Source organism: Xyrauchen texanus, chromosome 20 (genome assembly GCF_025860055.1).
Source record: "Xyrauchen texanus isolate HMW12.3.18 chromosome 20, RBS_HiC_50CHRs, whole genome shotgun sequence".
Lineage (NCBI taxonomy): Eukaryota > Metazoa > Chordata > Actinopteri > Cypriniformes > Catostomidae > Xyrauchen > Xyrauchen texanus.
Genome location: NC_068295.1, coordinates 3,691,198 through 3,813,093, shown reverse-complemented (window position 1 = coordinate 3,813,093; position 121,896 = coordinate 3,691,198). Strand labels below are relative to the sequence as shown.

At 38.6% G+C, this 121,896-nt stretch overlaps 2 protein-coding genes and 1 long non-coding RNA gene across 8 annotated transcripts in view; all 3 read right to left on the bottom strand.

The window, feature by feature from the left end:
• Window positions 1-1,235: 1,235 nt before the first annotated feature.
• LOC127660427 (golgin subfamily A member 4-like) lies at window positions 1,236-62,663 on the bottom strand. Of its 6 annotated transcripts, none has more exons than XM_052150638.1 (25): window positions 62,496-62,663; window positions 60,497-60,574; window positions 57,589-57,690; window positions 50,817-50,889; window positions 48,714-49,033; window positions 46,432-46,479; window positions 46,207-46,263; window positions 39,733-39,831; window positions 39,518-39,659; window positions 39,078-39,274; window positions 34,361-34,444; window positions 31,236-31,383; window positions 30,962-31,140; window positions 28,282-28,380; window positions 28,018-28,173; window positions 23,551-27,830; window positions 23,287-23,408; window positions 22,804-22,934; window positions 17,382-17,468; window positions 16,077-16,094; window positions 15,808-15,876; window positions 13,545-13,617; window positions 6,842-6,939; window positions 2,300-2,386; window positions 1,236-1,913 (listed from the first exon to the last, which is right to left on the bottom strand). In XM_052150638.1, exons 1-25 carry the CDS (start codon window positions 62,562-62,564, stop codon window positions 1,899-1,901), a joined length of 6,831 nt encoding a protein of 2,276 aa, XP_052006598.1. In that variant the 5' UTR covers window positions 62,565-62,663; the 3' UTR covers window positions 1,236-1,898. The 6 variants fall into 6 exon arrangements, with proteins under 6 accessions (XP_052006598.1, XP_052006599.1, XP_052006600.1 ...); XM_052150639.1 differs by having other exon boundaries at window positions 39,078-39,271; XM_052150640.1 differs by having other exon boundaries at window positions 60,497-60,571.
• A 21,049-nt stretch (window positions 62,664-83,712) lies between these two features.
• LOC127660445 (uncharacterized) overlaps window positions 83,713-121,896 on the bottom strand; it is a 216,124-nt gene continuing 177,940 nt past the window's right edge. Inside the window, exon 3 of the long non-coding RNA XR_007972646.1 lies at window positions 83,713-83,760. This is a non-coding gene — a long non-coding RNA (uncharacterized LOC127660445). The remainder of the gene's footprint in view (window positions 83,761-121,896) is intronic.
• The window catches only part of kcnk12 (potassium channel, subfamily K, member 12), a 41,928-nt gene continuing 26,622 nt past the window's right edge, over window positions 106,591-121,896 (bottom strand). The window contains exon 2 of the mRNA XM_052150658.1: window positions 106,591-107,483. Within this exon, the coding sequence (XP_052006618.1) occupies window positions 106,591-107,483 (893 nt within the window). The remainder of the gene's footprint in view (window positions 107,484-121,896) is intronic.

Below are 121,896 nucleotides of genomic sequence, written 5' to 3'. Positions count from 1 at the left end.
TCGTTATTTCAATATAATAATAAGTCGTTACTTCGACATAATAAGGGGACATTCTAATATGCATAAAGCCACATTTAGCTTTCTTATAATGTTTTATATGGGAGGAAAATACTTAACGTGAAATTAAACGCGTTACGTTCATATTCTGGACTCATCTGATTTTTTGTAGTATACATACTTTATTATGATTTTAGTATCATAATGATTAATAATACTAATTTAATAGATCAGATGCACGCACAATTATCCGTGAACTTGATAAATGTTGCAGATATGTTCTTCTAGGATAGCCTGTGCCTACTATCCACAAACAAATTGCTTTCAACTTATGTGTGCAAAATTCAGAATTCAACGAATGTGCAGCAATTTCTACAAATAGAGACATTTTTGTGAATAAAATGTTGTATTTTGTATTAGTGATCATAATTTGCGCATGCAACAAAGAGGATGTAGCAGGTGACGCGTGCATTTATTGACGTCTTTTCTGAGTCGATCTCATTTGAGTGTATTCGGCAATGCTTATAACGTGTAATTAAACACGTTGAGTTTATATTCTGGGCTCATCAGATTTTTTTTACATAGTATTATTAGTATGATTTTTACTGTCTGTTAATAACACTGTCCGTCTCTTTATGTTAAGGTTTGTATTAATTTCGATATGCCAGAGGGCAGAATAAGACAGGGAATTAAAGAATGCATTGTAGTTATGACCTACTGTTTTCATAACACTGGATATTCTGCTAATTCATACTTTTCTAAAACGTTGCATAATGGCAATTAACTTATTTAGCAATTACACTAGTGCTAGTTTTGTTGCAAGTGTTGCTCAAATGCACGCGTACGTGTCACCACCAGCAGTAAGTACCTGCATGTGTTGTGAACAGGGAGAAGAGCGAGTTCGGCAAAAGGCGGATTCGAACTCTGGCCAAACGCGTCAAAAGCCATCATGCACCTCACGCTACAGAAGTTATTTTGTGTCGAGCGTCTTTTTGCTAAAAAGACAGGCACCGGACCGGCACGTAGTGCAAATATACGCTCCGTTTTCGGAAATGACAAAAAAAAAAAATCTTCCCCTGGCTTGGGCCCCTGGGCCCGTGCCCATAATGCCCATTGGGTAATCCGGGCCTGGCATTCACAAGTATCTAGAAGTGCTATGTAAATACAATGCATTAATCACATAATGAATACAGATAAACTTCTGCATGCTCAACAATGAAGACTTGAACGTAGTGTAAATAAAACTTTATTAGTTTAGTCTTAAAATGTATTAACCACCGCAAAGTGCCCAATAACAGAGATTTATAGCCTTTATCATCAATGATAATTTACAATTTACAATTTGAAGCGTGATTCTTATTGGTCAGTTTTCCCAAAACACAGTATTAAGTTAAAAAACAACATAGTTTGTAGTAAACAATCAGCACACTAGGAAACCGTGACGTTATATTGTACATATGCTGTGCAGATCGTTAAAGGGTCATTACATCTTACCATAAAACAAGGACAAGAAATCAGCAGTACAAACTAAATATTTCAAGAAACTTAAAATCAAACTTATTGCACAAGTCTTTAAATCATACAAACGTACCTTTGTAAAGAACCGTCTACCCTTATAAATGAAAAAACAATGCGAGAAATGTCTAAATAATAAATTATTTTCTGGCAAGCTACTAAATTAAACAATATTTGTTTAAATGTTCTCTTAATTTCTAAGCTAGTTCCCTTGAATTAGTAACCGTACAAACGTCACTCACACTCGCAGACACACACAACAGTAGTGATCTACACTAAGTAGAGAAGTAGACAGGGCCTCTTTCATGTCAGGTGCCTCTCTCAGCAGCAGTAGCAGCAGAATCGGTCATTGTGTCTGTTCAGTTCAGGTACGTCCTGGTTCCTCCTTACCGAAGCCATGGCTATAAAACACACAGATGGAGCACAGAAGCTCACTAAATTAAACTATGAGCTGCAGGCACACATATGCAGCACTACAACTGCAGCATGTTCTCAATTACATGTCAACTTATTAAATTAACACTTTAGCAATTTAAAGGAACGTATGAAAGGAAACACGGTGACCAGACAAGTACAACATACGAGCTTCATTTAGCATGTGATCTGCTCCATCTGAGCACATTATCATACCGTGAAGAGTAACGCACCGAGACAGAACATCAATACTTACATCATGTCTGCCTGTTTAAACTGGTTTACAACATGTGGCGAGCATAGCAAGTTACTGAGTTTCTTTGAAGGGTTACGCTTAGAAAACTCTTAAGAGCTAGGCAAAAACAGCGCTCACCATCACGCGGGAATCCTCGCGCTCTAGAACCTTCTGCGCCTGGTCAGGTTGAAACTTCAGCATGGATGTTATAACTTTGGCCATTGTCTGCGAACAATAAGATAGAACAGAACAAAAGGACATTAAAATGATGTTTTTTGGACACAACAAGAGTAGTGTGTGCCTGTGCAAAGCTCTCCGCCTCAATACCTCAAATGTTATTGCTAATTATTAGAATTGGGGCAACCGATATATCAGTTTTGCTGATTAATCGTTGCCAGTTGCTACTTTTGTCACTATCAGATATCTGCAAAATATAACGGGCGAGCATATCGAAATGTGCCCCATCAACACATCCATTGTGTCTCCAACTCTTTATATCTAGTGAAGAAGAATCAAAAAAGTCTTCCGATCAACTATAAACACAAAAACTTTGGGATAGCTCACCCAAAAATGAAAATTTGTCATCATATACTCACCCTCATGCCATCCCAGATGTGTATGACTTACTTTCTTCAGCAGAACACAAATGAAGATTTATAGAAGAATATTTCAGCTCTGTAGGTCCTTACAATGCAAGTGAATGGTGACCAGATATTTCAAGCTCTAAAAAGCACCTAAAGGCAACATATAAGTAATCCATATGGCTCCAGTGGTTTAATCCATGTCTTCAAAGTGATATGATCAAGATTTAAGTTCTTTTTACAATAAATCTCCACTTTCGCTTTCACATTCTGAAAGTGAAAGCAGAGATTTATAGTAAAAAAGGACTTCAATCTTGATCTGTTTCTCACCCAAAGTGACTGCATTGCTTCAGAAGACGTACACCGATCAGCCACAACATTAAAACCACCTGCCTAATATTGTGTAGGTCCACCTCGTGCCTTCAAAACAGCGCCAATCCGCATCTCAGAGATGATATTCTTCTCAACAAAATTGTACAGAGCAGTTATCTGAGTTACTGTAGACTTTATCAGTTCAAGTCTGGCCATTCTCTGTTGACCTCTCTCATCAACAAGATGTTTCAATCTGCAGAACTGTCGCTCACTGGATGATTTTTGCTTTTGGCACAAGTAAATTCTAGAGACTGTTGTGTGTGAAAATCCCAGAAGATCAGCAGTTACAGAAATACTCAAACCAGCCCGTCCGGCACCAACAATCATCCATGAGATTATCTAATCAGCCAATCGTGTGGCAGCAGTGCAGTGCAAAACATCATGCAGATACGGGTCAGGAGCTTTAGTTAATGTTCACATCAACCATCACAATGGGGAAAAAGTGTGATCTCATTGATTTGGAGCGTGGCATGATTGTTGGTGCTGGACGGGCTGGTTTGAGTATTTCTGTAACTGTTGATCTTCTGGTATTTTCACACACAACAGTCTCTAGAATTTACCCGAATTTTATGCCAAAATCAAAAATCATCCAGTGAGCGACAGTTCTGCGGATGGAAACACCTTGTTGATGAGAGAGGTCAACAGAGAATGGCCAGACTTGAACTGACAAAGTCTACAGTAACTCAGATAACCACTCTGTACAATTTTGTTGAGAAGAATATCATCTCTGAATGCTGTTCTGAGATGCAGGTTGGCACTGTTTTGGCAGCACGAGGGTGGACCTCTACAATATTAGGCAGGTGGTTTAAATGTTGTGGCTGATCGGTGTATATTAAACCACTGGAGTAGAATGAATTACTTTTATGCTGCCTTTAAAGTGTTTTTTGGACCTTCAAAGTTCTGGTCACCATTCACTTGCATTGTATGGAGCTACAGGGCTGAAATATTCTTCTAAAAATCTTCATTTGTGTTCTGCTGAATAAAGAAAGTCATACACATCTGGGATGGCATGAGGGTGAGTAAACGATGAGGGAATTTTGAAACGTCCTGCTTTATGCACCAAATCTAATTTATATCTGGTTTGAATTGCAATTTTGGTTTCACAATAAACTGCATCTGGAATTGTATCACACTATTATTGTTAAATATGCAGGTGTAAAATTACGGGCCTAGGTGTTCCTCAGCCTTTTTAATGAATCATTTTGCAAGCTGTTGGGTCTATACAGTTCATGGTAATATTAAAAGAGTTCCATGTTTTATTTAAGGACACTTCAATTTAAGAAACATTTTTGGTACTGTATTGGGTGACCAAAATAATATCTGGGTCCTGAAGCAAAACCAGTTGAGTAGAGCTGACCTACAACCATTCGACTCTAGAAACACATGGCACACCATGAAGTGATTACATTCCTTCATCAATCCAGGGAAATGTTAGCCAGTTTTTCCTAGCATATAACTAAACGTGTCTCATATTGTAGGGTGGGGTTAACTGTTTAATAAGTAATCCACATAGCCAAGCAACCGGAGGAGAAGCTAATTGTGTATTGGAATATTTCATTTAACACTTCGATACATTTTCTTGTCATAGCTCAACCAAACAAAAGCATTTTACAGGAAATAGGCCAACCCATCTTTAGTCCGGTTGCTGCCCCATGTTGTTCTGCGAGCAATTACACCTCGCTAAGATAAAACTGTCATTATCTGCAGCATGCTGCTTTATCAGTCCGAGATAGATCTGTCAGCATTTAAATACGTCGCTAATCAGAACCAGCTCAGTCGTTTACCGCGAGCAACTCTCTTAAAAACACAGGCACTATTGGGACATGTGATGAGAATGAGCTGCTGGGTTGCCCGCCGGACATCCTCTCTGACAGGGAGGTCTGTTGTGATGTCATAAAGGCCCGACTGTTTATTAGCAACGAAGGGGAATCCCGCTGGTTTCAGAGCGGTGACAAATGGGCTGTTAATTAGCCCCGGCTAAACGGACAAAATTTGTTCATTAGGGTCCTGCTAAACGGACACTTAATGGCATGTTTGTGGCATTCTGAAAAGCTGTTAGGAGTTTTTTTTATTTTTTTTATGGGAATGAATATTTTTTTACAGGCTTCCATCCGGACTGCTCATCACAGTTATTTACTGCATCCGTCCTATTACAAAAGTCATAGTTATGTTATGGAAACCTGTTCCAGGTTCAATAAAAGTTGAGCCCAATTAACAGCACTTGTGGAATAATGGCGTTTACCACAAAAAATTATTTAGACTCGTACAATGGAAATGGGGCCATTTTAACACTTTAAGCTCTTAAAATTAAAGGCTTAAAAAACAACAATGGAAAAACAAACAAAACAAGCACTGTCAAGTGTTTGGTATCATGTAAAGAAAACTTTTCACATTTTTAATGATAAACATTATGATACATTTTGAGACTATCAGCCTTAGAAACTGCTGAAAAATATATTTTTCTTATTTTTCCTGATATGACATTATGTATCTCTGTGTGTAAATAAGGTGGCTCCAAAAAAACTGCTTTTGTTTTGGTCCCAATCATGTCAGATGTATCTGAGAAAATGTTTGTGTTGATACGACAGAGCAATCAAGTTATAGCATTACAAAAATAATTTTTCATAGTGTCCAAAAACGTCTAAATGTGTCCAAAAGCCTCTCCAAACAAATAAAACATCATAATTGTACATAAAAAAAAAAATTACACACGCAAACACAACAATGATAAAACGTTTGCATACCATGCAGACAATATATTAGTAATGAGATTACACAAAATGAGTTTCATTCTGTGTCATTTCAGTCATCATTGAGTCTGTCTCATGTATTTGGCGCCATCTCCTGGTGGCCATATGTAACATTGTGCTTCATGTGGATCATTTAATGATCTATACATCTGATTACCTTGTGTGTGGGCTCGTTTGAAAGATAATCACCTCCCCTTAGTAAAAGTGTGTGATATTATCTGTTTATTTTTCATGAAGTTATAAGTTATAAGTTACAAACGTGGCATTCAAGCGACACCAACATAATTGTCAAAGACAAATACTTAGCTATTACTCGCTGTATTATTGTCTGTGAGTAAAACAAATAGACTGGTTGTATTCTACTCTTTGAGAGCTTTCCAACAACATACTTGGGACACTTCTGATTTGTCTGCAAATTTCAAAGCAACTTGTTCAGTTTTGGTCATAATCCCTACATGCATTGTAAAGTAGAGCTTCTGAACTCTCGAATGAAACATTTACATTTACATTTAGTGGCGTAGTGGGCTAAAGCACATAACTGTTAATCAGAAGGTTGCTGGTTCGATCCCCACAGCCACAACTATTGTGTCCTTGAGCAAGGCACTTAACTCCAGGTTGCTCCGGGGGAATTGTCCCTTTAATAAGGGCTCTGTAAGTTGCTTACAGGATAAAAGCGTCTGCCGAATGCATAAATGTAAATTCAATACATTTTTATGTCCGATTAATATATTGAATAAAATATTAAACTCACAGTTTTTAGAGATGGAAACCATATTTTAATAACTAATCAAATTAAAGTGTGTTGACCAGAGTACATTTCTAAAAATCTGATATACCATTTTATGAAAATACTTGAATTAAAATACAAACATTTTATTCTTTTTACTGTGTAGATACTGTGTAACAGGAAAGACCCGAATAGAGTCTTTTCCCTAATGACATCATAGTAGAGAATTAAAAATAAACCCAAAATGTACCTTCGTCTCTCTTCCCATCATGTATTCAAACATGACTTTTCGGAGATACTCAAATTCGGTGGGTTCAGAGAAGGGGTCTGCACTGTTGTGTGATGTATCTGTCGAGACAAACAGACAGCAGTTGGAAGAGAGCACAGTGATTAGGACTGCTGCATATATGACATTAAACGCAGTGTAAGAGGAAACAGTCGCTGCTCTGAACGCACAGCTTGTAAAATAGCTTTCAGGCCATAATTAGAACCAGAGCAGCCAGATGACAAACTTACAGAACCAAAACTTTATTCACCCTCCATACACATCTCTTGAGAGTTCCTTCAAAAGAGTCACACAGGATGTACATTAACGTATATTGCATGATCAAAAGTTGTTTGCCAGGGCGTTATTATGTGGCATATTGGAACGGTCAACAAGGAAAGCTGTTTGAATGGAAGTCAATGGAGGAGATGTTCCTTAGTATTCAAAAATATATTCATTCACTTAAATAACACACCCACCACCTCTAAATGTCAATAATCAGTCCGTAAATCAGACGCACTAGATGTGCCTCACTTCCAGTCACACTAGTTAATGGTGCCAGGTCGCAGTGCCACTGGAAATGTATAATGACGGATTGTGGCTAAACACAAGAAGCTTTAGCTCAATCTAGGAGGGGGACTTTCCTTTTTCCACCCTTTTAATGGATAAGAAAGTGCGAGGAGGAACGTAACAGAAGTTGTGACTGCGAACGAACAAAAACTAGCTTGAGTTATTTTGAAACGGCACGTCATAAAGTCGGCGATAGGTGGGCAGGATTTAGCGCAGTTGACAGCGAGTATTACCATGGAAAACATGACGACCAATTCCTACAAGAGGAACAGAACACATTACCGTTGACTCTACATCTCACTCTGCCATATTTTAGGAATTACACATTTGTTTATATGTTAATTTGGGGAAAGATTGAGATTTTGTATACTTTTACCATGTTTTTCCATCATCCAGTTTTGCATTCCCTTCTAATAAATAGCAGCTTAAAGGGGAAAATTCACCCAAAAAAAGAATGTTCTCACCCTCATGTCATCTCAGAACACAACACAAGTTAAGGGTGACCAGAACATTGAAGCTCCAAAAAGCACATAAATGCAGCATAAAAGTAATCAACATGACTCCAGTGATTTAATCCATGTCTTCAGAAGTGATGTGATAGGTGTGGGTGAGAAACAGATCAATATTTAAGTCCTTTTTTACTATAAATCTCAAATTTCTCTTCCAGATTCTTCTTTTTTTTGGGTGGTGATTGTAGACATTTTTCATGCCTATCGCCACCTACTGAGCAAGAAGAAGAATTTAAAGTAAAAAAGTGTCATGGTTCTGTCACTCTGTGTTTTTGTGTGGCAGGATAGTGACATCATTGTTCTGTCTTCTGTCTTTGTGAGCAAACGGCTTCAAGTTGTGGTTTTCCTGCCGTGCTCTTTTCAGTCAGTCTTGTTTCACGTCCGGAACATGGCGTCTGGATCCTGACTTCCCTGTCTGGTTCGGTTTCCGTCTGTGTCGGAGTTTCATACACTCATGCTCCATGTTCTGTCTGTTATTGGCAGGAGTGCATTGCGCTTATGTCATCTTTGTGGCATGCAATCACATCAATCGTTTATGTAAGTTTCTCTTGACCACAGGCACGCGAGCTGTCTTCACGTGCTGAGGTTCAGTCACTTCGATCTTAGGTTTCGGGTTTGTGTGTGCCCAAACTCTCGCGCAGGTATCCTGTCTTGTTTTGTTGCCTGTTGGGTGCATCGCGTGACATTTGCTCAGGCTCTGTCTAGCGTGGGAATGCGTGGCATTGCTTTGATTGCCGTTGCTCCGTATTCGGTCATCTTGTCTGTCAGTTGGCATGAGCGTATATAATGCCTTATTGTATTAGTGATGTGCACTCATGCCATTCGGATGTTTATGTTGTGTGAGAGCACACAGCTTTGTTTTGCTTCTGTATTGCTGTGTCTCTCTCAGTCTTGCGTCATACCCCGCCTCCCTGTTTGCCCATTTTTAGTTCATTTGTCTCACCTGCCATGCTTGTTAACCTGTTTGATTTCCTTCCCCATTTTAGTCTCCTCGTGTGTGCTGTCCAGTGCCAGTTCCTCTTGTTTGTTGTCCATGTCTGTGTTGTGTTCTTCCCAGTTCCTATCGGTTCCGGTCGGTCCTGTGTTTGGAGCCCATTTTTGTCATTACCACTCAGTATCTGGTTTTTCCCCTTCAGGGTAGTTTTTGTTTTGCCTTAGTTTATTTTTAAACGAATATACCCTTTTCTGTTTTTACTCTGTGTTTGGGTCCTGCATCTGCTGATTTGTGACAAAAAGGACTTACATTTTGATCTGTTTCTCACCCTCACCCATCATACCGATTCTGAAGACATGGATTAAACCACTGGAGTCCTGTTGATTACTTATATGCTGCATTTATATGCTTTTTGGAGCTTCAAAGTTTTGGTCACCATTCACTTGCATTGTCAAAGCTGAAATAGTCTTCTAAAAATCTTTGTTTGTGTTCAGGAGAAGCAAGAAAGTCATACACATCTGGGATGGCATGAGGGTGAGTAAATGATGAGAGAGTTTTAATTTTTGGGAGAACTGTCCCTTCAAGGAGAATTATGCGCTTGTAAACAAATATTTGGGAACACATAAGAGCGTGTTTGACAAATCTAAATCAAGCGCCAACGGTAAATCTCCCTGACAGTGATGTATAAGATAAATATCATCAATGATATTTGAAAATATTATTATTATTTAAATGACATTTTTAGATTATTTGGTTCTATCTGGTTGATACGTGTTTTGAAGGGTGTTTAGTAAGTAAACGATATTATACCCGCTGTTAATTACAGCAAAATAAACAAAGCAAGGTGGTTATAATAAGTAATAAGAGGTACAGTATGATAAGCATGGAAATAAAAACAAAATACTGATTTATTTTTAAATGTATTGAACTATTTTTACTAATCATTTTATGAGCTTAATGAAATATATACAGTATATTGATTTATAATCAACCTATTTAACCTTTTTTTACTGAGCATGTTGCAATACATTCTGGGATTGTCATAGAAGGTAGTATACTTGGGGTCCGTTCAGACCGAATGTGTTCTTGTGCTAAAAAAAGGTACACGCAGCACAAGAAATAGAACAGAAAGCAGGTGTCACAAGGCACATTTTTAAAAGTTGGAGCATCAACGCATTTGGTGTGAACGGCCCTTTATACAGACTTCATGTTGGGCACCGATGATGCATTTAAATAAAGGCTTCTATTCTATTCTATTCTGTTCTAAATGGTGTAGATGAAAATGGGTTTGGTATGGCACTCTAGTCATCCTCTGTCCTCATCAGCCACACTAAATAAATATCCTTCTAAAAAATTCCCAATAGTTTTTCCTTTGAAGACATCCATCTCCATTTTGACATTCAACTAAACAAACCATCTGTAATCTGCTTCCTCAAGCTTAACACAAACAAACCTCATGCATTTATCTTCTCTGTTCTTTAGTTTATCTGTGAGGCCTGTACATTAAAGATACAGTATTTTATTAAGTCTGTTTAACCTTCTGACTGTTGAACCCTCCCATAAACAATCATTACTCATTCAGAAGACACACACTGCCTCAGACACATCATAACAACTGCCTGAGATCAACAGCATTTGTGGTGTAATGTTGATTACCACCTAAATTAATTCAGACTCTTCCCTCCTTTTCTTGAAAAAAAGCAAAAATGGAGGTTCCAGTGAGACACTTACATTGGAAGTGAATGGGGCCAATTTATAGAGGCAGAAATGTGAAGCTTATAATTGTATAAAAACACTTAAATTAATACTTCTGATAAAACTCGTGTATTATTTGAACTGTGACGTTGTTTTAATAGTTGCTGTGTTACGTTGCCATGGCAACAAAGTAGTAAATTAGATATAACTTTGCACAGAAAAGATTAGATGTCTTGTTGCTATACTTCTGATACAGTGAGTATTTTATCGTCCTTCCAGATTTTTGCTTTTTAAAGAAAAGGAGGGAAGAGTGAAAATATTTTTTGTGGAATCAACATTATGCCACAAATGCCTTCAATTAAGCTTAACTTGTTTTCTAAACTGGCCAACGGTTTAAGCATGAGCTTACATATTTAAAGGCTGTCATTAACTGGGCCAACCATATGGATTAAACATAGTGTTGTTTTGGGGATGACACCGGTATGGGTCAGATTACATCCCTGTTAAGCCAGCTGGGCTGTCCAGGGGTCAGTCAGACAGGTTGGGTTATTTATTAGCCCCACATTTCTCCATGCTTCCTGATCAAAGGATTGTTTGGATTTCAGCGGCACCTTTAGTTCCAAAACGCCCTATCAAGATGTCTGTTCCAGGTTATTCAGCCACCCCGGTGTCATCAGCAGTGGTTAAATGGACTTTCCAGATAGAAACACGGCTGCTCCTGCTAACTGCCAGTCACTCACAGGTTTAATTAGGCAAAACGACTGTCGTAATACAAACACATCTCAATAATGCTTCAGTGCTGTCCATGCCAGTAAGACAGAAGCTCATTTGTCTAGTGTCCCGTCTACCTAAACAGCTTTTTAAGGCAACATAGGTAACACACTCCCAACACGGATTATACAATAAGAAACCTATTAGATCTTGCAAAAAAGTCAACGTACGCTGTGCGACATCAATGATCTTTCAATCAATCAATGAGCTCACGGTTGACAGCATTGACTCTGCGATTAAACGTCATGGTCTGACACGAGCACATTCACATGCACACCAATACGCAGATAACTACCAAAAATCAGCTTTGTACATTCAAATTGTACAGTGTGCACTGGGCTTAAAGGCTAGGGTATACTTTGTTTTCCGTGTCCTGTTCCTTCTTGTACATGGTCAAGCGCACAGCCATTCAAAGTACACTCTTTTTACCGCAAGCGTATACAAATGCATACGACGCATGCGCACTACAACAGCTTGCCAATACTCTTTAGCACAGTCAATGGCGAAGATGCGGACAGTTCACATGTCTAGAGAAGAGAAGCTGCAAGCGGGCAGTCCACGCATATGGTGTTGATGACAAAATTTGCACCATGCACTGCACGAGACATACAACCCGCAAATGGAAAACCAAAGTACTCTTTGACCTTAAAGTCCAAAGTAGGTGTGACAGTGCGGAGGGCGAAACCGGGTTGTCATGTTACACACCCGGTCCCTTATCAGGCTAATTAAGGCTCCGAGAGGGATAAAGGCCAACTGCGGATGGTGGTGCTTGAGTAAAACAAATACTGGTGGTGTGTGTGTGTGTTTGCGTCTTTTGTTTACGTTTTTCATCCATCCATCTTCAACCGCTTATCCAAAGTTGGGTCGCGGGGGCAGCTGCTCCAGCAGGGGGCTCCCGAGGCGTTCCCAGGCCAGTGTGGAGATGTAATCTCTCCACCTAGTCCTGGGTCTTCCCCGAGGCCTCCTTCCAGCTGGACGTGTCTGAAACACCTCCCTAGGGAAGCGGCCAGGGGGCATTCTTACCAGATGTCCAAACCACCTCAACTGACTCCTTTCGACGCAAAGGAGCAGCGGCACTACTCCGAGCTCCTCACGGATGACTGAGCTCCTCACCCTATCTCTAAGGGAGAAGCCCGCCACCCTTCTGAGGAAGCCCATTTCGGCCGCTTGTACTCGCGACCTAGTTCTTTCGGTCATGACCCAGCCTTTATGACCATAGGTGAGGGTAGGAACAAAAATTGACCGGTAGATCGAGAGCTTTGCCTTCCGGCTCATCTCTCTTTTTGTGACAACGGTGCGATACAGCGAGTGCAATACCGCCCCCGTTGCCCCGATTCTCTGGCCAACCTCCCGCTCCATTGTCCCCTCACTCGTGAACAAGACCCCGAGGTACTTGAACTCCTTCCCTTGGGGCAATACCTCCAGCATAAAAATATTATTTATATCGTCAAGCCGGTTCTCGCCGCCTCCTTTCCATTGAACTCCTTTACACTGGTGCCGAAGACCCGAGATGGAGGAGGGATATGCCGTAGTGGAGTTCTTGACGCTACATCCACCCCAACGGAGCTCGGCCGCCTGGAAGCGGAGGAATTGGTCGCTGAATGCGAGGGGAGAAGGGGCTCCTAGCCGACGGCCTATATATATATATATATGAAAAAAAAAAGTATAATCTTTAAATCATTAAATCATTGAGTTCAAGACGGTTGTCTGAATATGGGGTCATTGTGTGAGAACTGGGGAGAAACCAAGTCTGTGAAAACCATTAGATTCTGGGATGAGTTCTTTATTACAACAGCAGACACTCTCCAAAACACCAGCCTCTCTCTCGCTGCCCATATGTTTAAGGTCTCTCAGCCGTGCATATGTGTGTGATTGATAGCAGGGTGTTAAAGCGCAGCTCTCATGCGGAGACTGCAGTGAAGGATCACTCTGAGCTATTGGGAATGAAAGTGAGATTTGTCTGCCAAGGGTCATTGTGCCAGATCATTCCTTATCCTTTAAAAGGTAAAGCACAGGAGAGGAGATCCTTGACAAGCATTTTAAAGTCCCTACGCTGCTACAACCCGCAAATTCATATTTCGAACGGACAAATAAGACAGTAAATGACATCTGTAAACATCTGGGCTAAGACACATTGTTTTACTTGCCCCCAGCTATGTGATAAATGATTCTAAAGCTACCATTATGAAAAAAGTTTAAGATTATTTACTGTATGTGCTTCCCAGGTGAGTCACCACTGCATTTTTATGAGAGCGTCTTATCTTGTCCTCCAGAGCGTAGATCTGAGAGAAAGAAGAAGAAAAAATACAGAATAAACTTTTAGCACTGTGGAACTGTATAAAGTCTCATAAAAAAAAGACATACTTTTAGACTAATTTAAATAAAATGGACATATTGCAAAGGCTAATTTCATAGCCAACATTTTATGTATCCTAAATACAACAATTAATTAATCTGTTCACACAGACTATTTGGCACACATGTTTTGGTAAAATTACAGCTTGTTTGGTAATGACGGCCAATCAAAATTCTCTGTTATGTAATTTGTTTTGTTTTTTTAAACATCACTTGTGTCATTGTTTTGAACATGTAATAATTTCTATTTTAATAATGTTTCATATGAACTATTTTAATAATAGTTAAATATTGAAAGTATGGATCTGGGACAAGTGTGCCGCACAAGCCCTCAAAAGTGACGCCAAAACGTCTCGATCGCCCCCTGGTGACTGGTCCTAGTATAGGTCATAAGCCCCGCCTCCTCATGTTATTCAACAGGACGTGAGACCAAATAAACAATTAAATTACACTTCACATATCTTTATTCGAAAGATAGAAACTACAGTAAATGACAGAAACTATCACGTTGATGTCATTTCAAGTGTTTGTTTTCAAAATAAGTTTGTTTTTAGTTATTTGATGCTATAAAAATGGTGCTGTGACATCATGATTGACAGCTGTGATTGACAGGTTCTCTGAGCGAAGTAGTCACTGAAGCACCAACTGACTTTTTTTTCGGGATCTTCGGAGGACTGAGGAGATTGGAGCTTTAAATTTAATATCTAAATTTCTATAATTAATTATTTCACACCGTCATAAGTCAAAAGTCAAAAGTGCAGGGGCGTGTGCTTGCGATTGATTCAGCGAGAGTGAGGGCGGGGCCTTGACTTTGCGGCTTTACTTCCTGCTCACTACTGTGCAGGTCTGGTCCCCAAATCGCAACTGCGCAGACTCAAGTCCCAAGATGTCAGCGCCATATCGGGACGCTGGCGGCTTCAGTTCTCACCAATGGAAAAGAGCGAAGGGGCGTCGTCCATCTTTTTTTACAGTCTATGGTCTGGGACAAGGCTAAAGTAGTAAAAATCTCTATAAAAAATCCATTTGAAAAGTAGCAAAAAATAAACGATGAAGATCTCGTTAAAAGTTTCCAAGTCAGTTTTAATGTGACCTTCATATATCAAAAAGAAAAAACTGACGTGTGTGTGTGTGTGTTTAATTCAAATTAACCCCGGGCACATAAAACTGCCCAAAGAAACACACAACAATACTTCTGGTGATCTTACATTATTAGTATTTAAAGGGATAGCTCATGCAAAAATAAAAATAAAAATACAATTAAATTCTGTCATTATCTTATCTTCACGTTGTTCCAAATCCGTATGACTATCTTTCTTCCATGGATCATAAAAAGGAGATGTTAAGCAGAATGTTAGTCTCAGTCACCATTCACTTTCACTACATCCTTATTCCATGCAATGAAAGTGAATGGAGACTGAGGCTGTCATTTTACCTAAAATCCTCAGACATCATGGAGCAACATTAGGGTGAGTAAATGATGACAGAATTTCATTTTTTTAAGTGAACTATCCCTTTAAAAAGGGTAAAGTCATGCCCATTGTGTGCACCTCCCACCATTCGTGTAAGGTGAGGAAACAGCATAAGCGCTGCTGTAATTATTATACGGTTTAAGTAAGAGTAAACAGATGTGCGGTGTAATATACGTAATCTCATTTCGGTTTAACACAGCTTGGGGGGAAACAAAGCTCTGGGAGCGCACAGTCAGGATGTGACGCTGGGGGTGGGACAAAGCATCTCAAACATATTGTGTGTTTACAGTTAGCAGTAGTAGGGCTGGACGGTATGATGGTATATAGGCTACCGTGCGACGGGAGAACTGTGTATCGGTTTGCTGTAGTGTTTGCACGTCTATCAGTTGGCAAGACCGCATTACAGTTTATTTACATGTAAACATGAAGTAATGTGAGAATACAGACCAAGACATGTCCCAAACACGTCAAGAAGAGAAAGAACTTAATATAAAGGTGTGTTATGCAAAGATGAGTTTACGACAAAGCTTGCTGCATTATTATCCTTATGACAGACTTCCAGTCTGTTGATTGCCAAAGCAGTGAAATGGTGGCTTTAGCACCCCTGCTCCGTCTTCTGCCTCTATGGCAGTATCTCTCATCACTTACCCTGTCGTGGTATCCTTGCTCTTTTAGCCTGGCCTCACTCAGAAGAGTCGTCTTTTCAGCAAGCTGGACCTGATTGCAAAAAGAGAGAAACACCAGAGTTCCTAAAGTAAACAAAAAATGAACAACACATGTGGAAGACGTACACAGTGTCCTGGTTAAAATAAATAAATGGTTAAACTTAAAAGGCTGTTCGAATTTCCTCAAACTGGCATGGGTGTATTAAGAAAAACTGACGTAAATAAATATAAAAACAAAGGTTCAAAACTAACCTTTAGCTCATCAAGACCCTGAAAAACACAACAAACAATGGGTTAAATATCTATATCAATAGACAAACTTTATTCACACATAAACATAATCAATAATAAATTGCACATTACAGCCTTTTAATTCATTGTCTAACAGTAGTCCTTTAACTGTACTACAAAAATAAGAAGAAGAATCACCATTGAGAATAATGGGAATTACCAAAAAACAGAGAAAACAAAGTCACAATGTAAAAAATCGTCTTGTCGTAAAAATCATGCATCATTTTCTAAACACAATTTTTTGGGGTGAAACGTGACCTGAACGTGTTTTCATGAGATGACAAACACATCTGATGTTGGTTAACTCCTGAACATGACAGCTTTAAGAATGAAAAAATACTGTGTGACATCATTGTGTAAAAATGCAGCATGGGATCCGGAGGTGCACTGCGTGTTTCACGGCTCAGAGAGAGCGCTTTGTAACTGCACCAAACACACATGAGGCACACTTCCATCATGAACAACACTCAACTTTTCGCCTCTTGCGAAGCACGCACTCGCCTGAGAGCCGTACTGCAGCACACATCCAACAGCTCTGGATGCTCTCGGAGGAGTTAATTGAGAACAGAGACAGCCTGTTAAAGGCCTCTTTCTCATGGGGTGCATTCCAAACCTTTTCAGGAGATTCATTCCTACGGACTATTCTGGAGTGTGACTATGAGACTAAAAATGAGACTGTGGTCATAACATAGTTTCTTAAAACTCTATTCAGTGACTAGAGAGAAAGACTGCCGGAGCTGTAAGATTAGATTAGCCAGAGATTAATTGAACATCTTTAAATTGTTACATTTTAGAGTCTGTTTTTTTTCTGCATTGTGGCTGATTTATTGATTGTATCTGACAGATAAAAAATTTTTTGTCTTCCCCATTCATTTTCAATGGTCAGTCAATCTAGTCTGTGAATACCAAAGGTATCACTAATTATTTATTTTTTACAACCACTTAGACTAAGCCCAATATTTTTTGGTATGTTCAGATTTCAAATGGACGGAAAATCACCAAGTCTAGTACTGCTCAGGTAAAGGAAACCATTTTTATTACATTTTTAAAATGTCGGTCAAAAATGGCCAAATACCATAGGAGGGTTAAAAGGAAAAAAATAATTTATCTGCAAATGCATATAGGCAAATTTCAGCAAATTCTGAATTATTAATCATCTTAACACCAAACATTATGAGACGGATTGCAATTTATTATTATAACATATTGAGATAACCGATTAGAACATCATAAGCTGGAAAATGTGTGTAAAGTGTAGGGATGTACCTGAGGACCACTGAGACTTCTCTGCTGGAGCTCCTCTAACTCCTTCTGCACCTCCCCCACACGGCCACCCATCTCGTCCTCTCGACTCTAAAGGAGAACCAAACCCAGAGCAAATGTGCCATTTCTCACTGAATTATCATTTTGCAATGCATCCATGCTGTATTCATTTTCTGGTAATTAAATTGAGTCTATTAGATCTAGAAGAAAACTATTAGATCTACAGGCTGCAGCAATAATCATATTACAAATAGTTAGCATACCTATCTGTCAGAACAGTAAATATCTGTTGCCATAAACGGTTCCATCTCAATATCAAGATGGCGCCGCGGAAGGCCGCCACGGTGTGGAGTGCTCCTATTCTTTTGTGGTTTTTGTTTGTTTGTCTTGTGTTTAGTAATCTTTTTCCAATCAGTTTTACCAGAGACGAACATTCGGCAGCATATACCAGACAAGTTTTTCCTGATTTTTGACTATTCTGACGTTTTGCTGGACATTTTAGAGACGCAGACGAGGAAGACGAGCAGGCGCACTGGTCAAGCTCCGTCGGCGTGACTTTCGAACAGTGCTGCAGAGTATTCATCTAGAGAATCTCTGCTCTCTTCCTAACAAAACGGATGAACTACATCTACTCACCCATACAAACAAGGATTTTTCCATCTTTGCTGCCTTGTGCTTCACAGAAACCTGGCTGAGTGAAACCATTCCGGACAGCACGTTACATCTGCCGGGCTTTCAGCTGTTCAGAGCTGATTGCATTGCGGATGTAACGGGCAAAACTAGAGGTGGTGGAACATGCTTTTACATCAATCAAAGTTGGTGTACAGATGTAACAACGTTAAAGAAGATGTGGCGTCCTAATTTGGAAGCGCTCTTTATTAACTGTAACCCTTTCTACTAGCTGCAGGAGTTTTCCTCCTTTATTCTGGTGAGTGTTTGTATCCCGCCAAATGCGTGTGTGAATGCAGCGCTGCAACAGATGGCTGATCAGATCACAGACACAGATATTATTATTCTTGTGGATTTCAACAAAGCAAACCTCACACTTGAACTGTCTAAATACAAACAGCACATTACATGCCCAATCCGAGACAGAAATAAACTGGATCACTGCAACACCACAATAAAGGATGCATATCGCTCAGTCCCTTTGGGACTTTCTGATCACTGTATGGTTCATCTTCTTCCAACCTACAGACAGAAACTAAAATCTGCTAAGCCTGTAGTAAAGACTGTAAAGAGTGGACCAATGAAGCAGAGCTGGAACTACAAGTCTGCTTTGACTGCACTTATTAGAGTGTTTTTGAGGCTGCAGACACCAATCTGAACGAGCTCCCAGATATTGTTACATCATATATCAGTTTCTGTGAGGATATGTGCATTCATACTAGGACTTATTTAACGCTCAACAACGACAAACCATGTTTTACAGCAGAGCTCAAGCAGCTTCATCAGGCCAAAGAAGATGCTTATAGAGGTGGGGATAAAGTATTGTACAATCAGGCCAGGAACACACTGAATAAGAAATCAGAGTGGCTAAAAGAAGATACTCTGAGACTAACGACCCTGCATCAGTGTGGAGAGGCTTAAAACAACTTACTAACTACAGGACTCCTACCCCCAACACTGTAGGGGACCAACAACTGGCTGAAGAATTTTATGTGTTCTACTGTAGATTTGAAAAGCCCAGTCTCACACCCCACACCAGCACTGACCTTATCTTCACACAAACATCAACACCTCCTGCAACCCACCTCCTCCTACTCAACCTGCACTTAAGATCTGTGAAGAGGAGGTGTGCCATGTCTTCCAAAAACAAAAGACAAGGAAAGCACAGGGCCCATATGGTGTTTCACCCATATGTCTTAGATCCTGTGCTAACCAGCTGGCCACCATGTTCACACTGATCTTCAATAGATCACTGGAGCAGTGTGAAGTCACATGCTGCTTCAAATGCTCCACCATCATCCCTGTCCCAAAGAAACCAAAATTCACAGGACTTAAATGACTACAGACCCGTCGCCCTGACGTCTGTGGTCATGAAATAATGTGAGAGACTGGTTTTGGCCCACCTGAAGGACATCACTGGACCCTTTCTGTTGATGAAACAGGTCTGTGGAGGATGCAGTCAACATGGGATTGCATCATATCCTGCAACATCTGAACAGACCAGGAACATATGCAAGGATCCTTTTTGTGGACTTCAGTTCGGCTTTCAACACCATCATCCCAGCTATTTTCCAGACTAAATTAAACCAACTCCCTGTTCCCACGTCTATCTGACAGTGGAGTACCAGCTTCTGATGGACAGGTAGCAGCTTGAGAGACAGGGGAAATTAACTTCCAGCACCTGTACAATCAGCACTGGTGCCCCCCCAGGGATGTGTGTGCTCCCTACTACTCTTCTCCCTGTACACAAATGCCTGCACCACCAAGAACCCCTCTGTCAAGCTCCTGAATTTTGCAGATGACACCACTGTCATGATGACGATGAGTCTGCATATAGAAGGGAGGTTGTACAGCTGGCTGTCTGGTGCAGTCAAAACAACCTGAAGCTGAACACGCTCAAAACAGTGGAGATGATGGAGTGGACTTTAGGAGGAACACCCAAACACTGACACCAGCACTGTGGCATCAGTGTAGTCATTCAGGTTCCTGGGCACTACCATCTCACAGGACCCGATAGTGGAAGAGCAACATTGACTCCATTGTGAAAAAGGACCAGCAGAGGTTGTACTTCCTTCGCCAGTTGAGTTCTACTCAGCAGTCATTGAGTCTGTCCTCTGCACTTCAATAACTGTCTGGTTTGGTTCAGCTACGAAATTGGACATCAGAAGACTACAAAGGACAGTTCGGACTGCAGAGAGGATTATTGGTTACCCCCTGCTCTTCCTTCAAGAACTGTACACTTCCAGAACAATTGTACAATTGTAAATTGTAAAAGTTAAAAATCACTATGGACCCCACTCACCCAGCCCACTACATTTTTTAACTGTTGCCTTCTGACCAATGCTTCACAGCTCTGAGCACCAGAGCCGACAGTTTTTTCCCCTCAGGCTATCCATCCAGTTAAAACTGCCCCATTGAGCAACAATTATGTGCAATTCATGATTTAGTCTTTTTATATTTATCCAACACATCCAACCTCTTCTGCCATTACATTCCCTTGCACTGTATATAACAGATTTGTAATGTACAAGTTTGCACTATGTATGCGTGTATCGGTGTTATATATATATATATATATATATATATATATATATATATATATATATATATATATATATTTATTTATTAGGGCTGTCGTTAATTCAGTGTGATTAATTTGACAAAAAATAACGCAATTAATCGCACCATAATAAGGAAGATTCCTGAGAAATGCAAGCTTGTAGTACCACCTGTTTACTCCAGAGGGCAGTAAGTGAAATTTTAGCTGTATGAGCAATGCACAGTTTATACAGTGAAGAAAACACTTCATTAGGAAGAACACCACATATATGCGTTACGTTCTTGCGTTCAAAACACTTGGAGCGCAAATGCGAAATAAGGGATCTCAAGATGTGTTTAAAGATCGAGTATTTAACTATATTTAACTTGAAACAGTGAACTAAACATTATGTTTATGATGCAACGCACCCAAGACGCTACACAAACATGTCTGACGCAGGTGTAGATTGACGGTCTTAAACAAGCCCTCATAATAAATCTCCAACTGATTGACAAATTCACTTGTGAAATGGAATCTGTACTGATCTTATATTGAGAATCTGTGGCACAATTTGAAAATTGCAGTCCACAAGTGTCACCCAATCAACCTGAAGCAAATCTGCTGTATATATATATATACACACTCACCTAAAGGATTATTAGGAACACCATACTAATACTGTGTTTGACCCCCTTTCGCCTTCAGAACTGCCTTAATTCTACGTGGCATTGATTCAACAAGGTGCTAAAAGCATTCTTTAGAAATGTTGGCCCATATTGATAGGATAGTATCTTGCAGTTGATGGAGATTTGTGGGATGCACATCCAGGGCACGAAGCTCCCGTTCTACCACATCCCAAAGATGCTCTATTGGGTTGAGATCTGGTGACTGTGGGGGCCATTTTAGTACAGTGAACTCATTGTCATGTTCAAGAAACCAATTTGAAATGATTCGAGCTTTGTGACATGGTGCATTATCCTGCTGGAAGTAGCCATCAGAGGATGGGTACATGGTGGCCATAAAGGGATGGACATGGTCAGAAACAATGCTCAGGTTGGCCGTGGCATTTAAACGATGCCCAATTGGCACTAAGGGGCCTAAAGTGTGCCAAGAAAACATCCCCCACACCATTACACCACCACCACCAGCCTGCACAGTGGTAACAAGGCATGATGGATCCATGTTCTCATTCTGTATTACGCCAAATTCTGACTCTACCATCTGAATGTCTCAACAGAAATCGAGACTCATCAGACCAGGCAACATTTTTCCAGTCTTCAACTGTCCAATTTTGGTGAGCTCTTGCAAATTGTAGCCTCTTTTTCCTATTTGTAGTGGAGATGAGTGGTACCCGGTGGGGTCTTCTGCTGTTGTAGCCCATCCGCCTCAAAGTTGTGCGTGTTGTGGCTTCACAAATGCTTTGCTGCATACCTCGGTTGTAACGAGTGGTTATTTCAGGCAAAGTTGCTCTTCTATCAGCTTGAATCAGTCGGCCCATTCTCCTCTGACCTCTAGCATCAACAAGGCATTTTCAGCCCACAGGACTGCCGCATACTGGATATTTTTCCTTTTCACACCATTCTTTGTAAACCCTAGAAATGGTTGTGCGTGAATATCCCAGTAACTGAGCAGATTGTGAAATACTCAGACCAGCCCGTCTGGCACCAACAACCATGCCATGCTCAAAATTGCTTAAATCACCTTTCTTTCCCATTCTGACATTCAGTTTGGAGTTCAGGAGATTGTCCTGACCAGGACCACACCCCTAAATGCATTGAAGCAACTGCCAAGTGATTGGTTGATTAGATAATTGCATTAATGAGAAATTGAACAGGTGTTCCTAATAATCCTTTAGGTGAGTGTGTATATATATATATATATATATATAGCAGCATAAGGTCTGCATCATTCACTACAGCTCTAGGGAAGTTTGAGGATGTAGTTGACTAAGGTAATCATTTCCTGATGATATACAAACTATTAGCTGAAACATGAAGTTACTGACTTTATGTGCTGGAATTTAGCAAAAACTATAAACTCACAAAATTCTTCCTGTGCCAATGTTGAAAAATGAATGGGAAGGTTTAGTTTACGGATGTTACATTTTTAGTCTGACTATAGAGCTGTATTATCTAAAGCATCTGCTATACATTTGTCCAATAATTCACAATTGAAAAAGCAAAAGCTACAATTTCACTGTATTTCGAAGTACAGTACCTGTAGAAACTGCTCGTACTGCTGAACCGTTCTTTTTAGGTCTTCGTCCTTCTGAGTGATTATTTTCTGAAGCTGACACACTTCGTCTCGATGGCTGTCTATTAGCTCAGCTTCAACACTTTGGGCCTTTTCTGAGTGGACATTATAGATAGGAAATTACAGTATGAGGACATGAAGGTCAAGTCTACATCACTGCCTGTAAACCACTTCCAGATTGGATGATTTACATGGCAGGTTTGAAAACATTTGGTAAATCAATGATGGTAATAACATGGGACTTTGAAATGCACCATGGCACTGTTTACTGACCATATTCATATTACATTGTATTTACTTTTTACTCAAAGGCACTTCAAAGAATACCCATTATGGTAGTGTCCAGTATAACCAAGGTAATTCCATGGAACATTCACAATTCTTACCATGGTAAGAACCAAAATAGGGTTCTGGGAAACCTGAAAAGGGGTTTCTCTAAAAACATACCAATAGTCTCCTTTACTGAGCCTTCCAGTTCCTTTTCCTTCAAGGCCATCTGAGTGTTAAACTCCCTCATTAACTGCTTAAGAGCGGAGTTGTGTTTCATTTCCATATCCTCCATTTCAAGCCTGTTAAAAAAAAAGCAGTATGAACCCAGGGGGGACATTTTTGGCTAAAAATGCTCATCTTTATGTCATAAGGCAAAAATAACAAATTCACACCAAAAAAATCTGTTTCTGAAATAAAACAAGAACATCACATAAATCTTACATCAGTTTGTTTTTGCTTTCCTCAACCATCTCTTTCTTCAGGAATTCTAGTTCCTTCTCATGCTCTTTTCTTAGAGAGCGAAGGTCTTTCTGAAGTCTGGTGTAATCTTTATGGAGCTTCTGCTTCTCGTTCTCAGCTTCCACCAGCTTTCTCTGAAGATCGTGCTCTGAGGTGTTTGTATCGTTGTTTAGGCACTCACTATTTGTCTCCCCATTTCCTTGAGGTGAATTCTGTTGTGCTATCAGCTGATTTTCTTTCTCTTCTAGCCTTCTGTACAATTCTTGGAGCTTCTCCTCGTATTCCTTCACCAATAAGTCCTTTTGACTTTCCCAATCATCGTGGTTCCTGACAGTGTCCTTGTCCTCCTTGACCAGCAGTGTTGCAGGCTCCATTCCTAAACTACTGCAAGTAGTCTGTGCTTCTGAAACATTCTCAATCTCAGCTTCCTCGACCCGTTTCTCTTTAATCTGACCATGAAGATCCAAGCAGGTCTGCTGAAGTTCTTGGACCAGTGCTGTCTGCTTGAGCAGGTCTTCTTTAAGGAGACCAATCTCGGTTTGGTAAATTGCAATCTGCTCATTAGATTCTGAGAGTTTGCTCTCATACTCTTCTTGTCTTAAAACGGTTTCGTCTTTTTCTCTAGCAGCAATAGCGCATTGCTCCTCCTTTACAGACATTTCTTTTTGAAGAACAGCAAGCTTCTCTTCATAAATATCTTTTAAGCTTTGCAGAGAGGTCTGTCTTTCCACGCTCTCTTTCTGTTGCAACTCTACTAGATGCTTTGCATGCTCTTCCTTTATTTTAGCTATGGTTTCCTCTGTTGTCTTATCATTCTTCTGCAGATTCTTAATAAGTTCTTCCTTTTCAGTCTGGGTTCCCTTGATTCCTTCAATCTGTGTCTGCATATCTTTGATGGTCTGGTCCTTTTCCTCAATTTGTGAGGTCAACTGTTTACGAATCATACCAATTTTCTGCTCGGCCTTCTTCTTCAACTCAGCCACTTTACTAGCCGCCTCAGAGGATGCTTTTTCTTGCACCGCCTTCACGGCATCTTCTTTCGCCCTCAGAATCTCTACCTTCTCCTTCTCAAATTCAGACCGCTGGGATTCCAGTTCCTGCTTGGCTCTTTGGATGTCTCCCTTCAAAGACTGCAGACGTTCCTCAGTTTTCTGCATTAGGGCACCGTTTTGAGAGCTTTGGTCTTGAGCTTCCTGTAGCCGTTTCATCAGCTCTGTCTTTTCATTTTCCCTGATACTAAGGTGTTGCTGTAAATCTGCTGCAAGTTGCTCCCGCTCTTTTATCCGCAGCTCTAGCTGATCCTCTAGTTCGATTACTTTCTTCGAGCAGCTTTCCAGATCAGAGGTCAAAGCCTGTACCTTCTGTTCTTTCTCACTAAGAGCCTGGTCCATTTCTGACTTACTAATGGACTGATTGTCAACGTTGGCAGTAAGCCTTTGAACGCGCTCATCCTTCTCCGCAATCTGTCTTTCCATTTCCGCAATTGTTTCCTGAAGAGACTTAACAGTGCTGTGACTCTGACTGAACTTTTTCTTCAGCTCAGAGAACTTGTTCCTGAGTGAGTCTGCTTGCTGTTGAAGCGAGGTCTTCTCTTTTTCCAATTTTTCCACCGTCTCCGCCATTCTGCATTTTATCTTTTCTTTTTCCTCATTGTTCTGTTGATTCAGCAAAGATATGGCTTCCTCTTTCTCAATTATGCTACTTGCTAACTGGTTCTTCAAGTCATTTATGATAGATTCTTGATTGTTAATTTGCAAAATATTTGCTTTGAGGTCTTCTGATATGCTTTTGTTTTCTTCACGAAGCTGCTCGATGTGAAGGTCTTTCTCAAGTACCAGGGAGTGATTCTCGGCATTGGTTTGCAGAGACTCCCTTTCAGCATGTAAGGCTTTAAGGTTCTTCGAACTTGCATCAAACTGAAGAGTTATCTCATCCAGAGAGCTCTTTAGATTCTGGTTCTCGTCCAACATCTGCTGAAGTTCTTTCTCTAAAGTGTTGATTCGGTTGTCCTTTGTCAAGATAATATTTCTTAGATATGTGAACTTCTTCTGATTATGTATAACCCTGTGTTGCAATTCTCCAACCCTTCCCTCGACTTTCTTACACAGCCCATCAGAGAAACCATCTAACTTAGCCTGGACATCCTGACAACACTGCTCAAACTCCTTTGTGATGGCACATATTTGGGTCTGGATCTCTTTTTCCTTAGTTTGAAGCGCTGCAGTTTTTTCTTCAAGTATCCTCTGGAGGTCTTCGCTCTCTTTACACTTGGACATTTCAAGTGTACTCAACTTTTGCTGGGTGTTTCTCAACTCTTCAGATAAGCTCTGTAATCTCCCTTTACTAGTTTCTTCTCTCTTTTTCAGTTCATCCTGAAAGATGTTCCTTTCATTCAAGGCCTGGTTGAGATTCTTCTCCATGGTTTCGACTTGTCTTTTAAATATACCCTCTCCTTCAGACAAACTTTCCAGCTTGCTTGCTGCCTCCCTGAGCTCTGTCTGCAGTTTCTGCACAGTGGTCTCCCTCATGGCAAGCTCTTCCCTGAGGTCCTGGACATCTTTCATTACCTGTTCCTTCTCTTCTCTGCTGGCTGAAAGCTGCTGAGATATCTCTTCAAACTCCTGGGCTTTCTCTTGCAAAGAGAGGGAGTGTTTTTCCTGCATCTCCTCCTCAAGCTGGTTGAGTTTCTCCTGCCAATGACGAACCATGTTCTCCTGCTCCTGTTTATGGGTCACATTAAGCTTCTCTACTTGCTCTTTGTGATTTGCCTCCAAATCAGTGATGGCGCTGCTGATGCCTTCAGAGCTTGTTTGTGCCATCTCTAAGATCTTCTCCTTAAGTTGCTGGTCTTTCTGTTGTAACTCTTGAACTTTCTTGGATAACTCTGCTTTGGCATTCTCCTCTTGATCATCAAGCTTCTTCTTCAATCTTTCCTGTGCTTCTTTGAATTTCTGCCGGAATTTCACCATCTTGTTTTCTTGGGATTTCAACTTGCAATCCATGTCATTCCTAATGTTCTCAAGTTTCTTTTCATGAGAACTCTTCTGATCATCCAGCTTCTTTCTTAACTGATTTTGCTCCTCTTGCATTGCTTTGCAAGTTTCAGCATGCAAATTCTCTTTTTCAGTTAGGTCCTTCTTGACTTGCTCCAACTTTTGCTCAAGCTCCTGAAGTTCGTTTGTCTTTTGTTCAAGACAGACGTCTTTCTGTTGAAAATCATTACGCATTGTCTCCATAGCTTGCTCAAGATCTTTCACCTGATTCCTGGTTTGTTGGAGATCTTCTGTAAGAGTGCTAATCTGAGATCTGGATTCATCGAGGGCTTCTTTATACGATTGAGACCTGAGTCTAAGCTCTTCCAATTGGGCATTTCCATCTTGCAGAGCCTGCTTGGCACCTTCTTCAAAAAACTTTTCCTTGAGCACATGTTCCTCCAGTGCTTTTTCCTTTTCCTCCAACACCATCTTCAGCTGATTTAGCTCTTCTTTCAGCATTTTCTCCACCCCTGCAAATGACTGTTCATTTTGGAGTTTCATAGCTTCAATGTCTACCTGATGTTTTGCTTGTACTTCCTTGAGTCTCTCCGTAAGTTCTTCCAACTGCACATTTCCATCTTGCAGAGCCTTCTTGGCGTCTTCTACTAAAGTCTTCTCCCTGAGCACATGTTCCTCTATCACCTTTTCCTTCTCCTCCAACACTATCTTCAGCTGATTTAGCTCTTCTTTCAGCATTTTCTCCACCCCTGCAAACGATTCTCCATTCTGAAGTTTTACAGCTTCAATTTCAGCCTGATATTTAGTTTGTTCCTCCTTGAGTCTCTCCTCAAACTCTAGTCTTACAGATTCACTGGTGGTCTCCATAGAGGACAGCTTCTCTTCAAGTTGTTGTTTACTCTTCAGCACCTCACTAAGCTCAGAAGACATGGTCTCAAGCTCTGTCTGTTTATTTCTCAGCTTATCCAGCATATTTTGTTTCATCTCTTCTACATGAGAATTAAACTGTTCCTCCTTGTCTTTCAGAATGGATTCAGTCTCAACCTTGTGTTTCTGCACAAGCTCTTCCATAGCGATATTATGCTGCTGGTTGAGGGCTGTTATCTGCTCCATCTTTGCCCTTTCCAACTCCTGCTGATGCCTTTCCTTTAGCACAGATTTATCAGCCTCTAGCTTCTTTCTCTGTTCTTCAGTCTGTGCTGAGAGTTCATCTGTTCTGGCACCATTCATTTCAGAGTTACCCACAAAACTTTCCAGCTCTTGAATTCTCTGCAAAAACAAAAAATTTACCTTGTAATTTTTGTACTTTGTTGGAGATATATCATTGCTTTCATTCACTTATTACAAAGCGTTGACTCAGTGATGCAGTTTCAAGCTTATGGCTTAATTTGGCCGTGCAACTACAATAAGGATACCCTGTTGATCTATTCTCAGATAAGGCAGTGGAGAAACTCACTGTTCTGGTAGACTCCAGTTCGAGCTGTAGTTCCTTAACTTTGCTCTCCCCCTCGGCTTGAATCGCAGCTTTCTGCAGCTCGGCCTCCTCCAGAGCGAGAGATGCCTGCTGCTCCCTTTCCTGTGCAGACTGCAATAGTTCCTCACGACACTGCTCCTGCGATAAATACACAGTATAGTTTAACAGATGCCTCTATTCAAATGCATACATTTGCACAGACAATAATATTTACAGGTTACCACCCAAATGAACGTCTGAGCATACCACCGCTTGTTTGACCTGGGCACTCAGTTCCTCTTCTTTGACAGCCATAGCCTCTGAGTGTAACCGCACTATTTCTGCTATCTTGTCTTCGGAAGACTTCTGAAACGCAGACATCATGGCAAAATATGAACATCTGTTGAATTTAAGGGTTTGTGGTGTGGTTCACTGGAGTGGTGGTGGTGTAGTGGTCCAAGCACATAACTGGTAATCTGGCAATCAGAAGGATGCTGGTTCAAACCCCACAGCCACCACCATTGTGTCCTTGAGTAAGGCACTTAACTCCAGGTTGCTCCAGGGGTATTGTCTCTGTAATAAGGGCTCTGTAAGTCGCTTTGGATAAAAGCATCTGCCGAATGCATAAATGTAAATAAATGTAAACAATCAACCAGTAATTCTGTTATCATGTGGGGAAAAAACAACAAGATAAGACCCTTGTGGAAGCTCGAGACTATGCCTGAAGTTTACAAACAAATCTTAATGTTGAAAGTAGTTCCTAATGCGGAAATTTAGGAGCAACTCTTAAAAATTAAGGCCGTGGTAAGGGTCCTCATTTTAGGACTCGTAATATTTTTATCTAAGAATAATTACTGAAGCTGAATCTCCTAAACTCACGACAGCTTAGAAGTCATCCTGAGGTCTTCTAAATAAGAGTGACTCACAAACGATCCTAAGCGTGACTGCTGCGTAAATCCACATATAAAACTATATAATATAATAATGACATTGACGTATCGCATGAATCACTACTGTGTCGATGTATTTTAATTATGTAATATTATAATTTTATGAATATTATAATGTTGACACTGACCTCATCACCTGAATCGCGAGAGGCGTTTTCATTATTGCTTCATTATAGTTAAAGACACAGTTGCCTCAAACACAAACTGAAACAACAAAATAACACTCTGTGCTCCTGGCAGAGTGTAATTTAAAAAATATACAAAGTAAAATTATGCAGAAGTGTAGAATACAGTCCCTTTAGGCCTAATTATAATAACAGAACCTAGTTAAATAGTTCCAGTTCAAAACCAACATTTGGTGTTGGCATAAGCAAAATGTCACTCATTGATGAATTACTGGCAAGGTAAGCACCTGGCTTGCACAGACTGAGACATATGCGTCTTTGTTAAAGTAAGGATTATGGGGTCTGATGTAAGAAACAGAACTGACTGACTTGTCCAAACTGTAGCTCTTCCTCAGATACATGAATGCTGGACTATAAATGTGGCATCAACCTGGTCAAATTGATTTACTACAGCCATTTATTTAAATGATTGAATCATACTTCAATGCAGAGAGGAAGAACTCAAAAGGTGTGCTGATCTATAAAAATCTCAACCTTCAAGGGAACTGCAGTCACAGACGTTCAATCTCTTATCCAGAGTATTCTTGGGATGAATGTGACACTGTGCATGGATTGATGGCTTTTCCAGGCAGAACATTTTTAAACTAAACAGGCTGAGTAAAAAATACAGAGCGAAGGCATAGGGAACACATCAAAATGCAAAAGTTAACAAGATGCTTAAGTGTGTAACAGGATGTTGCTCTCAAACATTTCTGATGGTGAGAAGTCACATCTGTGAATACAGCTGACCAATGTCAGACATTACAGGAAAAGATTGCATGTTTTTATCAGTAACAACCTGGCAAAGTTCTCGGCCCTTGAAAACATCAGAATAAATCACAATTTACCCTGAGGTCCACTTATAATGTTATATTTTCGAGGCAAAAACAGTCATAAATTAGATATTGTGACCATTTTTGACCCTCTCTCTGACCCTAATGCTGCGTTCACACTGACAGACACTTTGTCGCTGCATGTCTCCAGTGACTGGCTGTTAGGTCACTAGTGGTGTGTATGGAGAGTCTAAACAACACTGTTTCTTTACAATTTATATTATTATTAAAATATTAGGATCACGTGAGCTCTAACATCTTCTCTCGTATTGGCTGCCGCTCCCGAAAGCCGCTCTTCATTTGCATAAAGTTAAACATTTCTCAATGTTGTCGCGTCGCTGGACACGCCCACACCCGTTCGCCAAAGGTCGCCGTCGCTCGTGTTGCCGGATGTCACCAGCTCTCATTGAAAATGAATGAGATGAGGTTGTTTTGTTGCTGGCAGTGTGAACTCAGCTTAAGAGTTAAACTCTGTTTGTTGTCCGGTCAAATATAGTGACTAATAATAGTTCATAATTACTGCTTTGTCCATCTTTAACAGTCTCTAAATTGTAACAGCTTCACAAAACAATCAGAGATGAAAAGTGTTGCTCAATCTGTATGATCAGAACTTTAGTTGCTCATTTTTTAACGTTGAGATGCTTCAGAAGGATCTGCAGAGTTGTAGGTGCTACACAAAGTCGGGAACAGCATAAGGCTTTTCTACTGTAGCATAGTTTTAAAAAGTGGTCTTTTTGGACTGGGGAGGATGTTTTGAGGCCTGAAAGTTAAGTTTTACAGCAAGCTTTTTTTTTTATCTCAAAAGAGCCCTTTATCTCATACCCCCTTAAGAATTGCTAAAGAGATGGACAAAAACGAATACAAGATTTCCTGCCGACAATTTTCAAAAAATTATATTTGCATTGAAGACCTATAGCCACATTTGTATTTTAACTTCTGTTGTTTTTGGCAACAAAGGGGATAAGTGTCACAAGTGTAAGCTAAATCATGCCATTCACACCTTCATAATGGTGACCACTTCCTGTTTGACCCTGGTAAGCTCCTGCTGTAGATTTTTCCTGTCTTCCTCACTGGCCTTCTCCACCTGCTTTAACTGCTCCTCCATGTTCACCTGCAGCTGGCGCCGTGCCTCCTCCGCCCGCTGGGCCACACCCAGTGCTCGCTCCAGCTCTTCAAATGCTGGGAGAAAAGTCCCATACAGCTCAAAGTTAGGAAAACCAGACAAAGTGGACAGAAATCAAGAGAGACAAGAGCAATGTGACAGTCTCTCTCACCTGCTTTCTCAGACTTCTCCTTCAGATCCTGTAGCTCGTCTTTCTGTGTGAGGGTCTGCAGGACTCTGGAACGAAGCTGAGCGATCTCCTCTTCCTTCATCTCCAGAGTTTCATGCATCTGACGCTTTGTTTCAGCAATCACCATGCCCTTCATAATCATATCATACATATCAGTGATCATTCAAGGAATATGTCACCAAAAACCTTAAACTGTCAAAACAGAAATTTAAGTTATTATTTGCTGAAAATCTTTCCTCCTGCTGGAGTTCTCGAATCTCATTTGCACTTATGTTTAATTCAAATCTGGCATGTCAAGACGAATCGCGGCAGGTTTGACGTGACATTATTCCTTCTTTTGTTTTCTGCCGCAGACAGAAAAACAGACGACTTTGAAACAATGAGCGTGTTTACATGCACTTTTTACACTGATTATGCTTAAAGCTGTGAAGGTATTTTTAAAGATTTCCTGTTTTAGTTGCATGCCCAAAGTTAAAGGCTTACAACTCAAAACAAAAACAGAACAACAACAAAGCAATCAGAATTACAAAAATTATTTATCCAAGTGTCCAAAAGCCTCTCCAAACAAATAAATCATAATAATTGTACACAAGAACTAAATGCATATGCAAATACAACAATGACTAAAGGTTTGCTCTCTCTCCAAAGCATGCAGGCATGAGTAACGAGATCTCATTCAGTTCCATTCTGTGTCATTTGAGTCATCATTGAGTCAGTGTCATGTACTTGGCGCCATCTCCTGGTGTCCATATGTAATTACAGTGAACAATCCTCTTTGCCCATATTTGGATGACTTTCACCACTTGTTGTAATGATCTGAATCCTGGTTTAACGTTCATGACACTGGACAACGTACTACATCATTTCCGATTAATTCACCTGATCCAGGAAAGCGAATGTGTTTTTAGATTGATGGCACCTTATGTGCTGTGTGCACATTGTGCTTAATATGATTACCTATTGATCCATTTATCCAATTACTTTGTGTGTGGGCTTGTTTTGTGGTAATGCTGTTATATTTTATGTTCTGCTTATTTTTCGTGAACTTAGAAGCAAAAACACGGCTTATAAGCAACACCTGTTCACATGTAGCATGCATGCCAAAGACATTTACTTGGCTTTTGCATGCTATATGTTTGAATGCAAGTAAAACAAATAGGCTGGATGTATTCTAATCTTTGAGAGCTTTCCACGACATATGACACATGGTTATTTGATCAGTGTTTTGTAAAGTACAGATTCTTAGCTTTAAAACGATACCTATTTTGTGTTGGTCAAGAGTGTAGTTATTAGTATTTTGATAATTGTTTTCTCAGTGGGCCCATAACTGTGTGTAACTGTGTATGAGTTAATAAGCCAACAGCATGTGTGATCATGTAAAAGCAATAAACAAATTACTTTCAGCTAATTTTTGGGAGTTGGCAGCATATCCCTGTGCATGCAAACAGGCTCCATGTCAAACATTTAATGTGGATGGCGATTTCGGAAAAGTCTCTTCTCTTGGGCCAAGTGGGGAAAAGAACACTTGTGATTACACTTGAGACTAAATTCAAAAATATTCCCAACAGAATCCACAAACATATCTTCTTCTTAGCGTTTGCATTGCGTGCCCAGCCACAGAACAGCATCCTGTTCAGCCAGGTGTTGAGCCTCGTGTCCGCCGTTGAAATGAGTTAGTGGACACTGGTTGACAATGTGCTGCATGGTTTCTGGTTCCCCACAGCTGCAGTTCGGGTTAGTGGCTTGACCCCACCAAACAAGGTTGACTGCACATCGACCTTGTCCCGTCCGGAATCGGTTCAGCATTGACCAGTGTCATCAAGGAAGATCGAAGCCAGGAGGACAGACAGATGGCTCAGCTACGAGGGCGTGGTTCACAACATCCGTTGCTGCCAGCTCATCACTCCATGGCAAGTTAGCGGTCATATCCTCTGGCGGCGGGTTCAACCAGACAGGTTTTCTCGATGGCAGGCGGGCTGCTGGATACAGTGAGATGTCCGTGTTGAGTGGCAATTTATCATTCGCTTGGACTTTAGTCAGGAGCTTGGCAGTGGCCTCCTGTCATTGGAGATGTGGTGGTGGTATGTTGCTAGGATGTAGGGTTCCAGCGTTTGTGCGCATAGACGTGTTTAACTGAACGTCAACTAGCTTGGTGTGGGATGATCTGGACCAGACCGATGCACATTACTCATGCACATGCTGTTGAGAAAACCAGAGCAAGTGCAGTGGTCTTGAGTGTCTGGGCCCAGACACAAACATATTGTTTTCAGTTACTTATTCTCAAAAATATTCTCCCACTGATAATGTTGACATATTCGAGTGCAAACGTGTTCATAAACAAAAGGCAATCAGCACTGTCCTGCAGAGTAAAGGTCAAAGACCAAACATTACATGACTGAGTTGATCAGAACTCAGCAGCACAAAGAGAGCTCTCCATATTTTACACAAAACCTCACAAGATGACACCTGAAAGACTGGATTTTCAATATTGTGGCTGGTACGAAATATTTGTAGTCTTTAAATTTTCTTTATATTTCTGTTGCACAAAATCATGATTTTTCAAACAGGTTTCCAGAGCCCATCTGCAATTTTTTGGGCAATCAGATAGTCCTGTCCCAAACTCGCCTGCACTGGTTGAGCCAATGTTGCTGTCAGGCTGGTCAGGATGCTCCAACAAACTGAGCAATATTTCAATAGTGCTCCAGAGCCAGTGTACAATTTTCAGGGAAAACAACCTAAGAATTTCTTATAATCTCTTGATATAAAGCTTGGATATGAGAAAGCAACTTTGAAAGATTATTCCAAATTTCCCCCTTTAATTTTGGAACCCGCTTGATCGTCCTCTTAAAATAATAAGCAAAACAATCAAGTCTTCATTTAAGCCTCAGACATGATAAAGTGGCCCAAAGGAAAAAAAAAACTTTCCAAACTGTTTTTTAAAAGTCTTTTCAGGACAATTCATCTTCGACTTTCACTAAGAGGGCCAGTGGAATTTGTATTCTTCCATTCACGCTGGCTTGCAAACATAGTTCAAATGGCAGAAACACAGCATAGTTGAACCCTTCTGAGGAGTAACATGAAGAGCATCCTGTTAGCATCTCCCTCACCTTGTCCTGCTCCAGCTGCTCGATGAGGTTCTTGGCGTCGCCCAGTTGTGTGATCAGTTTAGTCTTCTCTGAGGTGTGAAGTTCCTGGTAAACACACAGATGACGATGAGTGGGAGATGATGAGTTTTAATACATAATTCTGAGAATCAACACTTTTTGACCATCTATCATAATGACCACAAAAGGCAATTTGCCTAGACAACCTGGATACACAACTCAGCATGTTGGAAACGTACTGACCTTAAGAAAAAGAGATTTATGATGAGTATCAAGGGTACGTTTACTTTTCAAAAGTCTTTCATATACTGCACATCCAGCTAGCCTGGCTAAATTGCACATTTTATCAGTAGCTTTGAGTGATCGGATCATTAATTAATCATTATGTTGTGTTCCAGTCATTCTGACACAGACAAAGTTTTTATCTTGTTTTTACTTAAACCAACTGGAATAAAATTCCTTGACTTTGTTCACATATGGTATCTGAAAACACAAAACAAATTGGACCATTTTCTTGACTTTTCTTTGGTTTTATTTGACTTTGCTACACTTGTTGTGTTCCTGTTCAAAAATGAGCGGTCACTGTAAAAGAATGGATTAGACTACAATATACAGAAATATTAAGTGTTCAGGAGCATCACAATCCTTTAGATGAGCACATACGCGGCTACTCAAACATTTGGGATCACTTGACTGAAATGTTTCTTATGATCTTCAAAACCTTGTGATCTGAAGATGTATTCTTAAAGGTTTAAAATGAGTTTTTGAAATGGATGAGTTGGTCCAAATAATAATGAAAAGTAGCCAATAAGTGCCCAACATAGATGGGAACTCCTTCAATACTGTTTAAAACGCATCCCAGGGTGAAACCTCAAGAAGTTGGTTGAGAAAACATCAAGAGTATATGTCTGCAAATTCTAGGTAAAGGGGGACGTCTTGCTAAGATGCTAAAATATAACACAGTTTTATTTATTTTGGATTTTTATAGTCACACTAATTCCCAAAGTTCCATTTATGTTATTACATAGTTTAGATGACTTTAATGTTATTCTATTATTATAATAAATATTATTATACTAAACTTTTGACCGGTAGTGTATGTGTGTTTGCGCACGCACACGCGCACCTGCACACACACAGTGTTGAGTGCCCTTATGTGCATCGTTTTCCATGTACACTCTTTGAGAGATATTTCAAGATCTACTTATCATATGATGTTGTGTTTGGGCTTGTTTGAATCGGGATAGTCTGCTGTATGTTACGATATGTCATTGTCTATGTTACATATATGTTTCAGGAAGTAATAAGGAAAAACGTGACAAAAAGACACTCCTGTTAATTATATTCATGTGTGTCAGTGGGACTTTCATCCACTAAAACTCAAATGCAACTTTCATCGAATGCAACATCCACTTGCATTCTACAAATTGAGACCTTTCCAATGGTATATAACACATGACTATCTCATCTTTTTTATGCTTTGACCATCTCCGAATATAATTGTTGTGATAACAAATTTGCAAATGATGAGAACAAAACAGATCTTATTTGTCAGCTAATTAAAAAGCATTATTTAACAATTATTCTAATCAGCTGTATGCAATGTAAAATCCAGATTCAACGATTTAAAATGACACCGAAGTGGTTATTAGATTTTTTTGTTTCCACAGGAGTGCCCATGAACTAACATATATGTATACATATATATATATATATATATATATATATATATATATATATATATATATATTTGAAATATGTTCAAAAAAGGAGTACAAAACCTGTCATAATTACTAAATAAGAAGTTGATAAATAGATCTAATGCAATAACTTGAGATAATATATGCGAAGTGAGAAATGTATAAATTCTCTTATTGGGCCGGTCATTTTTGACCAGGAACACAAAATGTGTCAGCACAATATGAACACAGAACAAGGATTACAAACAAAGATTGTGCCTTAGTTGGATGTCCACATAATGTAAAGTGTAACAAGAAACAACATACATGCCAGGTTATAAAAGTCCTAATCCTGGCTCTAAGATCTGATAGCGGTGTTTGAAGCCATACTGAAATACTCAGTAAACACGTCCCACAATGTAATGTATTAATGCACAATAAAGTTGATTCACAACCATAAACAGTCTAACGTCAGACTAATGAACTATTTCACTTGCCAAAATTATTATTCTAAATATAGCTGTTTACTCAACACTGCTTTCTTTAAAAAAAATGCTTTTGCCTCTGTTTCATAATAGCATGCTTTTACCATGTTTAAGTAAGAGCTAATGTACATTCAGCCCATCACATGTACATTTCAAGCACAAGCAATTAAATTAAAACATCAACCTGTGCAACACAGAAATGATCTCATTATAAAGCATACACAATCCAGGCCCATCCACATGACAGCAGCCTGTGGAGTCTTCAGACCAGACCGAGAGAACCAACAATCCAACCTCAATTACAGCTCAGGACAGCCGCCAATGGTTGTGGCAGACCTCGCCTTTAGGATACAACAGCGGTCACTCCACTTCCTGTTTCTCTGTACTGGTGAGTTCGACACACACAACTCAAAATAAATAAATTATAGACTGAAGCAGTATGACGTAAGTGTGGAATTGTGGATAAAAGAAAAGAAAATGTAATTATTTCACGTATTACCGTTTCTGCTCATACTTGAGGTTAGGCATTTGAACAAACCCCCTTTTCCTAAGTATTAAACTTTGGCGAGTTTTGCACAGGCTTTATAGAAGTAGTTTTCTTTGATGCAAAGCTGTTTACCATAAGTCTTTTGGTTTAACCAAACCAAAAGACTGCAGAACAGTAATTCACGGTGAGTTGAGGATCAGCTGGTGTGTCTTAGTGCAAGTGTGACAGTAGGTACAGATGAGATTTAATATGGGTCTGTTTAAAGCAGGGAGGGGTGGGCTGTTAACCTCTGCTCTCTCTGTCCCCGCTGAGAGCTTTTCCCACATATAACACAAATTCATCACATCTACAGGAAACACAGTCACAGCCCTCCACCCCGCAACCCTCTTCAACACACACCCAATATACCAGCACATCTCTATTCTCATCACCACACAATGCCAACAAATACTCTCTCAAACACAGGAGAATGTTTACATTGAATAGAATAAAATATGACAGCACATGGCAAAACAAAACAATGAAATAGAATAAAACAGAAAAAAAGAACAGAACAATCGAATACAAAAATGATATAATAGAACAGAACAACAAAAGAAGAGAACAACAGAATAGGGCAAAATTAAAATAGAATAGAATAATAGAAAAAAAAACACAGAACAAAAAAGAACAGCATGAAAATAGAATAGGACAGTAAAGGACAAAACAATAGAATAAAACAGAGAATAAAAGAAAACTACTGGACAGAACAACCCCCCACGACTAGGACAGGGCAAAACAAAAAAATAGAATAGAAAAGAAAAAGTTGGAAAAAACTAGAGAATAGAAAACAACAGAACAGAACAAAATAAAATTAAAATAAAATAGGACAAAAGTAAATAGTATTGAATAGAACAGAAAATACAGAAAAACAAAAGAACATCAGAAAAATATAATAGAACAGGACAAAAATAAAAAAAACAATAGAATACAACAGAAAAGAAAGTAATAGGAAAGAACAAAACAATAGAATAGAAAATTACAGAATAGAAAAAAACAAGTAAAATAGAATAGAACAACAGAAAATAACAGAAAACAAAAGAACAGAACAGAAATATAAATAGAATTAAATAGCGCAAAACAAAAATAGAATAGAACAGACAACAAACAACAGAGCAGAAAACAGAACAGAAAATAATAAAAGAACAGAAAAATAAAACAGGACGAAACAAAAAAAAAAACACTAGAATAGAACAGAAAATAAAATAATAGAAAATAACAAAACAATAAAATAGAAAATTACAGAACAGAAAATAAATGAGAAAAATAGAAAAGAACAACAAAAGAAAAGAAAAATCAAATAGGACAAAAATTCAATAGTATTGAATAGAATAGAAAATACAGAAAAACAAAAAGAACAAAGAAATATAATAGAACAGGACAAAAATAAAAAAAACATTAGAATAAAACAGAAAAGAAAGTAGTAGGAAAGAACAAAACAATAGAAATTACAGAATAGAAAAAAACAAGTAAAATAGAATAGAACAACAGAAAACAAAAGAACAGAACAGAAAATAATAAAAAAAAGAAATATAAATAGAATTACATGGCGCAAAACAAAAATAGAACAGAACAGAAAACAAACAACAGAGCAGAAAACAGAACAGAAAATAATAAACAAAGAACAGAAAAGAACAGAAAAATAGAACAGGACAAAACAAAACAAAAATATATAGATTAGAACAGAAAATAAAATAACAGAAAATAACAAAAATAGAAAATTACAGAACAGAAAACAAATGAGAAAAATAGAAAAGAACAGAAAAACAAAAGAACTGAACAGAAATATTGAATAGAATTAAACGGGACAAAACAAAAAATAGAATAGAAAAGAACATAAAATAAAAGAATAAAAAAATAGAACAAAATAAAACAAAAGAATAGAAAATGACTGAATGACAAAAGAATGAAAGACATGAACAGAATGAAACAAGAAGCATAGAGTAAAAAAACAAAAACAAACAGAACCCCTGATTCGTCACATGACTAGGCCTGATAACATGTATCTGATGTTTTCTGTGTGTATGTACCTTTATTTTCTCAAGCTCTTGCAGTCTCTCCTGCAGCTGCTGCTGCAAAACATCGTTCTCGCTGGCCAGCTGTGCCGAGCGCTCTTTACTGGAGCGAACCACCTCCTTACATCTCTGCAGGAGACTCTCTTGCCTCTTGATTCGCTTCTGTAGAACCTCAACGTCCACCACGCTGCCTGATTCAGCACCACCCTCTGCTGGACACACACAAAAACAAATGGATTATGTATAGCACTGCTTCAGTAAACACTACGGTTTTGTTCATGTATGTGATTTTCACATATTTATAAGGTGCATATTTTAATTTTATTTTCACTTACAGGTCAAATGTTTTTTTTCTTTCTTTCCAAATACAGTTTAATGGCCAGTAAGATTTTTGGACAACATTTTTTTAATAAATATTGATGCATGCAAAATAAAATGTGTGAGCCTGTACATGCCTGTGTTAACTGTAGAGCTGTTGTCTTTTGAGGGACTCTGAAAGTCAGAGGTTGCGTCGACTGCATCTGTGGACTGAGAGGTCTCGAGCTCTGAAGATACCACACTTTCAGACGCCTGGAGTCCTTTCTTCAAGAGAGACACCTGACAACAAACCGCTTCAGTATTACCTCTGATAACATACAGTAGGCAATACACAACACATACAAACACATACTTGTTTCTGAAGCACAGTGATCATCTGGTCTTTCTCCTCAAGAGCAGCATCAAATTCCTCTTGCAGGTGTTTCTTGGTCTGCTGGTCCATTTGTATCTCCTACAAAATTGACATAAGGTGGTCCGACATGTACATAAACAAACAATTCTTATATTGCAAAATTCATCACATTTTGCACATTAATCTAATGGACAAAAATGTTTGGTTTCATCCATTTTTCATCCATTCATCCAAGCACTTTTTATTTTTGCACTGCATTTTGATGCATCTGGGATTGAAGAAACAAGACAACAAAAATGCAGCTTTTTATGTTGCATCACAATAATTTTTTTTGCTGCACCATATAATTTGTTTGCAGAGCTACAACAGCCACTGAAGAACATTCACATCTTCATTCTTTTCAGGGCCCAGAGACCAGCCCCAGTGGCGAGGATGAACCAGGTTATGGGGCTGCTAGCCACAGATCTTATAGTACTTTGGAGCCTGCTTCCCCACGAGGACGACTGCTGACTTGGGTCTTGCTCCTCCTGCAGATGATCTGATTGAATGGCATCATTTCTTCTTTCCGGAGTGATGTCCAAGTTTGGATTTTCCATGTGAAGTGAGGCCACTTTCTGGAGCACCTGAGAACACAGTGGATTTAAGGTCTTTTGACATCGAGGAGTGGTCTCTTAAAGAGTGCACTCTGCCATCTCCTGACATACTGGAAGGAGGCGCTTACATTGAGGAATCATATCCTCACCCCGGATGGCCTGATGCTGAATGATCCACACTAAGGAGTTGTCAACACTCTTCATAATCACCATGGATTTGCATGACATCTTGGCAACCACACTGGTCTGATGATACTTGCTATTCAATACATCTCCACTCATCTTCAGGCCAAGTGGCACAGGAGACAGCAGCATCCGTTGGATTTCAAAATTCAGGATGTCCAGTAGGGTGGCAGAGATGACATGACAGAGACTGCCACCCTCAGGGGGACACCCAGTGCATCCCACCTGGTAAGCTGATTAGTGCAGCAGACACTAACACAGCTACTAATCTGTATACTTTCATCACCATAAATTTCCCAGGAAGGAATGCAGGCTGGTTGAGGTACAAGTCAGGCATCCGTGGACTCTCGAACACCACACTGTTCAGTAAGGTGGCTGAGATCACAAGGAGAAATCTCGGACTCTGAGGCAGGACATCAAAGCATTTAGTCGAGGACTCTGTTGACCCTGTCAAGCTGGTTAGTGGGGCAGACACTAAAGCAGCTTTTCACCCGGGGAATAGTAGTGGCCATACCATTTCCAGGAGGCAGAGCAGGCTGGTTGGGCTGCATATCAGGCATCCGGGGAATTTCATACTTCACCCTGTCCAGTAGGGTGGCAGAGAGGATAAGGTGGAAACTCACATCCTGAGCCAGGAGACCCAACACATCACCTTGTCAACTTGGCTGGAGCCTGGCAAGCTGGTTGGTGGAGCAGACACTAACACAGCTGCTTAACATGGGAATCTTAGTGGCCATAAAATTCCCAGCAGGTTGGTTGGAGCGGAAGACTTCACCGTGTCCAGTAGGGTGACAGAAAGGACTAGGTGGAGACTTGCACCCTGAGGCAGGAGACCCACCGCATTCAATCGAGGACTTGGTTGAAGCCTGGCAAGCTGGTTAGTGAGGTAGACACTAACACCGCTGTTCACATGGGAAACAGTAGTGAGCATAACATTTCCAGGAGGCAGAGCAGACTGGATGAGTAGCATAACATCCAGGGAATTTCAAACTTCACCGTGTCCAGTAGTGTGGCAGAGAGGACTAGGTGGAAACTCACACCTTGCGGCAGGAGACCCAACACATCACATCGTCTACTTGGCTGGAGCCTGGCAAGCTGGTTGGAGGTAACCTTTGGAATGGCAGCCACAAAATTCCCAGGAACCAGAGCAGATGGCTTGGGCTGCAGAACAGGCAGTGTCCTTTCAGAGCTGGCAGTTAATTCAGGGGTAAAGTCATGAACTACTACTTCAATGTACTCCTGCAGCGTCTTTTCAACGACAATGTCTGACGATGTGTCAGAGCTGTCCTGGTGCTCACACTGATTAGTTTTTGTTGCACTTGGGGACAGAATGACACTCAATCGGCTGTTGCCAACAACATGGCAGTTAATTGCTGACAAAGCATTCAAAGCAGCTTCAGGAGTGAGTAAGGCCATAAATCCGAACCCCTTGCTGTGCCCTGCATCATCACGGAGGCACTGATGATGGTTCCAAATCGTGAGAAAAGCCTGCGGAGATGCTCGCTACCCAAGCTGTATGGGATGTTTGTGACATAAAGACTCAGACCTGTGTGACATATTCTCTGGTATTCTTCTCAGGATGTTGAAACCTGGGCTTTCGCTTCACCTGGCTCTCTGCCCTAGGCTCCTTGATGTTGCAGAATCCACCTCTCAGCAAAGTGGCATTGCGCTGAGCCCACATTATTTGCAGTGGTCTGCCCAGGAGATCCTATCAAGACAGCGTGTTCAAGGCCTTCTCTGTATCGTCGAAGTATGCAAAGGTGACATATATTGATACCCAAGAGTGCGGTAAGTCACTCCGTCTCTGCAAACTTGCAGAAAGCTGATGGGACCAAATGGATTAAATGTTGCGAACAGCAGCTTTTTGTCCACCTCAGCTTGAAGGTCACCCACAAGCTGTGCTCCTTTCAAGTCTCCTTTCCTAAAGACAGGTTTGTAAGATGAAGCCATTTTGGTGGTCCGTACAAACAGAATGCTAATATTGATGATTCTATATTGGATGCAGAGATTCAAATTGATAATTATTGTTTGTTCAGACGAGATCAAAATCGGAAAGGAGGTGGTGTGTGTGCATATATAAGGTCAGATTTGGTGTGTAATGAGAGAAGAGATTTTATAAACTCTACAGTAGAGGCGATTTGGCTTGAAGTCTTGTTGCCAAAGCGTAAACCGATTTTGGTTGGTATTTGCTATCGTCCTCCGGATCAAAGTGATTTTTATGAGAGTCTGGATGAGGTTTTAAATATGTCAAATTATGTTTTAGGTCAAGAATTGCTTATTTTGGGCGATTTAAATACAGATATGTTGAAGAAAGATTCATCAGTGTTTAAGCAGTTCAGTTCATTTTGTAAATCATATGCACTGAAACAAACTATTAGTGACCCAACCAGAATTACTTCTAAAAGCAGTACAATTATTGATGTTATATTGGTTTCAGACATTTCTAGGATATATAAAAGTGGTGTTTTGGAGCTTGGTTTGAGTGATCATAATATGATATATGTATTTAGGAAATTAAAGAGAGAGGCTATAAGTCATCATAATACATCAAAAATTAGATCGCTTAAAAGTTATAGTCCACAAATTTTTGTTGAAGAACTTAGCAAGGCTAATTGGAAAGAAGTGATGCAGTTTGATGATGTGGATATAGTTTGGGATGGGTTTAAAAAGAGATTTGTGCAAGTTCTGAATAAATTTGCACCTTGCAAAGAAATAAGAATCAAACAAAGAACAGAACCCTGGATGACAGATAGTATTTTAAAAGATATCAAGGAACGCAATAATAGTTTAAAATCTTTCAAAAAAGATGGAAATAATGATAATTATAACAAATTTAAACGTAAAAGAAATGAGATAAGATGCAAGATTAAAGAGGCTAAAAATGTTTTTTTGACGAATGAAATTAGTGAAGCTAAACAAGACTCTAAAAAACTATGGAGAATCTTGAGTGGTTTAGGCTATCGGCAAAAGGTTAAAAGTAAAGATTCAAGAATCAGTCTCAAAATTAATGGTCAATTGATGACAGATCAGAAAAAGGTAGCAAACTGTTTTAATGAGTTTTTTACTACGGTGGGCAAAAATTTAGTAAAAGAGCTTCCAGCACAATCAGACTTATATGATGATAATTTGGTTAAAGAATATTATGATAATTGTGGTGTTGCCTTAGGAGGTTTTTCATTTAATAAAGTAAAAGAGATGACAGTTTATAAGAAACTAAGTGAATTGAAGAGCAATAAAGCCACAGGGTTGGATAATATTCCGGCTAAGTTTATTAAAGACGCTGCTAATTTTATAACTCCTATGGTTACTCATATTTTAAATCTCTATTTGCCAGAATAAGGTACCGGCTGAATTTAAACAAGCTAAAATTTTTCCCCTTTTTAAAAAAGGGAGTAGGCTAGAGTGTAATAATTATAGGCCTGTGTCAATCCTGTCTTCAGTTATCTAAAATTTTAGAAAAAATATTATTTGACCAAATTGAAGAATATATTTCCAAATGTAATATTTTATATGAATTTCAGTCTGGTTTTAGAAGGATGCATTCCACAGATACAACTATTCTATATTTGACTGGATTATATAAAGAAAGGAATAGATAAAGGTAAATTAAGTGGGATGGTATTGCTCGATTTACTGAAAAGCCTTCGACACAGTTGACCATAGTATTCTGTTGTTAAAATTACATGCTATGGGTTTCGACTCCAATTCATGTAAATGGATCAAATCCTATCTTACTGAATAGGTGTCAAATGGTCGATATAAATGGAGTGTGCTCAGACTCTTTGCCGATCTCTTGTGGAGTACCAAAAGGTAGTGTATTAGGGCCCTTACTTTTTTTAATTTATATAAATGATTTAAAGATGGCCTGTTCTAGCCACTTATCTTTATATGCGGATGATGCCATAATAATAGTTACTGATGAAAATAAAGAAACAATAGAAAACAAGTTAAGAAGAGAAATTGTAGAAGTGTCCAATTGGTGTTTTCAAAATAAGCTATTTTTGCACTTAGGGAAAACTGAGGTTATTTTATTCGGTTCTGCTGCAAAATTGAAGAAATGTCCAAATTCAGAAATAAGGGTGGGAGATGAGTATTTTACTTTTAAACAAGAAGTGAAATTTTTGGGATGTATTCTTGATAACAAAATGACTGGGGATAGCATGGCAGCTGTAGCTTTATCGAAAATAAATAAGCGAATAAAATTTTTAGCAAGACAGGCTGCTTATTTAGATAAACAAACAATGATTATGTTAGCTGGTGCATTAGTGCAACCATATTTCGACTATGCAGTAACCTTTTGGTATAGTGGCTCTAAAAAACATGTTAAAAATAAATTACAGACTGCTCAGAACAGGTTGTGTAGAATCCTTCTGGGGTTACATCCTCGTATGCAACTAAATAATAACCATTTTTGGGTAATTGGGTATTGTAAAAGTGGATAAAAGAGTAATTTTTATTAAAATTATGATGGTGTACAAAATAATTCAGAGAACTGTTCCTAAATACTTGTATGACTACTATGTTTTTGTGAGAGAAGTTCATTGTATTTCTACAAGGGCAAGGATAAATAATATATATTTGTACCGGTTTAAAAGTGTAGCTGGGAAGAATTTGTTTTTGTACTCGAGTGCAGTTGCTTGGAATGAATTGCCAGATCATTTAAAACAAATACAAGAGGCATGGCCCTTTAGAAGAAAAGTAAAAAAATGGCTTTCCAATTAGGATCACATAAGAATTTGTAAGGTGTGAGTTGCTTGTTTTTGATTTTATTCCCACTGGAACTGTTCGTTCATTTTATGCATGTAGAGGACCACAATGGAAATAAGCCTGAGGCTTTTTTGTGTATTTTATCCTCAACAAATTGTATTTAAATGTATATGAATTGCCTCGGGCACGATTGTATATGTTTATGATCATTGTTGAATATAAAAAAATAAAATAAAAAAAAAATTATATATATATATATTTTTATTTATTTATGCATTTGGCAAATGCTTTTTATCCAAAGCGACTTACAGTGCCCTTACTACAGGGACAATCCCCCCGGAGCAACCTGGAGTTAAGTGCCTTGCTCAAGGACACAATGGTGGTGGCTGTGGGGAACAAACCAGCAACCTTCTGCTTAGCAGTTCAGTGCTTTAGCCCACTACGCCACCATCACTCCAATAAAAATAGCTTTATCCTTCTTAATAGCTGTATCCATCACAGTAAACAGGCAGCAATCAGATCAAACGAAGCAAACTGAAAGATTCTGCTTTTTCTACAGACTGCCAACATTGTATTTTTGTTGCTTAGTAACTTAGGATGTCTTAAGACACTAATGATGTCACAAAGAGTTCTGTTCTCAATTGTTCAATAACAGCTATTTATCTTTTAAAAGAAACAACTTGAAGTTCAGATAAATTATGTGGATATTGGTTTTGATGAGGTGTAAATGAACATTGAGCAAGTTATTGTGCATCATCACCCAAACACAATTACAGTGATTTACATGACACTAAAATAAGGCCAAAATACATAAATATTATTGTCACAATTAATGCCATAAATAAAAAAATAAAAACTAATATTACTATATTAAATTTGAGTTTTTTTTAAAACAAACAATGCAAAGCTATGGTTTTTGAAAACAAAGAAGTTTAGTTTTATGATGAAGAGTCAGAAAACAGTGAGAAAACACAAAGGATTAAAGACGCACCTCTCTAAGTTCTCCTATTCTTCTCAGGGCTTTATCTTGACTCTGACTGAGGATGGCCTGAAAGAAACACACAAATAAATGAGAAACAGACAGAGATGTCAGACAGTCTATTATTAATTTCATACCACACAACAGAAATACAGCAGCTAATTTAAGGGAAACCATTAGGGAAACTTCCCTCAAGCTGCATGGATATTTTGCTCCATAGACTGAATATGAAGTTACCTGAGTTTTCTCTTTATCTCGCTGTACTGTTCGGTACGCTGTGACCAACTGAAGGAGAGAGGAAAGAGATTATTATCTAGGATTATGATTGAGAAAACTTTTATATTCAGTGAAACACGCTGCTTTCTGCTCTACTTTGCATTTTAAAGGAATAGTTTAATTTTCTCCCTCTTATGTCATCCCAGATGTGTATGACTTTCTTTCTTCTGCTGAACACAAATGAAGATTTTTTCCGAATGGCTCTAATCCATTCAATGCAGGTGAAGCTTAGAGGCAAGAAGAAAAAAAAAGCACATAAAAGGCAGCATAAAAGAAATCCATTAGACACCAATGGTTTAATATATGTCACTCTGTACATGCAACTTCTTGTTCAGTCACTTGTCATACCCTAGACTGGACTACTGTAGCAGGCCTCCCTGCAGGGCTGGACTGGCCATCAGGAGAACCGAACGTGCCGAATGGGCTGCGATAAGCTAAAACGAAGCGCGATATGCAGAAAAGGACAGCGAATCCCCACCCCCGCCAACCTCAACATGTTTAGGGCCAGTTGCCATGTAAAATCCCGGGCCGATTTCTCTGCCCAGTCCAGCCCTGCCTCCCTGCATGTGCAATTAGACCTCTGCAAATGATCCAGAATGCAGCAGCACATCTGGTCTTTAATGAACCAAAGAGAGCACATGTTACACCACTCTTTGTCTCTCTCCAGTGGCTGCTGGTTGATGCACGTATCAAGTTCAAGGCTCTGATGCTGGCATACTGGGTCACTGGGCCTGCTCCAGCATACCTAAAATCATTTCTGCAGAGCTACACACCCACTAGAAGAGTCTGCGGTCAGCTAACGAGGGGCACCTTGTTGTACCAACACAAAGAGGCACCAAAACACTTTCCCGGACTTTTGGTTTCACTGTACCACGTTGGTGGAATGACCTTCACAACTCAATCCACTCTCTGTCTTCAAAAAAGGCTAAAAACACATCTTTTCCATGAGCACTTAACCATTCACTCATATACACACACACACACACACACACACACACACACACACACACACACACACACACACACACACACACACAAACACACACACACAAACACACACACACAGTACTGTGCAAAAGTTTTAGGCATTTAAAAGCTAAATCAATATTTGGTGTGACCGCCTTTGCCTTTAAAACAGCCCCAATTCTCCTAGATACCCCATGACACAGTTTTTCTTGGTTGTTGGCAGATCAGCTATTTCAAGCTTCTTGGAGAATTCACCACAGTTCTTCTTTCTATTTTGACTGTCTCAATTGCTTCTTTCTCTTTATGTAATCTCAGACTGACTCGATGTTCAGTGGGGGCTTTGTGGGGGATGTGACAGCTGTTGCAGGGCTCCCTGTTCTTCTATTCTAATCTTTTCTATTTGCAAAAGTAATGTTTGGGAGTCTAATATTTATATTTCCTATTGACACACTAAAGCTGAACGTATAAATAACCATCTTTAGACAAATGCTTTTGTGAAACATCTTATGTGCCTTTATTTATTCCTGTTGCACTCATATCTGTCTCGGATACTACTATACCGATGCAAGTGAAACTTTGTAATGCAGCACTTCTCATACCACGGTCTCCTTAAGATGAATTGCTTACGATGTATTATTCCTCTTTTTGCAAGTCGCTTTGGATAAATGAATAAATGCACATGTAATGTAACTGTTGAAGTGATTGTATAATTGCATTTGACGCATCAGTCTCCAACATGGATCATTAAAATCTTATTAAACTGGCCCAGAAGAGACCTGTCTTAAAGAAAGGTCATTGCACATTCCCTGGTGCTGAATGGAAATGTCAATATCAACACACCTAAAATAATTAGCATTCAATTTGGTGAGCAAAAAAGATAAACAACTGTTTGCTGAAGATTACAGGCATGCATCCATACAAATATCCATTATTTCTGGTTATTTGTTGAAATGTACCTTCAGGTAAATATTTGTCTATTTACCTGAAAGTACATTTCTAAACAGAGAAGTTTAAATTCTAGTTCCATTTGTCTAGCTGATAAATTGTGTTTTGTGCCTCTTGTTGTACGTATTGTATTTTAATACCCACCAAAATATATATATATATATATTTGGTGGATATACAATACATACAAGACAAAACAATTTATCAGCTAGACTATATATATATATATATATTTGTATTACTGTATATTTTTAAATGTATAGTTTGTGATAAAACCTTTTTAATGCAACAAACCCATGCACTTGTGGTTGCAGCCACACTCATCCGCTCACCTCAGAGTATTTCCCTCTGTAATTGCCGAGGCTTCTTTCCAACCTGTGCAGGCGGTTTAAGAGCTGTTCCTTCGATAGACCCTCAACACTGCCTGGCGAGTCCTCAGCCTCACTCTCGACGTCTGAAGGGGGATCGTACATCGATGTGGATGGCACTTCATTCTCCCCCATGAGAGTAAGGGATTCTCTCGAGGAGCTTCTGACGAGACTGTCCCGCGAGCCGGAGCGGAACAGCCCTTCACCGCGACCCGAACCCCGAAGCAAAGACTCCACTGAGGAAACCTTCTGCTGCAGCTTCTGTGCAAGAGACTGGGACTCCTCTTTCTGCAGGAGAATGAGTTTACAAGCATTTAAATAGATATTAAATAATAATCAGAAAAAGAGATGTGTGTCCTTCTCATCCTTGTCACTGCATGTTGATTTCAGACAAACTGAAGTGGAACTTGTACACGTATATATGCACTTTTAAAAATATCCGATCGGACGGTTATTTCTTTTTAAATCAACACATAACCGGCAAAGTTTAAAACTCTTGTTTTAGTGCAGCGGTTGATTGACAGGTGAGGGGTGGTGTTCTCTGCACTGTCCGGGATGCATTCAGAACATCTCAGTGTTTACACTTCAAATGCGATGTGGTCACAAGCGTTTTCCATATCTGGTTTTTGTAACGTGATCACAGCATTTTTTTAGACTCTGTTAACCCCCGTATTTAGCGCTGACCACTTGCGATTGGATCACCTGAAACACATCGTGATCCATGTAACACATGAAAGTACAGGATACATAGTAACTACATATTTAGCAAGCTAACGTAAACTAGCTAGTCTGATTGGGAATGTCAATCAAACAGGCTAGTCGATACATTTGACCTAAAAATAATGGAAAACTATGTATCCTCCAAAGACTTACTGGGGCACGTTGGTGGATCCCAGACAGCAGCGACGGTGTACTTACATAATAGAAAGAAAATGGTTTCGAATTGAAGAATGCTGCATGTTGTCTGCCTGTCATTTCTGGTGTGCAACCCCGTTAAGGTGTATTCACACCAAGATTTTAAAACAAAACTCACACAAGTATATTGCACTACGATAAGCCAACTTTTCTTTGATGCATTGGCTGATTTTTTTTTCTCATGTCAAAAGAAACTAACTGACCGATAAGACTTGATTAAATTTTAAATTCAGCTGAGTGACTCCAGTCAGGTCTCCTAAGCAACCAAATTGGCCCGGTTGCTAGGGAGGGTAGGGGCAAATGGGGTAATCTCCCCGTGGTCGCTATAATGTAGTTTTCGCTCTCGGTGGGGCGCGTGGCGAGTTGTGCGTGGATGCCGCAAAGAGTAGCATGAAGCCTCCACACGCTACGTCTCCGTGGTAATGCGCTCAACAACCCACGTTATAAGATGCGCAGATTGACGGTCTCAGATGCGGAGGCAACTGCGATTTATCCTCCGGCACCTGGATTGAGGAGAGTCACTATGCCACCATGAGGACTTGGAGCGCATTGGGAATTGGCCATTCCAAATTGGGGAGAAAAAAAGTGGGATAAAACAATCAATCAATAAATACATTTTTCAAATTTTATTTCAACAAAGCAATGTTTTGATGCCTTTGGAATAATTGGAACAATAATATCATATACAGGGCTCCCACCCTTTCAGTTTAATGTATTTCTATGACTTCTCCACAACCTTTCCAGGCATTATTATTTTGATTCAGATCCTCTTGCAAATGATTCAACTTGTGAACCATTGACAATGAACAGACTAAAAACAACGATTCACTGACAAATCTTGCGTCACTATGGCTTGCAAGCATGTACTATTCACAAGAGCACATTCTAGCGCATTAAATATTTTAAAGCAAAGGAAAAACTAGAAAATATATTGTCATTAAAGAGATTTCTGTGACTTTTCCAGGCCTGGAAAACAACATTTTAAAGTTCCCTAATATTTCCAGGTTTTCAATGAACGTGGGAACACCGTTTACAATAATATTGTGCAGACAAGAAAATGTCTTTGATGCATTGTGTCCTGCACCGGTCCCCCTCTATTTGGATGGGCACACTTTTCTGTATTTACTCCACATTAACTCAAAAAACTGACACTTGCCTGAGGAGAGACGATTCCATCCACATTCATGCTGCCTCTCGGAGAGCTGCCTGCAGCCTTCACAATGCTCTGAATGAGAATGAAAGCAACATGAAGATATTAAAGACAAAAGTGTCTTAGGTTTCAATCCTAGGACTGGTTAGTTGTCCTCCCGCCCATCGTGCTGCACCCCGATTACTCTGGCAGCAACATTAGTTTTTGCTTTGAGAAATGCAGGGGCTTCTGGTTAAACCCACCCTCATGCAACTCAGAGAGGAACACAGGGGTTAATACAACGTAGACAGTGTAACTACTGTACACGAGGTTAAACACAACAGCACTACTTGCAGCTTTGGCAACTGGACACGAAGACTAAGCAAACAGTTGAAAGTCACTAGAGGAGAGCTGGTTACTGAGAGTATGTGCGTTTGCCATTAAAAAGTTCTGCAGGACTTACACGGACACAGCGTTCACACTATGGTAAATGCAAGAGATTACACATCACATTAAAAGTCAAATACTGGTTTCTTGCTGTGGGAAGCATAAAACCAAAGCTCCATGTATAATTTTGTCCAAACACTGTACGAAATGCAAAGAACCAAGCAGTTTCAATGCATTCAACATTTTTGGGTCAAAATCAAATATTCTGCAGGAAATGTTTTTTTTTTTTGGTAAAATTTTTTTATGTCTGTTCAAAACTAACATTATAAAAGGCTAATTGAATCCATCACAACAATGAAGATATTTCGCATTGCATTATGGTTTTTATTTGCTTTAAATACAGAAGACTATCTCATCACACTCCAGACCAAAAAAAATCTAAATATTTATAGTAAGGCAATTATTAAGATGAATTATTAATCTTCATTTTACACTTTAATAACCTAAAACAAGTACACTCAAACCACAGGTGGATATCCGACACAATAACACAATAAATAAGCAAGTTTAGCAGTAAATATCCCACATATTTCAAGAATAAATACAAGTGCACATGCTCAAGGAGAGGGATACTTTGACTATGCAAAAATTTCATATAAGAAACTCAATCTCTAATAATAAAATCTAATAATTGTCATTTTTCATGATAATGCGCTTACAACAGTAGAGCTCTGTGTTTTCCGTTTTATTTTCTCTGAATTCCGAGTTTTAACGTTTTCACCAGGCATTCTTCATCATTAAGTGAATGTGAGAAGCCACTGCTTATACACTAACCACATCATTAACATCACGTACACTCTGCGTGTGTATTAATGGCAAAGAGCAGACCACTTTAGTCAAAATGAAGTGCGTAGCACATGCAGACTATATATTTGTATAATTAAATCAAAGACTTTAGCGGTTTAATAAGCACATTAGCCTATCTAGGCAAGTGGTTTTCCAGAGGTTAGAAGCAAAGCCATCAAAAACATCCAAAAAAGCTCCATTTAATTAGATGCGTGAAATTGAAAAAATGCAACGTAAATATATATTATTTCTGTATAGTAAAATGTAATGTTCAATGTAGCAGTAGTAGTTGTAATAATAATGATAATAATAAAGCAATGGCTTCAACACTGCTTTCAGTAGTACGCACTGTATTAGACTAAAATATATATATATGTATATATACATATATATATATATATATATATATATATATATATATATATATATATATATATATACAGAAACACCAATCAGCCACAACATTAAAACCACCTGCTTAATATTGTGCAGGTCCCCTCGTGCCACCAAAACAGCGCCAACCTGCATCTCACAATGGCATTCAGGCACGCTATTCTTCTCAGCACAATTGTACAGAGTGGTTATCTGAGTTACTGTAGACTTTGTCAACTTTTGTTTTTGGGCCCCATTCAGAGTAAATTCTTGAGACTGCTGTGTGTGAAAATCCCAGAAATACTCAAACCAGCCTGTGACACCAACAATCATCCATGTGATTATCTAATCAGCCAATCATGTGGCAGAAGTGCAGTGCATAAAATCATGCAGATATGCTTCAGGAACTTCCGTTAATGTTCACATCAACCATCAGAATGGGGAAAACAATTATCTCAGTGATTTAGACCGTGGCATGATTGTTGGTGCCAGATGGTCTGGTTTGAGTATTTATGGGATTTTCACAAACAACAGTCTCTAGAATTTACTCCGAATGGTGCCAAAAACAAAAATCATCCAGTGAGCTGTCAGTTCTGCAGATGGAAACACCTTGTTGATGAGAGAGGTCAACAGAGAATGGCCAGACTTGTTTGAACTGACAAAGTCTACAGTAACTCAGATAACCGCTCTGTACAATTGTGCTGAGAAGAATATCATCTCTGAATGCTATAATGAGATGCGGGTTGGTACTGTTTTGGTGGCATGAGGAGACCTACACAATATTAGGCTGGTGATTTTAAATGTTGTTGCTTATCGGTGTATATATATTTATATAATGAAAACAATTGGGGGTGATTGTGCTGCGTGGATCAGTATAGAAGCTCTTCATTTAATAAAAACAATGCAATGGTATGTTGAAAAGTAAAATTCTAAGAATTAATTTTATTCAAGTTTTTTAATGATAAAATGTAATTCAACTTTAAAACCCGGAATTTAGAGAAAATAAAACAGAAAACACAGAAATAAATGGGAAAAATAATAGAATTAAACTGATTTCATAAGGCCTTACTAATATAATATGTGGACAGTTTTGCTGTACAATTTCACATATTGGCCATATTAAAGTAAAACACTGTAAATAGGAATACCTCTTCAATGCAAACTAGTTGTCTGAAGTCTACCACATTTAAATGGGGTTTCCAGATTAAAGTCACAGAATGTTAATATTATCACGTTATTTATCCGTAGAGAGGACATGGCTAGTTGAAAATTATGCTGTTCAGGCCTGGACTAAATGAACACATGACTGAGCCATTAGCACAAGTATGCTGATTAACTCACAGTTAAACAATAGTGAAGTGTTGCCCGTAGATTACATAAGATATCTGACATACAGTATGTCACAGTGATGTTTATGCATTTTAAAACTGCAGTTAATCTGAAATAATAGATCTTTATCATCCAGGCATATTAGGCACACTATTTTTAACATACTATAATTTAGTACATCTGAATTATTGATCATTTATACAATTTAGGATGGATAGTTTGCAAATTGGGATGCAGAGAGTGCCTTTACATAAATTTGTGTACATCTATTTTCCATTTCTACTCAATGCACATGACGATGAGGCCAATAATAAACCAAATCACATGACAAAATATGCTTCAGCTGATTGGTGGAACTGTAAGTCAGCTGAGGTGTGTGTTGAGGGATTATCTGTATCTGGAGATAATACGTTGAGCCTCGACTGTCTTAACAAATGCAATAACTGTTGTGGAAAGAGCAACTTGTAATCATTTAAAGTGGCCCAAGTGTAAACCTGAGTCACTAAAGAAATGACACATCCACATTTCTGTCATTTCCAGTTCAACTGAAACATGTGTAATGGCTGAATGGATCTAACATACTATTCACCCAATAACCATTTGATAATGTGACAAATAACAGACAAAAGCATTAATTAATTCTAGGGATGCACCAGTGTATACATTTTGGGTGACACCAACAGTGATCATTATTTTTATGTTGTGACTGATAACCAATATCATGGCAGATATTATAAATCTATACTGATTGCCTGGATGTAAACAAAAATGGAGGTGAAATCACATGCTTAAAGTGTAATCAGGCATAAAAACATCATATTATATGATAGAAAATAGGAATTGAATAATAAACTGTTTAGTACTTTTGAAAACTGGCACAAAGAGTTTACTGATTAAAATGAATGAACTAAGATTGAATATTCATCCGTTTCCAATATTGGCCAAATCAGATCGATATTTCAAACTGAAAAGCTAATTGTGACTGATAGCAATATGGTCACCTATATATTGTTCACCTATTCTGCTGGTAAAAGCACTCTGAACATAGTCTAAATGAAACCCAATTAGCGACAAATAAACTTTCATGAAAGTTTTTTGTCAATCAGCTTTCACAAGATCACAAGAAAACTCAGGGAATAGCAAGGGAACAGACACAGCATATGTATCATAACCGAGGGAATTCTATGGGAATACTACAGGTCTATCTGGGAGAGGGTCAGGGAAATCCATATCAATATCTAGTACTATGGGAATGACATTCATTCCTGGATATTCCAAAAATAACCATTCCGAGATACAAACAAGGGCAAAACTGCAGAGGAGACAAATGCAACTGCCATCCCACAATCAGGGCTAACGAAAAACAGAAGATATTAAATGCAGGGGTTAGGAGCGAGATGCCTTCGTGTTATGCAGGAAAAGAGAGCGAATGGATCATTCTTTAAAACAGGTGCCATTTGTGTCCCTAATATATATTAGGCAGGTGGTTTTAACGTTGTTGTTGATCGGTAGCTATATGGTGCTTTTTAGAAAGCAAAATTAATGGAGGAATTTCAACACATATCCACAATATCAGTTTACAATACATAATTATGGTAACAGGGTTGACATTTTAAGATTGTCCCCAAGGATGAGCATCCTTGTCCTCAAGGTCCTGAAGCTATGTGGGTCTCCTTAGAAAGATTATTTAATGTTGGTATTTCTACAAATCCACATTTAAATGAGCATTTGTTTTACAATACAAAATGATTGTAACAGGGCTAAAATTAAGATTTTCCCTCCTGACAAACAAAACAAAAGATACATGATATAAACATAGACTTAAAGTCTGATTTCTGGAATAGTTCATTACTTTAGAATGCGAAAATATGATGGTAACAGATTTGACCCAAGAGCTGCGGACAGGCCAAAAAGCCATACTTACATATTGTTTATGTCCCTCCTCATGCCGCCAAAACAGCGCCAACCCGCATCTCAGAATAGCACTCAGAGATAATTTTCTTCTCACCACAATTGTACAGAGCAGTTAGCTGAGTTACCGTAGACAAAAGAAATCAGCAAAGACCTAAGAAAACAAAATTGTGGACCTCCACAGGTTTGGTTCATCCTTGGGAGCAATTTCCAAATGCCTGAAGTTACCACGCTTTACATACACTTTGTTAGTGTTTGGTAGCATTGCCTGTAAATTGATTAACTTGGGTCAAATGTTTCGGGTAGCCTTCCACAAGCTTCTCACAATAAGTTGCCAATATCTTGACTTTGTTGTCCTTAAGCCATTTTGCCACTAATTTGGAGGTATGCTTGGGGTCATTGTTCATTTGGAAGACCCATTTGCAACCAATCTTTAACTCCCTGGCTGATGTCTTGAGATTTTGCTTCAATATATCCACATAATTTTCCTTCCTCATGATTTCATCTATTTTGTGAAGTGCACCAGTCCCTCCTGCAACAAAGCACCCCCACAACATAATGCTGCCACCCCCATGCTTCACGGTTGGGATGGTGTCCTTCGGCTTGCTAGCCTTTTCCCTCCAAACATAATGTCATAATGGTCAAACAGTTCAATATTTGTTTCATCAGACCAGAGTACATTTCTCCAAAAAGTAAGATCTTTGTACTCATGTGCACTTGTAAACTGTAGTCTGGCTTTTTATACTGGTTTTCGAGCAGTGGCTTCTTCCTGGCTGAGGAGCCTTTCAGGTTATGTTGATATAGGACTTGTTTTACTGTGGATATAGATACTTGTCTACCTGTTTCCTCCAGCATCTTCACAAGGTCCTTTGCTGTTGTTCTGGGATTGATTTTCTCACCAAATTACATTCATCTCTTGGAGACAGAATGCATCTGCTTCCTGAGCGGTATGATGGCTGCGTAGTCCCATGGTGTTTATAATTGCGTACTATTGTTTGTACAGATGAATGTGGTACCTTCAGGTGTTTTGAAATTGCTCCCAAGGATGAACAAGACTTGTGGAGGTCCACAATTTTTTTCTGAGGTCTTTGCTGATTTCTATTGATTTTCCCATGATGTCAAGCAAAGAGGCCCTGAGTTTGAAGGTAGACCTTAAAACACATCCTCAGGTATACGTCCAATTGACTCCAATTAGCCTATCAGAAGCTAAATAAGGCTTGACATAATTTTTGGGACTTTTTCCAAGCTGCTTAAAGGCACAGTTAACTTAGTGTATGTAAACTTCTGACCCACTGGAATTGTGATATACTCAATTAAATGTGAAATAATCTGCCTGTAAACAATTATTGGAAAAATGACTAAGTAGATGTCCAAAACGACTTGTCAAAACTATAGTTTGCTAATATGAAATCTGTGGAGTGGTTACAAAATTAGTTTTAATGACTTCAACTTAAGTGTATGTAAAGTTCTGACTTTAACTGTATACTAATATTTTTTATTTACATTGAAAGTTAGTTCATGATGTTGAAAGTTACATTAGTTATGGCAAAATTAACATAAACAATTATCAATATTATTTTGATTACCAAGATTATGAGTTCATGATACCTAATGCATTAACTAAGGCTAGTGCCAACCTTACAGTAAAGTGTCACAATGTATTAATGTACCTTGAGATGGTAATTGCGCAGCACCATTTCTGAAACACATATATTACAGAATGTTTAAAGAGCCTTACAAAAAAACGTAAAAGCTCAAACGGCACCGGTTTCATAGAATGACACAGCTACTGAAACAGTGAATAAGCTGCAAGCATGTTACTAAGCCTCCTCTAGCCCATAATCCCCAAAGGCATCACAAAAGGGACAGGGACAGAAGGGCGGCAGGTTTGTTGGGTTTGTTTTTCTCGAGGGGTAAGGAAGAGGCGGCGATGTGTGAGGACAGACTCACCACACTGGGCACCTGAGCCGCTTTGGGTCGTTTTGAGTGGTCCAGAGCAAAGATAGTATACTCAGAGAGAAAAGCAGGTTCTGCTATCATCCCGGCCAGCAGCTGACCGACCCCCCCATACGAGTCAACGCATTAATGAGGGGGAGCAGGGAGTGAAGACACACAGCAATGACAAAACAACACAATGAGTGAAACGAGAGAAATAAAGCCAGAGAATGAGAAAGGGTGACATCTGTGGAAATAGAAATAGATTTGAGAGACCTGATTCATACGGAGGCTGCAAAGTTACACTGTTTGATGTCCCTACCAAGCCATATTTTGTCTCTTTAATGGGTATATTTACACCACTAGCATAAAATCAGGATGTGCTGTTATTGTATGCATTAGTACAGACATCAAAGAGGTAAAGCTAGCCATTCTGGCACAGAAGAAATGCTGAGATGTTGTGGAATTGATTGTGGTTACGTTCACACAGTAGCAGAATACAGTTGTCACTCCTGTTTGGTATGTCGTAATGGAAAGCATTTTCGAAACGCAGTTCTAGTGTGGAAACGAATGCGTTTCCAAACTAAATGTATTAGTGTGGACACGAGCTTAGTTTTTGTACATGCCATTTGTTTCAACAACAGGTGAGCGCTCAGAGTTTCAAAGTATACTCTTTTGACCACGATGCATATGGATGCTTTCAAAGCATATACGCTACGAGTGCCTAGCTCAGTCAAAGTCAGGCACATGTGGTGACGACATGCAAAGACCCAGACTGTCCGCAGGTAGTCCATGAGTTACTGTGCTAATGACGAGACGTAGCGGCATTCTGAAAACCGAAGTATACTTTGGCCTACTTTTCAAATTGTTCCCTACATCCACCTGTCATAAAGACAGCAATTTGCACAATCCAATCAATTCCGGAGGAACACAAAGATTCGCACTACATTTTATTCAAGTCAAATCCCCCCTTTCACTCGGAAATGTATCGTATTACGGAAGTAAAATGGGTGGCGGACTCACAATCAAATTTTTAGAGCGAGTTCAGTTTGTTAAATCATTCGCGACTTTAAGCCACCGTTGTGGACTGGATGGCTACCACGTTATATGATTTATTGTGTAAACACGATTTACAGGAATAGTTAACCCAAAATTTAAATTCTCTCATCAATTACTCAACCTCATGCCATCCCAGATGTGTATGACTTTCTTCTGCAGAGCAGAAACGAATATTTTCGTGGTTTAATCCATGTCTTCTATAGCTATCCAATTGGTTTTGGGTGAGAACAGACCAAAATATAGCTCCTTTTTCACTATAAACAGTGATATCTGCAGTGTCCTTGGCGATAATAATTTAAAGCTTGATTAAACTTCCTAGCCATCTAGCGCTCTGTGCATGCGTAAAGCACTAGGAAGTGTAATCAAGCTTGAAATCATGATCGCCAAGGATACGGCAGATGTCAAGATTTATAGTGGTAGTTTAGTATAGTGGTTTAGTAATATTTTGGTTTGTTCTCACCCCAAACCCAACTGCATTGCTTCAGAAGACATGGATTAAACCATTGGAGTTGTATGGATTGCTTTTATGCCACCTTCATGTTCCATTCCACCATCCTTTAATGCTTTTCTTGGCTATGATGGTTGAACAGTTTCCTTCTGGTCACTGCAGCTGTTGCTTAAAGTCGCTAATGACAAATGTATGACATAATTGCATGATTTGCAGGTCGTTATTTGCGGTAAATCACTAACATTGGGCCTGTGAACTCCCATATGTTTGTTATTCCAAAACACTGACTGTGTGAACGTAGACACTGAGAACTGATGGAAATTTCAGAAAGAAATACAAAGAGAAAATGTGAAAGACAAAGGTACAATCAAACACCAAAACCTTTTCCTCTGAATCAGAAGTCGCAGTAAGAGATCCTGCAATGGCCATTGTGTTGGGAAATTCTATCAGCTAAGCTGTGATTTAAGAAACATGCAAGTAATTCAGGTCCATGGTATGTTAACAAAACTCTTAAAAACGGCAAGTGGAGCATCTCAAAGTCCATCGCCATTTCAGTGTATTCATACATCATCATTTGCTGTTTAAACGTTCACTCTTCACTACAAGGAGTTTAATGTCACAGTCCACACATCGCTAAACTGTAACATCTAGACTATTTTTAGCCCACATACTACAATAATAGCATGTTACCCAACCAGCTGGGGATTATCAAACTTGTTTTTTTATCACTGCATGATGCTCTATGTAAAACATGGGGAGACCATTTAACGTGAATCAGCATTTATCATTCACTGGCAAAGAAATATAATTTAAAACAGACCCCCTCAGTGGACACAAAAGACACTCTTGCACGAATGTCACTGCATTAGTCAACAATATCAACATAAGTAGCATTCATTTTTTTTAAAAGATAGCAAAATCACACTTTTAAAGCAAAACATTTCACAAAAATAAGTTGCAAAAGTACATATTCTGTTCAAAAAGTATCTGGACACTTTCTGGTTGCCAAAAGCTAGTGGATGTGATGTGAACTTGAGTGAAACCGGCTTCATCCATTGAGTAAATGTTATTCCATAAACGTCTCAAAAGTGAGCATTTGTTTGCAGATGTCACCTCGGTTTGATATTTTATGTAATGCAATGACATTCAGATATTATTCATTTGAACTTAAGTGTCCAAATACTTTTAGAGCCATTAAATATCTAGATTACTACATCCAAACAAAGCATAATGATGCTCTTACTCATTTTGAATAGATAATAAATCATCATTTAAATCAGTGTTTGGGACACAATGGAAATCTTGTGCCTCTTGTTACCAGTTTAACAAACACCAAAACTCATGTTGTGTTTATCTGAGGTGTGAAAGCAGTTACAAACCATGTGCACTCAAGGTTCTTTACATTGTGTTGCTTACCTCTCTGTCGCTGGGGGAGGATGGGGCATCCTGCTGCAGGAAAGGGGGGTGATTGTGCCTCTCTGCTGAGCTCACCTGCTGGAGGCAGACATGTACATTATACATCAAGACATGTAAATTACATAATCTAACATTAGTGTAAAGTACTGCTGAAGATTGTCCTTAACCTGATGAAACATAGATGTTTTGTTCTCCAACATGTGTAACACACAGTCATACCTCAAATGTGAATTCTGAAGTCGTATTGATGCACAGCGGCTTCAAAATTCATGTTTGAAGAATGACTGTGAGTTATTTATGTTGTAGAAAAAAACGGCCATGTTTCGTCAAGTAATGTTCACCACAGACCTTATATTACTTATAAGTTCAAAAAACCCATTATAAAAACCCAAAGGAAAATCCAGAGGGAACCCATGGAGAATTCTCTTCCAGGTTTTTGGACTACTAACGGAACAGCTCTATAGGCATAAAAATATTGCAAAAAAAATTGGTTTTGCATATTGCATAACTGCAAAATATAATTTTTTAATTTATTTATTTTGATTTGGGGGTAAAAAATGACTCAATAATTTAAAAAAATGCATCAAATCTAAAAGTTTAACCTTTAAATATCTGCTCAGTGCCACTGGAAGTCTGTTTAGGGAAACATGCCAAAGAGATCATGGGTTTGATTAACTTGTCAGGCTGGTTTGTAGGTCCTCACGTTAATGTGTGTCAATTTAAAAAAGTTACTCAGAGGTCCTTAGAGGACAAAAATGTCTGTGTCAAAAACTGGCATAATAATATTATATATTAATATTATCTTCCACTTTCAATTAGTTAATCCTGATCATAACTACCAAATATTCATTCATTTTCAGGATTTTAAATCTTTAAATACGAGTTTGTTTACATAATACCACTGTTGTTTTTTTACACACACACACAATTTCTCAATAGGCACATACAAAACACACTCGACACACACACACACACATTCTCAATTTAGCTGCATCATACAATACACATTGGCCTGACAGTGCTCTATAATGAGAAACAGCTTATACACACCACAGGCTAAACATGGCACCATCTGGTGGACACATATTTGCACACAAACATGACACACAGTAGCATATCATAGAACACATGATTTTATGCTTGCATGCACTGGGATCAATATTCAAATATTGCCATTTGAAGTGGCTTTACAATGAGAAAATGTTTGTCTTGAAGGTCCATGAGTGTAACTAAACAGTGTATTATAGCCATCTGATAGGAACAATAGTTGAAATATCAAAATTCCCCACAAATAAATACACACATTTGTTAAAAGGTATACCGTTGCCATTAACACAGCTACAATGATTGAAAAAAATTAAAAAGACAAAAAGGTCCTGAAGGTCGCACAAGGGTTAAGTACTTGATCGTCGATGTAAATGTTCTGAGAGCTGCAGGTGAATGTACTGTAACAGATCAATGATCTAAAATCTACATTCTCAGACCACAACAACAGACTTAAAGGGACAGATCTGATCTAAACACCTTCTGATCTCCTCTGACAGGTTGTACCAGATCGAAACAGACATTATTAACATGGTACCTACAATATGATCCATGGTAAATCCACTGTACTTAGTTAATGTAGGGCATATCCAGTATACCAAATAATATACATTATTTTGAAAGCTAAAACTGTACTTCAAAATTTCAAGAGTGTTAAACTTAAACTACTTATCACTACTATTTATACTCCATGTCAATACAGTGGCACACGAGTATCGTAATTATCCAGTATCGCGTTATATATGAAAGTACCATGGTATTATCATATGGTCATCTACAGTTACAGTTTTGTTAGTGTAGGGCTTATTAACAAGCTTATGAATGCTTTTAAAGGCTGACATTGCATTTTAAAACCATCAATGTAATAAAGACTGTCAGACAGCAATTATATAGCATATACCAGAGGTTTGTTTTGTTTGTTAACATACATGCTACATGGATAAAAAGCTCTCACCTGCGCCTGCGCGCTGCTCCTCTGAGGAGACTGCTCTACTATCACTTTCTGCTTCAATTTCTTAAACATGATCCCATGCGAGGAATAACACCGAACCAGCCGATTTTACTGCCCGATAACCAGAGTAAAAACTTGATATGTATGTGGATGATAGAGAGAGCAGTGCGCAGCTGCAGCCGACGTGGAGGAAAACTGAGCCGCTACGGAGACTCGAGAGGCTCTAAAATGACGATGACGAGTGCTTCGCATATTTCAGTGTCAGAAAATTAATTCGGATACGTTTGGGTGACACGTTATAAAAAATATTTTATTATATAGAATTATAAGTAATTATAGATTATTATTATTATTATTAATATTGTTGTTATTGTATTTCTTAAATTATATCCTTGTATGGTAAGTTTTACTATTTGTTCATTTATGGCATTATGACATTAATATTTATGTATTTTGGCCTTATTTTAGTGTCTTGTAAATCACTGTAATTTTGTTTGGGTGATGAAACACAATAACTTGCTTATTTACACCTTAACAAAACCAATAACCACATAATGTTTCTGAACTTCAAGTTGTTTCTTTTAAAAGATAAATAGCTGATATTGAACACTTGAGAAGAGAACTCTTTGTGACATCATAATGTCTTAGGTTCTAAGACATGCTAAGAATTCATGGTGATTAGCCGATGTCAATAATACTTTACAAGTATAGGTGCTAATTTTTACAGAATTTAATAAACGTTAATTTATAGAAATGTATTCAGTAAAAATTTTGAAAATGTGTTTAGGATTATCACAGTCTGGAATATGTGAATGATTAGCAACAACATTGATTTTGATGCATTATTATTGTTTGTGCAGTGTCAGATTAAAAAAAAAAATCAATAAATAAAAAAGTAAAAAAACTGCCATAAAAATATTATATATTAATATTATTTTCCACTTTTACTTACTTAGATTTTTTATCCAACATCAGTCCTGATCATAACTACCAAATATTCATTCATTTTCAGGATTTTTATCCTTTAAATACCAGTTTGTTTACATAATGCAACTGTTGTTTTTTCACACACACACACACACACACACACACACACACACACACACACACACACACACACACACACACACACACACACACACACAAATTTCTCAATAGGCACATACAAAACACACTCTGACATCCATACCAACACACACACACACACAATTTTAGCTGCATCGTTTATTCAATTGGCCTGAAGTGCTCTAAAATACAGCAAACAGAAAATAGGGGAAAAGCTTGTATTTGCTCCATAGGCTTAAAATGAGAACAATGGCGCCATCTGGTGGAAAATATAAAAATTACAATTTTGAAGCCACGGCTCCAGAATGAAAGCATAATATCAGAGAATTCATGATTTTATGCTTTAACGGCTTTTACTATTTATTTGTTTTTTTTTAGAAATATTTTTCATTGTTAGTTTATGTTAACTAATTTAGTTAACAGCTGTCAACATATAAAACTTACAGTAAAGCTGTTGGACAAGCCAGAATATTTTGTCAAAGAAATGTTTATCTACAGATATTGTGTTACAGTAGGCCTATAATATTTGTTCGCTATATAAATAAAACATTTGTACTTATAGTTAAAAAAAAAAAATTATTATGAGAAATACTTTAACATAGCAGAACATACTGAAAAAAATGGAAGAAAAAATAAAAGAGTACAGGTCATTTGAGAAAAAAAGAAAAGAAAAAATCACACAACTCACATTGTCTTCAGAACAATTGCTTAATAATTTTTTTATGCCAGTAGAAAAATCCTTTCGTAGGTTTCACAAGTTCTTACATCTTCTGTCCCTGAAGCGGTTTGTTGTCAGGTGTCTCTCTTGAAGAAAGGACTCCAGGCGTCTGAAGGTGTGGTATCTTCAGAGCTCGAGACCTCTCAGTCCACAGATGCAGTCGACGCAACCTCTGACTTTCAGAGGCCCTCAAAAGACAACAGCTCTACAGTTAACACAGGTGTATCATAATGCATTGTTGGAAATAACAGTTCAGTCTTTGAATTCATTTATAAAATGCTGTTTTTACGCCATGTGACATTTGATTTTGTCCCGGGGTCACCCTTAGAGGTGAGACACCTTCTTAAGTGCTTCACAAATGGCTCGGTTAAACATATTTTGGTTGCTTCTTCATCATGATTTATTTTGCTGCATCTTTGATGAGATAATTAGATGCTGTTTACTAATGAACTAAATTGAGAATGATTTTGGGAATTATTATAGATAGTGGAATTAATTATATTTATTTATACATTTATTTGGAAGATTTTACCATAATTTAGTTGCATTTGATGCATTAAAAAAACACAATTATTGATTTGTATTTCTTCTTTTCAGATAAGAATGAATGTGGCAATGTTTTATGGAACAAACGACACCAGTGAGGATGAGCAAGGCTTTAGTAAGACAATATTGAAGAACTCATTATGATCATATACTAAATTTTAGTTTGTAGGAATTCCAAGTGCACAAATGCAATTAAAGAAAAATATATTTTTGACCATTTCCATTGTGGTACAGAGTTGACATTTGGCAATGTCATTATTATTATTTATTATAATTTATTATTGTATGTTATTTTTGTACTAGAGTTATTTTAATATCATAATATCAAGGGGGGAAATGTTCAACCATTAGAATATAATGCATAGGCCTAAATTGTTTTATACTGTATTATTATTAGAAATTATATCCCTGTTTGGTATGAATTATATTCTAACTGTGGAATATTGTTTTTATTCCACTTGACTTTATGACATAAAATACAAAAACAAAAAAACAAATGTTGCCATATAGCAACTCCGTACCACTTTGGAAAATGGTCAAAAACATGTTTTTAAAACATGAAAGTGTGCACAAATCTCGCCATTTCCATAAAATATTGCCGTGCTCATTTTTGTCTGAAAAGAAGAAATACAAATCAATAATTTTGTTATTTATGCATAAATGCAAATATATTATGTTAGACAGAAATATAATTGATGCTACTACCTATACAAATCCCAATGAGCAAATGCATTAGTGCAATTGATTTATGGTAGAGTGTTGCCATGTGGCAACATTCATATTTTCAAAATGTCTGTCAAATCATTTTAGATAAAGTTGATCAGTAAGCAACAATATCTAATTAACTCATCAAAGATGCAGCAAAAATAACAATAATAATAATCATGATGTAGAAGAAACATACCGAAATAAATTAATAAAGCAATTTTTGTAGCACTTCAAAGTGGTCTACCTCTCAGGAGGACCCTGGGAAAAATGGCCTTTGAGACTAAATCTGATATCACATGGCCTAGATTATTATTGACTACTGTAAAGACCGCCCTTTCATTTCCAACAATGCATTATGTTGTATTTTCAAAAAGCTGAGAAATTGAAAGATAACAAATTGTTGCCACATGGCTACACCATACCAAGTGATTTTTCTCTTTAACGGTGAGTTTAAACTGCATGTACACTTGCAATACTGTAGAGGGCGCTCGATGTAACTGTATAAAGATGCTACTGTACAACCTGCCTTAAAGTAGATGTTGTGTGTTTGATAAAGTCAATGAGAACCCAACAGGATAACACTAAATCACATGACAACGTTGCTTTAAAACCTCCTAAGAAATCCTTACCAAAAGAACAGGTGAGTATTAGAGGGACAATACTAGTGAAAATGTGAGGACATGTACAGTATCTCCACAGTGATTTACAGCATGTATGGTGGTAGTCTCATATTTGCATCAGCATGATAGCATTTACTCATACAGGTGCAAATAATGCTGCAGCACTCAGTCTCTGCCAGATTTGTGACCGATCAATAATCAGCAGCAGGTTTCTGTCAGGTTGCAAGTTTGTTTCCATCCCTCATCCCGTTAATTTCACCACTAGCTGGATACTGGGAAATAATCAATCACTGTCTGAGAGCACCAGGTTCAGCATGCTGGATCACAAGATGAAGAGGCATGCAAAGATTTAAAGGGATAATTCACCCAAAAATAAAATGTTTTAACTTTGGGCACTTTTAGCACTGCAGCCTTCTAGAAAGTACAGTCAGGGGTTTGTTACCATCACAGTAATGCAAGAACGCACATTCTATCGGGAAGACAGGCAGGCGAGGTGAGTGAGGTTTAAGATGCCATTTATTTGATGAATGTAAAACAGAAAGGTAATGCCTCTCTTTGCCCCGTCTGGCAGTTCGAGGGAGTTGTACTCAGAACCGTCATATCCTGCCGGACATAGGAGGCAGGGGCGAGGAGCCTACCCCTGTGCGGGACAGGGCTCAACTTGTGGTAGTGGGGTGGTGGAGGTTGCCGTGTTAGCACACTGAAACAGCAATGTGATAGATTGTGAGCAGACTTATAAAGCAATGGCTTACATGTGATTGGCTTGGAGTTACCCAGCTAATGGTGTGATGATGAACAGCTGCCAGTCTTCCCACTAGAACTACGCTGTGCTTACATTTATGTCCAGTATGTTCAACTGGTCCGTGTGTTGGAAATACATTGGCCCAGGGGCGGGGCCAGAAGGGTGGCATGACCCCAACTTGGACCCCGCTCAAGTATTGGAGACTGTGCGCAATGGGTTAACCCGTTTGTGTCATGCATGGTCCATAAAAACAATGGAAAGTGCCCCCAGTCAGAGGACATTACTGGATGCCACCCCTTTGCCACCATGGGCAAAAAATCCTGGACACGCCCCTGCATTGGCCAAGCACTCATGTGTGCTTTCACGTACTTGCGTAAAGTATGTTTTTGGCATTAGTTTCTTCTAAATACAAAGCATTGAGAGATTAGACTTGTGATTTTTCGGCTGGCGAATGATTAATCAGCCGAAACAAATCCACTGTCCATTGTGTGTTTCTTACTTGACTTATGCTGCCATCATGTGCTATCAGAATTATCATAAATGTGATTTTCCATATTACCGCTTGCCGTTTCAATCATATGCATTTATGTATATCAGTAATTACTTGTGAGACAAACTATCACAGCGATAATAGCATGTATTTGACCAAAATTCCACTTTCATCAGCTAGTTGGCTAGCATGTATTACGGCGTCAAAATAAGAGTTCCCCTGGTAATATGCATGAATGAACCTGGCATCCTCCATGTTTCCAGCAACAAAGTACTTGAACGTGACGTGCTCATAATTACGATATCAGAATATCAGAACGGGAAGTAGGATAATACGATAGCACATGAAGTCAGCATTAGACCTGGAATTGTTTACATTGGCTGGAAAGAAGTGTGTTTGTTTCTACGCCGCATGACTTAGGAATTTGATTTGGACATGACAAAACAATCATAGATGAAAAGATTTTACATACATAATACACCAGAAGCTATTTAACATAAGCCAATCAAATGTCACAGAGGTAATATGGTTTATGAGCTATGTGTGATAAACACTAGTTATGTAAATGTTCTCTCAGCTGAATAGAAAATTGTCTTGCTGAAAAAGAAAATCCTACTTTTATATTGCTTCTCAACTTCCAAATTGACTCAAAATACCTTTAAACACCTACACACACACCTCAGCCAGGAACGAGGGAAGTCTCATCGCTAGCATTAGCATTTTTCCTCCATCGAGTCTGAGATGTGAAGCTCTACTGAGGGACTCTGGAGAAATGGAGAAAATGAGTGATGGTGTGCAGTGTGAAGAACAGATGCCGGATGGAGTTATTTTTTAACCTCAGCAGCACCAACGCTCAACTCACTTAGACAGGTTGAAAAAGATAAGCAGCTATATGAGTGGCAAATCTTTTAATACACCTGCAAGGCAAAGTCATTTGCATATTAAAGGAATATTTCAGGTTCAAGTTAGGCTTAATCAACAGCCTTTGTGGTGTAACGTTGATGCAGTTGTTTCCTATATATAAATATTCCTTTAAGTAAGTATAGAGTTGCCTGAAGCCAACATACAGTATGTACTGTGTACCATGCAGTTAGAGAGGGATGTTAGTAGCTTACATTTATGCATTTGGCAGATGCTTCTATCCAAAGCGACTTTCAGTGCACTTATTACAGGGACAATCCCCCCGGAGCAACCTGGAGTTAAGTGCCTTGCTCAAGGACACAATGGTGGTGGCTGTGGGAATTGAACCAGCAACCTTCTGCTTACCATTGCTGCACTTTAGCCCACTACGCCACCACCACTCCATAGTTGTTCAGAATTCAAACATAGCCAGAGATCTACAATTATGTTGTTTAGGCATCTAATAAAGAATAAAGAATAAAGTTTACAATTACACAGGCTTCAGTGAGTTTGGGTTTTATGAAGATGTCTATTCAGCTTATTCTCATCCGGTTTTATAGTCTGTGTTGACTCACTGAAAAATGGCAGTAAGAGAATAAATAGCATGTACAGTGAGGTTTATTGAAGTATACTTTATTGGCACCAAAAGGGAAATTTGTTGCTTAAACATCATTATACAGCCTAACAAAGAGCAGTACATATTAAAACAACGTTAAACAGACCACAATAAAAAACAAATAACCCAATGAAAATAAATTTTGAAACATCATAAAACATATAAATACCTAATATAATACCCCAATGAATATACATACCAGATATATGAATTTCTACTATTAATTTAGCTTTCTCAGTGGAACAAAAGCATCCAATCGGGGGTATTTCTCCCTATTTTGTAGTAGCCGGTGCGCAAGAGTCATTCACTAAAGAAACCGCAATGTCCTCCATTTTAAACAGTGTGTCCACTCCAATGTGGAAAGTCCGATAAGAGGTAAACGCCTTCAGTTAATGTAATTAATCAGTCTGTCTCTCAGCTGTGATGAGCCGTAATGCTGAAGTTGTTTGTTTAAAGCCATTTAAAGGGGACCTATTATGCAAGATTCACTTTTATATGGTGTTTGTACATAATTGTGAGTCGGTAGTGTGTGTACACAACCACCCTACAATGATAAAAGTCCATCCACTCCTATTTCTTGTATTTCTATTAATCAAAAACAGTGTGTCAAAATGAACGCTTTTCGTTTCTCAAAACGTGGCCTCGCCCACGACTGGTGACGGTCTCCACCCTACACACAGACCGCCAATGTTTTCCACCCTGGAGCAGATACAGTGAGAAGAATAATGTCTCAGCTTCATAAGCGTCAGAAGTGTTCATGTACTCTCAGCATCAGAGCCACCGAAGATGCAGTGGACAAGCTGGACTGGTAATCTGGCATACCAGGCATTTTCCCGGTGGGCCGACGCACATTTCGGCCCACCGGGACGTATGTATGCTGACTCACTGGCCTGATTTCTTTTCAAAGTCCAGCCCTGCATGAACTCCAGTATTTACGCAGTCAGTCATATTGGATCTGATTTGTTGTTGCTGTAGCAACCAAAGCAAAAGCTGTAAAGGCACAGCCCTCTTCCAGAAAGGGGGCGGGGAGCAGCAGCTCAAATTTGCATTTAAAGAGACACACACGAAATCAGCGTGTTTTTGATTCCACCCAAAAAGAGGCATTTATAACATGGTGTAATAAATGATCCGTAGGGTATTTTGAGCTGAAATTTCACAGACATATTCTGGGACACCTGAGACTTATATTACATCATTACGGCATATTAGGTCTTCTTTAAAGCTATGTCCTAGCTTTAGTAATGTAGTAGTAATACAAGCGATCACGAAGAAGCGGCTTCACTTCACGTCACCCAACTGGCTCATAATACACATAAAAATTATCTTTTGCCACCACCTGCTGGCTAACATATGTAATGTCAAAAACAAATACATGTAAAAAAAAGACAAACAGATATGCACTGCTCTTACACTTTAGTTTAGAAAGACACGAACACAAGCAGAGTGATACATACACAGTGAAGCGTGCAAGTGATGATGGAGACCATCAGTGCTCATGGAACTTCTCTCGTCCAATCAGATTCGAGGACCAGAACTAAATATTATATGTATATATATACACTCACCTAGAACTTTATTAGGAACAGTATGGTCCTAAATATAGTTCCCAATATGGTCTTCTGCTGTCGTAGCCCCTTCGCCTCAAGGTTCGATGTGTTTGCATTCTTAGATGCTATTCTGCACACTACAAATGTACAGAGTGGTTATCTGAGTTACTGTAGCCTTTCTGTCAGCTCAAACCTGTCTGGCCATTCTCCGTTGACCTTTTTCATCAACAATGTGTTTCTGTCCACAGAACTGCCGCTGACTGTATGTTTTTTTGTTTTTGGCACCATTCTGAGTAAACTCTAGAGACTATAGTGTCTGTTGTGCATGAAAATCCAAGGAGATCAGCAGTTATACCAGTCAAACCAGCCTGTCTGGCACCAACAATCATGCCACCAATTTTCCCTATTGTGATGGTTGATGTGAACATTAACTGAAGCTCCTGACCCATATTTGCATGATTTTATGCAGTGCATTGCAGCCACATGATTGGCTGATTAGATAATCAAATGAATAAGTAGGTGTACAGGTGTTCCTAATAAAGTTCTAGGTGAGTGTATATATCATATGGGGACAGCGTGTCTATGTTATGAATTTTTTTATAAATACCAAGCTATAGTATGTCATCTTTGTGTATCAATATTTTTATTGCAATGTTTTAATTATGCATATGAATGCACTTATCTCAGAACAGTATGAAAGGCACCTTATTTTTATTCTACCTCCATTTGTAGCCTCCGATTGCAGCATTTCGGACACACTGTTTCCCAATGGTGATCATGCCCACTGGATCTTTCATAAATAATGTCCCAATGTCCTCATATGAGGACACTGTGATTAACATGTGATGACATTTTTAAATTGACACATCAGATGAAACTACAGATGTTACTCTTTTGACACAAACAGATTTCAATGTAAAATCTTATTTTACATTACCAGATACATATTTGTTTGGTCTGCTTACATTGAAGCATTTCTCTTTAAATACCGCTGTCTTGTTTTGTCATGTGAATACAGGCTTGGATAATTTCACTCTTAAATGAAAGCCTTGAGATTCCTGATTTTGAGGAAGGTTGGTTTATTGAATTAAACATTTGTATAGGGTGCAGGGAAGCCAAAATTCAATGTGCTCATATGTGGACGTGAGGTTGCACGAGGTTGAGATTTTCTCTGACAGCAAGTCTTTATACCTTGCATAATGTTACTTCTCTGGTGGACTTTTCTTGTTTTCAGAATATTTACACAAACACAACACAAAGACACTGATTAAAAATAAGATTTAGTTTGAACAGAATGTGAATAAGACTAAATGGACTGGAAAAAAGCAGAAAAATACATTTTGTGACATTTTTCACTCGTGAATCAGTTTATTTAGCATTTATTTTTTCTGCTCTTTCAAATATTTTTCAGGGGTTAATGCCCTTTTATTTTAATACGGGACAGTTGCATGGCAACACCATAACAACACCACAAATAAACTCCTCTGCATCTAAACAACTCCCTCTGAAAGATATATGACGGGTCATGCACTGACCACCAGCGTGACTGATTCAGAGGCCGGATATATTGTTGCCTTAATTCTGCTGGTCCACATGCACGCACACACACACACACACACACACACACACACACACACACACACACACACACACACACATCGACAGCCATTACCATAATAAAAAGCCTTTTAGAGATGACCTATGGCAAGCTCTCAAGCATAATAAGGTGTTCAGGACGAACAGACCGGGGGACGTATGCAAGTTTTTTCCATATACAAGAGGATATTTGCATTAGAAGAATAAAAACACATCCACGCACTCCTCAAAAAGCTATTGTTATCTGAAGCCTTTCACAAATCTCTTTTCCAGAACTATCACTTGCTTAATTACTGCTGTAGATGTGATATGGATTTATGTTGGTTTTAACTGATTATTACTCAATGATCTATAGATTTGATGATATGAAGGTGAAACCCCTTATAGTGAAACTTCTCTTTCAAAACTTTATATATTCATGGGCTTTTCATAATAATCATAACATTCCTTTTTTATATATATTTCTACAGATTAGTAACACAAGCATATTGTTTATGCTACAGTATAAACAAATTAAATAGTAGGATATCTATAATGATAACAATTAATGAACATGCACCTGTGGAACGGTCGTTAAGACACTAACAGCTTACAGACGGAAATTAAGGTCACAGTTATAAAAATATAGGACACTAAAGAGACCTTTCTACTGACTAAACACCAAAAGGAAGATGCCCAGGGTCCCTGCTCCCTTAGGCATGCTGCATGGAGGCATGAGGACTGCAGTTGTGGCCAGGGCCATGAATTGCAACGTCCGTACTGTGAGACGACTAAGACAGCTCTACAGGGAGACAGAAAGACAGCTGATCGTCCTTGCAGTGGCTGACCACGTGTAACAACACCTGCACAGGGTCAGTACATCTGAATATCACACCTAGTTACAATATCACACCTAATTACACTTAGTTACAATCCCTCCATCAGTGCTCAGACTGTCTGCAATAGACTGAGAGAGGCTGGACTGAGGGCTTGTAGGCCTGTTGTATGGCAGGTCCTTACCAGACATCACCGGAAACAACGTCACCTATGGGCACAAACCCACCTTAGCTGCACCAGACAGAACTAGCAAAAAGTGCTCTTCACTGACGAGTCATGGTTTTGTCTCACCAGGGGTGATGGTCGGACTAACGTTTATCGTCGAAGGAATGAGCGTTACACCGAGGCCTGTACTCTGGAGCAGGATTGAATTGGAGGTGGAGGGTCCGTCATGGTCTGGGGCGATGTGTCACAGCATCATCGGACTGATCTTGTCATTGCAGGAAATCTCAACGCTGTGCGTTACAGGGAAGACATCCTCCTCCCTCATGTGGCACCCTTCCTGCAGGCTCATCCTGACATGACCCTCCAGCATGACGATGCCACCAGTCATACTGCTCGTTCTGTGCCTGATTTCCTGCAAGACAGGAATGTCAGTGTTCTGCCATGGCCAGCGAAGAGCACGGATCTCAATCCCATTGAGCACATCTGGGACCTGTTGGATCGGAGGGTGAGGGCTAGGGCCCCAGAAATGTCCGGGAACTTGCAAGTGCCTTGGTAGAAGAGTGGGGCAACATCTCACAGCAAGAACGGGCAAATCTGGTGCAGTCCATGAGGAGGAGATGCACTGCAGTACTTAATGCAGCTGGTGCACCAGATACTGACTGTTACTTTTGATTTTATCTTATCTCTATAAGTTTGATTATGCAATTTTTGCAGAGTTTCTTCTCATTAAAGCACTAACACATGGCGATCAATCAATACCTCACCAACAATATTTCACCACTGAGCTGAGACAGAAACACCTCACAGATGTGCTGAAATCCTGTGAAACACATGGCCATCGAGAAAGCCAAACCGCCAGGGATATAGAGACTGAGAAATATCTATTTTAAAAATGCACTGTATGTTATGGAAATTTAGTTTGTTATTTACAGTAATGTATGTTATGGCTGTCTTTTCAACATTGAATCAGTGTCAGAAATAATGAGCAAAATCAATGTTGTTTCAATGTCAGAGATCAATGTTGATTCAACACAGAAACTATCAGTATTATGACACAATTAAAGCAGGTGAAAAGCATGATGGGTGACGACTGTTGGAAAACACTTCTCAAAATACATTATGCATTATGAGATGCTATTTCTTCTGCTTTTTCTTGAGTGAATGTGCAGTTTACCAACGATGACTCATTTTGGGATGGGGAGACCAGGGCAACTTACCCCAGCTAACTCAAGATGATGCATTTCCATGATGTTACTTCGGGTATTAATAAGGGTGCTTCCTGAAATAGTTTCAGTAGATGTACTCTAAATGAGTCATTTTAGAGGAATACAGTTCATCTGTTGAAGGAACAGTAATTTACAGTAATTGCTGCTCTATTCAAAGGCAGGTATGAGAAACATGGAAAACCAGTGTACTCTTAAAAGTGCGTTTTTATGTTTAAACACTTTCTCCTATCGTAGTTTAAAAGAAATAATTAGCAAAATGTACAAAAAGATATTTGGCTCATATATTGTCGGTGTTCTGAATCTTTAGTGTAGCATATTTTGCTGTACTTTTCTTCCATATTTTCCAACAGTTTTACAAAAAATACAAATAAACCTGCATTCTGCAATCACGTCCCATTTGAACACCATTGATACTTTTTTTTAATGTTCATTGTTGCATGTACTGTTTCATATATTATTTTTACAACAGTTTTCAGTATACTAGTATGCCAGTATTCTATTCCGTACATAGCCATGTTTTGGAATGCCCAATTCCCAATGCGCTCTAGGTCCTTGTGGTGGCGTAGTGACTCGTTTCAATCCATGTGGCGGAGGACGAATCCCAGTTGCCTCCACGTCCGAGACCGTCAGTCCGCGCATCTTATCATGTGGCTTGTTGAGCGCATTACCGCAGAGACATAGCGCATGTGGAGGCTTCACGCTATTCTCCGCACCATCCATGCAAAACTCACCACACGCCCCACCGAGAGCGAGCCACATTATAGCGACCACGAGGAGGTTACCCCACGTGACTCTACCCTCCCTAGCAACCGGTCCAATTTGGTTGCTTAGGAGACCTGTCTGGAGTCACTCAGCACACCCTGGATTCAAACTCACAACTCCAAGGGTGGTAGTCAGAGTCAATACTCTGAGCAACCCAGGCCCCCACCAGCCTTTGAACTATTTTTATGCACGTTTAATGTCAGAATGGATCTTTGGAAATTCCGTCACATGTCAGAATCGCTCACTCACATCTGACTATGACGGATGTTTCATGCTTCCAGTGTTCTTGCGTGCAAAATCAAGACTCGTGGCACAGTCCTGTTTAATAGATTTTCAGCAGTGCAGAAGAATGTGTGTGTGCGCAGCTTTATTGCCTGAAATCCAATAAACGTTTTCACAGGCTCCAAATAGAGCTTTTTTTATTGTACTGCTGAATAATTGAAAAAGCCCCACAGCAAAACAAAAACATGAAGAAATAAATCTTGCTAAAGCACCGGGGCACCAGCCGTGTTTGAACCACACAGCCTACAGCTAAAAATGAATCTTTTTCAATCCAGTAACAGAAAGATTTGTGTTCAACGTATGGAAATGAAAAGTCATCCTATATGCTGTCAAGAAGAAAAAGATGGAGATTAAAAGAGAGAGCGCTATAGAAAGAATGAGAATGTCGGAGGGAGAAAATGAAGGGGTGAAATAACACAGATCGTCGTGAGGCTTATTTCAGCATTGTACATCTGTGTGATGGACTTATGACAGATTACTGCCTTGATGTACAGTTGTGTTTGTGAATGATTGATGGTTTTTATCAATGTTAGCATGTCATTCGTAAGCAAAATAGACAGTAGAAATTAAATATAGTAGCCAAATAAATCGGGATTGAATCAGATTTGATAAAACACTTATTTTTCTCTCTATTACTCAGACCCTGCAACTGTAGGTGTTGGTTAAGGGTACGGATCTCTGTTTTGTTACTCTCATTTCTCTATTGGTTAAATTTAGGTTAAACCTTTAGGTTAGGGAGGTACATTTTATTAAAACCTCCTTCTAAAAACCTTGTCTGATTACAACCTCATTTTGCTCGGTTTTGGTGACCCCTGCTTGACATTTTACTTGAAAAGTGCAGCCAATCGTGTTATGAAGCACGTTGCAATGCTCTCGTAAATTTCACGAAACCAGGCTGTTTTTTAATGCAACGAGCACTGTTGATTGAGCTTAACACTTATTGAACCCTGAGCATTCCTTTAAATGGATAGTTCACCAAAAAATGAAAATTCAGTCATCTTTTACTCACCCCTGTGTTGTTATAACCCCATAGGACTTGTGAAATCAATTGTGTGCTCAGTGATGTCATACAATGGCAGTTTATGGTGACCACCTCTTTAAGCTTCAAAAGGACACAAAATTATAATTCAGAAGTCTAATAAATTACTCCATGAGACTCTTGATTGTTATAAAAGCATACGATAAGATATGGTGAGAAACAAACTGAAATCTAATGTATTATTTAGTGAAAAATGTTCACTGACCGTTGATCTCCTGAGCACGTTCAGTTCATGAAGCCCCCTTGCAGCATTGGCCCACAACAGCTCATCAGCCAATCAGATTAGGCTGTTTTCCCCACTAAATCCTGCGAGTCACTCTCAGAAAACTGTGCCATTTGTTTGTTGTGTCTACATGCGTTACAACTTATCTTTACCAGCATACTTAAGTCACTGTTTTCACTCTGTTTATTGGGATTTAATAAATCATCAGCTTTGCATTTTGAGTTATATAGAAATGCAGATGTAACTCATTAAAAACGAATAACACAAAAATGTTGCTTTTAATGAAATTAAAATATCATGTTTACACCGTCTATGTCTGTTTTTCCTTTTTTAAGTCTTTATGCGTACTTCATTATGCTTGCACTTAGTGGCCTCAAAGGTCGCACTCGATAGTTCAACTCTGTTTTGGGGAAGAACAAAAAAAAAAGACATTTGTACAGATCAAATCCAGTTCTTGGCACAAAGCAAAAGAATAAAGACTGTAGATAATTGTATTAGGTGTGTAGATTTTTATTCGTCATTTTTGCAGTAAACTTCAGTCCCGAAACATTTTGAACGAAACAGAATTGGCACACAATAGGTCATTTATAAATGTGTTATTACAAGGAACACTGAAACTAGGTGATACCAAAATGTACTCTATAATCTATTCAAATTACAAGTTCCTGAATTTCAGACTTAATGTGACAGGGATACTCAAATATTTGCCTATTTATTTAAGATTTACACATTTACAAAATGTAATCACAATAAAGTTTTAATTAAATTAAGTTACTAATACAAAAGTGATGTGTGTGTGTGTGGGGTAAGTAAAATTAAATAAGTAAAATTATTTATTTATTTATTTTAACATTTAAATTCAAAAACAAAATTCCATAACTCCAAATTAAAAAGAGTAACCTTCTGTTAATCAAATGTAAAAAATTTTTTTAATTAAGTTTTACTTAATTTTGTTGTGAAACTGCAATGCACAAATCTTAATAATTTTCAAAAATATTTTGTGTATATTTTACTTTAGAAAACAAAATGTGTCATTTAAAAATGTATAATATGCCCATGCTATTCAAAGCCCCGAAGGAACATATTGCCCGTTCATGGGAAAGTTCATTTCTGCCCCTGATTGGGGTAATAGTGGTCCTATCGTGATCGTGATCCTACAAACCCGGTCCCTTATTAGGCTAATTATGCCTCCATGAGGGGATAAAGGTCGACTGCAGGGGATCGTGAGGGAGAGAGAGATCGTTTACGGACAAGTCCGTCATGTGTGTGTTTGTGTTGTCTTTTAAGTTTATCATTAAACCATTATTTATATTATCAAGCCGGTTCTCGCCTCCTCCTTTCCACTGATCACTTTACAACGGTGTTTGTTGGCAACTTATTTGAAAAATGCTCGGATTCTGCATCCTCATTTGGAGATCCTCAGTGTCTATGGCAGGCAAGGGCGTAGAATTTGCTTGAACATTGAGGGGGTTGCAATTTGAAGCATTTACTTATTTCCATTAATCATGGTATAAATATTGGGAGGGTTGTACTCATCTTGATTATTGGGAGGGGTTACCTCCACCCAATCCCCCCTGGAATCTACGTACAGTAAGCCCATGACGGCAGGTACAAAAAAACCAAAAAGCATATGCTTTTGTAATAATGAGCAAATGTACTAATTCATCACTCAAACAAATTCAAAGTCAAGGAATAACATTAGAATGCCAAATATTCAATTCAGCTCTTGAACACTGGACCATTTCACATTTCTCACGTACAGTACGGTGTGCAAATTCACCTTAAGCATTCGCAGAGGACATCAAGAGGAATATCTGCTGTCGTCAATGCCTGGAAAATGTTTGTGCAGCTGCTGTAGAGCCTTGATTGCGCATGCATATTCATGCACAGTTCATCAACTCTCGCGCCACCCTGATGTTGTGCCCCAGGCTGCTGCGCAAACCTTGCTTTGCCAAAACTCAGGCCATCCATCAAACACATGCAAATCTTCCTGGTCTGACATGTTATATTCTCTTTAGGAACACAGAAAATAAAAAGACAAAACACGATTAAACCCAAAACCCAAGGCTTAATCTTAAAGGAATACCTTTACTTAATTCTGTCATCATTAACTCAACATCATGTCGTTTCAAACCTGCATAACATTTCCATCTTCAGTGGGACACGCGGTTATGAGACGAGAGAGTGTGGATCTAATAGCAGAACTATTTATTTAGGAACCAAGATGAAACTAAATCACTGGAGCAAACGGAAAAACAAACCATCAGATTGCTGGCTAAAACAACATAAATACACTAACAGGCTAACAAACAAGCAAACTAACCAGAACTGACAAAGACTAAGAGAAACATGAGGACTATATATACAAATTGGAACTAAGACATAACAAGGAACAGCTGGGAACAAAGATCAGAGAGGATTGGGAACAGGTGTGTTATTACTATAACTGTGATTCTTGCTTTTTTTTTTCAACCTGATCTCATAGTGAAAATGTGTGCAAAACGTGTTATACGTGTCTCCAGGTACAATTCCCTGCAGTTTCCAGGTGAAATTAACACTAGAGGTGCTAAAACAACTGTGTGTTTTCTTCACTTTCAATCTCTCACTCAGACCCTGCTATGTTATGATATCCAGACACTTTTACTCTAACGCATCTGTGACAGGGCGGAGGGCGGGCCGCCCTTATTAGGCTAATTAAGCCTCTGATAGGGATAAAGGGCGACTGTGGCGGTAGTGCAACGAGAGAGAGAGAGAGAACGTTTACGGGCAGCTGTTCGTCCTATGTGCGTGTTTGTGTCTTTTGGATTATTTCTTCATTAAACTATTATTTATGTCGTCAAGCTGGTTCTCGCCTCCTCCTTTCCATTGAACTGCTTTACACTGGTGCCGAAGACCCGGGAAGGAGGAGGGATACGCCGTAGTGGAGTTCTCCCCGCTACCATCCACCCCAATGGAGCAGCCATGGCCTTCTGCCGGTTACGGAGGAGCCTGGCCACATGGAAGCGGAGGAACAGCCGCCGACCGCGAGGGGAGAAGGGGCTCCTAACCGACCGCCTGGAGTGGTCAGGGCCGCTGCCAGGGGCGGAGTAGACCCCTACCAGCCACTGAAACGTGGCGGGGTCTGAGACCGCCGACTGCGAGCGGGGAGGTGCTCACTGCTGACCACCTGGAGAACCACTTCCAGGGGCGGGGGAGACCCCTTTTGTTCCCAGAGAATGTGGCGGGGCATTCCGTTCATCAGGGGCTGGAGGACTGCCTCCGATCCGCCCGGGGAGGCACGGCTGTCATCCGTTAGAGGGTGGAGGAGTGGCCGAGACCAAGCTATGGTATATTAGAGAACTGGCGAGTAAGTGTTTTTTTTCACTATTGCAGGGAGTACCCCCCTATTTTTCATTATTGTTTCCCTCCCCCTGTCACTCTCATTTGTAGTTGCTTGTGAATGCTGCAGGGGCAGAGCCAGGAGTTTTTCAAAGGGGTGGCCAGGCAGGGGCAAGCGATCAGTCTGTGGTGGCACAGAAATGTTCGGGAAGCATTTTTATATCATCGGACTGTGGGGGTTGAGTGGATACAATGACACCCGGGACGAAGAGATGCAGTGAGCTTGGTGTGTGCACATGTTAAGTTTGCACATTGGTACAGAGATGATTTCACCTCTAAAGAACAAAAAAGTGCCAAAAAATGACCAAACAAATTACTAAAACAGCAATTGCGAGTGGGGTGGCCAATGGGGTGGCTAGGCTTCGGTCCATGTTGACCACGGCCACCCCATAGCTCCACCACTGATATGATGCTCATCATTTGCATAAAGTTGATATTTTCTCAACTTTGTCTTGTTGCTCTGCGAGGCTATCTTTCTCGCCAGTGGTCGCAGTAGCTTGTGTAGCCGGAAGTCGCTATGCTCTCTTTGTCTGTCTTGTGCGATGTCGCTGGCGGTGTGAAAACAGGTCTGACGTAGCAATATACAGTGACTTCGCTCGTCACTGCTGGTTAGGACAAAAGCTCTGATTACCATAGAAAATATACCTTTAATCGCTTTGCCGTCAGGTTAGGACAAGGTGTGATTGTGGCAGCCTGTAGCCTCCTGTATGTTTATACTACAAAAAAATAAGGCTGGGCATAGAAATGCATCAATGTTTTGACTACAAACTAGAAATAACAACACAGGGGTGAGTAAACAATTACTGAATTTTGATTTGTTTGGGTGAACTAATCCTTTAATGTGTTTTGAACGTAAAATCTGCACTAACACACATTTCTGTACAGAAAATTTACAAAAATGCAAGCTACACATTTCTGCTTTTAAATCCCTTCTGAACACTCACCCCATAGACTTCCATTGTAAGTGCCTCACCGTTCACACAACATGTTTTTACAATGAGTAATGACTCAAAATCATTCTGTGGATATCCACAGCATGTCACAGATACAGTTTATGGAGCATATTTTGTTTTGAACTCAGCACATTCCATAAGATAGATCCACATTTAGCTTCATGAGAGTCACTCACGCACTGCTAATAACATTGCCATCCAACTCTGACAAGAAAAGCTGTGAAATTGCCCATTTCTGTCAGTCAAATTCCCATTGTCTGTGGCAATGTATGCAAACACATGTCAGCTCTCAAAGCGGCACATCTTAATTCAAATCAGACTTTATAGTCGCTGGCGGATTCCACTTAGGTGGGCTTCCTGACAGAAAGAATGTTTTAATTCACTTGCCTCCCAGGGAATTAACCTGTTGATACGCAATTCCCCCGCATGAGGTGGTGACGTCATTCTGGTTACATTTGATATATAATTTACCATCTATAAATGTAATTAATGTTAACAAATTATACATCTTTTCAAAGGTCGAAGGGTTCAACATTGATATCCGATCTCTGTTTCTCGATAGCAATCCTCCAGAAACAGTGATTGAGTTATTTGTGCAGGAGTACAAATGAAAACATGTAATATCAAAACGGGACTTCATACCTTTATTATGAAAACACGATCGCCAGATGAATCCAGTTCAACACACTTGGGTCAATCGTTCATGACAAGCATTCAATGAAAAACATCCAATAGCACTTTTTGTTCTTAAAAGTGATAAATCTGAGAAATATTGATATATTCTCCATTGTTTACATGAGATCTCTCCTGAAAGAATTACACTTCATCATCGTCTTCAACAAACTGCAATCTGAGCAGCATTCATGTTGTAAAACTGTAGATGATCTTATATATTAGAGTCTCATAAACAAAATGAACCTGTCACCAAAGTCTGTTTTTAAAACTGTGGCGTAGTTTTATTCAGAATAGCCGATCAGTGCCGTCAGATTTTGTGCCGTCTTGAAAGGCGGAGCCTTAATATTACTCTGTACACCGGCAGCGATTTTACAGAGAAAAAAGCTGCAGGAACCTCATTTTTTATTCGATCATCTTCAAATTTGAAACGTAACTTCTTCAGACTCATGGCTTTGGGAACATTGTATTTCTGGGTTGTCTTGGCACTTTTATTATTGTTTATTTAATTGTAAAAACATCTTCAGCACAAAATATTTCCATTACTATAAACTTCATCTTCTCTAACTTAAAAAATATCAACATATATTAATTCTGAAACTTGGGAAATAAAGCCCAAAGTGTCGTCTTTCAAAAGATACTACAACTGTGTCCATACTCCAAAGGGTCCCGTAAATACAACCATTTAAGTTCAGGTATGTCAGGCATGGTTTGTGAAAATCAGAACTGGGGTGCGTATCAACAGGTTAAAAAAAAAACTGTTGGTGTCTTATTGTGGACCATTTATTCCACTCAAACGAGTTTATATGTAAGAGGACAAACTTGCTGTGTGTGCCTGTCTTAAGAGAGAATTACCATAAAGTTTGGCTCTTGCAATGCTCCATTATGTGATTAGGCTTCATTATCATGAAAGGTTCAGACTGTGCACGGCACCAAATGACAAATACACATTACTGTATATGGCTCAGAGGTGAAATCCACAGGTCATTTTCATGAAAGGATTTTTCTTAATGTCATCCAAATGTGCAATTACTTTTATATCATGAGTTTGCATTCATAAAATGTCATTTAATTTAACTCTGTAAGCCATAATTATGCTATTTATATTCTGTTTGCATATTATTTGATAACATTGAAAGGTACACTTTTCAATTTGTCAGTACCTTATGTCCATTTGAAATGGACGTACTGAAATAACGTCAAGTTTAAATCGAAATAGATTCATTTCTGTTGTGGTATAATGGTCTGTAAGGTTTTTCACATGACGCTTAACCTTGGGTTAATGTCTTTTTTAAACCACGGGTTAAAGCCAGTTTTAACTATGGTTTACGCATGATTTCACACTTGTAATTTTGAAAGGGGGTTCGTTTTTGCAGTGCTCACCACAAATGGTGGTGTTAACATGTTAAGTGAGTTGCTCAGTAACAGACAACCAATCATACACGTAACAACGCTTGCCTCATTAAATATTCAAGCAATGGAAAACAGCTTTGACTGCTTGACCATTGTCTTCTGTATTTGTCCAATGGCGGACGTTATTGATGTAAATATGTGTTTCTTCAACTTTAGGCCATTGGGTTTTTCTGGGGTTGATTTTTATTCAAAAGAACACATCAAAACTGACCTAGAACATTTTTACCAGGCATAGATCATTTTTTGTTACTTTTCAAATGCCTTTTATGTATTGATTTGACTGTTTTAGATTCAACTGTTTAAGACAAAAAAAATAAAATTATTGAATGTTTACATTTACATTTATGCATTTAGCAGACGCTTTTATCCAAAGCGACTTACAGTGCAATTATTACAGGGACAATCCCCCTGGAGCAACCTGGAGTTAAGTGCCTTGCTCAAGAGCACAATGGTGGTGGCCATGGGGTTCGAACCAGCAAACTTCTGATTAACAGCCCTGTGCTTTAGCCACTATGCCACCACCACTCCTTGTTTAAAACTATGATAACCTGAACAAAAAGTGAACTAAACATAACCATCCATCTCCATCCATCTTCAACCGCTTATCCGAAGTCGGGTTGCGGGGGCAGCTGCTCCAGCAGGGGGCCCCAAACTTCCCTATCCCGAGCCACATTAACCAGCTCTGACTGGGGGACCTCGAGGTGTTCCCAGGCCAGTGTGGAGATGTAATCTCTTCACCTAGTCCTGGGTCTTCCCCGAGGCCTCCTCCCAGCTGGACGTGCCTGAAACACCTCCCTAGGGAGGCACCCAGGGGGCATCCTTACAGATGCCCAAACCACCTCAACTGACTCCTTTCGACGCAAAGGAGCAGCGGCTCTACTCCGAGCTCCTCACGGATGACTGAGCTCCTCACCCTATCTCTAAGGGAGAAGCCTGCCACCCTTCTGAGGAAGCCCATTTCGGCCGCTTGTACTCACGACCTAGTTCTTTCGGTCATGACCCAGCCTTCATGACTATAGGTGAGGGTAGGAACGAAAATTGACCGGTAGATTGAGTCATTTGCAATCAAGTTGTAATTTTGCCAAATTATGTAAAAAGTGTGAAAATAGTATTTATTTATGTGTATTCAGGACACATAACATTTTTGCTATAAATTTAGCCTTAGCAAGACGAAAGGAGTTGACCATTTTATTTCAAAAATTTTAAAATGTCATTTCCACCACAAAAATTGCACTACAGCAGGAATTTTTATGACTTTCAGAAAAAATTACAAAAGTGACATAAATCTCCTTTGATGCATGCATGTACACTGTTGGACATTGTTAGTAGACAAATAAAATAAACAAGTAAGAGTGCTTAGAAGTCCAGCGTGCTAAAAGTGCTAGAAGTTGAAGAAACATTCAACCCAGTATTAATTACTAACCCATGATATAAAAGACAAAAAATGAGTTGCATAAAGATTCTTCAAATTTGGAAAAAAGCAAAAGCATACTAGTTCAGAACAACATGAAGGTGAGTAAATGATGACAGAATTTTAATTTTTGGGGTGAACTATCCCTTTAAACAGCAATAATTAGCGATCAGGTGCTAGCTGCTTCCTCTAGTCCTCTGGTAATTTGGCAAACAGCAGTTCAGGAAACAGCTTCATCAATCAGTATTTAACAGCCCTCGCTCACCCTGCCCATGCATCGACTTTCACATTAGCTCTTCTGCAGGGGTTGGCAGGGGAAATACATTTTCTGTTGACTAACCGAAGTTCTGCTGTCATGATTAGCCTGTTGAGGACTACTTACTTGCCAAACATCCATACACATAGAGTATTTTTGATATGTAAAACAGCTCACATGTGGAATACCTGATGAAAGCGCACTGACAGGTTTCTCCGAAAAAGTTCATGCTAATTGACATACTGCTACAGCAAAGTATGCAGCAAGAGCAATGAGGACAATTAATGGTGCCACATAAAAAGATGGCATAGACTGCTCTATAGTTTGTTCTTTTTTAAATAGACCTCTTTCATTTCTAGTCTTTGTAGAAAACCTTAAAAGTGCTCCAGACAGGTCCTAATTAGCCAGTAACACCATCAATACAGTGACTGAAAAGAGTTAGTGAGAGTGCTCGTGTGCAGTTGGACAATTAAGATTTTGTTAAAGGGCATGTGGGAGCTAGTGATGGCCCAGCTAACAGATTTATGTTCTAAAAACACCCCCAAGTCTCTATGAGATTCTGGTCTCCTGACAAACCTCAAGTCCCTGCTTCAATATAAGTCTATGGGATTATTTTGCCTGGTTTGTCATTCCTGTCTGTATAGCACAAAGTATCTGATGAGTTACCAATTTTGTGTGCAATCTGATTACAAAGTAATGCGTTACTGTAATATAATTACTTAGCAATGTAATGTGAAAGTAGTGTAACTCATTACATGTAAAATTCTTGTAATCAGATTACAGTTAGTTACATTTCATTAATTTAACTACTTTAAAGTACATTGTAACTGGTCCTACTCGACCCGCTCCGAGGGATTTTGAACTGGCGTCTCTGGCATGAGAGGCGGCCGCACTAACAAGGAGGCTAAAGGCTGCAGCCTCTAGTGTCAGCTGCAAGTGCGCCTCTTGTGGCGAGGGGGGTGAGGTTTACACACTACACAGCTACCTACCAGCTGGCTACCGTTACACTCACCCCCCTAAACCTCACTCCCATCCGGGTCACGGCACCACTGGTCCTGCTCAACCCCCTCCAAGTGGAAATTGAACTGGCATCTCCAGTATTGGAGGTGGGCGTGATAATTAGGAGGCTAAAGGCTACAGCCCTTAGCGTCAGTCGCTAGTGCGCCTCTTGAGGCGAGGGAGGTTTACACACTGAACAGCTACCTACCAGCTGGCTCCCGTTACACTCACCCCCCTACACCTCACTCCTATCTGGGTCACAGCACCACTGTCACTGGTTCTGTTCAACCCGCTCCAAATGGGATTTGAACTGGCATTGGAGGCGGGCGTGCTAACGAGGAGGCTAAAGACTACAGCCAGTCACTAGTGCGCCTCTTGAGGCCAGGGGAGTGAGGTTTACACACTACACAGCTACCTACCAGCTAGCTAACGTTACACTCACCCCCCTAAACCTCACTCCCATCCGGGTCACGGCACCACTGTAACCAGTCCTGCTCAACCCGCTCCAAGTGGGATTTGAACTGGCAACTCCAGCATTGGAGGCGGGCGTGATAACGAGGAGGCTAAAGGCTACAGCCCTTAGCGTCAGTCGCTAGTGCGCCTCTTGAGGCGAAGGAGGTTAACACACTGAACAGCTACCTACCAGCTGGGTCCTGTTACACTCACCCCTCTAAACCTCACTCCTATCTGGGTCACAGCACCACTGTCACTGGTTCTGTTCAACCCGCTCCAAATGGGATTTGAACTGGCATTGGAGGCGGGCATGCTAACGAGGAGGCTAAAGATTACAGCACCTAGCGTCAGTCACAAGTGCGCCTCTTGAGGTCAGGAGGGCACACTCCCATCTGGGTCAAGGTACAACTGTAATCGGTCCTACTCGAGTGAGGTTTACACACTGCACAGCTTCGTACCTACCATCTGGCTCCGTTACACATTACTTGGATTACACGCTTCTAAAATAATATTATTTATGGATGTACAGTAAATCTTTGCTCATCCGTACTTTTGAGTGCACTTCTGTGAAACTGCCAGTTTCAGGTCATTTACGCATTAAAATATTTTTATGAGAGCTGTTTGAATGAATCCAAAATTGGTCAGGTAGTGCTTGCAAGTTTCAACACAAAAATATGCCAAATGAAACCTAATTTTACCAATCTGCTCTGGCACTCTTATGAGTTGTGCCACTTTCAATATGGTAATGCAGCTAGAGATGCTAGTGTTTCCCCTGCCGGTTTATTGCACACTGTTCTCACCTGAATGAGGGGTTGAGGGGGGCACCAAACATCATGGGGAGATGAGCTTCCTGTTATCCAAAGATGAATGATAAAATAAATCAACTTGAAACATCATTCACAGCCCATTTCACTTCCATTATGTGTTTTTGAGTTGGACAGGATTTGGGTTTGAGTTGATTTTATCTATTAGGAATGGGAATCGATGGTGAAAAGTGGGCATTACATACCAAAATAGAGCCAGATTGTTAGAGAGGAGTCCGTCGAAAATGAAAGTCATTTCACAGGTGGACAAACATTTAGATTTTCTCTTTGCACCAACGAATTGTTCGCAATCAGAGAATGTGTACTACAAAAATAAATACGATTAAGTTTGAATTCAGATTGACTTTATGCAACAATTTAACATTTGGGCATGAAAAACTAGAGCATATGTTGCTGGTCTCCAGCATGGTAGGAGTTCACCAGAAAGACCATGTTGGACAACCAGCTTCACCAGTGAAGATTTGCTGGTGAACAGCATGGCCAAACTGTATGGAAGTCGCGGAGAGCAGATTAAAAAAGAATGAAGAAATAAATGATCAATCTATTCTTTAAAAATAAAAACATGAATAAATAAACCAATTTATAAATGGACAAATGAATAGACACATGTAAATCATATTTAATTTGAATTATTTAACAATAAAATTGTGCATTAATAAATCATGTATTAATTAATGTTTAAAATGCCATTAAATGTAATAAATCATTTTTAAATGCACCTTTTAATTTGCATTTTAAATAAAGCATTTGGCAATTGCTTTTCTTCGTCCAGTGCTGAATTGGTAATATGGCATACCGGGCATTTTCCCGGTGGGCCAACACATTTTGGGGCCGATCAGGGGCGGACTGACCATCGGAAGAACCGAGTGGGTCGGTGGGTCGGCCACGAAACGGGCCGAATGGGCCGCGATAAGCTAAAATGCTTTTCATTTTACGCGATAAGCTTTTCATTTTACTTTGGCTTTTCTTTATCCATTTGAGAGTCGAGTTTAAACATGCCATTGGACAGTTGACACGTGGGAGCAACTACTGAATTTTTGACTTATTTTAAGACACACCCCCTCTCCCATGTCCCACTCGAAGAGATGTAAGACGGTCTGTCATTGGACAGCTATTGATAGAGGTTTATGGTCTATAAAGCCCGTACAAAATAAATGGATGCAAGGCATATCAGGAGTTAATGGTCACAGAAGTAGGTGTCCAGGAAGGGAGCCAGTAAACGTGATGCAGTCAACAGAACCGATCCGTGTTACTGACTAAAAGCACGCAGCCGCCATGCTCGCGGCCCACCGGCATGAGATACCGAGCAGCTGGAGAAAGACCTATCTGAAGCGAGTGCTTCTCTATGCGGCCTGACCTTCCAGTTATTCATCTATTTCATATGACTTATTACCACTCTCTCTAATAATGATGGAATCTGAGTAAATATAAATTCAGACTTTGAATTTATACTTTGCACACATTCGACTTTAAATGAAACGCAGCTCTGTTACTAATTTCACATGTGAAAGATGTGTTTGCATGGAAGTTTTAAAGGCACAGCAGCAAAAAAACAGACATGGTCTATGGAAGTCAAAATGTATCAAAGTGAACAAACACTATTGTACTAATGTTCCCCTTCTGTAACTCACTCGACGTTGTGTCAAATTAAGTGACACAAGGGGTCTTCCTGGGACGCCAAACGTACCTCTGAACCTGAGAAAAGGTCAATGTCAAGTTGGCAGACAGAATTTGCATGCCCCGCCCCAGACATACGGGTATAAAGGGAAGCGGGGCAGTGAGTGCCAGTCAGAATTTTTCTTCGGAGCCGAACGGTTGTGCAACAAGCAAGCTGAAGTTCACCACTGTTTCACTCACCTCTGTCGGCGAGAAGCTGGACCTCCCACCATGCCATTTCCCACGTACGGCTTCACAACCCTCGTGGTGTATTTGCCACATGTTACCTCCCCCTAGACTGGGCAGGATGTGGCTTCCGCAGGGTCTTTTCCCCCTGAAAGAATAGGACCTGGAAAGACCGCCTTCCACGATGCATTTCATAGCGTTAAGATAGCCCCAGCTGCTTCACGTCCAATGTGAGAGACATAGTGAGAGAGAAGGCCGCGTCTGCCGGGCTTGCTCCCATGCTAGTCATGTAGCACCTGTTCCCCCCTCAGGGGTGCGGGGAACCTAAGGTCTGTATGTGACATCTCTTTGGGGGTGTTGGGGAGGGCTACGTGCAGCCAACACAGTTGCCTCTAGCATGCATTAGCCTGCTTGCACCTGTCTCGACAGTTCACGTAACACGGTCAGTGCATGCCGTTTTTATATGGGACCCCTTGTGTCACTTCATTTGACACAATGTCGAGTGAGTGACAGAAGGGGAACGTCACGGTTATTGTTGTAACCTCCGTTCCCCGAGGGAAGGAACGAGACATTGTGTCCCTCCTGCCACAGCACTAGACCTACCACTGTAAACGGCCGTACCTTATTTTCGGCTCCTCAGTGCAAACTCCTGACTGGCACTCACTGCCCTGCTTCCCTTTATACCCGTATGACCGGGGCGGGGCATGCGAATTCTGTCTGCCAACTTGACATTGGCCTTTTCTCAAGTTCAGAGGTATGTTTGGCGTCCCAGGAAGACCCCTTGTGTCACTTCATTCGACACAACGTCTCGTTCCTTCCCTCGGGGAACGGAGGTTACAACAGTAACCATGACGTTTTCCTGTGTATAATTAACAATAATTGGTGCATGCCAAATATTAAATTCAACCATCCATATTATTATTCTGTGCAATGTCTTCTGCAGTGTATGCAGGGATTAGATTAATCTCATTGTCTGATGCAAATACAGCCCTTGTTTTTGTCTTTATAATTACAGTATTCTGACAACAGCAAGATGTACATCGCATTACATCGACTTTATAATGATGCTTGCTCAAAGATGGAGGAGGAGAAATTTTGTCAGGCAGATAAACGCCAACATTATATTTTCCTACTCATGGTATCTCCGTTCAATGTAAGCCCACAAATGACCTATCGGCTTGAACAGGCCATAATTATTCATGTTGTGTGGGACTGGTTGTAATCTGTTTAGGGCTAGTCAATGCTGTGTTCTTCTTCGCAGGGATCACAACCTCAGTCATTGTAGAAAAACTATTTGTTCAGTGGTGACAAGGGAGGTTTCAGAGTTGAACACTCCTTCACTTTTAATGAATATCAGCTGGCATGCTCAGTCAAGCAGACAAACGGTACAGTCAGACAAGGAAAGGTCTTCAACGTGTGTGTTTGTGTGCACACAAGACAGCCAGATACATAATGTTGCTTGACATGCCACACACAAGATTGTGATTCGGGAAAAACATTGCAGAGTGGACAAGTTGCCTCTTGCAAACTGTCATGGAACCTCACAAGTAGCTCATTTGGGATGCTCTAAGAAAGAAAAATAACAAATAAGATCTCTTTAAGTATCTCGATAGCACGGAGACCCTTAAAGACAGGGAGACATTTATTTTCTGAAATACTTTTGAATTTTCTCACAATATTTTTTGTCCATAATGTAAATTAATCATGGTTTCACTACAACAAACATAGTTGATATGATATTTCTAGTAAACCAATAGTAACCACAAAATGTACAATGGTTTAACTTCAGTAACTAGAGTTCAACTATGGTATAAGTAGCAACACTTTAACCACAAAATGTACCATAATTTTACTACAGTAACAGTTACTAACTACAGTTACATTATGATATTTGTAAAAAGAATCTTAACCACAAAATGTACCATAATGTACATTACCTTGAGTTATATTACGGTATCTGTGGTAAAACAAAAACTACACAATTTACCATGATTTTACTACAGTAAATTGAGTTATATTACGGTATCTGTAGTAAAACGAAAACACACAATTTACGATGATTTTACTACAGTAACTAGAGTTATATTACGGTATCTGTAGTAAAACGAAAACACACAATTTACGATGATTTTACTACAGTAAATAGAGTTATATTACGGTATCTGTAGTAAAACGAAAACACACAATTTACCATGATTTTACTACAGTAAATTGAGTTATATTACGGTATCTGTAGTAAAATGAAAACACACAATTTACGATGATTTTACTACAGTAAATTGAGTTATATTACGGTATCTGTAGTAAAACGAAAACACACAATTTACGATGATTTTACTACAGTAAATTGAGTTATATTACGGTATCTGTAGTAAAACGAAAACACACAATTTACCATGATTTTACTACAGTAAAGAGATATATTACGTTATCTGTAGTAAAACGAAAACACAATTTACCATGATTTTACTACAGTAACTAGAGTTATATTACGGTATCTGTAGTAAAACGAAAACACACAATTTACCATGATTTTACTACAGTAAATAGAGTTATATTACGTTATCTGTAGTAAAACAAAAACACACAATTTACCATGATTTTACTACAGTAAATTGAGTTATATTACGGTATATGTAGTAAAACGAAAACACACAATTTACGATGATTTTACTACAGTAAAGAGATATATTACGGTATCTGTAGTAAAACGAAAACACACAATTTACGATTATTTTACTACAGTAACTAGAGTTATATTACGGTATCTGTAGTAAAACGAAAACACACAATTTACCATGATTTTACTACAGTAAAATGAGTTATATTACGGTATCTGTAGTAAAACGAAAACACACAATTTACGATGATTTTACTACAGTAACTAGAGTTATATTACGGTATCTGTAGTAAAACGAAAACACACAATTTACCATGATTTTACTACAGTAAATTGAGTTATATTACGGTATCTGTAGTAAAACGAAAACACACAATTTACCATGATTTTACTACAGTAACTAGAGTTATATTACGGTATCTGTAGTAAAACGAAAACACACAATTTACGATGATTTTACTACAGTAAATTGAGTTATATTACGGTATCTGTAGTAAAACGAAAACCACACAATTTACCATGATTTTACTACAGTAAATTGAGTTATATTACGGTATCTGTAGTAAAACGAAAACCACACAATTTACCATGATTTTACTACAGTAAATTGAGTTATATTACGGTATCTGTGGTAAATTGAGCTATTTTATGGTATTTGTACTAAAACAAAAAACACACAATTTACCATGATTTTACTACAGTAACTAGAGTTATATAGATTATATGGTAAAAACTATAGTTTTTAGTTTTACTATAGTAACACAATGGTAAAATGTCCAATTGTTTTTAAAACTATGGTTCTTATTGCAAAATTATTGTAATTTGGGTACTGCAGGTTTACTATAGTGAAAGTAATGTTTACTTTTTGTAAGGATATGTTTTTTTTTAATTATTATTATACTTCAATGAAACTTAATTAAAAACTTTCAATAGTTTGATGTTAGAATGTTTCAACAATTTGGCCAATAAAAAATAAATAAATACATTTTTAATGTTGTTGCTTACCTTTTAGAACAGCCTTTACTTAAGGAGTGCTTATGCTCCCTTTAACATTCTGTCTATCTGGGCAGCTCACTAGGATTTGGAGCAGAGGTGTTATGTTGTTGTTGTTGTTCACTTTCTGAAATGCTTAAGTCACAATGTCACAGTTCAACTTCAACAACATGAATAACAGATGGCAACATGTGCAGATACAAACCTTCATTACCTGCATCATGAAAGACACAAGGAAACCAACAGAGTTTCTTAGAATAGATTTTAATTTCCTATATGCATGACTCCTTTAGATATCATCTTTTTTTTTTAAATAAATATAAATGTACAATCATTGTTATAAATGTGCAACTTGCAACCAGAAATCATTTGCACATGGTCAATCAATGGTACATCACGATGCAGCCAACATGGAACAAGGATCAATTTGGAATAAAGATGAACAAAATAAATACTCTGGCAACCAGGTCTAGATTACAGAGAAACATAATGATATATCATTGGAAGTATTCGCACAACATGGGTGACGAAAGTGCCAACGTACTAAAGGGTCATTTAAGCCAGTTTTCTTAACCAGCGCTTGAACTAGACTACATTTTTATTTGAATTTCATCATAAATTTCGAACAAAGCATCTCATTAAACCAGTCCAGAACATGTCTGTGTCATATTTCAATCCAAAACAAAGAAATTAGAAAATGTTGCCTATTTTTAGGATCATTAAGACATTGTGACACTATTTTCATGACAATTTGGAACATTGTGCCCCCAAATTCTCATTACTGTAGCCATTCTCGTTATTTTAATAAAAATATACATTTTTTAAATATAATCTAAATTGTATATTATTTCTATAGTGTAGTAGTGTTTTTTGTACCATAATAATTTATGATGATTTAAATAAAAATAAAACAATTACAGTAATAAAAATCACCATAAATTCACCATGTTGTAAAATAAAAAAATTCAGTCAAGAAAATGTCCTAGCCCTATTTTACAAAACAAACAAATAAGAAAATAAATCCTATTTTTACAGTAAGATTTTAACTTTGTAACTTTGGCTCCTATTTTAAGATATTAAGCGCAACGCATTGCTCAAAATCAATGGGCATGGCCATGAAGTTTTGGTATTTGCATGCAAACATGTGCTAAAACAAAATAAACCAAATATATTTGTAAATTCAAATTACACTTCAAACTAAATTAAAATATAATAAAAATGTAAAGTAAAAGTAAAGTAAAACATTTTACTCTGTCTAACTTCTTTGGCCCTTTTTGCAGTGACTTAAAACAACAATGGGAGAAATAATACCAAAATAAATTAGAGGTGTGAAAATTATAATAATTGAAAAATAAGCCATAAAATGGCTAAGACAGTGATGGTCAGGGACTTAATTTGATGTTCCACTATATTTTAAGAGTTTGGACATGAACTTTATAACCACCTGCTGGTGAAATCTCCAAACTGCAAATGCAAGAACTGAATTTGGACTTAGCGCTGAGTTAAGAGGTGGTATTGAAACATGTTAGCACAACGCCCTTTTTATAAATAACAAACTGCGCTTTGCGCTACTTCATTTATATTCAATAGACACCACACCACACTCCCTCCAACGCCCACATGCGCTTTGACACTGGCATGAAAATTGCACTAAGATTTAGTGCTCTCACGAAAATTTAATAAGACCTTGCGCACAGTCGTAGCGCGTAGTCCTGCGCTTTGGCACTCATGAAAATAAAGCCCATTATTTTCAGGGCACTTAAGCACATTTTACCCCTCAATTCTCAGTACCAATATATGAAGAATTTTTATAATTTTATATAAATATATATTATTTAAATTGTTAAGTATTTACATCATACTAGTACTTTCTTGATACTGCCTTTCTTTTTTGCTAAATTACATTAAAAAAAATATTGTATAACAGCATCTTTCAAAAGCAATATAGTAAAAACAATTATGTATTATGTTAATTATGTTTCATCTTTGCAATAGTAGAACAGAGACGCATCATGGAATGAGAATTGAATGGCAAAATGTGTTTAAAGGTGCTGTAAGGACTTTTTGCTGTTCTACTTCCACGAGACTGAGTCGTTAAATTAGCCATGCCCCCACTTTCCAAAACCCCGACCTCCAAAGATACCAAATGAGCTTTATTGAGGCCGACATCATAGTTGTTGACAAATAGTTGTTAAAAACAAGAGCAGAAAAATAGCGCCCTCGACTGACAACTGTTATGAGCAACATGGCATAAAAATGGCAGTAAGCCTCATTAACAAGCTGAATACTATGAGAACGTGGAAAATGATTGGCAGTTCGAAAGGGTCAGAGACGTGGCCCATGGACACATTTTTGTGTCTAGAGCTGTCACAGAGACCGGTGAGATATACGGCACTTATTTCAGTGATATCTTTCAGGGAGTAGGAATATTTTTGACATACCTTTCCATGAAAAAAAACCCACTTAAAGCACCTTTAAGTGCCCTGAAAATGTAAGCGCAGCGTTGTTCTAGCGGGAAGACTAGCAGCTGTACATCATCGCACCATTAGCGGTGTAACTCCAAGCCAATCACATGTAAGCCGTTGCTTTATAATCTGCTCAGAATCTATCACATTGCTGTTTCAGTGTGCTGACATGGCAACCTCCTCCACCCCACCACCACCTGTTGAGTCCTGTGCTGCAGGGGGGTAGGCTCCTCGCCCTGCCTCCTATCTCCGGCAGGATATGGCGGTTCCGAGTACAACTTCTTCGGACCGCCAGACGGGGTTTACGCCAAAGAGAGACATTACATTTCTGTTTTATATTCATCAAATAAATGTCATTTTACATTTCACTCAAGTCTGCGAGTCTTCCTGATGCAAATAATGTCACAATGCAAAAAATATTAAGTGGCCTAAATGTAGCCTTCATTTTCTTTCTGCAAAATGTTATTTCTTTTTATCTTTTTTTATATTTTATTTTATTAATTTGGGTTAAATATGACCTGGACATTTTCTTGACATGTTTGGTGAGAATCACCCAATTAAGCTTAATCTTATATGCAAAATGTACTTGTATTTTTTTTTTTTTTTGATTTTAGGGTTAAAATGTTTTCATGTGATTTGCCCCTAAATCAGATTATGAACAAATCTGACGGATTCCTTACATGCAAGTTTCAACAAAAACAGAGGAGAGGAAAAAATGGAAAGAAGAGAAAAGAAGAAAGAGTCAATGTGAGAAAGAGAGAGTAGGCGAAAGTATATTCCATTCGTCCCAACTTGCATACTGATGAGGAATATTTCTAAAAATATAACATTTATGAAAATTCATGTCAACAGTTTAACAGCCTGAAATGGACATCTAAATGAGAAAATCTGATGTGGGTGTCAAGTGTCTTTTTAAAGATACTTTCTGAATATTTTCTGCCATTGCAGTCACACAAAACTCAAATCTAAGTTGAAACACAGAAAAGGAAGAACTTTTCAGGTCTTCTTGACAGGCACTAACAACCTTTTCAATTTGATTTTGAACAGGCCAGTGACAAACACACAACTGCAAATGTCAGATACTTGTTCTCCACTTAGCTTTCCATCAACCTTTAAATGACATAATAACCTCAATACGTCATTCTATAATGTGTGTGACATTTAATGCTGTGAGTCATGAACATTTTTCAGCATTGACCTAATCTAAACCTGGTTTCCAGCATATATACCACCATAAAAATCAGCAACCTTGGCCACTTGGACTTGTTTGGCTTTATATTGCTGTTGGACCAAAACAAAGGTGCTGAGCGAAACTCTGAAACATGATGGACGAGTTAGTTTAGTCAGTTTCGGGGGCTACAAAAAATATAAGTAAATATATATACAACTGAGTAATTCCCAGGCCTCCAAACTGAAAACGGGAAATTGGAAGACTTTAGTTCAGTTAGATCCATTGGAATCAATGGAGACACATTTTGCAAAATGCAAAAGATTTACTGTACAGAATAAATAAGATTTACATTATTGTTACATGGATGAGGAACAAAATAAGGCAATTATCGAGCCATGCAAGCATTTTAAGCGCACTTACTTAATCTTAAATATGTCTAATTTAAAAATGTCTTTCAAAGGCTCTTTCAAATATGGTTGTCCCTCCCAAAACTTGCTATTTGTCTCTCAAGACTCTGTTTGTCTGTTTGGTGCAATTCCATTGCATTGTTAGCTGCGTCCCCAAACTCTCTCTTAAATGCACATCATTCATGTACGATGAAATGTTCAGTTCTTGATGTACCGAGTTAAATAAAACGTATTTGATGTAAAGCATATGTCTTTTACATTTAAAGCATGATTAACCAAGTCTGTTGTTCCTAGAACACAATAACTGTCAGATCTAATAAATTTACTGTATATATTTGAATATAAAAATAGATCTATAAGAGATATAAGTGCCTCTGGAATGGCTTTACCATAGTAGCATGCATAAAACTACATTAGAAGATTGAACTACCTGAGGTTTTATGTTATAAACAAGAGCCGCAACTTAAATACAGTAATCTTTACAGTTCGCTTTGCAATATGCAAAAAGTCTGAAATGTTTCTACTCTTTAGAGGCACTGCGCCTCTGCTGCACGCTATTTACAGAATCGTTCATTTAGATTAAATTAGGAAGATCCATAATAACACTACAGTGAACTGCACAAGGCTAAGCTAATGTTAGCCAAGCTAGCTGCACATAAAATGTGGTTTTGTTTCACATAAAATATATATCCTTTTACACAATTAACCATGGATTTACTAAAGTCACCATAGTTGAACTATAGTATTTGTGGTAAAACCATTAGTAACCACGATATTATGATTTTTATTACAATAGTTTAGCTCTCCTGTATTATTACTATGGTTTCACCATGGTACATTTTGTGGTTATAGTTTTACTACAAATACCATAGATGAAATCTAGTTACTGTAGTAAAATCGTGGTAAATGTATACTACAATTTTTACTATGGTTACTGTAGTAAAACCGTGGTAAATGTATACTGCAATTTTTACTATGGCTACTGTAGTAAAACCGTGGTAAATGTATACTGCAATTTTTACTATGGCTACTGTAGTAAAACCGTGGTAAATGTATACTGCAATTTTTACTATGGCTACTGTAGTAAAACCGTGGTAAATGTATACTGCAATTTTTACTATGGCTACTGTAGTAAAACCGTGGTAAATGTATACTGCAATTTTTACTATGGCTACTGTAGTAAAACCGTGGTAAATGTATACTGCAATTTTTACTATGGTTACTGTAGTAAAACCGTGGTAAATGTATACTGCAATTTTTACTATGGTTACTGTAGTAAAACCGTGGTAAATGTATACTGCAATTTTTACTATGGTTACTGTAGTAAAACTGTGGTAAATGTATACTGCAATTTTTACTATGGCTACTGTAGTAAAACCGTGGTAAATGTATACTACAATTTTTACTATAAAACTGTAAAACTGTATGGTTACTGTAGTAAAACTGTGGTAAATGTATACTGCAATTTTTACTATGGCTACTGTAGTAAAACTGTGGTAAATGTATACTGCAATTTTTACTATGGCTACTGTAGTAAAACTGTGGTAAATGTGTACTGCAATTTTTACTATGGCTACTGTAGTAAAACCGTGGTAAATGTATACTACAATTTTTACTATGGTTACTGTAGTAAAACTGTGGTAAATGTGTACTGCAATTTTTACTATGGCTACTGTAGTAAAACCGTGGTAAATGTATACTACAATTTTTACTATGGTTACTGTAGTAAAACCGTGGTAAATGTATACTGCAATTTTTACTATGGTTACTGTAGTAAAACCGTGGTAAATGTATACTGCAATTTTTACTATGGCTACTGTAGTAAAACCGTGGTAAATGTATACTGCAATTTTTACTATGGCTACTGTAGTAAAACCGTGGTAAATGTATACTACAATTTTTACTATGGTTACTGTAGTAAAACCGTGGTAAATGTATACTGCAATTTTTACTATGGTTACTGTAGTAAAACCGTGGTAAATGTATACTGCAATTTTTACTATGGCTACTGTAGTAAAACCGTGGTAAATGTATACTGCAATTTTTACTATGGCTACTGTAGTAAAACCGTGGTAAATGTATACTGCATTTTTTACTATGGCTACTGTAGTAAAACCATGGTAAACTTATACTGCATTTATCACTATGGTTACTGTAGTAAAACCATGATAAACTTATACTGCATTTTTTACTATGGTTACTGTAGTAAAACCATGGTTAATTTATAGCTAGGGATGCAAAACTATTATGAGGGGATACAAAACTTAAGAGTGAAACTTGATATAGTATTTTATGTTTTGTTTAAAGAGAAATCTAACATAATTTATTGAGGTTTATGCTTATAAGAAAAAAATATTTGTCAGTGGATTAAGAAAAATAAACTTTTTAAATTTTTTCCCCATTAGCAAATATTTTTTTTCTTGTTTAAGCACAAATTTATTTTAATTTAATTGGATTTATCTGAAAACAAGACTTAATATCCAATTTAATTTCACCTCTCAAGTAAATGCATCTTGTTTTAATATTCATGGAAAACAAGAAAAAAAAATATATAAGTGTATATGTGTGTTTTTGTGCATTTGTTTGTTAATGCAGTCTGCAGTTAGCGAGCTAATAACGCAAGATGTTGTTCTGTGGTGCAGGAGAGAGCTTGGCAGAGATCAGCAGGATAGAGCAATCTAATGCAACTGCTGCCTTTTCAGACCCAGGAGACTATTGTCTTCTCTTCTCAGTCACCATGTCAGGATTTTACTACGCTGGTCCATTTGCACCACACTGGCATCTGTTTCTATCTGCTATATTTTCAAATGCTACAAGACAAGCTTCTACTGCAATTCTTCATCTTGCTCTTTTATATTTCCTTTTGTGTGCTTGCGGTCATAGTTTGGTAAATTTGTTTGATTTGGGAAATCAAATCATTTGGTAAAAGTCTTGAGGATTGAGGATAATAATTCATTACTGTCCGCCATAGAACCGAGGTGCACTTCTACGGAGTGTGTTTACATGTACAATGAAATGCTGATCATTTCAACATTACATTTAAAGTTGAACCTATTGACCTTTCTTAATATTTATTGTGTATCCACGGTCTTATGGTGCACAATTCATTGGTGCATGTTATTCCAAAGAACAATAATACAAACATAATTTTTTCAATATCCTGTTACATTCGGAAATATGTCAGATTATGGAGGTAAAACGGGTTGCAAATGGCTTCATGTTGAATTTAAAGCAATAGTTCACCCAAAAAATAAAAATAAATATATATATATATATATATATATATATATATATATATATATATATATATATATATATATATATACACTCACCTAAAGGATTATTAGGAACACCATACTAATACTGTGTTTGACCCCCTTTCAGCCTTCAGAACTGCCTTAATTCTACGTGGCATTGATTCAATGGAACAAGGTGCTGAAAGCATTCTTTAGAAATGTTGGCCCATATTGATAGGATAGCATCTTGCAGTTGATGGAGATTTGTGGGATGCACATCCAGGGCACGAAGCTCCCGTTCCACCACATCCCAAAGATGCTCTATTGGGTTGAGATCTGGTGACTGTGGGGGCCATTTTAGTACAGTGAACTCATTGTCATGTTCAAGAAACCAATTTGAAATGATTCGAGCTTTGTGACATGGTGCATTATCCTGCTGGAAGTAGCCCTCAGAGGATGGATCCATGTTCTCATTCTGTTTACGCCAAATTCTGACTCTACCATCTGAATGTCTCAACAGAAATCGAGACTCATCAGACCAGGCAACATTTTTCCAGTCTTCAACTGTCCAATTTTGGTGAGCTCTTGCAAATTGTAGCCTCTTTTTCCTATTTGTAGTGGAGATGAGTGGTACCCGGTGGGGTCTTCTGCTGTTGTGGCCCATCCGCCTCAAGGTTGTGAGTGTTGTGGCTTCACAAATGCTTTGCTGCATACCTCGGTTGTAACAAGTGGTTATTTCAGGCAAAGTTGCTCTTCTATCAGCTTGAATCAGTCGGCCCATTCTCCTCTGACCTCTAGCATCAACAAGGCATTTTCAGCCCACAGGACTGCTGCATACTGGATGTTTTTCCCTTTTCACACCATTCTTTGTAAACCCAAGAAATGGTTGTGCGTGAAAATCCCAGTAACTGAGCAGATTGTGAAATACTCAGACCGGCCCGTCTGGCACCAACAACCATGCCACGCTCAAAATTGCTTAAATCACCTTTCTTTCCCATTCTGACATTCAGTTTGGAGTTCAGGAGAATGTCTTGACCAGGACCACACCCCTAAATGCATTGAAGCAACTGCCATGTGATTGGTTGATTAGATAATTGCATTAATGAGAAATTGAACAGGTGTTCCTAATAATCCTTTAGGTGAGTGTATATATATATATATATATATATATATATATATATATATATATATATATATATATTGTTTCAAAGGATGATGACTTCAGTCTTATGCAGAACAGTTTCAATGAATATCGGAGGCTGTCTTTTCCATATGAGGGCAGCAGATATTGCCTCACTTTAAAGCTTAAAAAAGGACCCAAAGGTATCATTGTAGTAGTCCCTGCGACTCCTGTGTCAATTTCCATATGAAAGGTTTTGTTGAGAAACAACCGGCCATTTAAGACATTTTGCAGTGAAAATCTTGACGTCCGTGGCGTGTTTATGAGCACTATCTGAGAAGCTTGTTCAAAGTAGCACACGTTCATGTACTATTGGCTTAGCTTAAAAAAATCATACAGGTATGGAACTCATGATTGTGAGTAAAGTAGGGCAGAATTTTCATTTTTGGGCATGCAAATCAATAAACCAACAATGCAAACTCCATTATTTATTTGAGATTTTGAAATGATTGGTTTTTCTTCTTCAGTATTGACACCATACTGTCCGATGTGTGCACACTGAACATGCTTACTAAACCCTAAAGGGTTCTACATCCAAGCGAAATTGGAGAATTCACAAAAATGAAAGCTGAAGTGTGTAACTTTTTCAGTGTTAAATAATTTCACCTATCCCAGCTTAATATGCAGGGAAAATATCATAGGTTAATTGTCTTGAAAAATGTAAACACTGTGTCTCTGTGGCACTATGAAAATACCTCTGTTTGTTTTGAGCGACCCGTCTTGACTAAAGGCGTGAGTTGGGGGCGGGGCTATCAATTTCTTTGACCAATAGCAGATGGGGACATATTCAGAATACAATGTTTGTTTTTGCAATTTCATTTGAGTGGCGCTAGTGGTGCAGAAATGACATACTTCAGCTTTAAATCATGGCCTTTGTCCAATTTATGGACACAGTTTACATGACATTGTCAGTTTATTAAACATAATCAGTGTAAGACTGTACATGTAAACACACTGTGTCAAACCTTATAGTATGCATGAAACTGAATCTAAAAAATATATGTTTTTATCACATTTCGTTCTCAGTGACGTTTTATAAAAACAGATCTTCCTTTTTATATAACAGGCATGATGTGCTACTCAGCTCTATGTCAGAGACATGTTTAGCCAACACCATCCAAGGGTGTTTGCCTAAGCCTGCGGAAACTGTTAATAATAGGTTATTAATATTAATAATATGGTATAACAAACATTTGGTGTGCAGAGGTCTGGCAGATGAGCGCTTTGAGCTCCACTGGAAGTCTTGTTCTGCGCTGATAGATGGCTCATCTTTTCTCTTGGGGGTTCTTCACTTTATTCTCGTTTACTCTTCTCTCTGCCTCATTCCATCCCTCCATCTCCTCCTCATCTCGCCACTTTGGGGAACAACAAAATTTACCTTTGAAGTTCTGTTGCTGAGCTCATTAGTATCTCATTACTTCGAGGGTGTAAAACCCTCAGCCGAATTTTTCAAGCAATGGCACTATCGACAGTAACGCTGATTTTAAAGGGTACAATAATACGCTCTCTTATAAAAATGATTTTGTGTTTGGGGTGTTTTACCCATCCCGATAGCACCAATGAATGTGGCAGACTCTTCCTAAAGAGTCCCACACAGCTGCAGACCTCGCAAAGCAGTCGTAGTGTGCATGGACACGCATCCGTATGGGCTTACGGTTTAAAGAGGATGCTTTGAAAGGCTGAACGCTTGCCTGTGTGTGACACAGAACGCCACGAAGAAAAACAAAGTATACCCTAGCCTTAACATGTTATCTACACTGCAAGAAAGTGGCATGACACAACAAAACTGCTTTGCTGATGCTCCCATTAACTAAGCTGAATATGGTGTAACCCAGTGTTTATTACTTGCAAGAGAGCCAGTTAATTGAAGCAATGGGTTATACAATAATACAGATGGGGGAAAGAAAAAGTGATTTAACTGGAGCAATTTCTATAAACTTTGCGTCATTTGGTGATACTGAAAAAATACTAAGAAAGCAGTAAGTACCATTAGACAGTACTATTAGTTAGTACTAAATGTAGGAGCCATGTAAACAGTGTTATGTCCGTTTACATTTCTAAATGTCATGTGACGGGATCAGGGTGTATCATTGATTAGCCAGGTTTAAAAATACCTGTGGTTGTATGTGTAGCAAGGAGGAAAGGGGTGAGCTGGGAGCACGTATTAAATGTTTCAAGGTATCACAAATGTCTTTTAATAACGCCAATCATCTGAATTCATGCTTTTAATTGCAACAAATCTTTGCATGTTGGATGACCATTAAATAAAGAAAGAAGATGCAGACATTTTGGACGAGTTCTTGTTAAGCCCCTCAATGGCAAATTGTTTGTTTTTATTGAAGTCGCTATAACACTAATGATCTGTTTGAACTATCAGCTAATGATAATTTTGTTCATATCATTACCAAGTTAGCCAATTTTGAGTCACAGACTTATTTAAAGAGAGTGCCCTGGTTTACACAACTAGTTCTACAAAAGGAAACTTTATAAACTTACTGTAATCTGTAACTCTTTACAATAAGGTTGTATTTGTTGTTAAAGGAGTATTCCAGGTTCAACACAAGTCAAGCTCAATCAATAGCATTTTCTGGCATAATGTTGATTACCACAAAAAAATAATAATAATTTCAATTTTTGTTTTATTAAAAGAATCGAGGTTACAGTGAGGCACTTTCAATGGAAGTGAATGGGGCCAATTTTTAAGGGTTTAAAGGCAGAAATATGAAGCTTAAAATTGTATAAAAGCACTTACATTAAAGCTGAAGTATGTAACTTTTTCAGTGTTCAAATATTTCTTCTATCCCAACTTAATAGACAACTATGAGTAAGCAATTCATAGAATAATTTTCTCAAAAACTGTAAACACTGTGTCTCTGTGGTGCTATGAAAATTCCTGTGTTTGTTTCAAGTGACCTGTTTAAACCCACTCCAACAACATTACTCAAAAAATGGTGTGAGCAAAAAGATGAGGGTTGTATTTGAAAAGGTGTTTTGAAAACCTGATCTCATAGTGAAAACGTGACTCTATATACATGTTTGCTTAACATGTTATACGTGTCTTCAGGTACAATTCCCTGCAGTTTCCAGGTGAAATTAACACTAGAGGCGCTAAAACAACTGTGTGTTTTCTTCACTTTCAATCAAATCATGTCATGACAATGTCTGAATATGATTTTATAAACACTTATTTTTCTCTCACTCAGACGTTGTTATGTTATGATACCGAGACACTTTTACTCTAACGCATCTTTTCAAAAATTATCAATTTCAACGCTTGTATTACAGATCCACCTACATACACTTATTCCAATATGATTATCTTGCACGGTAGCACACCTCAGTGTGTTGGACTTTGGACTCGGAGGACCGCCTTCAAAACCACAAAAGAACTCAAGCACGGCAGAGACAGAAGTGACACAAATTAACATGGTTGCTTCAGAAAATGTGCTTTTCATTCAGCATTCGCATTTTAAAACACTATTGGTTAATGTTAGGTGTTGGTTAAGGGTAAGGATGTCTGTTTTGATAAACTCTCCTTTCTCTATTGCTTAGGTTTAGGTTACAGTTTTAGGTCAGGGATGTACGTTTTATCAAAACCTCCATCTAAAGTTCACCATAACAACCTAATTTCACTCCGTTCTGGCGCACCCTGCTGGACATTTCATTGAAAAGTGCAGCCAAACATGTTATGAAGCACGTAATTTCCATTTGGCAAAAAAGTTGCAATGCTTATATAAGTTTCATGAAACTAGGCTCTTTTATTTTTTTGGCAATTCCATTCAGTGGTGCTAGTGTCCCATAAATTACATCAGCTTTAATTATTCAGTTAAAATTTGTGTTTTATTTGTAAAGAGTTGTAAAGTTGTTTGAATCTGCGTTGTAGCGTTTGTGCTCCTATTTTAACATTTAGGGTTACATTGAGGCACTTACAATGGAAGTGCATGGGGCCAATTTAAAACAGTAGAAACGTGAAGCTACTAATTTTATAAAAGCACTTACATTAATACTTCTGTTAAAACTTGTGTTTACAGCTTTATGTCATCATGGCAACAAAGTTGTAAAATTGGATATCATTTTACACAGAAAAGGTTAGCAAGTGATTTTATAGCGCTAAAACCATGATAACATGCATTTTGTTTATGTATTGTGGCTATATTTTTGAAACAGTGGGTATTTTTGAACGTTTAGCTGACATGTAGTCATTAAGCAGACACTTTTAAGCAATTTACAAATGAGGAACATAAGCAATTTTCCATACCGTTCACGGATTTTTTAATTAAGGGTGTGTTCACACTTGTAGTTCGGTTCTCTTGTTCCCGACCAAAAAAGAAAATTATACATTTAGTCCTGGTTCGCTTAGCGTTCACACTCATATTTTTAACACCGAAGCTAAAGATACAAAACAAAAGGCATAAGGATAAGGTCACAATCTGATTGGACAGCTTTTACGATGTATATTTTGCGACGGAACTCGCCAAACATCCAAAACAATGCTGGCTGCTGGGCTAATTATGCTGGTTGGACCCACTTTCGCTTGACCTATCACTGAACATTTTGAACACTTGAGCATTTTTGTGCGTTTTTTTCCTGTATGCTGGAAATATGCTCATCGGACCAAATGTTAATAAGGAACTTTACCTCCTCATCGCTCCATGTTTGCTCATTTTGTTTTGCGTACACTTCTCTTACCGCTCTTTCTATGTTATCAAATCATGTGATTTTTAGGGTTGCATCTTGTGACATCACATCCTGTTATTACTCAGTTTAGACGTCTTTGATCCATGCTGCGTTCATATATCAATCGAACCGCTCCAGAGTTTTTTGGAAGCGGGCCGAGACCCACTATTAAGGCGGTCTCAGTCCACTTGTTTGGAGCGCAACAAGGATCGTGTGACAGTGTTCACACTTGTTCAAATGAACCGCACTAACAGAGCAATCGCACCAGAGTTCGTTTTAATCGAACCAAACCTGCCAAGTGTGAACATACCCTTAGATTAATATATGCCGTAAGCAGTATTGTTCTTTGTTAGTTCATGATACCTAATGAATTAACTTATGCTAACAAATTTAGCATTACAACCTTATTGTAAAGTGTTAGCGTACCTCTTAATACTGTATATTTGTCTTATCTGCATACTGTTCTCATTTGCAACTTAAAAAGTATTTTGTTCTATATTTCTCCTTAACTAAAGTTAAGTAAAAACTGGCAAATATTCTTGTCAGTAGGTTTGTAACACAGCGATGATGCATAGTTGTAAATAGAGTATGCTTTCCAAATGGATTACAAATTATGCTACTTTTCCATTTTGAGATCAGAAAAACTACTCAGCTCCTATGAAAAGTCAGGTCTAAGTCTAGACCTTTCCTTAGGTTTAGCTGATGTGGTACAATATTGTGTACAAATTCTAGAATATGCCATTTGGGTACTCAAGGTAAGGTTTGCTGCCTTTGATGTACTTACTTGATCATTTAAAGTCACTTACTTGCTTTGCATCTTCTAGTACTCGTTCTTAGTACAAGCTGTAGCAAGTCACGATCCAAAAATCCTAATGATTACATAATCCCAATCCTAATGGATATCCTACACAGTTAATGCATGCCATGCTGTTCTACACAAGCTCAAGGCAGAGTCATCAAATTCAAACTAAATCAATCGTGAACTCAAGTCGTTCCACTTCCAGAGTGAACTGGAGAGCTTTCCCTGTCCAAATTAGTCTTTTACTAGTCTTGATATTCTTACCCAGCTAGGGCAAAGGTTTCTTTTCTACCTAGAGTCACTGGTTTCTGCCAGTCTGTTGTTCATTATGCCCAGAGCCCCGATGCCACCAGAAAAGCCGTTCTGCCTTGAGCTTCCACAGACAGTTCTTGGAAATCCGTTGGCTGATTCAGAGAGCTGCTTTTGCATGATGGCCAGTGAGATCTTATTGGATCCCGTTAGGTCTCGCATTGAGATCATCTCACCCGAGAGCCTCCGGCCCTCCGTGTCACTATCGCAAGGCTCCTTAGAGTCCGGCGTTTGTCCAAAGCGCCCTCGTCTGAGGCGCGAGCCAGGCCGAATGGCGTTGCGCCGTCCCAAGAAAGCGTTTGCTTTGTTGCACCGTTGGCAGCACAAGCAACTCATTTTCTCCAACATCCAATTAAGGACTTGCTTTATAACGATGGAGATGACATTGAAGAGAGAGTAGATGCAGCATACACCAGTCAAGATAAAGAGGAAGTTGGCCAACCGGTAGAACCCTTGGTAACCATATGCGGCATTCTGACTGCTCACCAAATCCCCAAAACCAATCGTGCTGAAGGTGACAAAGCAAAAGTAGAGTGAGTCCAGGTACGCCCAACCCTCCACGGGAGTGTACATGGCCGATGCACAGCAAGAGATCACAATGGATGACAAACCCAGGATCAACATCACATGGTAGACGGAGGGCTTCCAGCCAGGCAGGGTGCTTGCGGCAAAGTCCTGGCAGATCCCCGGCGGGAGAAGACCGCTGGTCCGCATACGCCTTAGACGTACAGCCTTCATAACCACAGCCAGCAGGGTAATGATGCGCTCCAGGAAGAGGTTGAAGAACAGGATGGTGGCCGCACAACCCAACAGGCCGTAAAATATCAAGAATACCTTTCCAGCTACTGTGACAGGAGTGGTCATACCAAAGCCTACAGAAAAGACCAGAAGAGCTGATTAGAACATTAATGTCTATATCGTGCAGCTGGAATGAAAAACCATTACATATTCATTTAGCAATTGCTTTTATTCAATGCAAAGGATTCATTCAAGGGAGAAAACAATTCAAAAGTAATGCTACTCTTTGTGACATTCACCCTATAAGGTTATCCGTTTGTGAGGTGCTCTCGGAAGAGGAATGTTTTCAGCATTTTGTATTTATTTTGAAGACTGTGATGGATTCCACTGTTTTAGTGAAGGTTGGAAGTTCATCCACCTCTGACCAACACCACCAAAATCCACTCAACCAAAATTGTAACAGTTTGGCCTTGAGTGAAAAACACACATTCATACAGTAAGAGATATCAGGAAACAGGTCAACACAGAGCTGATGGGCTTACCTGAACTCAAGAACACAAAGACTGTGGATAGAAAACATTTACTGTAAAGCTAGTGACTTCGCCAACACTGTATCTTGACCTCGGGCCATTCTTCTAATCACATGACTGCAATGGTTAATAAAACTGCTGATATCTCGAAAATGTTATTACTCCTACAAAGCCTGACCTTCAACAATCCTGCCTGCCACATATCGTTCCCAATAGTGATTACACTATTAATTGCAGAAGAGTGTGGAGAAGATGAAAAATACAATGTGTGACAAATAACAATACTGTTAAAGTAGTGTAATGGGGGCTTGGGTATCTCAGCAAGTAAAGACGCTGACTGCCACACCTGGAGTTGCGAGTTGGAATCCAGCGTGTGCTGAGTGACTCCAGCCAGGTCTCCTAAGCAACCAAATTGGCCCGGTTGCTAGGGAGGCTAGAGTCACATTGGGTAACCTCCTTGTGGTCGCTATATTGTGGTTCTCGCTCTCGGTGGGGCGTGTGGTGAGTTGTGCGTGGATGCCACAGAAAATAGCGTGAAGCCTCCACACACGCTATGTCTCCGTGGTAACACGCTCAACAAGCCACATGATAAGATGCGCGGGTTGATGTCTCAGACGCGGATGCAACTGAGATTCATGGATTCAGGCGAGTCACTACGCCACCACGAGGACTAAGAGCACATTGGTAATTGGTCATTCCAAATTGGGGAGAAAAAGGGGAGAAAATCCCCACAATAAAACAAAAAACAAGTAGTGTAATAATATGAGTATTCTGTATTGTTAGGGGCTGTTCACACTGAATGCGATTGCCGTTCAAACCAAAAGACTGGCGCAAAGAATGGAACAGAACAAAGTTATTCTAACCTGACATGCAGCCTGATCTTATTCATATTTGTAGGTATTCACACCTAACATTTAAACGTATATGTTTGTACGCTAGGATAGAAGCTGATATGTACAATATGGATGTCTTGATAGCATCTAAAACGTCCATGTTTTTACTTATTTACAGCTTCAGGAATGTAAAATGTTTAAGAATCTTTCATATTTAACCCTTGATTATGGTTTGGGTCATTTTTGTTTAAAGATTAAAGATTTGGATTATAGAGCATGAATAAAATTTATTATTTTTATGATGCTTTTGTTGTGTATTTTACAGTCTTTTTTGACGCCCCTAGCATCAGTCGCTAGTGCACCTCTTGAGGTCAAGAGAGTGAGGTTTATACACATTACACAGCTATCTATCAGCTGGCCGCTGTTACACCTGAAAAAAAAAAAACAGCAAGACGCGTTGCATCGTTTATACATTACCATTGAAAAACAACTGAAACAGCGCAGATGGACACAAAAACACGTACAGTGTCAATGGCCCCAACACATTTCTTGACTCTGGAAGTGCACAGTGCAAAAGCCTGAGACTTTGTGCTGAACTATTATCTAAAAAACACAAGTTCCATATTTTCAATACAGTCACAATCATAAAGCAAAATAACAATGAGCGGAAAAGTATTCATTTGGATGGCGAGACACAGTGAGGTTGTCTGAATATAGCCTATTCTCTCTGGCATAGAACCACATGGCACAATCAGCTAGAGGTCTTTATGAGGAGAAAATGAACAGAATCAAATCTAACCTCTTAATGGCTCATCTCTTTTTAATTAGTCCTCCTTTTTTACACTGGCTTGGCACTGAGAGTGCTCTTGTTAAGAGGGCATTGAGGTGTAGTGTGCCAGGGGCTACACAGCTCATTAAAAGCTCAGTTACCTCCGGCCCCAAACCATTGATTCTCTTTGCTGTTTGCAGAGGCAGGACTTCAGACTGAGATCTCAAGAGACTTTAGGGACATAAAGAGAGAAGCACAGAGTTCTGCAGAGGGAAACATCCAAAATAACCTGCAGGATTTTACACAACATTTCAAGCCCAGAGAGATTAACAGGGTTACTGCCTTGGTGGAGAAATACAACTGTGACATTGTATTTGTGGCTGTGCCAAATATTGTTTTATGATGTTATATATTTAATATTCAGTATAAAGAATCGAAAACAATCCAATGGACCGTTTATGTGGCAGTATACTCTACTACCTCAGTATCTGTACTTGAAACTATGCAATATCCTGGTCTCAAAGAATTACATTATTATTATTGCTGTTAATTGATTAATTTTTTTTAATCGCGATTAATCGCATAATTTTTTGTAGTTAATCACGATTAATCGCAGATATTGAAAGTGCTGAAATTTGACTCTAAATATACTTATTTTCCTGTCAAAATGCATTCATTTCCATCTTAGCATAACAATATAATGCTTATTAATATTTTCCAAACAAAGCCTTCTGCAGTATAAAGATAGAAATGCACTAAAATAGCACCAATTCTAGTAACATGCTAGTATATGGTGGATTAACGTTAAAGCGTTATGGTGTATTAAAGCATTAGTCGCGATTAAGAAAAACGTACACGTTAAACTTTAATTAATTACATGCGTACATTCGTTAATTCTGACATACTTTTTGCTAAAACGTTTTAATGTGGCTCGTTGTACGTTTTGTGGCAGTTTCCTAGTGAAATGAACACTAGAGGTGCTACAACAGCAATGACTTTTTTTCACTTTCATACAAATAACGAGTAAAACAGCAGATTGTCAGTTTGTAAACACTTACTTTTCATTGTGTTCCTCACACAATGCTATCTTATGACATATAAACACTTACTACAGCCCCTAGCGTCATCGTTATTGCGCCTCTTGAGGTCAGGAGAGTGAGGTTTTTACACATTGCACAGCTATATATCAGCTGGCCACCATACACTCTCCCCTAAACCTCACTCCTATCCGGGTCACGGCACCATTATGACGTTCTACCCGCTCCGTACGGGACTCGAGGCGGATGTGCTAACAAGGAGGCTAAAGGCTACAGCCCCTAGCGTCATCGTTAGTGCGCCTCTTGAGGTCAGGAGCACGAGGTTTTTACACATTGCACAGCTATCTACCAGCTGGCCACCATACACTCTCCCCTAAACCTCACTCCTATCCGGGTCACGGCACCATTATGACGTTCTACCCGCTCTGTACGGGACTCGAGGCGGATGTGCTAACAAGGAGGCTAAAGGCTACAGCCCCTAGCATCAGTCGCTAATGCACCTCTTGAGGGCAAGAGAGTGAGGTTTATATAAACCTTTATACAAATGTTGAAAGACTTATTTCAACATTCGCATAACATAAACAACTACATTTACAAGCTTGTCCAAGTGTGATTCAATTGCACGGTAGCTCAACTGATAGAGTTGCACTTGTGGTGCAAAGGACCGAGGCACAAGGTTTGTGAACATACCAAAGTCTGCAATCCAAAGTCGTTTCAACATGAACTCTTCCAAACGATCTGTGTAATGCTATACAGATGAACTGCTCTATAATCTTACTGTAGTTCTGTCATTTCATTTGTGTCCATTTTAATTTCTCCTAAGGAATTTTAGAATTTTTAGAAAAAGCTGACACTTAATTGAAACATAAGTAAGAATGTCATTAAGACTCCAGAGCGATGAAAGAGTCATCTCTTAGCAATTACATTTTCCCCGGGGTAGCGCTAATTACAAAGGTAATAAAGTTCCTATTCACTCCCATTATCACATACTCAGATCTGCACTTTAATCAAAGTGTCCTCAAGTGTTTAATGATTGTATTAGATGTAATTATTCTCAGGGGAGTTTAGCAGATATGAAAAGATACAACTGAAACATTTTCATTAGCATTTGTCCATTAGCATTGGATTATGCTACAGTACTCATTTTAATAACTATCCTCTATTAACCAATTTAGCAACCCAATTTTTGTGTTTTCTCATTTCTATGAAACACAGTATTTTACATTTGTAGACATTATGAAAAAAAAAATTATAATTCTTAATTAGCATTTTTGTCTTGTTTTCTAGTAAAAATATCTAAAAATGCTTAAAACAAGATATTATTATTTGAGAGGCAAAATGGCATTAGATATTTATTTATATATACAAGTCTTGTTTTCAGAGGATTCTAACTAAATTTAGTAAACTTTATGAAAAAAATAATAATAATAATCTGCCGATGGGGTAAGAAAAATAAAGTTAATTCAAAGGGACAACAAGTTTATTTTTCTTACCCCATTGGCAGATTATTATTATATATTTTTTCATAAATGTTACTACATTTTGTAATATTTCTGTCTTATATATATATATATATATATATATATATATATATATATATATATATATATATATATATATAAATAAATATCTCATGCCATTTTGCCTCTAAAATAAATATACCTTGTTTTAAGCATTTTTAGACATTTTTAATAGAAAACAAGACAAAAATACTAATTAAGACATTATTTTAAATGTTTTTATTTTGCAGTGCATAATGCATCAAAATCTGAATTAAACATGGTAACAGGAAAACATTATATGACTCTTATTTACTATGTAAGTACTAGATGCTGATAAAAATGTATTTAGTTAATGTTAAAATAAAATGTATCATTATAAATTCTTAATCTATACTGATTATCATTATCCCATCATGCTGAGTGGTCCAGACATCATCTGCAGCCTGAAACTGAACTTTTGGTCAAATTTTAGGATTGAATGCACTTAGCAGCATAGAAAGCTATAGGATGCTCCCTTGCTCCCTATTTAGTGGATGACTTAACCTCCACATTTACATTTATGCATTTGGCAGATACTTTTATCCAAAGCGACTTACAGTGCACTTATTACAGGGACAATCCCCCCCGGAGCAACCTAGAGTTAAGTGCCTTGCTCAAGGACACAGTGGTGGTGGCTGTGGGGATCTAACCAGTGACCTTCTGATTACCAGTTTACCAGTACTGTGGTTTAGACCTCTACCCCACCACCACTCCTATCCTAACCTCCAGTGTCCTGTGCTGTGCACTGCTCTCCGAACAGTTCGTAATTCACCTTATTTTCATCCTAACTCCATATAAAGCCTCTGAAGGCAACATGTGTCTGCTTTTGTCTGAACCCATGTGATAATACACAGTACATAATTAAGAATGCATTTTCTAATGTTAATGAATAGAATCGTATTGCACAGTGATAAAAAAATAAAATAAAACAAAATGTATATTAAATTGAAGCTAAATGACACACAGATGTGTTAGAGTTGAAAGTAACTACTTTTGAGGAAATATTGTGCAAGTTTCCACGTATGTGGACATTATGTTTATCAGCACGCTGACGTGTGAAAAATGAACAGATTTTATTTAAAGCGGTGTATCAAACGAAACTAGAGTCTCTACTCTTTACATCCAAACAGGTTTCAATGAAGAAACTTAAAGAGATTTCTTACCAGAGGCACTTTTGTTGGTGCTGTGTCTGTAGGAGCACTTCATGGAAATGGACTTGTGTCATGTGACTCGAAGTTTAACCCTTAATTGACCATCTAGAGTCTTCTGAACAGTATTCAATCTGTTTTTATTCATTGAAATTATGCGTTGCGTATAACAAATCCAAAATACAATGTAGTAAACTAAAATATAACTAAAATTTGCCAATGGAGTGGTGGCGTAGTGGGCTAAAGCACATAACTGGTAATCAGAAGGTTGCTGGTTCGATCCCCACAGCCACCACCATTGTGTCCTTGAGCAAGGCACTTAACTCCAGGTTGTTCCGGGGGGGATTGTCCCTGTAATAAGGGCTCTGTAAGTCACTTTGGATAAAAGCGTCTGCCAAATGCATAAATGTAAATGTAATTGGGTCAGAAAATAAACTTGTATTTCCATTTAACTAAGTTTAATTTTCTTACCCAATTGGCAAATACTGTCGTTTTCCCTTGTTTTAAGTATAAACCTCACTACCTTTACTTTTACAGTATATGTAACCCATATATTATGAAATCACAGCCAAAAATATTTATCCAAAGTACTGAAACGAAATCAGTTTGGTTATTACCATTGTGAATTTGCTCTCCATGATGCAGTTTTCATGCTACTGTAGTACAGTATAAGTCAGTGTGCTCTTAAAAAATTCATAGCATATGAGCTGCATACGAGCATCTGACTGTGACAGATGGTTTCGGCACATTTCCAAACACAATGCAGTGGGCAGCAATCTTTGCCTCACATTACACCAGCACAATCTAGCTATTTAGCACCTTCTGTGAAATAACACACACTGCAAGCACATGCAAAGATTGTTACTTGAGTCTTCAGCAAGACTCATACAATACAGAGATGATGAGGAGGGATTGTATCTTTTGCCTGTGACGATCAGGAAATCATTAGTCACAGGCTGGAGTGCAGGGGGTCTTTGGAGAACGGGTCTAAGAGTGAGATGGGAAGTATCCGGTCTTCTCCCTACATAACACCACCATCTGCCCATCAGCCACCATAGTCAACATCATGACACATAATATAAGCATACACAAACAAACACGTGTAAATCGATTAGGACTCACAGGCATTCAAGTGCAAATCAAGGTTGAAAGTATTACACATTTAGGTGAAATCAACCTACAAATGGCATACTTAGGGTTGACTTTGAATATTAAGTTGGGATATGAGTGTTTAGAGTGTAACTAAAGGAAAGCGAATACACAATTTTGGCAGATATCAGCTCAAAAACATCCTTGAAATATTTATTTGCACTCATTGTTTTAACACTTTGAAAAATGCCTTGCAAGTGAGAAAACAAGTGCATTATTTATTGATTTCGTACCATGAAGTTTATGAGTTTCTGAGATAGTTATGGCAACTTGCCATATAGAGATCATCAGATCGATACTTGCAGCATTTAATTCAGACTGTCTCTTCATGGCTACCTATAAACTGTCAATAAAAGCTTGTGCTGTACTGTTATGCCTACCAGGGGTCATGCTGATCATACAGAATCAGATTTAATGAAGAAAAAAGGAAATACAGAATCATAACTGAGCATTAAACAAACAGATGCATCTCTAACAGTGTGGGATGGAAGCCATAAGATACTGTGAGGAGATCAGGAAAGTAATTAAACAGTTGTAAATGTGCACATCATGTAGCAGGACTTCAGGGTATGACATCGTAAGGACATTGTTTCATTACAAATAAAACCAAGACCAAGTTTGGCATGGTGCTAGAGAGCCTACTGAAGCCAGTGTTGCTTCCCAATATACCAACTATTAGATTAAATAATACATTTTTTAGATAAGTTAGAGCAGTGTTTATCTGGCACAAAAGCAAAGACAAACAAATACGTACAAGATGCCAATCTTTACTATTGAATCAAATATCGTAAGTTGACCAATTTGGCCTGTTCTGGCTTCTAGCATGAATGAATAGCGGGAACAACGCTAACGTTAAAAATGCCTCATGAAACAACACTGTAAATTCTCTCATCATTTACTCACCCTCTGCAATCCCAGACAAGTATGACTTTATTTATTCTGCTGAACAAAAACAAAGAATTTTAAAGAATTTCTCATCTCTGTTGGTCCATACCATGCAAGTGAATGGTGACCAGACCTTTGAAGCTCCAAATATCACATAAAGGCAGCATAAAAGTAATCCATACGGCTCCAGTGCTTTAATATATGTCTTCTGAAGCGATGCAATCACATTGGGTGAGAAACGGATCAATATTTCAAACTTTTTTACTGTAAAACATTCTGAAAGTGAAAGTAGAGATTTACAATAAAAAAAATTTGAAATCTTGATCCGTTTCTCACCCATACGTATCATATCACTTCTGAAGACATGCCAGTTTGATGCAACATAATGCTTGCCAGCCCCAGTCAGCTGCGTGCTTTGTACACTCGAAAGAGACCCCATCACACACACAAATACACGCACACACTCAAAGTGACATCACTGCAAAACACACATGTCAAACCTGCTTAATTTGAAGCTCATTTCTGAAACGTAGTATGGCAGGGGATCGCAACGTTTCACTGAACAATCAGTCAGCTCTCTCTTAGTGAATATTAATGTATGTCATCTGTATGTTTTGGAGTGCATTTTGCTCACTTCAAAAGTGGAATAAAAAGCAGGTTAATTATGAACACGATTCAATCATGGATAAAGCAGCACGAGCGCAGAGCAGGTGCGGTAATTCAAAAACTGGCCTCAACCGCACAGGCTATTTTAAATGAAAGTGCAGCATAGTTCTAGCGGGAAGACTAGCACCTGTACATCATCGCACCTTAGCTGGGTAACTCCCTGCCAATCACATGTAAGCCATTACTTTATAAGTCTGCTCACAATCTATCACATTGCTGTTTCAGTGTGCAACCTCCACCGCCCCACCACCACCAGTTGAGTCCCGTGCTGCATGGGGTAGGCTCCTCACCCCTGCCTCCTATCTCCAGCAGGATATGACGGTTCCGAGTACAACTTCTTCCGACCGCCAGACGGGGTTTACACCAAAGAGAGACTTTACATTTCTGTTTTATATTCTTCAAATAAATGTCGTCTTAATGTCTGCAAGTCTTCCTGATATAAATGCGCTTATAAACCAGTGAGATGCGCAGTGGGGATTGTGAAACCCATTTGAATGCTGCACAATATTGTCAAAAAAAACATCCCCCACATTCTGAACCACACTGACAAAGAAATGCACATAACATGTAATATTTTTGGTAATTGCTGGTACTGGTGCCACATTTAAAACGGGCCCTTTGAGAGCATAAATAAAACCTGATGTGGCCCAGGTTGAAACTGAGTTTGACACACCTGTTTTAAGCTATTCCTCGACCAACAAGCATTTCCCCAAAAATCCTTGGGGAAACACTGCATTGCAAAATTATAGAATGAAAGTTATTTATAAAATAAGTCTAAAAATAAGATGCATAAACATTAAAGTTTAGATTCCAGTATAGAATCAGTTTTCATTTTTATTCTTGGGTGTGTTCATACATTGGCTATATGTGTGATCAACATACATTCTGATATATATATTAACCTTACAAGTGTTTTGCGTAATATCTCTAAATTTACACTGAATTTGTGTTATTTTGTATTTTGTGCATGTGTTATGTATATAACATCCAGCATGACCTGTAATGTCTTATAAACACTATTCTTATGGATGTTAATTAGAAGACATTGCCAATTTTGTCACTTTACTTGAAGCATACATAATATATATAAAAATATATATATTAATTTGAAATTCTGCAAATAAAATTGGATTTTGCTTGTGTTGTCATGCATTACACTGTAAGTTTAACTATGAATAGGTAAATATTATAACGTATTATAATTGTGATTACAATTATTTATGACAAATTATAACATTATTATAAGGTGTATTATGAGGCATTACTAATGCATTATAATGCCTTTACAATGCATTATAAATATGGGCTTCTTAAAAATTGTTGCCAAACACTTATATTAACAAAGACTAAAAAATTAAGTGATTAACGGCAGCAATTACCTAAATATTTTGCTTCAAAAAAGATGCAATGACTTTACAAAATGCATACAGTATAAGTGGATTGTTGAATAGTTTGATTTGACAAATGAAAAGTAAAGGAAAAGTGACATTATTGTGAAAATAGTTTAAAGCATGTCAGTCATGCTTCTGTATAATGTAATTAAGTTAGCAGTTAGATAGTTGAATAACTTTTAAACACTGTCGCCCTGGGTGACTGCCTATTTTGCTGAGTATCAGTGCTAAAGTTGCTCTTAAAATAATGCAGTGCTATATTGTTTTGTGGTGGCTCAGCGGTTAAGGCTCTGGGTTACTGTCCAAAGGGTCAGTGATTCAAGCCCCAGCACTGCCAAGATACCACTGTTGGGCCCTTGAGCAAGGCCCTTGACCCTATCTGCCCTAAAGTTTTCTCTCTCATGGTATATCCCGTTTTACTCAGCAATATGTCCAATTACGGATGCGAACAGCGTTTTACGTTGACTTTAACATGCCCTTATGAAGAAGCACAAACCTGCCAAGCTGTCCAGTTAACCAAGCATGTAGTCATGAGGCCTGAACACAATCCTGTCTTTTCAAATGTCAGTCAGTATGTCATTTTCATACAACAGTATAGAGGAGTGCTCAATACCGCACCCATTCCTCTTATTGATTGATTGTCCACAAAAAGGTGTCCACCTCTACATTTGTTTCCTCATTGACAATCTCTGTCTGTTTTCACAGTTTTCCTGTTGACACTTTGCAGTATTTTGTGTGAGGGTCACTCAGGTGCATGACACATTTCTATATAATGAAAATACTGGCTTGTAATATGGCTCAAGTACCTTCTTTAATGTAAATGGTCTGCACTTATGGCAAATGGTCTACACTTATATAGCGCTTTTTTATTAACCTTAGAGGTTACCAAAGCACTTTACACTGTGTCCCAATCACCCATCCACACTCACATTCACAAACCAATGGCAACAGAGCTGCCATGCAAGGCGCTAGCCTGCCATTGGGAGCAACTCAGGGTTCAGTGTCTTGCCCAAGGACACTTCGGCATGTGGAGCCATGTGGGCTGGGATTCAAACCACCAACCTTGCGATTGGTAGCCGACCCACTCTACCATCTGAGCCACAGCCACCCTGTAATGTAATGTAAGCCTATGGAATTTTTTTATTTTATCATCCACCATGTAAAAGTGAGTCTGATCATTTAGAAAGGTAATAGCAGATAACTTCTCTACAAGCCACTTGATGTAAGGTATCATGCATATCATACCTCAGAAAACAGCGTCTCATAATTTTCCTCATGAGCAACTTCATTCCTTCGCTGTCATAGTTCATGAAGAGCTAACAAAACTTCAAAAGCCACAACATGTTTGTTAGATCCTATACCAACTAAGCTTATAAAAGAGGTATTTCCTGTAATCTCAGAACCTCTTCTTAATATTATTAACTCCTTGCTATCCTTAGGACATGTCCCAAGAAACTTTAAAATGGCAGTTATCAACCCGCTTAATAAGAAGCCACAGCTTGATCCTGGAGAACTGGTAAATTATAGACCGATTTCAAATCTCCCATTTATGTCGAAAATACTAGAAAATGTAGTGTCCATCTAACTATGTACATTTCTACAGAGAAATAGTATTTATGAACAATTTCAGTCAGGATGTATGCCCCATGAGAGTACAGAGTCTGCACTTATCAGAGTTACAAATGACTTGCTCTTATCAACTGATCGCGGCTGCATTTCTCTTCTAGTGCTTTTAGATCTTAGTGCTGCCTTCGACACGATAGATCACAACATTCTCTCGAATAGGCTGGAGAATTATGTTGGCATTTGTGGAGTTGCTTTAGCATCATTCAGGTCCTCTTTATCAGACCACTACCACTTTGTATGTGTAAACGAGGAATTGTCAAATCAAACAAAAGTTAAGTATGAAGTGCCACAGGGATCAGCTTTAGGGCCCCTGCATTTCTCGTTATATATGCTTCCCCTCGGAGATATTCTCAGGAATCTTGGAATAAGTTTCAACTGTTATAATATAAAAATTCATGAAAGAAGGTAGATCCGGTTTTCCGGTTTGGCTCCAAAACTATGGAGTAGTCTCCCTAACACTTTTCGAGATGCAGACACACTCATTCAGTTTAAGTCTAGACTAAAGACTCATCTATTTAGCCAGATATACACCTAATTTATCCTTCAACTCACAATTAGGCTGCTTCAGTTAGGTCTGCCGGATTTATATATTATAATCTATAACACTGCAATAAATTGAATGGCATCTACACTAATATTATTCTATTTGTTTCCCTGTCTCAACCTCAGGATTCATATCCCGAGGTTAATAGAGCCAGACAGATCCAGCTCCATTCCTGCTTGGTGTCGGACTCCACTGCTACGTGTCGCTGAGTGATGACAACAAACTACAGTCGGTGCTAGCCAGACATCACTTCAATCTATTACGATGAACTTCAGAGGATGAACTGATGCCAACTCCAACCAAAAGACATTGTATACTTAATATGCCACTTCCTGAACCTTGGACTTAGGATGGACCCCACCGAACCACAGCAAAATGACCTGCCGGTTGAACTGCGATGCACCTCATTGATCTCTGCCTACATTACCTTTGTTTATTGATGGACTACACTCTTGAAATGGAATACATATTCTTGAAATGGACTATCAATTAATTGCCAACAAAAGCCTTCATCAGCCAAATAACAAAGACAATTGCATCTATGTGAACTTCTGCAGTTATGCAGGATGAACTTCAAAGACATTAGCAATTCATCTTACAGTTCATACAATATCGATGTTTAAACACTGACACTTAACACTTACTTAGTTTAATAATTTTAAACCATGACTTGCACTATATATAAGTAATATTGGCATTATTTTCGTGATGTTATTCAGAGGGGAACTGGCCCCCACAGTGAGTCTGGTTTCTCCCAAGGTTATTTTTTCTCCATTAACCAACATCTTCTGGAGTTTTGTGTTCCTTGCCACAGTCGTCTTCAGCTTGCTCACTGGGGTTATTAATACAATTATTAATTAACTGTTTAATTATTTATTTTTTACACAGTTTACAATTACACAGTGATGACTCCAATACTTTATAGATATTACACTTTAATTTTCTGTTAAAGCATGATTTCCTGTAAAGCTGTTTTGAGACAATGTGTGTTGTGAAAAGTGTTACACAAATGAAAATGACTTGATATATTAAGGTTTGATCTGTTACAGTAACAGCCCAGTAATGATTTGCAAGGCTGGTGCACTGCACAATTAAACTTCGTGCAAGTCCATTTTTGTCTACTTGGCATTGTATAAACAGAAATCCTTGTTTAAACAGAGAATCTGCAAAACACAGCACATCAGTTTCCCCAAACAAACAGACCTGCCTCCCTGGGTATTTTCTAAAGGCTGAACAAAGGCACTTATATCTACATAATATGTATATATGACCCAATGAGCATGGCATACAAAACACATCATGCATTAGAGAACCAATTCGAGTCATTCATACTCTGATAGAGCTCATAACACACTCTGAAAGTTCTACTCTTTCTCAGTCCACATCTTTAGCAGGAGTAGAGAGCACTTAATCTGCAATTTGGTCCATAAATTAAGAAGAGGCGGATATATTTTTGCAGAGAGGCTGCAGACACATTAGCACAGAGACATGGTTGAGTTAACGTAATTGAGCGATTGAGAGTCTGCAAAAGGTCAAAGCTGATGGCTAGTAGTAGTACCACACATATAGTGTATCTATCCATTATCATTTAAATCTTAATATAGATAACCACTAACCCTTTAACATGTTGTCATAGCATACTTAACATACATATTTTTAAACACAAATCGCAATCGTATTTGATCAAACTACACAATGATCACTCTTAAGATATTATAGATATTACAGTTTCATTTTCTGTTAATGCACAATCTTCTGTAAAGCTGCTTTGAAACGATGTGTGTTGTGAAAGGCGCTATACAAATAAAATGTCTTGACTTGACTTGACTTGACTTGACCCATAATGGTGCATTTGACTTTTAGAACCGGTCTTTGGTGAGCTTTGAACTAGTCTCGCATATCAGTATAAAGTCTGGGTCACCCACTTAGACCGGAAGAGGCTGTAATGACATATAAAGTGTCCAACCACATTTGTCGAATCAGGGTGGGTTTATCTAAAAATAGATAACAAAATAATAGATAGGCATTGAAAAACTCAATCAAATAATGCCGCAGCAGTCTCCGTGAACGGTTGTACGGGAGTAAATGTGTTAAGACTTTGTGATAAGATTATCTGTCTGTCCAAAAGTCATAAGTATTGATTATTTCAGTAGACTTTACGGTTCTACTTGAGGATATCTATCTACAAAACCGAGTATCTTTCAAAGATACTTTCTTTTGATGGCATCAACCTCATAAACTTTGGCAAATCTGACTAGCTCTTCCTCAAACAGCACTTGTAATATCAACCCGCTAGCTTTTAAAGACGTGGTTGTCTTAAAAAGACTATTGCATCCTCACCCCCACAAGTTATATTCAATTCGGGCAATCTGAATGGAGCTTGCAATTTTCATACATGCTTTCCAGATTTACATGCCGTTTTCGTGGG

Bases quoted from the DNA above. Each gene is read 5' to 3' on its own strand.
- LOC127660427 (XM_052150638.1), bottom strand. From the start codon at position 62,564: ATGTTTAAGAAATTGAAGCAGAAAGTGATAGTAGAGCAGTCTCCTCAG. The intron at 39,660-39,732 runs GTATGTGTTTGT...GTTTGTTGTCAG, and splicing joins TCACTGTGCTTCAGAAACAA to GTGTCTCTCTTGAAGAAAGG. The intron at 39,275-39,517 runs GCATGTACAGGC...GTGTGTGTCCAG, and splicing joins CAGCTCTACAGTTAACACAG to CAGAGGGTGGTGCTGAATCA.